Raw genomic sequence first — 144,179 nt, 5'->3', positions numbered from 1 at the left:
GACAGTTCAGCACATGAAAACCCGATCAGTAAAAAATATCCTAGCTTGTCCAAATATAATGCTTGAGTATTTTTTTATTGTGATAATTTCTTTTTGATTTTCAATTTCAGCATGAATAGATAAAAAAATGCACGAATTTGTAATTGGGGAAACCTTTTCTTCGTATGAAGAACTTCATACGAAGTTGAATCTGTTCAAAGAGGAACATATGACAGAGATGTATACCGCTTCTTCCAGAACGTATCAAAGTGCTTTGAATTCGCAAAAGATATCCAAAAAGAAGAACTTCAATGAAGCACTGAAATACACTGAAATAACTTTTAAGTGTATTGAAGGAGGGAAGCGTGACTCCAAAAGTAAAGGTCAACGAAATACAAGGTATAAACTTCAAATAATGAATTATCTGATTTTATGTTGCAGCTAATATGATGTTCCAGCCAACCATATATTGAAAAACTTGTTGTAAGGGGCTTTTGCAAAGTCTTTTCGTTATTTAATTCCGAAGAGAGGGCCAGCATTTAAGAGGGGCTATTGCCACAACAGGGTTTTTCTTTGGAAATGGGTGGAAATTGAAATATCCATATCATAGAAAAAATCCTACCTAGGTGGTGGAAACTTTCTTGGTTGCCTTTGTGGCTAGAATATAAATCCAAAATTCAGTTTTTCCTAAAAATGAAAGTTGATTTTGAAAGTAGCGCATTGTCTCGTAGGTTATGCTTGCAGGTTACATGGTTACAGAGATTACATGGTTATAGGTTACATGTTACATGGCTACATACAGCTTACATGGTTACATACAGGTTACATTGTTACATACTGTTTACATGGTTATATACATGTTACATGATAATACTATCATATACCTTATCGGGGAAAAAAATGTCGGGGGTTTATTTAGTGGGGTTTTTAATTCGTCGGGGGAAAATTTCGTCACTTAGAGGCATTTTCGTCACTTTCCCCCGACCAAAATTTCAGATTTGTCACTTTTCCCCAACCAAATTTACAATTTAGTCACTTTCACCCGACTAAATTGTCCAAATGAATTAGTTTCCCTCACTAGCTCGAAAAAAGATCTTGTAATTCGACGTTTAAAGCACTAATTTCTCTAATTCAGGGTGTAGAAATTCGGATTTAATTTTTGGTTGGAGTACAAAATTTTGGGTAAAAGTTTTGGTCGGGGATAAAAAGATCGGGTTAAAGTTTTGGTCGGGTGTTAAAATATCGGGGGTTTAATTCGTCGGGGGAAAATTTCGTCACCCCCTCAAAATTTTCGTCACCTTCCCCCGACATTTTTTTCCCCGATAAGGTATACAACACTATACTGTTAATATATTACGGTTTGTACTAAGGGTATACAATACTAAGCTACAACAATTTACTATACAGCACTAAACCATACAACACTATACTAAACTATATAATACCATACCATACCAATACGTAATAGTTATCAGACAGTTGCGAGTACTCTCGGGAACCTAATAAGCGTCCCCCCACTGGTCAATTTCAACCCCCACCCCCATTTAATAATTTTTTGGAAAATGTTTTTGAAAGTTCCCATTTTTGCCCTAATTCTTCTTTGTTAGCCTCCTTTTCAAAAAATTTCCACCCACCCCGCTTGTTCCAAACCTCCCGTTTATTAGGTACCCGAGAGTACAATACAAAAAATATTTTATGAGTTCCGAGATTTTTTTGCATGATATTTTCCCAGCCTTTAGGGAAGAAAATATGCAAAAAAATTCTGAACGAGTAGAGTATTTCTGTATTGTACCAGCTTGCGTCTGATAAACTGGTTTATCAGTGACCCAAAAAATGCACTTTTTGTGTTGGAAAAAGTGCAGGACACTTTTGTAGCAAAGTGATGTTAGATTGCTGCTACCGCTACAATGCTACAACATCTTTTCGTCAATTTATATTTTTTCATGTAAAATACAAGAAATATTGTACTCTTTTCAACCAATCAGATTGCTGATATTTTTTGGATCGCCGATAATATACTATATAAAACAACACTATACTAATACTATACTTTACAGCACTATACTGGACACTGTACTATACAATACCATACTATACAGCACTGTACTGTACTGTACTGTACTAACCCTATACTAACTGTTTATAAGGGCAATACTGTAAAATATTGACCGATATCATAAAGTATTGTGCAGAGCTTTTCTGCCAGAAAAACAGTTTGAGTTATGGAGAGACATTTGACAAAGTGAAGTTGAAGCTTTAGAGGCTCTACTGTATAATTTTCTTGAAAGGGAAAAGTAGAACATAAATGCTGGACATTTGTTTCACAGATATCCTTCATTCACAGATATCCTGCATTTTGTCTACTTTTTTATCTTTAATATTTGCATGTAATATTATTTTTTTACTAGCATTGGCATTATAGTTTTGTCTATCTGCATCTCTTAGTGTACTATAAAGAATGCATCTTTTTTCTGTCGAAAGTTTAATGTATTTGAAATCATTTTCGTGAGCTATGAAGGCAAAAAATTTAAAAGTTTTAGTAATCCCTTTTTGGTTAACTTCGCTCCTTCGTATCAAACTATTGTTTGTTAGAGTCATTAGGCTGGTTGGCAGACAGTTTGGTTTGCGGGACAATTTCTTTAGCCACACACCGCACATTTGTGCATTACTCCTACAAAAATGCGTGTTTTTCAAGTTTGACAGAATTGAAAACTTGTTAATAACTTGTGTTTTCAAGTTTGATGCAATATTTGTACAAATAATAGAATTTCAGATTAAGAAAAGCAGAAAAAAAACATTATTCTTAAAAGTTGTCGCGCATTTGCCAGCGAATCCCGTGACAATTCTATAGAAAAACGATGCGAATTACAAATAGAAAACTCTCTTATCTTTCCGTTATATTATTATATTTAAGTCCATCGTTGGAAACTTGTGATATCCCACAATTGTAATCCCAATGTTTGGGAATTTTACAACTTTTTTTAGATATAAAATATCAGATTGTTTATTTTTATAGCTCTTTCAGAAAAGGGTGCCCAGTCAAAATCCATCTTGGTCTTGATGGAGAAGCACAGTCATTGGTAGTAAAGAAACTTCACCTAGAGCATAACCACGAAGTTAACAGAGTAAGTATTCCATTTTCACTTCTTACCCGTCACCTAGAAATCCATCAAGGAATTAATTCAATTAGACATTGGTGAGTGCTTACGCTTTTAATCACAAGTAATAATGGCTTTTTGGATGCATGCTCAAAACCATGTCGGCAATCATTTTCCCAGCATCCACTTACTTATGCTGTACATCGCTGGAGATTTTAAACTTCGTTTAAAAAAATTGGCATTCCGCACATTTTGGTTAATTGCTCATGAAGAAAAAAAGATATGAGTAAAAGTAATACCTCGTGGAAAAGATAAATATTTATTTTATATCATTCTCCTCGAAAATATCTTTCCAACGCGGTGTAGAACTTTTCAATATAACATAACAGGGTGCTGAGAAATGTTAACCCCAGCTCCATGGGACGCGTTTTCGCTTCTTGAACAGCCAAAATACCAAGTCTTAGAATAGGGTCCCACCTTTCTATGAATTGATTTAAAGGGTCATAAACCAAATGCTAATGATAAGAGAGCAGGCTACAAAATTTTAGATCATTTTAAAGTTTCGAGTAAAAAAAAGGCATGGAAATTCTTCAACATTTTCAAAACTATTGTGTGTTGAAAGGGTTAAAAAATACCGTTGTGAAATGTGTAAATGTGTTTAGAAGTTTTAGTCTACCAATGAATCTAGACAGACGTCACTGTTGATAACGATTTATTTTTTATCTAGAATCTATTTAGGCATTATCCTCAGCAACGTAAGCTCTCAGCTCCACATAGAGCTAATGGTATCGATTTTCTGAAACAAAAGGCGAACAAAAAGATTGTAAGGGTTACGTTGGAACAGGAATCTGGAAAAGTTGTCACTATGAGGGATGTGCATAATCTTAGCAGATTGAGTAAGAACGTGGATGAGACCAGAAACGATTTACAAAGGGTCGTAGACATTTTGATGAACGAGTTTGGTATGTGTTGTAAACCCTTTAATAAGGACTGAATGGTATCAATTTTAAACTGTTATATTTTTCTAGATCTAGAACGAATTAGAAGCTCGTTCATCTCATTTTTTTTTGTCCCGGAAAAATGACACGATTTTTTTCAATTAATCTTGTTTTAATGTCCTAGGCATGGTATTATGGCATGGCATTATACAATATGTATGTGCAATGGATCGCAAGACTTCAAAATCATTGTGTCCCTTTGTGTCCCAACTCCTTAATAATGATATTTTTTTCTAACTAGGACACTTTATACTACAATCTTTCTGTAGGGAATAAACTCGATATATTTGTCTTTTAAAGGTTGTTCAGTCAGCGTTAACCAAGATGGCCAAAACTTCATGGGTCTTTTCTTCCAAGACCAACCGATGAAGATGAATTTTGAAAACTTTCCGAAAATCCTTTTCATCGACGCAACATACAAGGTTAACGAGCTCCGAATACCTGCCTACATTTTTTTAGTGGAGGATTCTCTTGGTCAGAGTGAGGTGGTAGGTGTAGCTCTGTTAGTCAACGAAACAAAAGAAAGTCTCGCATGGTTAATTAAAACGTTTGCGGAGAAAAATCCATCCTCTAAAGATAAACTCCGTGTCGTCATGGCAGATAAAGATATTAACGAACGGAATCGAATCGCCGAGTTGCTTGGAGTGCCAATACTGATCTGCCTATTCCACGCTTTGAAAAGCTTCAAACGTGAACTGGCTGCCCTCTCACTTACCGCGCCCATCAAAGAGGAAGCCAAACGTTTATTTGAGCAGATGTGCTACGCTCATAATGAACTTGACTTTGAAAAGTCTGAAAAAGACTTTGAATTGTTGCAGTCTAAAGAATTGATAGACTGCTATCAAAAAGATTCGAAACCCATTCGAAAAGAATGGGTTAAATGCTTCAAAGCAAAAGCGGGTGATTTTTTGAATTCCACAAACAATCGCCTCGAAAGTTTTAACAGTAAACTAAAAACTGTTTTGAACAATCATTCCAGTCTAGAGGAATTCGTGCGTGGCTTTTTTGTTGTACTTAGTGCATTACGCATTGAGAGAGATGCGAAAGTCGCGAGCGAATTTCAAAAGACCAGACTATTTCTACCAAAAGACCGAAACATTGAAAGTATTCATCTTCATTTAACGTCCTATGCCGGAAAGTTCGTGTCTGATGAGCTGGCAAAAATTTCAAAAACATCCGAACGCAACAGTACAACTGGAACATGTGATTGCCCTTTTTATAACTCTATGAAGCTCCCGTGCAGGCACATTTTTTATTCGCGATCATTGGCAGGATGTGTTCCCCTTTTTGATCCAAGTCTCTGCGATTATCGCTGGTCAAAGGAGTATTATCAAAAAACCCAACGTATCTTTACTCAAACATTCAAGCAACCAGCCAACATTACCATTGAAACGTCATCACCTCGACCATTGAAAGCCCTGAACAACTTCGAAAGGTATAAATGAAAGGAGACATGCTGTCAGCAATGCACTCTTCTATTCCTTCTTCGAGCGCGTTTAGGGTTTTTTCAAACAGAAAATTGATGTGCTTAACGTGTTCAATCATTAAAATGTTGTCTCGAAAAAATATCAAAAGTCCCACAGCAATATGTATAGTGCATTCACTCTAACTTAATCGTTAATGACTTTGAAGTGGAATTCTTTTCCTTCAACTATCGAAAACAATGGAAATTGGATGTTTGTAAAAAGACATTATCCAAGTTAGAGCATAGACATATGAACATAATATGTCTATGGTTAGAGAGAGTGAATGCACTATACGTAATTGTTGTGTGGGATTTACATTGTTGTGAAAATAGTTGTCATTATGGTCGCTCAGAACTTCGATAAAATCTATTTCAAAAGTAATTGCTCATTTGATTTTAGGTACAGAAAAGCAGATACGATATGTAAAAACCTCTCAATGCTGGCTGCGGAGGCTGGAGGGTCAACCTTCGTCAACCGGATTGCGCTCCTTGAGACACTGGAATGTTTATGGCGAAGTGGAAATGAAGCAAGAATTCTTTCACCACCCTCAGTCAGCAAAGATATAGAAGAAAAGCAGAATGACACCGAGAACGTAGAAGACAAGCAGAATGACACCGAGAACGTAGAAGACAAGCAGAATGACACTTGAATTGGATCAAATTTCGCGAAATTAAATTTTGCGAGCTAAAAATATCACGAATTCAATCGGATTTAAATTCGCGAGTTGTAGAGTTTTGAAAAATGTTGCATGGATTTAATTTCGCGAATGAGCCTGAAAGCAGCTGAAAATAAACATTTCTTTGCCATAAATGGAGACTTCAGACTGAAAAATGCGATTTTAGAGCGATAACCAGCTTTTTTCATTTTTAGATATAGAACACGCGAAATTAAAGTAACTTTCAAACGTTGGTGTAAGACTTCTTCTCAGAATTAGCCACTTTATAACATGTCTCAAATTGAAACATAGCTGGTTATCTCTTTATAAAAGTCGTCGTTGATTTAGTTTCGCGAGTTAGCAATCTGACGCGTTTTTTCGAGTTTTAATTTCGCGAAAATGACAAAAATTCGTGAAAGTTTAACGGATTAAAGCAAACCCTAAATTGGAGTTTATCGTGAATGTAATATAGGCGTTATATGATAATATGATATCGTTACGTGATAATATTAGTTGTAAACTAACCTACACTTTCCTTTATCCTACCCTACATTTTCTTTAATTTAGTCGTCTAGCATGCTATACTAAGTAGATCCAGAAAGTTTTACGCGTTTTGACTTTTGAAATCCGATTAAAGTATTTCTAGGGGGCATACTCAGTTGCATTTGCAGTTGCGTTGACTTGTTGATTTTAATGCATGATACATGACTTTTGAGGAAGTCATCGTGGATCCATGTGGATCCATACCTTATACAATAGAGTCTCTATAACTCGAACTCTTAGGGGGGGTCAATTTCTTTCGAGTTAAGGATACATTCGAGTTATAGACACTGATAATAGTGTTATTCTGACGGGACCAAAAGGATCGTTCGAAAGAAGGACACATTCGAGTTATAGAGATTCTAGTTAAAGAGACTCTACCGTAACTATGATTTTTTTAGATTTTACACTTTTAGGCGGCAAACCTCTTGTAAATAACCTTACTCAACGAAAAAAAGAAAGACATATTATGAAATGGCTACCAAACTTTTTTTATTCTATCATTTTTGTAGATTTTATGCTTTTAGGCGGCAGACCTTCTGTAAATAACCTATACTCAACGAAAAAAGAAAGACATATTATCCCAAGGCTACCCAACTACTTTTTATTCTATCATTTTTCTAGATTTTACACTTTTTGTAAGTAGAATGGTGAACGTGGAAAGAAAGGCAAAATTAAAAGTCATTGCACCAAATTAATTTCCCAAATAAAAAAAAATTTAGGCTAACAATTCATAGGCCATTGCCCAACTTCTTTTATTCGCAAACGGCAGGTCGCCCAGCAAAACAATTTCATTCAATCAGTAGAAAAGTAATATTCTCTCCTTAATTCTTTCTTGTTAAATTTTGACCAAAGAGTGTAATACTATAAGGCATTGAATACCCCTCCAAAAAGACTAGAAAAAAATTGTACAAGTCCCTATTTAGTCACATCCCCGACAAATGAGCATAGAAGAGTACGAATTTTTGGGTGTCAAAATATCTTACGACATAGGAGTATTTTACAGTTGCGCGCAAAATGTTGGATCTAACTTGGATGGTGATATTTTACAGACAACCAAGTGTTTTTTGTCTGTAAAATACTTTAGGCGTACGCTTCCGTGCTAAATTGTTCAAGGAACTTTTTCTTTTTTTGCGATTTTTACAACCACAAAATTACTTTTCAATAGCCCCCTCCCATTTTATGATTTTTGGCTCAAACGTATCAAACCTTCGTTTTCCTAAGGAAGATCACTCTAATATCTCTCAATTATGAACCCTACCATTCTATTGTTTTTCTACCGGGTTATTCCACCCCCTTTCCTTCACAATACACTCTTCTCGAGATGCGTAAAAAGTATTGCAGGCCTCGTTTTCAAACAGAATAATTATTCAACATCAAATCTAAGTAGTCGTAAATGTATTCCCATATCGCAATTACCAATTTCAAAACAAGCGCAAACGTTTATAAACAATACAATATATATAATTACATGTCAAATGATGTTAAGTTACCTTGACAACATATTTGAAAACGAGGCCTGCTTTTATGCATCTCGAGAAGAGTGTATTAAGAACGGAAGAAACAAACTTTCGCAAGCAGAAATTTTTCTGAATTTTGGTCTTTTTCATGAAGTGTCTTTGAGAATTCTTAACAGGGTAGTTCGTAAAACTAAGCTCGCAAAAAATTCTTTGAAAAATTAAAGAACTAAAACTTCAAATTTAGTCCAAGAACAGCCGTCTTTATCAAATTCATGGAACATTTGTAACTGTAAATTTTCATTTTTATTCAGAGATTCGCAAAACTTTTTGCTCTCAAAATACATTCTTTTGGATTCAAAAAAGTAGATGTCTAAAACTTCGCAATCTTTTATCTTAAAACAAGTCTTGACCTGGCATTTGTTTAAAACCGGTTGCACGACACAGGTCAGGCTCCATACACGTCAGATTCGACCTGACGTGCGTTTAGCGACAACTATATAGAAACGCTTACACGCACGTCAGGATCTAAGCACGCTGGATTTGACCTGACGTGCGTTTAGCGACAGCTATATAGAAACTGTTACACGCACGTCAGGCTCGGCAACAAGTCAGATTCGACCTGACGTGCGTTTAGCGACAGCTATATAGAAACGGTTACACGCACGTCCGTCTCCATGCACGTCAGATTTGACCTGACGTGCGTTTAGCGACAACTATATAGAAACGGTTACACGTACGTCAGACTCAGCAACAAGTCAGATTCGACCTGACGTGCGTTTAGCGGCAGCTATATAGACACGGTTACACGTACGTCAGGCTCAGCAACAAGTCAGATTCGACCTGACGTGCGTTTAGCGACAGCTATATAGAAACGGTTACACGCACGTCCGTTTCCATGCACGTCAGATTTGACCTGACGTGCGTTTAGCGACAACTATATAGAAACGGTTAAACGCACGTCAGGCTCCATGCACGTCAGATTTGACCTGACGTGCGTTTAGCTACAGCTATATAGACACGGTTACACGTACGTTTAGCGACAGCTATATAGAAACGGTTACACGCACGTCCGTCTCCATGCACGTCAGATTCGACCTGACGTGCGTTTAGCTACAGCTATATAGAAACGGTTAAACGCACGTCAGGCGCACTTGAGAATTCGTCGAATTAATCAAGATGATCAAGAATTTTACTAGACAATTTTAAAACTTTCGCGACCTGACGTGCTTCTAACAACGAATAAACAATCAACAAACAACAATCAATAAAATCCTCCGAATATAATAAAACTCAAGCTCAAAATACTAAAATGACTATCCATTGAGTGATTCAAATTATTATATAAATCGAATACAAATTGTGTGGCAGTTAGAGATAACACTTTTTAGATTGAGTAATTGAGTTCAAGAATTCAACCATGAAGCTAACTAAATCATGAGATTTTAACTCCCTCCAAAAGTGGTGTATTTCCCCTCGTTATTTAGGGAAATTGTACGGTGTTGTATGTAGCCCGAAAACTCCATGGGAGGTTGATGCTATAAATATAAACATGATGATATAAGACATACAGTTTAAAAATGTAAATGATGGCAATTGAAAATACTTTCCAAATAATAAAACTCTGGCTTGGAGCCAAAATCGATATCCTACACGCTTTTTATATAACTGCTGGAGCTAAAATTGTATTTCTACTTTAAAATTTCAACTTAAAGTGAAAAAAACCCTGAAAAACCGGGTTATATTTTGGTTACCACATAGAAAGTGACTATATTCTAATCAAAATATGTAAATCTCACCCTGGAAGGTATTCTTAGGATTTTCATACGATTTGGCCGCAATTTTCACCCTGGAAGCTATTCTTATGAAAAATAGTGTCACTCTATAAACATGAAGATAAGATCTATATACATTTCAAAATACAATGTACATTCTAAACAGTTTAAAAACGTAAATAATGAATATTGAAGAACTATGCTTTCGCATTGTAAAACAATAGTAAGGAGTAGTGCTAAAATCAATGTTGGGTAACCCATACCAGTCTAGGGTTACGAATTTTAAATTTTTTCACAATAAAGCGTTTAATCGTGTGAAGTGAATGTGAAAGGTATGTATACATTTGTGTTGAGAATTAGAATCTTAGTTAATGCTTACTGTACAAAGTACAGTATTTTGGCGAAGTTCGAATGTTTCAGAAATATTTGATAAAGTGTCAGAAGTGTAAAAAATGGGAAAATTTGGCTTTCGGGTGGTTTCCTCCTCCTTTTGGTTAGGCGACATTCAGGGCCCACGGTGTCGCCCAACAAGCCAGGGAGGTACTGCCGGGTCCCATCACCCCGCCTGCCCTCCAATTGGATTCCACCACCCTCCGGCCATAAAAAGAAGATATTTTAATCTATTTTTCGTCAGGTAGAGCTGTGATAAAATAATCCTGGATAATTAGGTTTTTCCCCTGAAAAAATGGTATGTGGACTTTTTTCGACTTATAGTCGTCTTAATTTCGCCTAGCGAAAGTATTACAATCAGCTTTCGCGGGTCGTTGCGGGTCGGAAAAAAAAATTAGAAAACGAAAGTACTTGATACGGTGGACGAACTCACTAAAATTAATTTACAAATTACACGCTCGTATAACCACGGACGATTTTCGTAGGTTTTCTTTGGATTACGTCATATATCTTTGTGTCTTTAGCTTCAAAGTTTTTTTAATTTTTTTATTTTCCTATAAGCATTTACTTNAATTTCTTCTCGCGAAAATTTCTTCCCTTAAGGTAACTGATGTTACAAGATTCCATCTTCTCTTGCCTCTCAAATCAAAAACAAAAACAATCAAAAATGAGCCAAAGAATTTTGCATGCAGAGAACCATGAAGAAAAGCCACATATACACAAAGAAGAGACTCATCAATAAGAAACAAGAAACAAAACAAAATCTTTTCAAATAAAAATTTCCACTAGAAGTCAGCCATTATTTTTTCCAATCACTCCCTCCTCAAAAATCAAAACAACACGATCTGCGACTTTGACGTAAGTTTTCATTTCTCATTTCACGAATTTCTCAAAGTTCATTCATTTCTACAACGCCGAAATCTGGCGTTGTAAGATTGGGGCTTCAGCTTAGCCGTTTTTTCCTTCCTGGGGTTTCGCTCCAGTCTTATCTGGCACCCGATGTAGAAATTTTCTTCCGACACGCTAAAGCTCTGAAGGTCGGGAAAATTATCAACATCTGGAAGAAATACATTACGGAATTTCGCCTGACCGCGTAATTTTTTAGAAAAATGGGCCCGAGTGCAATTTGGACAGGGAAGGTGTCATGGCCGACAAAATTTGGGTCAGAAAAAACTTCAAAAGGTTTCACGAAATAAATTCCAATACAAAACTTTTTGGAGAAGGAATCTTGCAAAATATTATCATTCTTTTCACAAGAAGGGCATGTAGAAATACTCAAATAAGTATTTTTTCCTTCTTTAAACTGATTACAGAAGCAAAAACAAAAAGAAATAACATTGTACACAAAAAAGCCTGAAAGAAGAGGAAAGTCATAATCAGCATTCTAATAACACGAAAAGAAAAACTAAAGCTATAGAAAATGAATACTAACCCTCGATGAACACTTTTGTGAAGTTTAATAAAGATTCTATCCAAAAAACTTCAGTTCTGGAACACTGAAGTCGGTCTGTCGGTTGTCGGCCGGTGGACAACAGTTATATTTGGGGGCCCGGTCTAAGATAGATAACAACATGAAAGTTACTGATAAAAGCCTAAGCCCATAGGAACATACCTGCTTTAGTTTCTTTGGTCTTTGAATGGTATAGAATTTGAGAAAGTGCAGAAAAAATCAGCCATCAAAACAAACGAAAACAAAAGTTATGATTATCAACTTTTCTGTGGTAGAACACATTTTTTGGGTTTGGTGCACATACAGAAATTACACTGGATACTAAAACTATATTCAGGGAGTGATAAGTACAGTTAAACTACAAAAAATCCATCAAAAGAAACCAAAAACAACCATAACAGCACACATTTTTTGAAAATTACATCAGCCATGTTGTTTGTAATTTTTGCCGACATACTCATGACGTGGTAACTAACGACAGTGATTTGACGGTCTTTTTGAGGCGCCAGATCTCAAAAAAACAATTTTTGAGCGTTCAGCACGGCCCCGAAAATGAGGGCTAAACTTATGTCGGCACATCAATGGATGACTACTATTTCTCTCCGATGGTATATTGGCCCGCTCCTTTAGAGCTTTAGCGTGGGCGGCCGCCAATACGCCATCGGAATATCAGATAAGCTCCAGTCGGGCTTTCAGCCCTCGCCGCCGACAAAATTTCTTCCTACGCTTACCTAACTCCTACGCTCACTTTTCCCGCGTGATACCGTTCCAGCCCGACTGGCGTGCCAGTCTAATCAAAAAGCTGATAATGCGCAGGGAACGAGGTTGAGCCGTTCCTATAAATTTGTATATCTCCTCCTGGCAAATGTGAACGGCTATTTTAAGGAAAAGGTCGACACTTTTTTTTTGAGAGCTGTTCCCGTGCAATTTGTTCCATTTTCCTGGCATATTTTTCTTTTCCAGCTGGAAATTTGGAGCCGTTCCGGACAACCCGATTATGTTCATTTTATAGAAATTTTCTCCTGGCTGGCAAAAAGGAACGGCTTTTTCGTGTTTTGCCTCGGTGGCTGCTTCTGGCTTCTAGTCGTTGAAATTCAGAAAAGACACGCAACCTCACCTCTTCGATTCCTTTTATTTGGAGCTTGAATTTTTTGTATATTGGTCTGTTTTCAACGACTAGTTTACTAGTCTAACAGTCGCGGAGCCACAATTTGCCGATAAATCTGGCACCGTGTCGCATTGTGAACATAACAATAGATGATCGCAGATTCCCCTGCCACTAGTAATCAGGACCTGTTCGGATATTATCATCTCCTGGCATCGGCGATTTTTTCTTGTGTTCCTGGCCTTTTTACCGAAGTTTCTCACACCTTATCTACTTCAAATCGATATTGAAATGGAGTATGCTGACGATATCGGGAAAGTAACTTCAGACTATCGCGCACTGCAAAAGTTTAAGCAGACCGTCCCAACAGAACTAGAAAAACGAGATCTAGTAATAAATCAGGACAAAACGGAACAATTTACCATCACAAGAAATAACAACGAATGGAAAAAGTGCAAATATCTCGGCAGTATGCTTGATACATCAGAAGACATCAAAAGAAGAAAAGGAATATCGATTTCAGCTGCCAACAAATTACGAACGTTGTTCTGTCATAAAAAGTTGACTACACAAACAAAAATGTCAGCATTCACGACCTACATCGAACCGATATTCCTGTATAACTGCGAGCTGTGGAGTTTAACAACCTGCCAAGCCGAAAATTCCATTGATGCATTCCAAAGAAGATGTTGCGAACTTTCGTGCTAAATGAGCTGGCCAGAAATCGTGAAGAATGCCGAAGTGTATCAAAAGACCAACGCGGTAAAGTGAGCAAACGTATCAAAAGTAGAAGACTGAAGTGGCTGGGAACTGTATTACGAGCAATAGTTCAACACCTATGAAAAAAGCACTCGAATATGCCAACACTAAGTACCAAAGACGCGAGGGAAACCAACTACAACTTGGCTCAGTGTTGTCAAAAATGACCTTAAAACATTAAATATTGAATGGGACGACGCAATAGAAATTGCAAAAAACACTAAGGAGTGGAACATTATCATAAATCGTTGATAGTTATACAACTTTTTTCTACTGCTTCTTTTCGATAATTATCGACAAAGCTGATAATGCCTCAATTCCTTTCGTCGGGAGATATTTTATTATATATTTTTATTCTTTGTACCTACCGGTAATGTAATCGTTTTTTACGGAAAGACCGAATTGAATTGAATGATCTACTTCTTTGGCTTTTAGTTAGTGAGTGCAACCAAGCCGTAAACAAAATATTGTGATTTTGGAGCGAAGTCGTCGATTTGATGTGATTTACCATGGTTTTTGAACAACATCAAGTTCAAAGTTTGTTATTTTGAGTTTTGTTTGTTTATTTTAAAGTATTGTTTTTTTTGTTAGCATGAATTTAGTTCATTTTATCTTTCAGTCAACTGTTTTTGTTTATATTTTGTTCAAATGGCAGGTATTCGCATTCAGTCCAGACCACCCTCAGACTACCTTTTTTTTTAGGTGTCAGCCATGGAGTTTCAATCTCCTTGGTACCTTAAGTGGATAAATTTTCGCGTGGACTTTTTTTCGCGAATCGACAATCGAAAATTTTCGCGTGGACTAAATTTCGCGAATCAGCCTCTTTTTCACCTAATTTCTTTCATTTTCCTAGGGGTTTTGGCAAAAATCATGATTTTAAATTTTTCGCGTGGACAAAATTTCGCGAAAATGGCCAAAATACGCGAAAATCGCGAAAATTAATCCACGCGAAAATTTATCCACTTAAGGTAGGATTTGAAGCCAACAAATCCTACCAAAGTTGCGAGGCCTTGAGCGACCCGCCTGGTTTTTACACAAATGACAGATTGAAACTAAAATTTACCGCTTCATTTTGATAAAATATATCACTCGAAAACAAAGGAATTGCTAGATTCAATCCGTCATCAAAAATACGGCGCATATTTTAAGGGTTCAATTTTTCTTGCCTGAGAAAGGTTAGAGATTGACCTCTAGCCCTTCGGGCTTGAAACTCAATGGTGTCAGCCACTTGTGTAGATTCGGAAACAAGGCATATATGACAAATATATCCAGCAAGGACAGTTGTGTTGAGCTTTAAACCCCCTAAAGTAGCTCAGAACTAAAATAGTTGTTTTGCTCACGTTACCACCCGCCCCTGAGTTACTGGCGTGATTAAAAAAAACCCGGGAATGTTTTTGACTGCCCGTCCGGTCCGCCCGCATGCATTTTTAACACCCGTTGCGACGCGAACAGAGCATCTTTTCAATGACCGCCTTACCCTTAGGAGATTTTTAAATTTACATAGACCTGAAAAAAGAAAGATATGTAATTATTATTGTTTTTATTATTATCCCGGCACTCCGGAAACTTCCGGAATATTCCGGATGGAGCAGCTAAAAAAACACTATTTTCCTCGTCCAGTGCTTCCAGAGCAAGTGATTTTTAATACAGGATGTATTTTCAACAACAAGGATGAGAGTTACCTGAATCAAGTTCGCACGACAATTAATTAACAGTTGAAAATTTGAAACAAAATAAAACGTGCAGCAGCCAAAATCAACCAACCAAGATTTGTCATTCAATTTCCGAGACAGCGCTACGATTCTTAAGGCCTTGTTTATATGTTAAAGTAAAAACAATTCCGCACTTGTAAATGGGTCAGTGTTGACAGTGTAGACCTAAAGCTCTAAACCAGCATCTAATAACATGAAAACCAGAATATGATTCTTCAATGGGAATCAAAACTATAAAGTGCACTTACAAACTTCAATATGTCAGATCTAACAAAATTAATAACTGCATTGTCATCATTGACAATAAAACAAACGATTTTCTGTCAAGAGCCTTGTAAACATCTCAACAACTTCCATTGTAATGATCCATCACAGCTAGGTCTACCATTTTTAGCGCGGTTTGAGGATTGAGCCAAGAACACTTGCAGAACGCCGCGCAGGTGAAAAACTTCAATCTGTCCCGGTCATTTTCTCAAGCGAAGAGTAAGCGAAGCAATTCTAGCTTTACGATAGTTCCGCGGATAATCAGTGGATAGTATTCAATTATCACTATACCTTTATTATCTTTCCTAGAACTTTTGCAAATAAAAGGAAAAATAGAAAAGTTGTTTTTTTACTGCTCTATTCACATGAATTTGAAAGATCTTTTATGTGGCATTTTGGTGCAAACTGATTTTTGTCCGACTTTAGCTTAAGTGCTTGAGTGTAGCATAGGGAATTTAAAATATGCGTTTCTCGTAATTTTTGTATGAAGAGTTAAGTCTATACTGCTATAAACAACATGAAAACTTAGAGTATGATTATCAATTAGTCAGATAGACTACCTTATTGGAACTAATTTTTGCAGTCGAAAAAAAAATCCAAATATCCTTAATGCTAAAATTAATTCCTGCGAAAATTAGTTCCAATAAGGTAGATGAAAAAAGAGTTTTTTTTATTAAAGCTAATTCAAAACTGTACTATTAAAGTTGCAAATTTGTGCGCGAAGGTGAAACAAGTGAAATTGCTTACTTTTTGTGGAGTTTGTGGACGAAATCAGGAAGAAATTGACTGAAAAGATTTTTGTCCTAATACCTGCATTTTTATCGTCGGTATGTAGTTGGGACCCCCTCTCCCCCTTATCGGCCCAATGTCGATAGATAAAAAATTCAAAAGTATTTTGTCAAGGACCCCAAAGTAACATTATACACACAATGTCTAGGCAAAAAAGGGTAAAAAAAGACATTACCGTAGTGTTGTTATTTTGATTGCAGCTGAGTACAGGAAGCTCCAATGTTCCTAACTGTCAGTTGGTAAGCTAAATTAAACATACAGACAATATGGAACGCAATTGAATGCATTCAAACTCAATAGAATATCAATCTAATCTGAAAATTGCGGAAATATTTTTGATTGAGATTCAATCGCATTCGATCGATTGCATTTTGATTTGGTTAGATTGGTTCTATTGTCCGTTCCATTTGATTGAGACTGTCTGGTAATAACAGCACTGTCACCATTTGAACTGAAAGAATTGAATATACCAATCCCCTGTGATGTTATTTTCACCCGCAATGGCCATTTTTCTCAGAACAGAAAGAAAAAGTACAGGATAATTTAGTATCACTTTGATGGCTCAGAGTCTTTAAATATTTCCTGTCTAAACTCGTGCATAGTTTTTGCTTTGTTTTTATTTGGTGGATGAAATTTACATGGCTCCCCCCCCACTTTTTTGGGGGGGTGTAAATCTAAAATCGGCCTAAAAGTGGGTGGGAGATGTCTCATTTTTTAAACTCAGATGGGGGGCTAAGAAGTGGGGGGACCTGAAGGGCTGCACTAAAGTTCTGGGGGCTAATTACAAATTAAGAAATCGTAAAAATATTTTTTTGTTTGGTTTTAATGCTCTGTTTTTAAATATTCTACTGTTTTATTTTTATCTGCGTGCGAGAGGGGGTGGTACACACACCACAAAAGAAGACATTCCATTAAAAAATATATAACATATTGAAATCGAAATAATTTGGTGCCGAATTATTTTTCTTTGCTGGGACCTGAACCTTTAGATTTCAACTGGGACCTGAACCTTACTGAAAAGTTGGGGGACCTAAAACTTAGATGGGACCTAAATTTGTTGGGGGGACCTGGAACCCCATTCGGAGCCATGAATTTATGTTAGCTGGAGTAGACTTCAATCAAAATGGTAGTGTCAGTTAACTATTTTTTGTGGTTGAAAAAAAAATCGAAAAAAGGTATTTCGCAGGAATTTTCACAGTTTTGCCCTATTTTTGACACATTTCTTTCATATTCCTAGGGGTTTTTCAATTTTTTTTATAAAAAGTGGCTAAGTTTGTTTGTAATTTGTTTAACGTAGTTCCCTTAAGGTAGTGTTCAATTATCATTCCTTTTATTTTCATATCTTGAACTTTTGTAAAAAAAAAAAAAATAGAAAAGTTGTATTTTTCACTGCTCTATTCACATGCTGAATTTGAAAAATCTTCTATGTGATGTTTATTTATAAACATCAAAAAACAGATATTGTCCTTGGGTCCAAATACCTTATTACTTTGAATAAAAACCCCCATTCTTTTAAATGCCCCTACCTAAACTACTGATGTTAGATTCGCTTGTCTATAGATGACTACTAGATTATGAGCACCTTCGTTTTTGTAAATAGGAGTAACATGATGCAAGTTTCCAATCTTCAGGTCAGATTATTCTCCTTCAGTCAAGCTCTTGTTCATTATACCGGAATGAGGTTTGGTAATCTCTCCCACAAGTTAACATTTTAAGATGGGTTTTATTGGGACCGAATGATTTGTTGGTATCAAACTCTTTAGTATTTTTAGATAACATCTCTTTGGTTATTATAACAATGATCGTCAATTATTTCCTGGGTCTTGAGAGTCCGAGAGTTAACCTTTTGGCTCATTAGTTAAAACACTGCAGAATTGTTTTTTGAGAATACTCACCTTTTCATGATCTTGTTGAGAGGAAACTCCGCTAGCAGATTCCATCTAACGTTACAAGTGTGACCAGAAAACTTTCTGATTGTACTTGGCTTTGTTTATGTTTTGTTTGTAGTTCTGACAAGCTCTTTCTCATCATGCGATTCACCCTGTTTTCTGTTCTTATGTAGATTTGATGGTTGCATCTTTTTTCAATGGTGTAAAATTGATATTCAAAATAGGTGGGAAGTTTGGCCTCTGACAGGCTGTAGGTTCTGGTTCGTTTTACATTTTAGAAATTCCAAAGGCACACTTTTTGAAAAGATTTTCTACTTTTTCTTTTTGTATTTGCGCTAGTGGCTGGCTCATGCACCTTTAAGGGTACAATTTGGTAGTCGTTTAAAAACCCTATATGGCTTTTTGGAAAACTCAGTGATTAGTGCATCACTACATGACACCAAATTTCATGTTTCTTCAGATTACTTAAACCTTTGACGCTCGATCCTCATCTGGTTCCTTGATCTGTAAGTTTAGTGCTTTAGATGAAGTAGTTTTTCAATGATCATCTTTCTGTAAAATTATTTAGCCCCAAGCTGTTAAGATTTTTTGACGTTTTTGTTTGTTTCTTGGGACCATTTTGCCTTTTTTTTAACAACTGATTGCGAAATTTGCAAATTTACTGTTGACTTTTAAAGGGTAAAAGGGACTGTATGATGTCACATGGTTATTTCGATTTTTTTAAACATTTTTCAGCTTTTTAAATGAAGAGAATTTCTAAATAGGCTCATTTTATTTTGTACATTTGAAAAGTGCATTTGCACGATACTCGGAGTAGTGTACTTTTGATTTTGTGATTAACGATATCTTTTAACATGTTATGTCACATGGTTTGGAAAAACCTTCAAAATGGGATGTCTCGACTTTGAAAGGACTTTGACCCCCCCCCCCATTTTAGCAAAAATTTGATGGAAAATGCCATGATAGGTGTCATGAGGTATTTAGGTGACATTAAAAATTGACAAAATTTGTTGCCAATTTGGTCCTGACGACGTCACCTAAACCAGAAAATAGGAAAAATAGGATACAATATCTTCTTTGGAATGAATTTGAAAAAGGGGGCTGAGCCCAGTAACATTTTTTGGAAATGTAAAATAAATATCATTGCCATGCAAACAGTGGAAGAACGTGGGCATTCTGGAGCGTGTGCAATCTTTTTTATAGATCATTTTTACAAACACATTTTTATGTATTAGGAAGTCTTTTGCAAAGGGAAGTATTAGGAAATCTTTTACAAAGGGAAGCATTTTTCTGCAACTAAGCTCTTCATAGTTTCCAAAAGAAAAAGCTCTTGTAGCTACCAAGTTTTGCTTGATTGAGATTTCTTACCATGTCAATAGGAAGGTTTTAAACGATTTGAAGCCAAATAACCTTATGTCAATTTTGTGACCCATTTCCCTGGACTTTGGCTTTGAGCTTGCGTCCGTGCTCTGGTTTGATATCAAAAGAGTTACTTTGATAATTTGCTTTAAAATATTAGTTTATAGGGTGTAATTAAAAATGTATTGAAAAATTGAATAATGATGTTACCAAATTGAATTCAAAAGATGAATATTGGGGGCTATTCGTAAGTTTTGTTACGTTTTATTTCTTTGAAGAAATTTAGTTTTAGTTTTTATAATTAATTCCCTCTATTTTGGTAACTATCACAACATATGGGAAATATTAATTAATAATAGCCCTTTTCTTTTTCACCATTCAACATAAAACTAACAAAACTTATTAATTAAGAGGTCCCCCAAAATATATTCCTACTGTGATTTGTAGAGCTTTCAGTAAAGAACTGGCAAAGGAACAACTTCAAGACATTAAACGTAAAACCAAAGCAGAACAAATTATCAGAAAACAAAAAATCAAGCATTTATCAAACCAAACAAATGAGTTTCGAAGGTATTTTTTCCTTCATTATCTAAAAACACGTTTTATTGTAGATTCTTTCAATCGTACTGTATGGAAATGACTCTCCGAGCGATTTGAAGTACCTGAAAATTCTTTAAACGCGGGTTTAAACGGTATTGAGAGCAGTCTATAGCGATCTAATTTTTGTTGTAAATCGGCCTTCAGACCTTTTAGAAAATATGATTTTGAACGGTCCTGGCTGCGCGTAGATGCTCATGGCCTGCTCGTTAGACCAGTCCTGGCCGTTGGTTACACTTGTTCTAGACCACTCGTTAGTCTTTGTTAGTAGCGATTACATCAAACAATTTGTTATAAAAGGATGGGACCGAGCACATAGAACTGATCTCGTAGCAGCCTTTGGTAAAGTTATACAGTTCATTACCAGCCCTCATAAGATCGTCTAAAAACCGGTCCGATTTTCAGGTACTTAAAATTGCTTATGGAGTCACATACAAGAGACTATTTCACTTGCATTCAAGCTGGTGTTATTATTATTATTATCATATCACCAGGATTTCAAATTAACATTTTTCTTACTTTTCAAGGAAACATGAAGAGAAGAAGAAAGTTCATGAGGGCGACGAAGAAAAGAGAAGATTGAGAATTTTGAAAATGCGTAAAATTAGACAAGATTCTGCTACTGAAAAATTCCAACGCAAACCTGAGAAAAAAACACCCATTGTAAAACCTGAAGGTAAAGGAGTTCTGTGCTCAAATCGAGTTTCTTTAACATGAGCTTTTTTTATCGCTTAGGAAAATATGGTAGGTTTTTTTATAGAAAAAACTGGAACGTAGGGCTTTGTGAAGTGAGGTTATATTTTCAAGTTCAATAAGTAGATCGCCCTTTTTTCATTGTAGCCAAACCATCATCATTGAAAGATGGGAATTATAATGTTGCTGGACACGTGATCGAAATAAGAAACGGTGTTCGTGTACCATCAGCTAATGGACGTCGAAACACAGCACAAGAGCCAGAGCAGAACAATCTCGTTCACGTGCATCAGCAAAAATTCCAAAACACAGTCTACCAACCTGACTCATACCTCAATCATCACTTGAAAAACTTATTTGGCGATGATAGAATCACTGAGAAGCAATACTCAAATAGACCAGTACCGTCACAACAAAACATCCCACCTTCTTTACCTAACCATCATCCCGATTCAATGAATATTCCCTCCTCTGGTACCACTAGTACCAACCAAGACATTTTGTTTATCGACCGAAAATCACCCACTGATAGTTTATGCAGCAATGATAGTCTCCATGAATCACCTTTGGAACAAAAATTGCTTCGTAGTAGTTTGAAAGGATCCTCAGCATTAAAAATGGCTTCTTCATCAACGAAAAGTAACTTTTTCAGATAGCGTCGAATTTAATGATGGTGATGTCAAACCAGTGTTTACTGCAATGTCAGCTAGAGTTCCTTTATACCAACGTCGCGTCGAGAATACTAAACCAGAACCTTCTACACAAATTACTCCATCGCCAAGCTTTACCAAAGTTGAAACGCCCTCAATTACTACTGAACAGTTACTGGACCAATTAAGACAAGATGCTCTATTGCCTAAATATCCCTCAAACGAGGATTTCTGTTATCCTGACAACGTTCCTATAGCCAATCAACCTTCAGAAAAGGCCATGATTACAGACCATTCACCCAATACTCAAATCAACGCCATTGAAAATTCATCCAACAATGATACAAGTTTCGCAGATTCACTCATTGATAGTATCGAATCTGATGATACAGAAGAGCCTGATAAGCCACAAGTGCCAATAATCTCTTCAGCTTCACAATCAACAAACGTCACCACAAATACGATCTCACCACCACCTTCAGTTACTTACGTTCCCAGTCACACCACGCTATCGTATGTGCCGAACTTTGTACCTCGAAACACAGCAACAATCACAAATCCATATCCTGGAAAGTCAAATATTTTCACACCTTCTCGACCCTCAAACTATGTTACCAAGCAAGAAAATCTAAACAATCCTACCACGACAAGCACCACTTCACATAAACAAGTGGACGATCAATTTCGCAATGAAAGCTACAGTCAACCTCAACAGAAAACCGATACTAATACTATTGAAAAGTATCAAATGAAATCACTTGGGAATAAATATGATCAATCGATGCAAAATCATAGAGCTTTCGAACAGCCACCGTTTTCAACTCCAGTTGCTAAAAATACAACTCATTCAGACCAATTTTCACATCAAAGTCATCAGAACTATTTCTCCTATGTTAATCACAATCCAGTTCATAATTCGAATTCCAATGTTATTAAAATTCACTCAGATACTGTTAAACCTTATCTTTCCGATCTCTTACTCGAAGATCGAAACAATATTTCTGAAAAGCAATTTGAAAAGCAAAGCTATTCAGATGATGACAATGATAATGATGAGCCAGTGTTTGACCAAGAACTAGATACTCAAGAAGACGAGTTCTTTAAAACCATAGAAGCAAGTTTAGCGAGTGTAACTTTTAATAGTGTCAATAATAATAAAGAGAAACCTACACAGGACGAAATGAACAAAAGGCCAAAAAATAAGCCGCACGGCGAAACAGAATCAGATTCTCACATAGAATCACACATAATTCCGACAGACAGTGAGAAGATTTCTACAGCTGTGAAAGATGGTACTTCTATCCCTGTTCGAGTACATTCAGGGAACGTCCGTAGAGGTCGCATTATAGTGAGCGCTAATGAAAAGAAAAGGAGAACAGTTAGTCATTTCTCACCACATCCTCCACCAATCTCCAAAAATGAAAGTAAAGTAGATTTTAAGTCTACCTCAGCTCCAAAGAAAACCAACAAAGAGACTACACAATCTAAGAAACATCCAAGTTCTCCTTCTACCAACGCTAAGAAGACACCAACTAAGAGAAACTCTTTCAGTTCAGGTCACCACATGCGTCAAGTCTATTCACCACCCACTACAACGACGCTGAATAAATATTCACCACGCTCGAAAACAACCCCAAGTAAAGACACCAACAAACCTTACCGCGGTACATCTCCAAAATCAAAGCCGGTTCAAAAGCAATCATCCTTCACAATTACAAAGAGAGATCATAACAACAATTTTTTAATAAATAACAACAATAATAACATTGCGTATTATAACGATCATGTGAAACAAAAACAACCCTCGCCTCAAACACCTCGGAAAAATAGTGATTATTTATCAAAACAGAACCGTATAGCACTCGACAAAACCCCAACAGACGAAGAAATCAATAAACTATGGGCAAATGTACGGAACTGCTTAAGTACGGAAGCACCCGAGCAAGCTTATTCCGATACTGCATTCATAGCACCAAAAAGGGTCCATCACCAGCGTACTTTCTCCGGTTCTCTTGTGCGGCGCGTCAGTAATGACTCCTCTTTATACCAAGGTGGTGGAAATCACCATCAAGCCACAAGCAATCGAAGATACGGTTCCCATGAAGCATTAAATCGACCCAACTCCAATTCCAGCTCTAGTTCAAGTGCGTCTAGTTTTTCCAACCGACACGCTCTTTTACCACAGAGATCGAATCGAATTTTGTCTCCGAAACTGGTGATCGACAGAAACAGTAACTTGAGCAATAACAGTAACACGTATTTTACCAGAAAGAAAGATCACGCGCTTTCTTCACACCATAAGAAAGATAAAGAAGGTAAGACTTCTTCATTTTGCTTGAATTTCTTTGTATTTTCTAATATAGACGTATTGTCTGTATTAAGAAGGGGAATTCTGTTAATTATTGTCAACTTTCCTTACTTATGTCCTTCCCATAGGGGCAGTTTGGGATTATTACAATGTATTTTCCTTTTAAAGTGTATATTCAGTCTTTTTCAGGGTTTAAGAAACGTAAATACCTTGAGAACCGGCATTTAATGTTTGGGAATGCTAAGAAATCATTTTGTCCCGCACTATCAACTTGGTTACAACTTTCCAGTCTCACCTTTTTTATCATTTTGCTTTACACATAGTTACGGAAAGTATGGCAACATTTTTAGCGTTAGAAGAGCTTTGCAATGAACAATCTCTGACACCACGACAAACGGAAGCTGTCTTCAAAGTCTCCAAAAGTTTGATAAAGAAACAAATGCATGCAGAGGAATCCACTAAAGGTAACGTCTTCATTTTTTTCTTATTATCAATAATAGTCAAATGATCAAAAAAAGCTGTCGAGTGTTTTCAAAAAAAGCTGTCGAGTGTTTTGAACAAGTTTAACAGGTTGACAGTCATTGGCTAAAAGGATAATCGGCTATTTTTCATTTTCATGAAGAAAACTTTCACCATAATGTTGCATTGCAATTAAAAGTTATCAAAAAATAGATGTAGAAATTTTCTTTTCTGTGATATGACGTTGATTTTTCACTTCATTTGCAGTCGAGATAATAACGTCAAAAACCTGTTGACATTGTCGGAATGGCTTGATTTTGAAATCGCCTGAATCTATTTTAGCTATAACTGTAAATTTCCTAGATATGGTGTTGACGAGACTTTTTCTCAGAAATGGCTGCTCTATCTCATTCCTCCTAACTAAAAAGAATCTATTTTTCATAAAACCTTTAAACGTAAAACGTTTTGACTTTCAAGTAAACATTCCATTCCTAAAAAAATCAATTGACGTATCCACGAAACATCAAGCTTTTGATTGGTCATCTCTCCATTTTTTTCAATTCATCGTTCTCTTTGCAGGACTGTCAGCACTGTCAATAGAAGAACGTAAAGTGATGGACTCTCTTGATCGAATCAACGATAAACTAAAGAGTAAGTTCTCAACTTCATTTGAGCTAGAATCTAGGAATGTCTGTGTGTTTGTGTGTATGTTCCAAGGCTTTGGGGCAGCCTGGAGACTTCAAAAATTATCGGATTTGGCTGAAATTTGGCACACTTGATCCTTGGGTGAATATCTGGGGTGTTTTTTTTCATTTTTCAAAAATCTCGATTTTTGAGTTTTTAAGTTTTAAAGCTAGTTTGTTTTGCTACAATCGGGTCTTTGAATAATCTGAAGCTACTGAAGTTGAGTCCAGTGCGTTGCGCAAGTTCGACTATTTTTCATAGTAGGGTTTAAGAAAAACATCATGAGATGTCAAAAGGGTGATGATTTTATCAAGGGTAAGCTGGGGGAAGAATCAAATCAACGCTGAATAGAGTCTGACAAAACTATATTTTTTAGCATATTTATCATTTCGTTATTTCTAGGGCAAGACGAGTTGCAAAGAACATTAAGTGCAAAAGGGAGGTGATGTATACTTAAAACTGAGGGCTAAAAATCAATCAATCAATTAATCAATTTTATCAAATTTTATTATTGTGCATATTGTAAATAATCACAACAGAATTTAGTATTATTATTATCATTTTATTCAAAAAATTAATTTATTCTAATTGAAGAAAATCTGAAAACAATTATTTAAACAAGAAGCCCAAGGGCATGAAGGCCCAGCATTAAAAGTTTTGTTTCTAAATAAGAGTGATAAAGTTTGCTTAAAATCATCAATCTAAATTTACAAGCTTTTTTATATTGAATTGGCACGAATGTGGAGCAACATTGGTCTGAAAGAGGAAGAGAAAAACATTTTTTTGCTTATATTAGCACAATATAACAAACTGATATGAAACATGTGTCTAACATGAAACGGGAACACTTATTTATGTAAAAATAAAACTTTTGAAAAATCTTTAACAAACATGATTGTGTTAAAGCTCTAACTAAAGGGAGCAAAAACAAATGATAAAAAGTAAAATTAAAAAGAAACTAGCCTCGAAAAATTTTTCCTGTAACCACAGCGGCTGCAACCTCAACAGCAGCACTCAAAAAATGCAAAATTTGTATATAAAAATGTCCATAAAAACTGAACAATTTGGAGTTATTGGCTGAAATTTTGTACAGTGACTCACTTTCAGATGCAGATCATAATTCAGTAAGTGTTTTTCCCAAAATGAGGCTATTTCAAGATGGTGTCTGACAGGGTGGTGCCGATAAGCCCTTTTGACCATTTTGGACTGAAATGGCTTAATTTTCTTAGATAAATCTAAAATGTCCTTATTGCTTATTTTTTTAATCATTATGATATGCTGAAATTGTGTACAAAATTTGAGCTTTTTAGTTCAATTTTACCAGGAGAAATAGGCAAAAGAAACTTGCAAAATCAGACAAAACCGCAATACAAGCTGCAACATGGAGAATGCTCAAAATGCCTTGCGACAACTTTTTCAAAACAGTAGATTTGAGCCCGGCTCGAACCACCAAAGTTATTTGTCAGTGATTCTGAGTCCGGCATGTGCTACCGAGCCGCTGCAAAAATTTGAAATTACAAACTCCTACCCCTACCGTGAGATCGGGTAACTTGCATCAGTGAAGGCTAACATGGTCATGCATAGCTCTCAAATGACTGACCAATCAAAGCAGCAAAATTTCAAAACAAATGAACTACGCAGCTTCGTTCGCTCGCAACTCTACTCTACCATTTTTGTTTTGATTTCACTTTGCTATGCATGTTAGCCTCCACTGATGCAAGTTACCCGACTTCACGGTATATTGTACAAAAAATTTACTGTGGGAAATTTGAATTTATCGCTGTCCTCACTTACTAAAATAAAAACCATATTTCTGAACTTGCGTTTTCTCTTAAAGAGTATGACCGTTGAAAGAATTTGTTGGGTTTTCAACTTTGTTGAACGGACTTTTTGTCGAATTTGTCAAACATTTCTTGTTGTCAAACTTTGTCGAACATTTCCTGTTGTCAAAGTTTAAGTGGAACTTAATCGAATACTCACAATTTTAGTGCAGCAACCTTTGAAAATTTTGATTAATTATGTCGTGCGGCCGAATCCTGGGTAATATTCGATTGCCTTCGAGTAAGGTTAGATTGGTTCGATTGATTGTTGACTATGTTTGATTGGTTCGATTGATTGTCAATTACATTGGATTAATCTTCGATTTCGTTCGATTACGATTATGTACGATGAGTTTGATTGCGATTAAATTAAATTGGATCACTCTGTTAGAGCTTCTTAGCGTGGGCAGTCGAGCGCTTAAGTACCATACTAAAGCGAATAAAATCTGATACAATTGAATCAATCGAACCTAATTGAATACAATCGAACGTAATCAAAGCAATCGAACAGCAAATCCTGGGTAATATTCGATTGCGATTTGATTGCGTTTGCGATTCGATTGCGTTCGTCAATCAAATTGCAATTATTCGATTGCGTTCAATTGCGTTCGATTCGTTCGATTGACACCGTCTGGCTGGTGATGTAAACTAAAAAAACTGAGCATGATCGAGATTCCTTTAAAAAAGCTCAACAAATATAAAATTTCACCATAATTTTATGCAGAAAAAGTATCAAAATATCCAACAATACAAATATTCTAGTCAACCTCTTGCTGTTTGAATAAATTTTTTTGTCGAATATAAAAGCCTGAACACGCATTTCGCACACGTTAAGTTAATAATTATTCTGATAAAATGCCTGATTCCTCTTAATCATCAAGGAGATAGCAAGAGAGTAGTAAACATTACATAAGAGAACATACCTGTAATAATCTGGTTGGTGTTTGAACCTTCATTTTGAACAATAATGAGAAAATATCGATGAAAACCCTCATGCAAAATCAGTGTAAAAAATGCAACTTTCAAAATAGTCTTTAAAAGCTTTTAGGTCAATAAGTATGAGCATCCACTTCTGTTGGTGCAAGTCAGAGCTACACTTAACTAATTGAAAAACATTTGAAACAGTAAACTTTCCTTTATAAGTCTCAAGGTCCATAAAGAAATCAAAACATTGACCGACAACCAAAATGTGATTCTCAGGCGCCATCTTGGATTCCTTTCGGAGCAAATAAACCCACGGCCGCAGTAGAATCGATATTCTTTACAGCACGCAGCCTTAGACGACCCGAGCAAATCGATTAAATTTTATGCGAATACCCCCGATTGAATCGCACCAAAAGAGCAACCATGGCACGGACAGGAGTGAGAGAGGACAGAAAAACAGAACACGGCACGGACTGCGGACAGACAGGACAGGACAGACACACGGAAAGTTCCTCTTGAAAGGCCCCTTCGCTAGCGCTGGGCCAAAAAATATCTTTTTGGACGAATGTCGTCCACTTAGGCATTTCTCTTCTAAAGGCAGGTCCTAGTCAGGCCCGCTGCGTGGACCTGCCTGAATGATAGAAAAATGCCCAATTGTAAAACTTCTAACTAATTCGCTGGAAGACAGAATTGAGTAGAGCAAGGCCAAATTTGGAGGTTCTTGGATCACTTGTTGACTAAAAATGGTCAAAAACGATCAAAAAACGGTCAAAATCTTAAAAAAGTGAATTTTTGTCAAATTTTGCATTTTTTTGACTTTTTGGCTTACTGGAAAGACTCATTTTTGATTTTTTTTTTTGCTTGACTATGAAACCAAATTCAATTCCTACGAGTTAGACCAAAAATGACGATTTCTAACTCTAACTGGGCATTACAGGAGGGCTTCGCCCATATCTGATATATACGACATTGGCACTTAAAGGGTTAAAATCACTCCCTCAAAGAAAACACTTTAACACTATAAGCCCCTCCCATTTAAACTAGTGGCAAGTTAATTATATTCTTTAAAGTTTTAATCCATGAATCTTATATCAAATTTTATTGAAAGGACTGATTCTCGATTTTAAATAATTTTTCTAGCGTATTTCACTAATCTTGTATTGACAACTACAGCACACCATTAACCTTTATTTCATGCTTTAATTTATTTTTAGAAAATATAATATTAAAAACCTGCTGTTCTAAAATAACCGTACGCCTCTTATTGAGGAAGTATATTTACGTTTCATTGGATGCAGATTTCGGGATACCACAGGAGAAAATCCAAAAAAGTAGCTTGGAATTTCTAAGGGTTGCATCATGAAGTTAAAAGCCTTTGAAATTCAAAGGCATTAAAATTTTTAGGCTTCTTCAATAGGGTTGTACGGTTTTTATTAGGAAAAGCCCAATGTAAAATCATTCGAATTCTCAAATGTGACACGGTGGACAGCTTGGCAGTAATCAAGGTAATGGTCGTTTGAGCAAATTGACATCTTGAGATTACACAACATTGCTAAACCGAGGTTTTAACGGACGTAACTGACGGATTAAATTTCTTTTATCGGGCAAGTGATTGTTATTTTCAAATTTGTAGACTTTGCGCACTACTGATGATGTCAATCATTAATTAATTTGTCGTACCAATGCCTCATTTAATATTCATTTTTCTTTTTAATTCTTTAGCTCGTATCCTCAAACAAGAAATCAATTGGAAGGATACAAAGAAACTCGATGATTTTTGGGCTGAAAGATGATAGAGAACAAGCAGTAACCTATTTGGTATGGATATTTGAAATTTCATATTGGAAGTTTATCGTGGCTTGTATCACGAGATTTACGTTTGGCTACGTTTCGAGAGATTCTTTTCCCATCATGGGGCAATGTGGAGGATTTTTTCCCCGCTATTTGTACTAATAGACCTTTTGATTACCCATAATTATCAAAGGTAATTTCCTTACAAGGTGTGAATCCCCATGTTACCATAGGTGTAAGGTAAATTATCTCTTGAATTTACGAAATTACCCATTACTCTGATTTCCATTTCGCCTCTCTGTCTGAATGTTAGGCACCCAAATATTGGGTAGAATGTATGAACATGTTAATGTGATTCTTATCCTTTAAGGAATGAATCGTCTCTTTTATCTTTCTGTCCTTGATATAAGCCTCAGTATCTATCACTTTTTGGACCTACCCCGGTGGAGGTCCTATAAATTAACCGTTGTATGTTCGTCCGTTCGTTAGTTACCAGCTTTTCTCGAGATTGGCTCATAAGTTTTTTCTGATTTTTTGCACAAAGATGCATAACTATAAACCCTCGAATGTGACGGAGCCCGATTTTCGAAATTTTAGGCAAATTTGGGCCAAAAAACGGCTAAAGAACAGGTTTTTTGGACTTTGTGAAAAATTGGATCATTAATTTTTTCTGATTTTTTGTATAAAAGTAGGGTACCATCATAGGTGAAAGATGGCTCAAGCAGATTTTTGCAAAAAAAATTTGTTGGCTTAAAAAACGCATTTTTATCTATAAGAATTAATATTTAATAAGCATACATCAATGTTCTTAGCCAAATTACTCAATTTTTTGATGAGATAGATGTCTTTTTTGTTCATGAGGCTGAGGGCTTACTTTTGAAGAATATACAGTGGAACCTCTAATTAGCGGACACCATCGGGGAAAGGGGTTAGTGTCCGCTAATTAGAAGTGTCCGCCTTTTAGAACTTTTGATCTCGGAGCTGCAATTTTGAAATTAGGCCATCCCAGGGTGTCGAGAATATAAAATTGGGGTCTAAAGTACTTATCTGCAGACACTAGGCCATAGAAGAACATGAGAAAGGTTATTAAAACGCAACAATTTAGTTTTTAACAAATAAAAGAAAATCTAGAAATATAACACCAAAATTGAAAATACAATTCGTTGAATGGGTGAAGGGAAAACTGGAAATTTGTAGAAATAATTTGAATAATAAGACTAATGAGTGCTTGAAATAAAAATATCTAAAAAAATGTTTTTCAATTTTGGACGTCTGTGACCCGTTTGATATTCAATGTCCGCTAATTGGAGAGCTAAAATAGGGGTTTTGGCCATTTCGTGCGAAAAAATTTGTCCGCTAATCAGAGTGTCCGCTAATTGAGTGTCCGCCTTTTAGAAACTTTTTTATGAGGATTTGACTAGGAAACGGCCGGGGAAAATTAAATTGTCCGCTAATCAGAGGTGTCCGCCTTTTAGAGTGTCCGTTAATTAGAGGTTTTACTGTATGTGTTTAGACATGAACCTTTGGTTGCTTGGCGTGTTTTTATAGAAAAACTGGCCTAATTCGATATTTTTTTATAAGCACATTATCAATTACTTAGGTATTACCTTTCAGTAATTAGTTCTTACAAAGTAAATAAGAGATGGTAACGGAGCCCAATTTTCGAAAAAAAATGTTTTTGGGCAAATTTGGGCCAAAAAACGGCTAAAAAACGAGTTTTTTGGACTTTAAAAAATTGGATCATTTTTCTAATTTTTTTGAATGAAAATAGGTAAAAAATGGCTCAAGCAGATTTTTGTAAAAAACGAACTTTTCAGCTCAAAAAACGCATCTTTATCTATAAGAATCACTATTAATAAGCATACACCAATGTTCTTAGCCAAATTACTCAATCTTTTGATGAGATATATGTTGTTTTTTTTGCTCACGAAGTCTTGAATATGAAAGAATATTTATAGAGCATGTTTTTTACAAGAAACAAACGACTAATTTTAATAGATCGTCACTATTAGTGTTCTGAATGATTGTTTAATGGTTACGCTCACGTAGATATCAATTATATATGTGTTAAATGCATAACCAGGTAGGTCCATAAAAGTATCACTTGTCTTTCGTCCCAATTCATTTCATGGTCATTCTCCCAGCAGTGATCAGCTATTTCGTTTTTATCTGTATCACCATTGTGAACAGCTCTATTATGTTTTTTTTGTATCTGACACCGAAAGATCTCTTAGACTCACCGATATATGTAGCATTACAGAAATTTGAAATTTCCTTTCTTCCTTTAATCTGCAGAATTTGTAATGTAGTTATGTTTTTTTTGTAGGTTAGTGTTTTATTAGCGTTTCTTCAGAGTGAGGAAGTAGTTGGTCGGAGTAGCAGGAGACAAAATTGCATTTGAATTTTCCACCATTGAATTTGTTCTTTTCTTCAGAGAGCTTGCATTAATATACATGGTCCTTATTTACAATAAACTTATTCTTTTTTTGCTAATAAATTGACATACGTAAAAATAAGCGATGGCAAAATAAACCAGGGAAAAAATAACGATATACAATATATAGTAATTAGAATTACTTCTTATTCTCTCAGTCGTCACTCTGTCCTTGCTTTAAAATTTTAAAATTTCAGATACGGTTGCTAAAAAGAGAAAACATTTGAAGATTGTGGGAGACCTATGAAAGGACATGCCCTGAGTAACCAATTTCGACATTTTTGCTGACAGCCCAGCTGCAGCTTTCTGTCGAAGGCTCGGTATACCCGGTAGCTTAGTTTCTCTTTAACATCAATAAGATATCCTGACATCTATTTGATGCTTTTCTAAAGAGTTTGGTGTCTTTTCTTTGTTTACTTCAAAAAACGAGTTTTGATTCTCGAACACCTTTTTAACTCATCAAAGCTGATAAGGTATTAAATACCATCGCATTATAGAGTTACGAAATGCAATCAACCCGTTGACATCAATCCATCATATGAAATTTCATCATGTCTTGAACTCGCCGCCCCTCTCTCTCACTCACAAACTCGCTCTGTAACTATTCTGCTTCGCTTATAAATTAAAAGACATTGACAACAAACTGAAAAAATTACAAAAAAAAATCTGAATATGTTACAAAAAAATTTCTCTCTCAATATTAAACATATGATTCCGCTTGAGACATGATTTTGGCGAACGCTGTATCGCTTTCAACTTTCTCCTCACTCTCATAATCGTCTAATGTATTATTATTGGTTTCTATGCTATCTGGGAAACATTGTCTCGATAACATTTCTGCTATTAAATTCTCTTTATTTTGTTGAGTCATTTGAGAATCTGGGGTCAAGTGCCCGTTAAAGAAATTGTTGATATTGAGCGTTTTGTGACGAACACTCTCAGCTCTTTCATTTGAATTGGTGTTGAATTTTCCTTCGTTAAAAGCGTTCCTTATTTCTGATTTTAACCGCCTGTTTGTACGCCTCATTTCTCGTGCCGTCATTGGCCGAGAATTAAGTCCCTGTTCTTCTCTACGTTCGTTAGAATTGAGTCTTAACTGATCAATCTTTTGGGGTGCCTTTGTTAAGAGTTTTTTCTCTAAAGCCAGTGAAGATGGTGCCTTATTTTGCTCATCGTTTGTGGCGTTTGATGGAGATTTTTTCAAGTCTGTTTTAAGATTTAATGTGAAAGGCGATTGCGAAGGCCTGGGGGTGTCACTCGGTTCAACAGATACTCCGCCACCCTCCTCATCTGTTGGAGTGGCGGTATTTTCAAGTGAAGATAATAAATTGTTCAAAGATTGAATTTCTTCATGACCGATTACTTCCCTCGTTGTCGACGCAGTATTCGTATCTGAGGAGGATGAAGAACTTGTTCTCGGTTTTGGGGCGGTGGGTGGTGGCGTTCGTTTCTTTCCGCTATTCCGCCTCTCCGATGATTTCCGGTCGGTAACATTTCCGTTTAGCTGAACATTATGTTGTAAGGAGTTCATAATAGAGTTAAAAGTATCTTCAATCGTATTGTCTTTGTTTAACTCTTGTTGCAGTTCATCTTCGATATTTCGATTTTCATTTTCGACTGGTGTAGCGTGTGCCGATTCAATGAAATTGTTCATAAATTCTTCTAACGTTGTATTTTCCTCTCTAGTCATTTTCTTTCTCGGTTTAATGGGTTCTCCGGGTGATTTGGACGTTTCTTTTGGGAAGAATTTCTCTTCCAAGGACAATTTTGTCGTGTGTTTGGGAGAAACAATTGGTTTTTCATTTTTGTTGACTCTTGGTTTCCTAGACAACGTTGCTGAGCGTCTTTCTTCGTTACTACTGGTAGAGGATATAGAATGTTGGCTGTTACTTTCGCTCATTGATGATTTTGACGTATTAAGAGATAAATCGTGAGGTCTGTCTCGTTTGGGTTGTGCGACAGGGCTGCTTTGGTGTTGTACGACTGTCGTGTGAGCGACCACTGGTTGTCGTTTACTGGTTGGCGTTTTAACGACACGCTGTTTTGATTGTGTTCGCTGAATGTGTTCTTCGTAAGAAGGCGCGGCCGGTTGTCGTCGTCGATCGACCGCATGGAAAATGACGTTTGGTGTCGGTCGGTAGTCGGTTGCGAAATGATGAATTACAGGTTGCTGCATGACGTGGCGTTGTGGAACGAGAGTTGCTGACGATGGAAGTGAATTGAAGCTATTACTCGGGCTTACACCTTCCCCACTTGTTATGGATGCTGTTGAGTCTGTGAATTGTCGTTTATGCTCGATTAATTCAGCACTCGTTGTTGTGCTACTTAACATCCGTTTTGGTCTCGGCTGACGTAATAATCGTCGTTGAAAGTTCTCGCTATCATAACCCTCTTGGTCGGACCAATCAGAATTAAGTTTATTGTCCGTTGATAATGATTTCTCTATCTTTTTCCGCCTCGTCAACATCGGAGAATTTGGACTGCTTTTCGAACCTGCGCTCAAAGCTATACTCGGTATATTTAATTTCATTTTGAGTTCATCAGAGTCATTTGTATTTAAACTTGAATCCGATTGTGAGAAAACGGATTCACCGTCAACTGGTGATAACAAGAAATCGGGTGTAATCGGTTCCGTTTCTTTTTCCGAATCTTCACGTTCGTCGCCTTCTTCATCATATTTATAAATGGTTTCGTCTGCGCCGTAATCCGAATCGTCCGCGCGGTCATCATCGAGCTGAATCTCGCTTTCCTCCCCAAGGCAATATTCGTTCTCCTCGGAGAAAATCTTAATGTAATTTTCAATCATGAAACATACGATATCACTTCCACCGGCAGCTTGTTCGGTTACCATTTTTGTATTGGCTGGTAAAAACATGATACTGGGTGAAACGCAAATTGCCAGATTGTAAGCCGTCATTTTGTTTCTGTTTGAGAATCGATTAATATGATGCAAGATGCATAAGAATCGCATCAGTGTCTCGTAATGACATTTCGGAAATTGCCGGAGTATCCTGAAAAACGAAATAGGAGAGAAGTGAATTCAGAGTATAGAGATAGAGTATGATTCCCTTTCCTTCTTAGAGTTTTACATTATCATTTTCTAGCCAGATTCTTTATCGAAAAACTTTTGGTATGAAGGAAAAAAATAAAACTCGCCTGATCTTTGCATACTTCCCAATCGTATTCAAGACTTGAAAAAAACCGACCCAAGAACATCTGAGTAAACTTTCTGACCCATATATAATAATAAGTGTATTCTTACGTTTTTATCGTCTCCAATTTAGCATCGCTATCAGTAATGCTTTTTGCTGCCAACAGATTATCATATTGGTCTGAAATGATCAAACTTTCGGGCAGTGTCCGAAAAAACTCTTTCAGTACGGTTGCTATTACGATGGAACTGGTTTCCTCGAAATCGACGTCTTTGCCTGAAATTTGAATATAAATTGATTAACCCGGGCAAGTTGGTAGTAGTATTTGATTTAGCTGGCTCTCATACACGTTAAATAGAACATTTTTTCCTTACCTAAAAAGTTCCCTCGATTAGGCAATGAATTGCTCTAGCAACAATGATAAATTTAACTACCTTCGTCAAGAAGTGATCTGATTTGTTTTGCTGCTCTTGCTGATGCAGGTTTTCGGAAGATTCCAGACGTTGCTGGACCTCTACGGAAGAGTTGAACCAACATATCCTAAAGAAAGATTGAGTTTAACATTTTGATAAACTGACGCGATAGTATTGGAAATGGTGAATGTTTGTTCAGTATCTATTCAACTTTACCTCGAATTCGATGTTAAAAAGGTTTCATAACCCTAATGTAGAACACAGTGCGGTGCAATATCTTTTGAAAAATCTCATGAGTTTGCTTACCAGTATCGGTTTTGGGATGACATTTTCATCGTTGGACAACTGTATCAACGGATTTCTGAACAATCTAGAATGGTGAGAACGAAACAAAAATTTGAAATTCAATCTCTTCACTTGTAGAAATGTCGAATGGTGATGGTTGTGATGGTAGTGGGGTGGACTGTTCCACGATAAATCGTATACCATTCTTGTCTCCCAAAACTTTTGTCCTTTATTTTACAATTCAGCTGTTTCCAATAGTTTTATCCTTTCCTTTCATTATTTTCAATATGTACGTTTTCAATGTTTTATAGTTGATCGAATATTGCTTTCAAAATACAGCTTTGTCTACGGTATTGCCCTTAAGTCTGTTTGATTGTTTGTTTTGTTTCAAGACTTTCCTTTATCAATCGATTCACTTATCATCAATAAAATCACTTGATCTCAAACTCTACGTTTGTCAGTAGTAAGGTTGAAGCAAATAGAAAGAGAAGGGATCCCACCATTTTAACTGGTTACCTAATACACTCATTGTCACCTCATTTTATTTGGTGAGATTTGTTGAACAAAAAGTGAAGAAAAAAAATAAGTGCGGTTAAAAATCTCTTTAATGATTATCCCATAGTGATATCCTGTGGAAACCGAACCGTATCCTTTCTTATACTTAAAGTCTATTGGATGTTTTTGAAATGTCTACTTTTTTCATTTCTCACGTCAATAAATTTTAATAAGACATTACGTTTTGAAAATGTTAAATTTTATATAAGAACAGGTTGGAAATTAAACTGTTACATACATACAGCACAATCTGTGTTTTGATGTTGTATCAATTTGATATTTGAAATATTGACGTATTGCTTATAGGCGTGTCGCTCGGACTAACTAGATTAGATGACCTCTTCTATAAGAAATTTTGCCGGATGTTTTGTGAGAAAACCTATCAATAACCGTGTAAAAGTTGTCGGCTATATATCCTCTATATGGCGACTGAATAAATCACACCCTTTCATAACAAACAATCAGATTTGGAATCGATGTTAATTTATATGTTAACTTGCTCATACACTTTCTCACGTATGAGTCATCTCGGCTCGGCCAAACTTAGAATTATGTAAGCATTGTTTTGGATTGTGGCCTACATAATGTATAAATTCGTCCTACTTTCAAGATTTTACTTTAAACTTTCCGATAATTTTAATTTCAAATCGAATAGTACGTGAGTGACGAGAGAGTCATGCGTGATCTTTGAAAGACTCTACCAGGAATAAAATGTTTCAGAAATGTTTATCTTTAGCGTTGGGAATGAACAGCCTCTTTTTAGAGCTAAGCGAAGTGTCCTCACTGGCTTGCCAAATCCCCTTGAGAGACCCCTCGAGACAGAAAGAGACAGGAAGAAACATAAAATGTCCGGCTTTGTGAATCATTTCGAAAGCAGGGAATTAATATAACCGGTATTTTCTGACCACAGTGTTCCTTTCGTAAGCTTTTTGTTGACTTTTGTGAAATTTTTCAAGGTCTGTGAAGGATGGCACTGTCTCCACCATGTCATGATTTTATAAATGCAACCAGAGGCTAAACTTTATGAGCATCAGCTGTCCTTAACATTTTTTGGCTCAAATCATTCTAAGCCAATTTAAATTTGAGAAACATTTTGCCTTTTATCGGACCTGTTCTTTTACACTGCCCCTGATTTGCCGATTCAGTGATTCCAGGCCGATGATGATTTTTCCTTTTTAGCGTCATTATCGAATTAAAAAATATATAAGACTCTATGTCTGATGATTGAAGTAAGTTGCATTGTCATTTAGGCTGCTCTTGGTGGTTTAATGAAATTTATGTCAAAATTGACTTACTTTCCAATGGGCAGCGAATCTTGTGGATTGAAAGCCGGTTTGACGGTGGTCTTGTTCATCGCCCAGTTGATGATGGGTGATTTCTTGATCTTCCATTTCTTCTTGTTGTTCGCAATGTCTGAAGAGAGAAAAGAGAATTTGATAAATGAAATGATTGTTCATCTAGTCGACAAAGTAAAAGAAGAAGTTGAAAATGATGAAAAACCTGAACGCCATTATACAGACTAATATTACCCGTACCATTATATATCACTGTTTTGCTGTTTTATAAACGACTCCATTCTACGGTTTGCTATACTGATTTATTTAAAATTTAATTGTATTCCAACTAAAATATGAGATGGAATCGTAGTACCTTCTTTGAGATTATAGACTTCATTGGCAATGCAATGCAAAATCAAGCGACACATCCTCCCAAATAGAAATTTATTTTAACTTCTTCTCAACCTCTACAACACTTCTAATCTTGCAAGAGAAAGACTGGATAGCCTTATGTGAAAATGTTTAATCAACTTAAACGTCTGTCATCAAATTTTCATCAATGTCTGGTAAATATCTGTCGTATCTGATAAAAAATCTGCGCTAAAAACCATGCTGCAGAACACGATTTAGAGTTGCTATAAATCAAACTATTGTTCCTGTTCATGTCCAAATTTCCTTCCATTAGGATTAGTACAATCCCGTGATGAAATTGCATAAAGATGGCAGTGTTAAGGAAAGTAGAATAACGTTTGTCAAGTTGACAACAACCTTTATAAGGTGATGTTGACAAAATGTTTACTTTCTCTGATAGACCTTTTGGCCTTTTAAAAATTCATATCTTCAATGTGTCAATACTACTGTTTATAAATAACTTGTAAATATCGTTACCTAAAGGTTATTTCTACCTACACTACCAATTTCGCGCAACGCTCACAGGCTGACGTTAATTGGACATTAGAAAGACGTTGTATTGATGTCCTGTAAAGAAAATGTTGACACTAACCTTCCTCGTATTTCCATAAATGAAACGATTTGTCGTAACCCATCTCAAAAAAATTATTTTGCTCCACTCTAAAACATCAGCACAACGAAAGGAATTGCGACAACTAATTTCAATAATCACAGATTTTTAAGATAACACTGAAATCTGCCTGTCTCCTTGTTAAAAGTGTTCGCCGACTCCGTGTTTGACCGATTATACTTTACCAACTCAGCTAGAGATCTTTACAACGACAATTAGCGACTCAATGTTTAGTGTAGGTTATATTTTTCTTTTCGATGACGTCACTTTTTTTGTTTATGATAACGATGACATTGGCTAAAAGAGCCTGGAAGTGTACAGGCTGTGATTAATGAATAGCTCTTCATTAAAACTCTTGTCACCCCTGCTAGTGTGCTGACAAAATGATCTAATACGTGTATAAAAATTTGTTGTTGTTATAGATCGCATTAATGTAATCCTGAGAAGACCAGTTCCTTCTCTCCTCTCCTACATCCAGAAGAATGGTCTGTATTGTATCGTGAATTGTCAGTTATAGAATGTCAAATTAGACTGGATTAACATGAACCGGAAGGGAATGCTCGACTGTTGTTGTGTTTGTCATAATAGAAAATGTTCAATTGCATTAAGATCCATGGTATTTTAATGCGTTTCTTATAGAGCATTTTGTGAGCTTAATACAGATTTTAACAACACTTCCACTTGCTTAATTAGGAGGATATTTTTGTCTTCTTTGAAATCCAAAACTTATTGATATGTTCAACGTCAAATCTCTCCCTATCTCCCTAGCTAACCATTCTACAACACTGGCTTCAGTTTTTCATTCAAAGTTTACTTTTTTGAAATGTTCGTCATCACACATATGTTTGGTTGAAACATAATCATTTCTCCTTCCTTCATTAAATGTTTTCCCTTGCTAACCTTTCAAATTTCATTTGTCAACAAGTAGCGTCACACTATCCCTTTTAGAAATGATTTTGTACAGGAAATAAAAAAAATCGGATCCAGAAATTCTCCCTGGGATGAAATGTTATACCATTAGCATTATTACCAATACTCTTATGCTGATCCTAAATTGTTCTGACCTGACGTCACAAAGGAAATATTAATATTTTATTTCTGCTGATATCAACTAAATCGCAATAACATGTAACAGACTAGCCTCATCTGCCGATATAGATAATCTCATTGTGTTTAAAGCCCGAAGGGCTAGAGGTCAATCTCATACCTTTCTCAGGCAAGAAAAAGTGAAGCCTCAAAAAATGCGCCGCATTTTTGACGACAGATTGAATCTAGCAATTCCTTTGTTTATGATTGATATTTTTTTCGAAATTTAGCGGTAAATTTTAGTTTCAATCTGTCATTTGTGTAAAAACCAGGCGAGCCGCTAAAGGCCGCGCAACTTTGGTAGGATTTGTTGGCTTCAAATCCTACCAAGGAGATTGACTTCTAGCCCTTCGGGCTTATACTTCATTGGATCATCTACCTTTTCATATCTTGAATATCGGTTTTGAATTCAGTCTTGATTTCTGACCTATTTGTGTTACATTAGACTCACCGTATCTCATCGAACACAAATCTGGAATCGAAAATCGCTCGCAGTTATGGAGAGATTTGACTTACTGTTATTTTTCTACGTCGTCCCGTTTTTACTTTCGTTTTGCTCATACTTTCGGGCTACTAATGTAACTCTTGAATCAGCTTAATCATATATTATTACTCATTTTCCTGCGTAGCCCTTTTGCTTAAGCCCTTGTTAATATGTCAAGGGAAGCTAACCATGATGTCAATTTTGGTTAAGAAGGAAAGATACTTTCGGTATTGAGTATAGTAACGTTTGATTGAGATTACTGCTTGTAACATACTGAAAAACAAAGGCTCTACTTCTATGAGAACCTGAAATGCGATGTTTTTTTCTTGAATTGGATTATTAGGCGAATCAAACCAATTTTCACTTCAAGCCGGGTATGTGAAGTTTGTTTAACAGGATATTTTTATCCATATCCTACTTGTGTTTACCAACTGACTGAAAAACAGTAAAAAGAGAACCTTGTTTGAATCCAATCTCGTTCGTGTTTGGTCACCTCTAAGTGACGTCATCATAAATGAGCCAATTGGATGGTATCTCCCGTAAACTCTCATCTGCGCTTGACAATAAGACGTCAGATTTAACCACGAGGATTTAACTTGATTACAATTAATCTAGTGGTCTATAACATCATTACTGAACCTTATCTATACGTGTCCATTTCAATAGACTCTTTTATTATCAGATTAGCAGGTCAATTATAAAACTGTTACGTTTTAGCCACACTGTGCTGTAACTTTCTTCCCCGCTTGCGTGGGCTAACAACACAAAGAACGACCATTCATGGTATAGAGATGTAATGCTATTTTGAGATTGTTAAAACATTTCAAAGTTTACCTATCGATTGAGCAATACTTCTCTAATCTTAGGAAGTTAAAGTTTGTTGTTAACTTGTCAATATATTATGAAATAAAGAATGAACTAACTTCTCGAAGAACTAAACAACTGTCAATCTACCCGAAGTGAAGTTTGAAAACCTTTTAGTCATCCAAAGTATAGACTCTTTCTAGATATATACCTTAACTAGATAAATTGACTGGCTGGACTGTTTGGCAACCGTGAGGTTCACATCATTTTCAAAAACGAAAAGTAATGAAATAGATAGCTTAAAAAATTCCTTATAAATCCAGTTCCCTCCCTTACCTAAATTGTTCCTTGTATTTCCTTTTTTGGCTTTCTTGACGATGAATTGTAATTTTCCATCATCGTCCAATACGCCAGACTGTTCATAATGGTTGTCGTTCTCATCGTGTGTATATTCATGTAATGCTCGGATGTGATTCATACGGATGGCGTATGGTAGTTCGTGACCTGAAAAGTTAAGGAATCAACCAATAAAATTCAGGAATAAGGTCATGTGACTAAATACCGATCAATTAAAATCCTCAGAATATCAAGAACCTAATCTTCATGATTTTGCTAAGTCACCAATCAATTTGAATGAATAAATTGAAATAAATCTTAATAAATTCATCAGGAACCTAGAAAATATTGCAATGCGACTTCTTGGAGACTATAACTTGGCTAGGAAAAATCTTTCTATTACAAAGTTGATTATACCAACCTATAAGTGGGAATGTGGAGCCATCTTTTGCTAATATCATCAACTGGTATTCACTAGGATCCTCGTTCTACAAAGAGAAAGTATACACAAAAATTATATAATCGAATACTGACCAAAAAATAAGTTTATGACTGTTAATTTGCGGACATTCATTGCAGCTATCCTTACGTCTTAAAAGGCAAATCAACATGTGCTTCATTGTTAAAAATAGACCAAGTAAAAAAATCTTACACAACTGTACTAAGTTCCAATGACAAGGAGAACTTGACGAAAGTCAGTTTATTGCATCCATATAGCAAATTACTTTCACATTTTTAAAACTTTGTTAATCTGTGTGTTTAAAGCTCTTTAATATCTCAAAAATAGTTTGAGTCACTATAAACCCACGTGAGGGAGTCTTAAAGTCGAAAAATGAAAATGAAAGTCCTTTCTTGCTTTCTTACCCCTTGTTGGAACTGCTCGAGTGAAGATTTTAAAACTGTTTTTGCTTCGTCTTTACAAGATACTGTCACTTGACAAGTCTAGAAAATGAAAAATTTATGCGTTTGAGTATATATAAAAAGACACATAAAACAGTTTTACTTTGTCAACTATTTTACAAAAAATCTTAGAAAAACCCACATTATTGCTCTCTTTTCTAGTCTCTCGCTATAATGAAAAGATTTTGAGAGAGATAAAAACCGATTTGTTAAAATATGTTGGTTAAACTGTCTGTATGAAATGTAAAACATTTTTTTCTCACTTTTTATGTGTGTCTCTACATGGGACCCCTTTTTGTCAATCAAAAAAATGATTTAAAGTTATGTGTTATAAAAGTGGTGAAACCAGTGCAGGTCTTATACAAACCCCTGATCGTGCACCATCTATTCATTCATAGGAGGGCTTTCGAAAGTTCTTTATTCACTTATTCTACGATTCACTCATTCATTCCTTCATCCACTCGTTACATTCTATTCATAAGAAACCATCCCAGGCTTTGGATGTACTTTAAGACCCCATTGTTCACTGATTTAATGAATCCAATGACGTCCTCTTCCATCTTTTCCTTCTAGATCCGATATTTAAGGCCATTCTAAATTCACAGTACTGCCCAGCTTTTCAACGTTCATCTAACGTTATATGGGCGCTAGGGGCGTCAGCTATACGTTATTATGACATTTTGTGCCAGTTGAGAGAGCAATAAACGTGAGACGCGCTCTGTTACAGAGTAATATAGTACCTGTTGAGGCTGGGTATTATCGTCTTGAGTTTTATTGATGACTTTGATGGTGATTTCTTTTGGCTCTTCGTTTTCCTTTCGTTCATTGATACTCCTAAACAATAAAGAACAACAACAACTGTAAACAAGTGACCGTTATACGTGGGCTGTTAATTAGCTTTTAATTTCCACTTCCAGTTAATATCAATGACAAATTTGAAGCGGAAATTTCATTTGTCATTATCCGTCGTTGAAGTAATGAGATTTTTCTTTTTTGGGGACTTGATCTTATCAAATGACAAGGAATGATTGATGTCTTACTCGAAATAAGGGTCATCTACTTTCGCCCATTCATAAAAAGAAAGGAAAACTTTGTCGTCTGTTATTTTTGGAGCAAATGACTCACTGAAAGTGAAAGTTTTGAATTTTCTTGGAAAAAAGCTAGCTAGAAACTGAATCAAAGCCAGAAAAGTAATGTTTTCCTAAGAACTAACCGAATAAGGACAGAAACAGGATTGAACTTTTTGACCATATGACCTGCAGCCTGTCCAGCATCAACAGCCGATACCATCACAGTCTCAACAACTGAAACCACTTCCATGGTCTGGTCTTTCTAAAGCAAAACCTTGTCCTTAAAGCATCTATTTCCCTCAAAACAACCACCATAAAAATTTGACCGTCGAAAAAGTTTTCAATTCAAAGCTCATCGATATGACATGTCTTTGATATAACCATTACGCATTGAAAGAATTAGATTGTCATTTTCATTGGAGTTTTATATTATCTTTATCCACAGTCAATCGACAGTGAGAATGTGTTTTTCATCAAATTTGACTGGCTAGTCCACTCTATAAACTTTTTCTTGAAATATTCGTCAGTCAAATCTTTCTCTAAATGTTTATGAACTAAACGAACATGTCGAAGAAAATCCTTATCAAAACAACTTCTCTTTTGAACTTTTCAAATTTGAAATAATTAATGTCTCAAACAGGTTTTGTGTGTAGAGCTTCATGTCGTTCTACGTGAATGACACAACAAATGTTTGACCAATTATTTCCTCTATAACGCTCCAACGAACGTCTAGTCAAGTCAACAGCATCATCAACAAAAAAACTGAATAGCGAAAACCGAACAGACAAATAGAATAAAAGAACTTCATCATTATCCAAATCAGATCAAGCACAAGATCGCGTATTCTTTTTATGTGTTACTATAACCTTTTAATTTTACTTACTTCTGTAGGGCGTTGTACCAAAGGTCTTTTTCTTCAATCAGACTAAAAAAATGAAAAGAAAAATCCATTCTATCAGAAATATAGCGGTTTTAATGGACCACTGAGCTACACGTAACCCTCAGCGCCTGCCACAGAGCAACCGTGATCACAGGAAGGGTAGAGTGCTATTGAGTTGCTTTGCTGGCATTAAGGCCTTTTTCACTCGAATTTTAGGAGGCGACAAGAAGAAATTGTGGTAACGGGGAAAACTCTTTTGGTAGAAACATTTCATAAATAAAGTTCAAAGTGCTCTTTTCTTCAAAACAGGGTAAACCCGTTCGAAAAAATAACATTGAAAAACAGGAGTCAGATGAACTTTGTACCACCGTGTTTTTGTAAAGAATGATCTGTTTTGGGATATTTGTCATTCCACATTGATGACAGAGGAGTATAATTATAAAACGTAATCCCTCTTTGAAACTATAATCGCAAAATAGTTAAGAACATGTTTTTAGAACCTAGCGGTGGTCATTTACCAGTTGACTGGTAATTTTCCCAAGAAAGTTCAACCCGATATTTCTCTAATGGATTGACGAGTAGCCTATTATTTCTCGGAAATCCAATCTCAATTTTATTAAATTTGAAATTAATTTAGCTTTCAATAACGAGCAAGTAGTTTAAATTTCCTGGTTTTCCTGATTAACCAGCCGCATGCAATTTGCAATTGTAAATTTAATGACAAAAGGATGTCTTTATTGCACCAGGATTCAGAATTTCTCACGCTTTTTACTCTAATTTAAATCAACCAGAAATCCTTGTAATTCGCACGTAACCTACATTTACCATAGCCCCTCTGGTGTGCGTCGCTGCGTCGCCCAAAACATAGAGAGAAAATGTCTTAGGTTAGGGAAGTCTGAATCGCAGACCTCTACAAAACCGCAGGTAGTATAAGGAGCACGAATCCGTCAGTGGCTATCCCCTGTGATTTATAAAATATAAGTGTGTCCGAGTTACGGAGAGTTTTAACTCACTTGAAAGATGCAACGTAGTTAGTCGTAGGCCAACCAATGACGAAAGCTTTTTCGTGTGTGATCGTCGTTTCTGTTACCTCATCTATACAGTTCGAAAGCCAAAGTTCACTCACTCGAATCCTTTCTTTCAGTTTGAATGTTGAAGTTGATCTAAAATTTGAACACGAGATTATACGTTGTTAGATAAAAAAACTCCATCCCCCATCTTGTTGGCGGCTCTCTTGTGCTCTGATATTATTTAATGTTCCCTTTAAAGGGTGGAGTCGTGCCCTCGGAGTAGTGGAATGAAAGTCACCCTTTCCGTAAAAATAAATATTTCAACTAGGTCAACTTGTCCTGCATTACAAACTCTCAATTACATACAACCGTGGATGGACGTAACCGATGGAAAGTGTATAATATTCATTTCCCCCACTTTGAAACGAGAGAGTTTACAATTTCATTCCTCAGCGTTAATGAGCGCCATCTCAATAAACGTCTGTATCTCATTTTCCGCGAATAATTTACCACCCAAAACGCCCCGATTCCCGCCCAACTAAAAAAGGAGACTGGGGTTGAGTGTTGAGCACGCGCCAAAAAATATTTTCGCGGGAAAGCTCACATGGATAGGAACAGTGTAATCTGGGAATGGAGTTTGCAGTCTGCAATGGAAATCAGTGACACAGTGGTAAATATTTGTAGAAATGTTTTGCAAGTTGTGTTTGAGAAAATCTCTTGCTATGTTCAGTGTAAGCTAGAAAGTCTTCCTAAAATTTTATTTTAGTGTGTATATTCACATTATCAGTCACCCCTTTTTGTTTCTCTAGTTCTGAAAAATCTGGATTTGATGAAAGCAGCCCCCCCCCCTTAAAAAACGATATCATACTCCAGGATGCAAGTGAAATTTTTCAATCCGTGGACGTAGACGGGGGTTTGGTTATTATCAGTTAGGGTTTGGGTTGGAGCTCAAGCGAGAGTGTCACAAAAGGCCGAAGGCCATCTCTTAGCCTAAGACTTAGGGGCATTCGTACCCTGAGACTTAACTTTGGATCCCGTAGGGATCCTTGTAGGGGCACCGGTAGGTTTAAGAGCTTTTTTAATTAAGGTTCTGTCGTGTCTGTTGGCGCAAGCGGTTAGGCATTGGGTTTGAAAACCAAGGTTGCTTGCATTTGGCTGGTGGTTCGAGCTAGGGCAGGGTCGGAGACCTGTTTCACCGGTACAGACAAATTTCAGAAAAATACTTAGAAAACAGTTAGAAACACTTGAGAAGGACAGAAAATCAGGATAGAAGATAGCCAGACGGTGTCAATCGAACAACTTCGAACAAAAATCACAATCGAACCAATCGAACATAATCGAACGCGATCGAATAATTGCGATTCGATTGTCGAACGTAATCGAATCTCAATCGAACGGCCGATTCCTGGGTAATATTCGATTGTGTTCGATTGCGTTCGAGTAAGGTTAGATTGCTTCGATTTGATAGTTGACTATGTTCGATTACGATTATTTTCAATGAGTTTGATTGTGATCAAATTAAATTAAGTTAGAGCTTTTTAGCGTGGGCGGCCGAGCGCTTAAGTACCATATTAAAGCGAATAAAATCTAATACAATTAAGTCAATCGAACGTAATCAAATACAATCGAACGTAATCGAAGCAATCGAACAGTAAATCCTGGGTAATATTTGATTGCGATTCGATTGCGTTCGACAATCGAATTGCAATCGATTCGTTCGATTGACACCGTCTGGAGATAGGAAAGTAGAAAATAGGGGAAAAATAAGCGACAATGCATCCTGGAGTATGATATCGTTTGCCAACCCCCCCTGGGCTCAGACAGTGGTTGTATGTGGCTCGCATATTTTGGGCAAGAGGACCCTTTCGAAACTCAGTTTGCTAGAAACTTCTGGTGCCAAGTTACATCTGAAGTTTTTGTTTTTGTTTCTTCTTCTCGTAGCTACGTACGTGTATTTCTATCGTGTATCTATTTCTATATTTCTATTTCTATCCATTTATTTGCATATATAAGCCTAAAAAAGCTAACATTGCAAATAAATTCGTTCTTTTATCTGGAGGCAAAAGAAGGGTCAAAACTTCTTCAGTCAAAATTCATGTTAAAATGATTTATTTTGATAAAAATAATTCCTCCAGTTAGTCACACTTAGGAAAACATGTTTCCATCTCCAGTAAAAACTACATCTACAGAATGTATTGGTAACAACAAGGATGAGAGTTACCTTAATCAAGTTCCCAAGACAATTGAGTATACAGCTGCTGGCTAATCAACATAAATTTGTCATTTTAATTCCCGAAATAGCTTTTAAATTCATTATAGGCCTTGATTACACGCTAAAGTAAAAATTATTCTGCACATGTTAATGGGTCAGCAAAATTTCTGGGAAGAAACCTATGTGTACAGTAAAAAGCACCTGTTTATTTTTTTCATGCATCCATCCCTTTAGAAGTTGTTTGGTGCATTCTTTTTTTGCAAACAAGTAAAGTAAACAATATATTTTTGATACACATGTTTCTGCAGGATGCTAGTGTGACTAACTGTCCTCCCAAAATATTTTTACTTTAACCTTGGTAGGCAATTGGTATGTTAGCATCAATTCTTTGTTTTTTTTATTACTTTCTTTTGTTTATGTCTATCAGTCGAGGATTATGCCCTAAATAAGAGATATACTCTATTTAAGAGAAGGTCTCTTAAGTAGGAGATTTCTTTCTCTTAACTAGGAGACTTTTCTTTCTTCGTTAATTTTTGGCCTTCTCATCATTTTGCGCAAATTTTGAACTTCATAGATCGACTCAGCACGTTTTTTTCTCCCTTCTAGCAAAATTTGGTTGAGTTCTGCTTTTGTTTCGTGGACCTAGGATGGTTAGGGTCTATCAATCTAAAGGCCGATCTACATCATGAGAATTTCGTGAAAAGTAATAATATAGATCGGGCCATATTTAAGAAACGCGTTTACAAACAGAAAGTGAGTCGCTCTTGTCTCTCCTAAATAAGGGGGTTTTCAAAAAAACGCGTTTTGAAGGACGAGGGTGTTTCTTCATTATTTTAAAAATTACGTCATCACATGCAAATGAGGCTATTTATGGTTTTTCGAAGTTTGAAAAAGAATGAAAAGGTATTTTATTTTGGTTTTTGGGTCATCGGAATCACGGAAACGTGATCTTTCACGTGATCTTATTTTCATATTGCGCAAATAGTCTGCTCTGAAGTAAATTTGTGAAACGTACAGAATTCTCCTAGGTAACACTCTCTTAAATAAGAGACTGAGAATCTCCTAAATAAGGTAATCCTCTAACTTGGGTATTCTTTTATTTAGGGCATAATCCTCGACTGTCTATTAAAAGCTGATATAAATGATTTAACTACTTCCAAAAACTGATGAGTAAAATGTTATTAACTGATTATTTTTAAAGGTTCGATTATTAAGTACATGTCTATCACTTTTTTAAGAATGTTTTTTTTAATGAAAAATGAAAATAATTGATCGCAGTGACTGGGCAGACAAGTCAAAAGCAGCATTACAAAGAGAAGAAGAAGCTATCAGAAAATTTAACGAAGTGCGCATCACAACAGAAGCCAGAGAAATGGAACCTGGAGCTCGTATTAAGATTAAATTGCTTAATCCAGATTGTCATCTAACACAGTCCTGCATGAAATCTTTCAATAGACACGTATCAAGGTTCAAAGGTTGGACAGTTCGACGCAAAGCTGCTACTGAAGAGGAAAAGAGTAAATTTAAGATAACCAGAAAGGCCAAAGTGTTCTTTACTAATGTCTTCTACACTGCTCCAAAAGAAAAAGAAAAACCCCTGCTTGTCAGATCTGAAAACAAAGCCCCTCCTAGTTTTGGAGTAGCAAATTCAACATTGCAAAAGAAAGACCAACCTGAGAAAGACGCCAACGCTACAAGAAAATCACCAGTATCTGATTGTATTATAAAAGAAGAGAAAGAGATTTGCACCCCTGTTACACCACTTGGCTACAACATTTTACCAGGATTTGATGCTTTAAGCAATGGAAATACCTCTCGTACTCCTGGTAGTTCACCCCGCAAGCGCAAACAAGATTCTTTTCCAAAACATGATAAAAAGAAACCAAATCGAAAGATAACAGATTTTTTCAAAAATAAATAGTTTTCTTCATTTGAAAAAAAAAACTATAAGTACTGCATAACATTATGTCTTTTTTTATTTTGTATGATACACGTCACTCATGTTAAGATTTTAGGATTTTCATTTACTCTAATTTTTTTCTTGCATTAGTTTTTATTTGTAAATAATTATATTCAAAAAACAAAAACTTGATCAGAACCTGATTTTCAATTAAAAATTCACTGTTCCTATGTAACTAACTTCCCAAATATTGATAATATTTTATTTCTTATCTAATAGACCTTTTCATAAATTACGTCACGAACATCACTTGCCTTGTATCCAAACAATTACCATGGTGATTATATCCCTTGAGACATTAAATGATTTTTTATGAATAGAAAGTAGTTTTAATAAAATCTGGTGGGAGTTGATCACCTTGGCAATAATTTCAAAACGAGGCAAGTGATGTTTGTGATGTAATTTATGAAAAGGTCTTAAGAGCAAAAAAAAATACTTGTGTAAAGTCAACCAGTGATAAACCTCCGACTCTATCTTTTGAATAAAACTTTTTTTGAAAATTGATAATGGTGAAACAATCACTTGTGTGAAAATAATAATAATAGGACAGTTAAAAGGAAGAAGTTGATTTTTTTCTTTTCCATTTTCAATCTTCATTTTCCAATCATTTTCTCTTTTTAATTATACTCCACTCCTGTTCTTTTCAACAAGCACAAAACCACCATCTAATTCTGAATCTTTCAAAAGTTTAGGCTATTTTGTCTCTGCTACAAGTTATATTAGGGCAGACTTTACATACCCAGGAATAATACTATACTTATGAAGGTTCTTTTCAATTTACTAAATGGATTAGATATTTCCAAGATAAGATGGGAAGAATTCCAAGATGGCAGATTTTAAAACCATATAGTTTTTCTATTTTTGTTTTTATACTTTGCACTTTGTTAACATTTTGATTGTACTGTCATTATTTTTTCTGTTAGTTTTGTTTTAGCAAAAATGTTTATAAAAGAACATGGTTATTTATGTACTTCAATCTGTTACTTTTCCATTGAAGCAGACTATAAACAAACATATTCTGATATTTATTCTCTTAAATATTTATATTCTATTCTTTTTAGTAGCTCAAAAAACAAAAAAGATGTTTTGGTGTAACGATGATTATGGAATAAACCGTGACGGTTGGTCTGAAAAATCCAAGGCTGCGTTACAGAGAGAAGAAGATGCAATCAAGAAGTTTGATTTAGAACGTGCCAAAATGGAGGCTCGAGTCCTTGAGCCTGGATCTTGCAACATGGTTCAATTACTAAATCCAAAAGAGCACTTGACTGGAGCCTGCTTGAAAACCTTTCGTCAACACGTAAATAAATTTAAAGGATGGAATGTGAAACGGCAAGTTGTGAGTGAGGACCTTAAACCTAAGTTAAAGATTACGAGAAAGTCTAAAGTTTACTACACAAATGTGTACTATACTGCTCCTGTTAATCTTGATGAACTGAAAGAAAATTTGGTCCCTCAGCAGCCATTTGAAAGAAAATACCATCTACCATCAAGTCCACCTGCTTTGATGCCTAGCCCGCCAATTATGCCAGAATCACCAGTGTACTCTTATCATAAGCCAATTCCTAATCTACCTTCTGTAGCTTTTAGGACTGGAAATTTTGCAACCTTTTCAGGCTTCCAGAATTACAGACCTCTACCCTCTGGAACCTTATCTACTTGTGGAAATATCCCAGGACCATCACGCTACCAATACTCCGCAGAACAACTCTATGGAAACTATGAAAAGATTGGACTGCAAAAACGAACATTAAATGACTTTCAAGATCAAGGTGGCAAAAAGAGCAAGTGTTGAAAAGAACAATTAGCAAACCTTTCAAAAGTTTTGCTATTTTTGGATTGTTATGTTCCTGGAGTAAATTCTGATTCATTTGATCATACTCTTTATGTTTTTTTTTGTTCAAACCAAATTGTGTTTCCATTGAACGGAAGTTGGAATTTTAACTAACTTGCCTTTTGATGTCCTATTTCTGCTATAAAATTACTTGAGCCTACACAAGCACATTTATTTTTCTCAAATATAGTGCGAAAGTATAGTGAAAAAGAGAGAGGACCCTTTAATCTTCCCTTCTTGGCATCCCCAACCTTCAAAAAATGTCTGTCCCGCAATGTTTTTGGGTTACTTTTTCGAAAAATTCTTCTATGACGGAGCCATGTTCCCATGTTCTTTTTCTTATTTTTTTCAAATTTTACTTGTACATTTTCATATTTTAGAAAGTATTTCACACAGGGCATTTATTTTTGATAGAGTAATGTATGGCTAATTTTTATGTGTAAAAAAAACGAAAGTTGTATTATAATTCTTGCATTGGGTCATTCCGTTAAATTTCCATACAGGGGCTGAACAAACCTTTATAGAGTTTAAGTTAAAAAAAAAGGAAAGTGGCAAATTTTCAAAAAAAAAAACCCTTGGAAAATTTATTTTCATACCTTTAAAGTGATGGTGGACGAGATAAGATCTTTTATTTTTTATCCCCTGGAAATTTTAGAATAACATTTCACCCTTGGAAAGATGCAAAACCACTCTTCTGGAAATTCTGCTCGAATTCTTGATATGCTTAAGTCAAGATGACTTCATATTTTTTAACGGAAGCACCCTAAAATGCCGGTTTTTTACCTCTGTGTTTCTATTTTTAGTAACAGAGAGAGGTCGAATCCTGGCTTTTTAGGGTGTTTCTGCTGGAAAAATGACTTACGCGTATCAAGAATTCCCCTTGGAAATGTTCGACCACCCATCTGTATGGATATAAAATGGAATGGCTCATTATATTTGTATATTGTCATAAGTAAGATTTTAGTTTATATTTCAAAAATATTTTGAACTTTGTATTTATGAAAGAATTCTTATTTTTTGATTCCTTGTTATCGTAAATTATGTTTTAAATTGCAGAATGTTTGTTTAATTTTGACTAGTACTCCTCGACACGATGATAAAACCTCATAATAATAAGAAGATTTCACTTACTTTGGTTTTGCAACAATGAGCAGGTCATTAAAGAGGAATAGATATCTTTCATTTGTTGAAGTTGCCTAAAACAATCAAAATTAGTGAAAATTGTTAGAAGTTTTCTTATATAGTTCTATTATAATTGTACACATTTTGTCCCTCTCAGAAACTCTTTTTAGTTATCACTAAGTGTTTAAAAACTTTTCACAAACTTACAGTTGAAAGCTTCACTGGTCCTTCTTGAATATAAAGTCGTTTAGTTGTTAGATGAGTGGAAGGTGATGGTGATATATGAAGCTCTTGTTCCTCAGCTGATGAAGGAGTTTTCTTTTCCTTATCTTCGCCAAGGTCCGGTGGATTCCTGATAAGATATGAAAAAAGTTATTTACTCGATTTAGTTCTTATTTTTATCTTTCAGAGTAAAAATAAACAATACTGAACTCCGTAAAAATAATGGTAACATTGAATACGAAAACGTCATCAGATGTTGTTGTATGGAGATATCCTGGTATCAATCAAACTGCAAAGAAGCCAAAGTAAGTTTGCATTTTCTAAGCTTGAGTTTGATTTCATTCCCCTCGTTTTCCTGGTGTGATTACCAAAGTTAAAAACAATACATAATAATACATCCACCTTACATGAAAAGTCCATCAAAGAAATTTTTTTTCTCAATACAAGGAGAATCCCTTGATCTTTGCCTTTTTAAGCTGCCTGTTGAATAAGTTCTAATGCGCCTCTTGATCCTAGGCAGCGTGGATGTGTCAAAACTGAATTGGCGATGCTTGATATGCATCCTAGATGTCCACAGTCCAAAGACAATATAAATATGTTTCATTTGCTGTTGGGGTTTTATTAAGTTTTTTATGAAAAGGTTAGCTGTCATTTTAATTAATGAAGCAATTATATTTAATTTGGAAATTTGAAAATTTATTACACTTAGTTAACATCTTTTTATTAATTGTGAGCAGTCAATGAAATCCTGTGTCGTAATAATTGATAATTCTGTGTGACGAAATTAGTGAAGGCTCTTGTTACATTTTGCTTATATTTATAGTGAAGTATTTCCACCTTCTAAAGTCATAATTAAGTCTCCTTTTGTAAAGCAAAGTGTGGTTTTAAGCTTGGTAAAGGTTGGTTTGAGATGTATGTAAACCAAATTTGAAGTAATGTGTAAATCTTCTAGTGTAAACTGGACCTAAACTTGTCTCCGTGATGAAATTAATTTCCATCTTCCGGTGGAGTTGATTAGTTATAACGGTCACAATAGACTGTAGGGCACTCTCACTTATTTTGTCAGATTATGTTGTCAATATCTATTTTTAATTTCTGACTGTCTTTCAACAAAAGTGACGTAATAAATAACATTTTCCTAATAAGTTAATGTGTCAACTTCTATCAGTTTGGATCTCAAAGAGAAAATCTTTTTCCTTTTTTTGACGGATGGTTATATTATTTTGAATATTTGACGAATTTCTATACCAGAGGTTATTACTTTTTAATGAACCTTCAGCAGTAGATAATCACTTGAGTTTGATGTTCTGTTTCAATGTCTTAAGGTTAAAGTCTTAAACAGATACCTGATTCAAAACGCTTTTTCTTGCCTTCAAGGGACATGAATATTAATATCTGCCTTATAAACCCGATTTATTTTTTGACTATGATGGTATGCAATTTAAAGTTTTCGTCTTCTCATTGCTACAATTACTCGAAATTATTTCAGTACGCTGGTATTTTTATTGTATACGACATATTTTTGCATGTTCAGTAAACGATATAAAGTTTCCACCCTATCGAATGGAGAGGGAGGAGTTACAGCGGTCAGACTTTCCTTTCATATAGGATTGTGTCTATCGCGTTTTGTTATTTAATTTCGCCTTCCGTTTAAATTTGATTACTCTAATTATAAGTTTACACCTTATTATAATTGGGAGGAGCTCTCTGCTTGAGGGAGGGCCCTCTTTACTGAGACGTTTAAAAGTTTCTGATATTCTCCAGGAAATAACTTTGCATTCTTCATCTGAGATAAAGTGTCTGGTATAATCCTGATGATCATATCGGGCTCTCTAAGCTTACTATGTTAATGATTGACAATAACATAGAATATAGGCTTCTAATGATCTCTTCGCAAAAAGAAAAACACTTTGAGAACATTGTAAACCCTCTCAACAAGACGAAAAGAAAAGAGAAAACATGAGTACATCGAAACACTTTGTTGAGGCAAATCCCTTCAAAAGACAGGAAAAGCCAATAAAGATCTGACTAAACAACACAAACAACATCAAAACAAAACAACAACAAACTGTCAATCTTCTCTTTTATCTCTTATAATCTAATGAAAAACTTTGATATCCGTCTTAAGAAATTCTCGTGGCTCTAGTGACATCTCAAGCAAAATCCTATAATTTCCCGTCTTAAGTTAATAATTAGATGTCTTCGTTATCTAGCTTATGGGAAACAGGTCTCGTAATGCTTAAGATGAAGCTTGTATTGTTGAAACAATGATTCAACACAACAAGTACCTTGTTTGATATGGGTGTCATAGCTTTTATTGTAATCGTTAAACTTGCATTACGTTTCAAATAATAACGTAATACAGATGAAGAATCACCTAGATTTCATCTAGCTCATCTTCTAATGAAAAAGTTTTCTTTACAGCAATATACTATTAAGCAGACCTATATTCATGATATGTACCATTGCAGTGTCTTCTGACATTACGTCACGGACCCAACAGCTGATTGGTTGTAGGTGACGTAAAAACAATTAATACGTCACTTTCAACCAATTAGCTGCTGATTCCGTGGAAGACATTGCAATGGCGCATATCATGGATAGGAGGTATATCTATCATAGAGGAACTTGCGATTCAGACAAAGAACAACCCTACACTGATACTATATACATAAAGTGTAGTAAATTGAAAGTTTAGTCAGTTAGAAAGGAAAACGTACATTAGCGTCGGATGATGTCAACTATAAACCGGACACGAAAATGCAATCATCAATTCTGAGCATTATACTTCCTGTTTTCCCACTTCACTATTTGATCTAAAGACCACAATATTTTGTTGATTTTTTACAACTTGAATTTCAGACAGACTTTCCTTAAAAGTATAAATGATTATGCTGTTAAAGTGATGTTAAACGGAAATTAGCTGATATACTCCCCTCCCATTTTTATTTAACTTACCAAATTTATATGACTTAAACGCCTTGATTTTGTCAAAGTTTGAAAACTTTATGTAATAAAATGACAGTCGTCTAAATTCAACTTGTTATGAAATTTCTAAAATCGGCGTCAAATGTATTGCCTTATTTGAGACAATTTTTGATTTAGTTGTTTGAACCTCAAAAGGGACATTTGATCTACCATGACCCTGTTTTTATGTTAGTATCATTAACAGATAGATATTTAAACATTTTCTTTTCGTTTCCCATCGCCGTCCACCATTCTATCCTCTTGTAGCATGAGAGTCAGATTACTGTTTTTGAAAATAAGAAAAAGTAATAAGATTTCTAACCTAATACATGAAATTGGATGTTTTAGAGTCTACAAAGCCTTAAAATGTTCTCAACCTGTTCTTAGTATTTTGGCCATCGAAGCTTTATGTTTTTTATATAGTTTGTTCTTATATAAACGTGTAACAAGTGAGAAAACAATCATAAAGCAAACTATTTTGCAGGCCAAAAGATTGCTGTAAGAGTTTAATAGTCTGATCAACTTTAAGAAATACTGGCTCAATCGTTTTAAATGACATAGACAAAGTAGATGACAATTAATTAAATACACACCAAAATGGTTGTTTATTCACAACAGATTCGAAGATCAATCGAAGGAACTGTAATATTTGTAATACTTGCTACAAGGATATAAGGGTTTTGGTGTTCTAACGTCTTCTGTATTACTGATGACAAAATAATCACTTAATTACGGCACGACGAGATTTCAAATGATATCTTTTAGTTGTACATCAATAAAGTGTAGAGATAGATTAGTTTATTATCATTTCAACTTGTCATTATTGCGCGATAAAAACAAGAGAAAAAATTTTATTGAGTACTGTAAGAAAACAAAATCGCTTTCTGTTTTTGTGATTTATATCAAACATCAATTTAATTATTTTGTTTCTTGCGCCTCGAATACAAGAAAAGTGATACGCTCAGAGTAAAAAAAATAGCCTCGCTTGAACATTAAAAATTAACACTCGATTGACAGTATTCCTTTTGGTTCGTCGAGATTTAAACAATATACAAAAGATTGCATCTTTAGGCCATTTTGGGTTCTTCCGTTTTGCGAATGTAAAGTTGTTGCCAGAAAATTAATTTTATGTGCTCCCATGATAAACCTTAAGAGATCAAGGAAGCAATATGACTCCTTCTAGGGAGTCGTAGAACAGTAAAAGCAGTATTTGAGAAGGAGATTAAACCCTATGAAATAACTACCTTCTGCAGACCATGTTTTCAAACAGTTCATCAACTTCGATGATCGAAAGTCTTTTCTTTTCATTGATACTCATCTGATTGAAGACTTTTGGTGAAATACTTTCTGCAATATTCAGTTTCTTCTCTTTACGTTTTGCCGTTGCGTGCTGCCGGAATTTGGCTAAAGCAGCTGACGCTAACATAAGAGTACGTAATCGTTTTTTCTCGTCTCCTGCTTGAGGTGTGCCGTTACCCGTTTTCTGGATCGGGGCAACTAAAGGTATTATCGGTTTCTCAATGCCAATTTTTTCAGTTTGTTCACCATCATCGTTGATCACTTGTTTAACAAGTTGTAGATCCTTTATACTTGATAAACTTAAAGGTCGTTTTTTCTTTTCTTCTAAATATTGTTCGTTACCAATGATTTTATAGCCGTCAGTATTGATTAGAGGGAGATCAAAATCACGTCGTGAAAAAGTTCGTCTGGAACCTCTAATGTCCTCTTCATGATACGGTATACTTGCGTAAGCAGTCTCTGTATTCATTTTGCCTTATCTTGTTATTTTTGTAGATATACCTTTCTCCCTTAAGTTGTATTTTTCTTGAACAAATATTGCTGCTGATATGTACACTCTATACACTGCTTCTTATTCATGCGTCGACCTGCGTGTTTAAAAAATCTCCAGTTTATAGCAATGTTTTAATTTTCTCATTACCAATCATAACTTTCCAATCATTTCTTAATCTTTAGAAAGTCTAATGAAAATGCCATATGAAGCTTATGATAAATTATCCTTTGTTTTCACGTATTCCGTACAATTTCAACCCAATATATTCAATGAAAAAGATTTTTCAGCCAAAAAAATCTCGTTTCGCAAAATAGATACCAATTAACCACCAAACACGTTGAAATTTAGTGAAATCACCACATTAATGACATGTTCAAATGATTCCTGCTTTAATGATTTCCAAGCATTCTCATTAAACTCCCCAATAATGAAAACACAAACCAATACAACCATTCAAACCAATACAACCATTCAATCAATACATTCACCAAAACCACCAAAGCGGTATTTATTGTTTTACCAGTTTGCTAACTAGTGAAAGTGAAACAGCAGAAAATTATCATGGAAATCTATTTCAGTCCAACAAGAAAAACATTTTTTTTAATGTTTAAATAAATCATTATTCTTACACAACCCCCACGCTTATGATCTTAGAAAAAAGGTATCTTTTTAAGAAAAAGTAATGTAAAGAAAATATGAAAGTTTCCTGACACTACTCTGCTATGTTTGTTCTGTCAATAACTTTTGTTCTTAAACCAGAATCAATCTTTTTTATGATTTCAAATTTCTTTTTTTTTCAGCCTGTTCTTATCTGTAGTTATCGACCCGATGTCAACTTTTTGTGCATCCTATTTTAAAGACATCTTTTGGAGACAAAAGAGGAATAGTTCACCGAAATCTAAACTAAACATGCCAACTCCCTATTTTTCATAAAAAAAGTAATATAATTTGTAGTTGTCAGATATCATGTCAAAAAAGTGCATACAAAAACATCGCTTTCTATCTATACATACATATCCCTTAAACTATGATTGTTGTTAAGCTTGTCAAAATTGGTTTAATTTTCCATCGTTTTAGCAATTCCATAACTTTCAAACGAGTGCGCTACCAAATTAGTTTTCTTGACTAACTGACAAACGATTGATTAAAAGCAAAAGAAATTTTCTCCTTGGTACTCTGTTATTCATCAATTTTTGACCATCAGATAGACTTTGAAACTTTCTTTTCCAATTCAAGGGTCCACTCAATCAAATTTCACACTCAATATGATTTGATTCTGTGACAGCAAACAGTTGTAAGAAGAAAGATTGACTCTGTAGTTCTCATACTGCTCTCGCAAACAAAAAACGCAAGTCTCATTGTTGTATGTATTGTATTATATAAAATGAGTTAAGTCAAGGAGATTTTTCTAATGGATCTATTGATTGCTTCATCTGAATGCAGTCAGCAGGATTCTACAGCTCATATTAATTGACAACCAGCATCCCTACATTTTGTGTCAATGCACTGCTAGTGGGTGAACGCCGAGAAGTAATCAATTTATTTTCACTCTTTTACAATTAATTCATTAAAAAAGCTTTTTTTCTTTTACTTTCTTTCCTTTTTTTATACTAACTTTTTGTAATTACTTTTTCTTTTCATTGTATCACTTTCTAAGGCATGGTAGTAAAGACTTCCTGAATGGTTCTCAGTCATTGCCAAGCTTGCAATGCATATTTTACCACAATCTTCACCAGGAATGACCCGGATCCAATCTATTTTTCACAGACCGTTATAATATCCATCAAATACAATTTGATTGTAGTAAACCAATATTCCAAAATTTTTAGCCCCTTTTACCAAATCCTTAGACGTGTTTTTGTAAGAACAAAAAGATTTTGACTGAGCCTCATCAGGAGTGACATGAATTGTGCATACCCAAGAATTAATTTTATGTATGTTTACATCAGATTGTGTTTATGCTCTGTGCATAAAAATAATTCTAAACTTTGATATTAAAATTATACAATTTTGCGTACGTCTTATGTAATATTCCTTGACATTTGGCATACTGGTACACAATCTCTTTGATTTTCTGAATTATAATCTGTAAAAGTACAAAACAACAAACTTGTACATCAATTAGGTTTACACGGTCACGCGAAAGTTTGTGTTTTTGAGGGTTGTGCTATACATTTTCTATTTGAAAGTTTTACTGATTTACATACGAGATAACATTTTGTCCTTTGAATACTTTCCCGCCTTTATCCACCTTCATATGATTGTTATTTACTGTTTTAGCTAGACAATCTGTTACTGTGATTCGACTCTATTATGAAACAGTGGAGCCTCCATAACTCGAACAAACACGGGGAAGACAAACTTGTTCGAGTTAAGGAGACATTTGAGTTATAAAAGTTCGAATTAAAGAGACTCAACTACAATAGGATAATTTCAAAATTTATTCTAGCTCGACAATCAATCTCAAACTAAACTGAACTATATTTTTCTTTCAAACATGTTCCAAAAAATTATTATCTAATCACTACCTCTTAAAGAACGAAAAAAAACATCGCATATCACAATAACAAGAAACAAAATTTCATTTCATGGCATTTCATGACGAAAAAGTCATCAACTGCTTTCCAATTTTAATTGATCGGAATGTCGCTTCCAACCTCATTACCAAGCTAAACAACTTCTTAGCAAGGGAACCTAGCATCCGCATGACGTTCGTTCGAAGAGAGCGCGCGGTGCCAAGTATGTTTAGTTTCCTGTGTGAAAAACATAGCTAAGACACCTTTCACTTTGTCGATTCGGAAACTAATAGCGGATGCTGGTCGCGTGCTTATGCTATGCAAAACAATATGTTGTAAGTTTTTAATAAGAACAGCTGAGGATTAAATTGCTGACAAAACTTTATGATATATACTCAGGACTACAAGTTCCATTAAAGAAGTGGTTGAACCTGTTATTGGGGCTTCTGCAGGGTGACATGGAACCTTCAAAATTTAGCAAACCTTTAAAAACATTGAAAAACCGTTGAAAACCTTGAAACTGTTTGACTTTTATTACAAAACAAAGAGTGAAAGAAAGTACCCCATACCTGTTGAATGCACCTGTTTAAAAGTTAATAAACAAAAGAAAAACCTTTGTTATCCATAGAATACCATTTAGTTCTTCTATGGCATTTTGTACAACATTTTTCGTTTCATGTACTATGCAGTTGCCTAGAAGTGCATGAAAAATGACACCTTAATTTGATGATTGATAATTTACTTTTCTATAGTAATTAAAAGAGCCCACACTGGAATCTATTTTCCACGAGATAATTTGTCGTAAAATCGACGTCAATGCTAACCACAGACCTAACCACAGAATGGAATTATATTTGCAAAAGTAGACAGTCCTTAAATCTAAAGTAATTGAAACCTGGAACGACTACAACCTTTTAGTCAATAGAACCTTGTAATCAAAAATCTCATTTTTAGTCTCGATGATCACCAACCATAATGTACTTTGCAGTCTGGTTTAACAAGTTCAATATCTTTCCTTACAAAATTTTCTTCCTCTAATTAGTTTCTGATAACATAAACTAACGTGAAGAAATAGCCCGAAAACTAAAAAATAGTATTTTTTCCTTCCCTTATAGAAGTACTCAAAAGCAAACTGATATCAACTCAAATGTAGAATGATCCCTTTGCTCTGTAGAGTGATTTTGCTCTGCAGATAACAATTGACTTCAAACAATTTATCAAATTATGTAAACTTTCAAAAAGGCATCATTATCGAAAGCATTTTTAATTGATTTTATTCTGTGAGAGCTGATTCGAATTGGCAGGATTGATGATTGAACTCTGAAGTGACTTGATTTGACGTTGATAAAGTATACAGTTTATACCTTACTTAATTGACCCAAAAGCTCTATTTCTTAAACGAATATAAGTACACAAACCTCAAACCTCGTAATCTGTCTAAAGAAACTGACTAGAAAATTTTTGATGGAAATATTTTTGCTCCTACAGATCTATCTAGTATGCAAAATTTGAGACTATACAACACAATAACACGAATTTCAGTCTCAAAAGCTCAGCAATTAACCAGTTCTAAAAAAATGATTAAAAACTGAGACCACAATGTGTTAGAATGATTTCACCAACAGCATCAACAACGACCAGTTGTTTTTTTCACAATTTTCTACCCCAATACTAAATCTTATCCGATTTCAACGAAATCATCCTATCATAATTCATATTATGTTTTATATAAACTTGGTATAAGCAGATCGAAGTTTTTAAAAACTTATTGCTTTCCATTCTTTCACTCAAGAGTATATTAGAGGTAATTTTCTTTCCTCTTTCTTTTGCTACTGATGGTATTACACAATACCGCTATTACCTTTTTTGCTACCCCTAAGGTCACGTGACTAAATCGCGATTGTTAGATTATGATCTTAAGCATTTTCTTTTGACTTTCATAAGATGGCCTTGATGAGATTAATTTGTATGTGTACTTTTGATTAAAATTTTTCATCATAGTATAAAGTCTATCGATCTCTGACGTTTTATGATTGAGTTTAATAAGGAGTATTTCTTGAGATTCTGCAATTCCTTCAGAGTCACGTCAAACCTTGGCATTTTCATTGCAGCCCCCCCTTAATCTACTGTCTATGAAGGAGGCCATCATTTTTTAGAGAAGATCCTGTTTAATGATTTTTTTGATGGTTACGTGCTTGCTCTTGGATAGGAGGGAACCTCTAGCATTCATTTCACCAGATATCGACTTTTCACGATTTTTAATACTCAATTTTATGAAAGTTTAGATATTAGAGACTATTGTGAGATTGAAAGACTGTCAAAACGTCTATGAATTGAATTTTACCAGTTTTTAATAAGAAAATAGATTTTGGCTGGTGCACTGCTCTCATTTTCAAGTGTTTTTTTAAGAGGTCAAAATATCTCTTTTTTTGGAGTTATTTTCTGAAATCTGATGCTCACACTGTACTTGTTTTGTATGTTCATTGGTTTCTGCTCAATTTCTTCGTCGTTTTCTTATGGAATTTCTCTACTTAAGAAGTGTGTGGAGAATGAAATTTCTTACAAATAAAACGAACATGATGGTTTACTTACGATCGTTTGTTCCTTAAACCTGGTGATTGGTGATGGTATCGTCGACATTTGAATCGCTAAATACAACAAGAAACAAGAATGGTTAAATTTTGATGAAGCTATCAACCCTTTAACGCTTGTGAGGGATTGTGCTCGAGTTTAGTAGACTTAATTTACGCAAAGCGTCATTTACGTCTCATTTCGTTATATTTGAGTGTATCAGAGAGCAGAGCCCACGTAATCGGGCCACTCCACTCATCAATGCACTGGCCTGACAGTGTTTTCTGGTTCAGAAAAAAATACAAAGAAAGTTACAGTATGACGATTGCTAGCGTGCCTGAGGGTGGGAAAACCTTATACTATAAACCACAAACTTTACTTTCGTGTACGCAGTAATAGTTTTCTTGATGTATATGAGTACTTTGACTCTAAGCTTTAATCACAGACCTTAAGTGTTCTAAAAACCTTTAAGAGTCATTATCTCAGTCAAAACGTTGATTATTGTTGAGATTTTGCAGAATATTAGATCTATGTCGCAGTTTATTCCTTACGACCTTTGACTTGAAAGGATACTCTTAGGTTCCAAATAAACGGGAGGGGGGGCTTGGAAAATTTTCTTCAAAATTTTAATAAACGGGGGGACCTAATTACCGGAAACAGTAATTACGAAAGCCCAAAAATAAGGTAAATATAGGCTAAAATCAGGCTATTTAGAGCATAATAAGGGACCTTCTCTTTGAAAGTTGAAAAAAAAATTAAAAATTAATAAACGGGGGAGGGGGTCTTAATAAGGTCTGGGGGGTTGGAAAATTAACAAGCGGGGGGTGGGTGTTTGTTTGGAACCTAAGAGTACTTGGGTAAATACATAATTATTTACAACTCTTTAAGAAATTACAGGGTATCTTAAAATTTTTTACCAGCTTCAAAGAGTTTAAGGTTTTCGGTTAAGTTTTGGGGTGTTCATTTTCAAGGTTTGTAGACAACCTGAATGACCCCGATCATATTTTGTAAATTCATTTTAAACTTCGACTGATGTGATTGGCACAGGTGAACTCGAGTCGAATCCATTTCAAAAGCTACCCGGGGGGGGGGTACTAGGGTTGGCAGATGAGGGTATGTGCGGACAGGACCTTCGAAAGCCAACCCCTGGAGAGAGCAAATTAGTGAAAAAGTGCCCTTTAGTGAGACTTTTTTTACAATTTTTTGTCTCGAAATCAAAAGAACTTCCTAAAAATCGTGAATTTTCCGACCCTTAGAGGGACTACTTAGAGGAAATTTTCTGATTTTTGCAACCCTGAGGGAGACTTTTGAAGGTGGAAAAACCGACTGTTATCGTCTGCACATACCCAGCACTCATTTTTGCCTAAGTATCCCCCCAGGGCTTGCATCCCCTGTCTCACTGCCCTAGTCGAGCTTTTCCCCAAAGTTTGAATAAAAATTTCTATTAAAATCCCAACGGGGAAAGAAATTCTATTGCTCGCAGCAAAAAATTTCCAGTGGGGATGGTTCTAGAATGCAATCTTTTAAATGAGGATGAAACCAATGTTAACTTCCCAGTCAATTTCAGGAGGGTTGGATCCGAGTTAACTAAACTGGAATATCGTCAAATGTCTGTACAATGATTTTGGAAATTCCTCGGGGATTCCTTTGTTCATGTAATGATCTCGACACAAGAGTCTCTGCTTCTTTGAACTCTGTATCTACAAATAATTATGATTTAAGACATCATACCTCATACTCCTGCCATGAAAGGTCTAGATCCAGTTTGTCATGTGGAAATTTCTCTTGAACTTGAATGATCTTGAACTAAAATAGAAAAGACAAATGAGAAATCATTTTTAACCACTAATATCGCTCACAGATATCTTATAAATCACTAGATGGAGCTACTCAATCTTTAAGGTAAGCGAGATCCATTTAGAGCTTTTTATCTTTTTATAAGATATCTGTGGTATTGGTTTCTTTGAACCATCAAGTAAAATTGACTTGAATGAAATATGTGGCAAGATATTTTTATGAATCACATCTCTCATTCGTTTGTGGCTTTTCGACAGACCTATTTCGTTTTAAATTTCAATCGAAAATTTAAAGTCGATGAGAACTAGCCGAAGGCTTGATTCAAAAGTCAACGTGACATCATTTTGAACAGAACTTCTCATACAATGGCCTGTAATCTAGCAGAAGTGTCTTATCCAGGCTAGACATCAATTAGCCTGGATGATAAAGATAAGAAGGGTAAAACAATTTAGTTTAATCGTGAAAGTAATGCCTAAATATTTTAAGGTAATTATCATATTATAGCAGTGTCGATTATTGCTAATACGTGCCGGATTTCATAAGGTCTCGATTCTTCCTGTTGAAATTTTCCGACCGTACTTTTCTTATTTACTGTACAAGTGTATAATAATAGCAATGCCTGCCATTTAAAAACTTATGATAGAACATTTTTTAAGGAGCACTTCTTTCTCTGACCCCTTTGTTCGATTGTGGATATAGTTTGTGACTAAATTGGCCAAACATTTATCAAAATTTCCAGAAGAAAGGCATCGAAGGCATGCAAGTAGCTCTTAGCATCTACCATTGGACAGAAAGTAATGTGAGTTATGAAAGCAGTAAAGAATTTCGTACAAAATGGCACAGTATGGCGCTCACACAACAAACTATTATGTGAAAGATGTCTTTAGCGAGTGAAGTAAGCTCTTCTCAAATCAATCTATTCATTTCATATGATCCCTTGTTTGAAATTTGTTTACTAATGACCACTGTCTTTCATTGTTGAGAAAGGAGAAAAGTGTTGTGCTCATGGTGTAATTCTAGACTTAATCTTTATTCCACTAACAAATATGCTACCACTACTCCTTTGAAAATATTGTTTTCTCGACAAATTGGTTGCAAATTCACAACAAATTTTCACAGTTTATGGTGTAATTCTAGACTTAATCTTCATTCCACTAACAAATATGTTACCACTACTCCTTTGAAAATATTGTTTTCTCGACAAATTGGTTGCAAATTCACAACAAATTTTCACAGAGGAAAATTTGAGTAAACTGTTGCCACAACATTTCACAGGGCTAATTGTATTTCATTAGCAAAACTAATTAAAAATTTGAAAGACAACATACAGCTATGCTCCTTAAAACTAATTAAAATTTCTTCATGGGTTCTATCTATCTGTCTACCTTCGCAGGTAGCCTTCTATTACAATTAGATGTTACTAGTCAGTTTGAGGGACATATTTTTTTCAAACTTTGTTATCTATCTATCTATTTGTTATGTATCTTTCTACTAATTTTTCCATTCTTAGGACAAAGTTTGTGTTTTACGTATCAAGGGACCCATTTTTTTACATGTGACTATTTTTACCTTAGTGAAAGCCTCCGGGCAATCTGCCTTTGCAACTTCTAATTTTAAGCGGTAAAACTCTTCAAAACTTTTCCGGTTGCTCGATTCATCTCCGGTACTACGGCGTGATAAACGTGGACTTTTCAAGGTTGAATTAATTGCTTCCTTCAGAGAATTCCATGAAGGTTTACGTTCTAAAATATACTCGTTTGGTACGCATAAATTATCATAATCAAGACATTCGTCGGGAACACTGTGCGTACGAGGCATCGTATCTTTGTTCCGACCACGAAAAAGACTTGTTTTCCGTTTGAAGCCTTTAGGACTCGGCGGCGGAAGCACATGGTCTCGATCTTCAGTTCTAGCGTCTTCGGCGCATGATTTAGCGCGTTTTCGTATTGATCTTCGTGCGTTCATAGGAGAAATTTTCTTAACTTTTCTTAAAGAGGTTCTGTATTTATTTGATCGTTCTTTAATGCTGAATTCTTCGTGGCCGGCATCTTCAGTATCGGTCAAAACAGTTGATACTTGTTGTACAACAAAAGTGACTGCCATTCCTGGCGTCAACTCTGATTGCGAACGCTTTCTTTTCGTTACCGCTTGTACATGCTGTACCTCAGTTGTTAAATAACTAACAGAATTTTCATTTGGTAAACTCCTATATTCAAGTGAAGGGCTTTCTAACGGGCTTAGACTGTCGTAATCTAACGATTCACGATCGCTAGAAGTCGTCGTATCAAAGGTGTTTTGTCGTTGTAATCGTCGTGAAATTGTCGGTGATGGAGTCGGCGAGCCTTCTTTATAACCGACAATTATTCCTTCCTCGTCTTTAATCGGAATGATGGTTTGCAAGCGATTTTTTCGACCACTACGTGCTCCTGCACTTCCACTGCCAACAACAGCATCAGATACTGATAAACTGTGCTGTCTGACAAATGATTTCATCTTTATTCGCTCAAGCACCTCGTTATGATTTCGTCTCGAGAGAAAGTGTAATAATATAAATACAAGTTCTTTTGGTTTGTTATCTTTTTGTGGTATGATATACGTATTGGTGGTGTTTTTATCGGATTGTTCATCTCCTAAGCATTTTTAAAACATTGTCTCAGATAGGTCGTATAACTTGTCAACAAATATGCACAACTAATTTTTCAATCAAAACAAATACAAAAACAAGACCAGTCAAAACTTATCGACGATGAAAAATTTTCCATTAAAACGTAACTCAATCTTCTGACAAGAGAGTGGTACAGCAATAATAACGAAAAATTTGTTTTTAATATGTTGTTGTCAAGAAATTATGTAGACGTATAAAAAATCCAATATCCCTCCATATGCTTGTAGATGAGAAGGTTTTTCTTTAATTGAATTTCGAATCGTAGCCTCCTTCTTTTCCTTTTTAGTAAATTCAACACAAAGCCCTCACTAATATCCTCCAACCATCATCTTATTCGAAATGTTTTCAACATCATCATCATCAAGGCTCTTTTTAATACCGATTGATCTCTTACAAAGCATAGAAAGAAAATAAAGTGAATTATCAAAAAGCTATAATTATTTTAAAGCCATTGTCATTTCTATAGTTAGGTAGAGGCAATAATTGTATTTTCCCAATAGTGGTTAGATATTTCTCTCGTCAGTTTTTGATTTTTCTTTCCTTTTCTAATTACTATTCCATCCATCCGGCTTGCATACAGGCATTCCTTACAGCATCAATATAAGTTTCAGTAAATGAATGTTTATTTGAAAGCAGCAAGCTACCAGGCATCCCACTCTTAATTATGCTTTCATAGATATGGATTTTATGCTAATTGATAAAACTCATTATTTTAGACCTATGCCGCCTCATTCAGCATCGAGAGGTTCAGTAAGACTCTGACCATTCTAATGTCTATTGTCAGTAAATGAATAAATAAATGAGCCCAAATTCAATGTCATATATCTCCCAGATTTACTGTACAAGGTGGACTACATGGATTCGTATATTCTACAGAACGCATACTTCATGGTGCCCCCACTCCCCTGTCCTGAAAAGTCCAATGAAATGTACCACGAATAGCAAAATACCTCTGAGGCTGAAAATGCTAAGAAATCTTTATCTCCTGATCATCTTGATCAGCCTTTGCCTACTTCTGTCTTTATAGTAATCTCTGTCTGAATACTAGTACTACTGGACAGATTAATGAAGGTATCTCTCTGAGTAAAAGATCTGCCTTTGTCTGGTTGTAAATAGTGGTTAGTCGTGGACCAAAAATTTCAACAGAAAGGTTAGATGTTTGGGGCTAACAGTTACACTTCAAGTCGTCTTGATAGATTAAGGAATCAAGATGCATAATCCAAGGGTAAAAAGTTAGACTAGTCCCATCCTCATCCCCTATTGATGGTATGTCCTCCGATCTAACTTCGCTGTCTTATTTAATGACACGTGATATTAATTGCTGGTGCTAACGTACTCTTGGTGCTTGTCATGATAATTTGAGTGTCGCCTCTCCAGAAATTAATTGTTTGTATGTTTACAGAAAGTTCACAATTGTCTATTGGATGAGCACGTTATTTGAAATGAGCCAGCACCTCCTTCTTTTATTGCTTCTTATTATTCAGTTAGTTAATCAAGTTAGTTCCTTCTCTATTGACCATTTATTTTGATCCCTATTTTATTCTTGTTTGGAAAGGTTGGCTAGCCTTTCTGAACGAATTAGATCGTAAGATATTCGCTTATATAATTTCCTTGTTCATAATTATTTAGATATCCAATCTCAAATATACTTATAATATAATGCCCCTATTTTGACTTAAAAGCTCGCAATTTTGGGTCGAATTTAAAAAGTAATACCTCGTATTTTATAAGTTCAGATATCTACTTTCTAAATTTCAAACTCCAAACGCATTACGTCATTTGTTCGGTCTCAAGACGTCAAAGAATGTCTGAAGTCTTTCGTGAGTTACCCGGTATGAATTCAAAAGGGATAATCAGATGGTTTGAGATGTTTGGCCCGCAGTAATCTTCTACGGTCCTAAGTATCTTCAAGTATGTCTGGGTAACTTTTTTCCAAAGTCGAGATATCACAATTTGAAATTACTGAAAGTGGGGGCTTATACGGTTCTTTGTAATTCTTTCTAAAAGTAAAACAACTAAACGAAACATCTCTTGTATTTTGGTGGCTCCCATTGAAAGTTAATTTACATTGGGTCAAGATCAATCAGCATTTCAAAAAACTCATTTTATACTTATCAATGACAACCTCTAGTTGACCCTCTACGTTACTCTAAAAGGAAACATAGAAATAGGGGCTGAGGTGTGAAAACTTTTTGCAATCATTTAAAATCATTGCATGTCATCCTACTTCTTTTGATCTTTTACACCCCCTCCTTGCTCCTCCAATCCTGTTCTTGCGTCATATCAAAGTTTAATGATTGTCCTGCTAAAGGGTACGTGACCTGGAACAGTCAATCTTGAAATATTGGACATGACTTTCCCTGGGTTGAAATTTTAAATCATGAAATAATGTTAAGTTTTGATGGAGTCTGTCGTAGGAGACAAAAGAGGCTCTCTAACTTTTGATTTAATTTGAATAAGATATTGGTTTTGTGCTTGTTGGAAAGGTATTCAGAGTGGAATTTCGCCATTCCGTTTCAACCATTTGTCTCCACTGCAGATTATATTAAAACAGAGTTAAGTGATTTTGACATGGTTTCCCTCAAGAATTCCTGTCAAACAGGTTTTCATCTTAATTCCTAAATGTTCTTTGATTACTCTATGATTTCCCAGTATTTTGAAAGACTACAACGAGATTTCTCAACCGGGATTTGCGTGATGTCTGAAACTTAAAATTAAAGTTACTCCAAGACTAAAAAGGTTTAATCCTTCTTCTTACATATTTATCAATATTTTGAGAGACCATAGGCAGGAAGATTCGCCCTAATTTGTCTGGATATTTGAGAGCGAAGCAAACTAGTTTCAAAGTTTTACAACAATCAGAAGTTTCAAATGTTTTCGTTCAGTTTTGTGTAAAGTCCCGGTTATCCAAAATTTGATGTACATAATAAAGATTCCTAAAATCCTTCAGAGCCTGCTGAAAAGCTTGCTCCAAACAAAGTCATGATACCACAAAAAATCCAAAGAAATAGTTGATAAAGCTAGAAATGAAATGAATGTACAAAACTAAAAAAGCAAGGACCTTAAAAAAACTTACAGTCGAGCGAAACTCAAGTAAAGCTCCTACATCAATAGTATTTGAACGCTTACGGCGTCTGTCACGTGTTCGAACTCTTCCCGTAGAAATCAATTGGCGAGTCGTATCAACGTAATCCTCATCATTATTCTCAGGTGCTGACATTCTGGATTTCTCCCTTGCACCAGTCTTGTCTTTCGTACTCAAATCTTTATCACTCTGTGTTGTTTTTAAGTTCGTTTCTACTGCTATTCCACTAATAAACTTGAAGATGAATTCCTTCTCTGTCTTTGTATTTGAAGAGGTCGGCGTTGTGACTGGTGAATCTGTCGACCGTTGCCGATTTAGTTTCCCATTATGGTTACTACCGTTCCCTAGTTGTTGAAAACGTCGTGTTTTTTCTTTAGGTGAATTGATGCTCAGCGATCGTTTCAAGTTACTTGTGATTCTTTTTGGGAAACTCATAACGAAGCCCTCTGTTTTTTTTTCAACCGTTCTAATTTCTCTTTTCTTTTGTTTACACTTTACTTAACTCGAGATGACTTCACACGTAAGCTCAAAAAAAAAAAGATCTTTTCTTTTCTTTTCGTTTATTGTCAGTTGATGTGTAGGTAGTCAGTATTTTGTCCCTTATTAAAAGGACAACACTTTCTACTTTATATGAGATGCTATATTATCATTATTCCAGGTCTTCAAGTTACTATTGACACACATTTCAATCCAACCAGCAACATGTAAAAAAAATTAATTCGTTAGTTTTTTCTCACTAACACGTCCAATCAAATAAATTGTCCTGGATTTGTCATCACTGAACTTTAAAAATTAATTTCTCCATTTTTCTCATAACATTTTCTCTACGAACGATCAAAGTTGATTTTTTTTGAAATTTGTGCAAATAAGAATTGGTATAACGAAAGTAAAACTGCGCTGGAAATCAAAACAGTTTTAGACACATGTATCGCAGTGGAACAGTGAGACAAGTCTCCAAACCAATAAAGAAGTCATAATAAGTTTTTATAAACTTAAGATTCAATTAAATGCTACATTCTTAACCCAATGTTATGCGGTATAGTTTACTATAAATTATCAGTTGATTTTCTCCCATGCTCACTGTATAAGAGGAAATTCAGAAAACTTAATTTGTAAATTAGCAAAGTGACAGTAAACATTGACCACCTTCAGGTATTATAGATAGCCCCTCAGCAAAAAAAGGCCATCCTATTGGTCAGAAATGACGTAAGTCTTAATTTAGCCAATAGAATATCTTTTCATTTTGTTTCGATCCCGTACCCGCAAATGTGGTACAGCAGCCTGTCTCCATTTCTTTTGAATTATCGAAATTTCCATTTTAACCTATCAAAATACACGCCCAACTGATGAAAGGTATTATCAATCAGGTCAAAGATATGCTGGGTTACAATCAAAAGCCTCAATCCGCACCACCTAAACGATAGTTTCCGGTGAAATCTGATTTCAAGTCAGATTTATAAAAATCCAGTTGACGTAACTATTGTCTAGAAGCTAAAGAGATGCAAATTTTCCAAAAAATCCTTAGACGTTTTTATTAAAGTCTGTTCACGATAAGTGTGCACTCTTTTTTCTTTTACCTATAACTTTTGAAGGAATTCTTAAATCTTTATAAATTTGGTATCGTTGGAAAGATATATGTGAGTGGAACAATTTGAAATAAAAAAGTCTTTAAAAAAATTCTAAAAACGAAGATGAAAATGAAGAAGAAAAAAATGAAGATCTTGTAGAGAAGTGCTATAACTTTCATTTTCATTGGAGAGATTCTTTGATCTTAGGAGGTCATCACTGTGAAAAAATTTCACTAAAATATTTATTCAAGATAAAGTTATGATACAAAGTTAATAAGTGATTGACCCCAAAAAACAGCAAAAAACAGGAGAAAACAGCGTTTTTAGACGTCAATCAGCTTATAACTTTGTTTGATATCTTTTGACTGAATAATTATTTTTGAGAAATTTTTTCACAGTGATGACGTTCGATAATCAAGGATTCACTTCAGTGAAAATGATAGTTATAGCACTTTTCTACAAGATCTTCATTTTTTTCTTCTTCGTTTTCATCTTCATTTTAAAAATTTTTTTATCGATTTTTTTATTTCAAATTGTTCCACTCACTGATATCTTTCCAATGATACCAAATTTATAAAGATTGAAGAATTCCTTCAAAAGTTATAGGTAAATGAAAAAAGAGTGCACACTTATCGTGAACAGACTTTAGATACTAAATGAAAAATTCAACACATTTTCCTCATCATCAATCTGTCCTTTTCCCAACACTCAGGTTCTTTCTCTGAAGTTCGCAAGCGAAATAAAAATTTCAGCAAATTCTTTAAACGTTTATAGTGGAGACGTTTACACGAAATCTTACACAGATCCCCGCGCCATTTGACCAAAAGAAAACAACTTTTCAATCCAAGTGTTTTAAATTGTAAGCCTTTTCTAAACATTCAAATATGTTTCATTCTAAACACATTAACAGCCTTAATTGTAACCGTTTTCTTCGTATGAGCTCGATGACTCTTTGTACCCCGCGACCTCGTTTCCTTCTATCATAAGAACACATTCAACCAAAACCTCAGCGTTTACCACGAACTATAAATTGATTATGTAATGATACCAAAATGAATACAAAAACCAATTTGCGTATGTGGTCTACTAGGTAGGGCCTTCGGGTAAACGACTAAATAAAAAAAAAGCGTAAATTTACGATTTTCCATGATTAGGCTGATAAGAACGACGACTTAACACCACTGCAAAAGTTTACTAGTCTTGGAAAGTTCGAGAGCAAAACTCCCACCAGAAGCCCTACTGAGGAAAGTCTCAACCCAAACAGAAACAATATTCAAAAATTTGTCTCACAAAACTTTTTCAAATTTCTTCTGAACATGTTTTCATACATGTAAATTGATTTTTATCATGTTCTTTTGCCCTGTTTCTTCTTTTATCTTCATTTTCATCAAACATTTTCATCAAACATTTTCATGTAATTCGATTATGTTACATTCTTTCATTTTCATAACTGTTTTAAATTCTTTAAGGTTAGAGATTGTAGATCTGACGCTTATCTTTCTCGTAAGTAGGAGACTCTTTGTTACTTATCCGCAGAGCTCTACACCGGAGAGCGCTACTGGAATATTCACTGCCTCGTTTAAGGCAAGCAACCACTTCTCCGCAGTTGTTTTTATTAAAATTTCAAGCCTCGTGCTCTTCAATTTTAAGTTCATAACTGTTAAAACTTTCTGATGTGTATTCAGATTATTTAATGTTTGAAAGTTTGAAAAAAAAAATGATCTCTCTACTTAATGAAAATTGAAGCAAAGCGAACAACATAAACATGCAAAATTCCAATCATTAAAAAAGTAGATCTTCCATTGATCTCAAATGAAGATTTTCACATTAAGTAGAGAATCAGTTAATCGCTTCACAAGATTTAGACCGCCCTACTCTAGATTTTGACCGCCCAGTCAACTACTCTGAACAATTCAATACACGAGAAATGACTTGTCAATTAAACAGGCTAGCTTCGTTGCTTCTATTCTTTGGAAAAAAGATAATCACATCAAATTGAAATTACATGGAATAAAATTAGAAAACCAGCTTTAAAATTTAGATAACTATATCATCCTTTCTCCATTCAATAAATCAATTAAGAAAAGATTTTCTTATTTTAATCAAACATATTTCATACCATTTTAACCATTCATTCACTGAAAGTAAGGTACTCCGGATGGAACTTATTTTTAGAGATTGAATCGTAGACCTAAAAATGAAATTCCCAACGCAGCATTTTTACTTCCTGAATGAAACTTTGTATGAAATTTTTCGATTTGAATTTTTCTTCATTAGATGCTTTTCTGTAATTTCATGAACTTTGCTTTTACATTGTTTTGAGTCAAAATGAAAATTTTTTCTTGAATTTTCTTCGAGATTTGAGTTTGCCATTTCATCAATATTGTATCATGAAACATAGTATGTAGATAGAGGGCCCAGAAAACTAAATAATGCATGTACTCGTAGACTAAGATTGTTGAAAAGGGCGTGTTTTATCTTAACTTATTGCAGAGAATTAAAACATAAAAAGTCTTCAGTAACACTCTTTAGTCCGTCGAAAAGCCATAAACGAAAGATTTTAATTTCAAAAAACGCGAGTAAAACGTAATGAATTGTTTAACTTGAATTCAGCCTTCTTCAAGCATATTTTGGCCAAGGTTCGGTTGAGATGCCACACAAGTACACTTATAACGTTGTTTCAACGTCTTTCCAACGTTTTATGGATGCCATGAGCGTCATATGGACGTTGTTTCGATCAAAGAAAAAAATAACATACCTCCTGTTCTTCCTTCAGTAGATTTTCACTTCGTTTTTCGGACAGCTGAAAAAAGAAAAAGAAAAAGAATTTGAAAGTCTCTACAAAAAAAAATCAAGTCAAGGGATAATTCTCTACAAAAACTCACCACACCCTAAACGGGGCTATTGCATATGTATAAGTAGCTTAAATATCAATAGAGCTGGTCTCCAGTTAACGTGTTTTGAGAGCAATAAGAACGATTGTTTCTGTCCATTAGCTCTTCTATACTATACTTTGTTACAGCAAACTACAGTAAGTTTTGTGGTGTGAAGGCAGTAACCTCGTTAGACGGTTAAGATTAGTGAACTTTTTTCATAAGATTCATAGTTTTAATCAAATAAAAAGCCACAGAATTTAATTTTCTTGGATAGATAAAAACAACACGAAAACCAAAAAGGAGGTCACTACTTTATTCATTATGGTTTGTCGAAAATTCATTTTGAATTTGATTTCCTTGATACTGCACATTCTGTATTACAATCCGTTAATCGCGCCATCGAGCCTATCAAAAAGCCTTACGGACCTCGTACTAGTTAGAAGTTCGTCAATACTTTTAATAGACTAATAGCGTTATATCAAAAATTAAAGAAAAGTGAAGTAGACCCTAGTTTAACTGACCTCTCACTAATAGTATCTGCTAATGAGTATAAAAAGGCAAGATACAATATTATGATAATTTAGGGTCATTCATCGAAAATGTTAACCATTAGGAATCTACTAGTGTGGTTGATAGTATTTTCCTCTCTCGAGATCATCTATATCGTTAGAGCTCTCGACTGACTTAATTCTTTGTATTTTTTATCAAATTTTGAAGATTAAGGGAGGAAATGACGTCATGCCATTACTTGGGGACCAGATAGTGAAAGGTAGTGAGCCCTTTTTAGAAAGGGCGCCGAAAAAAAAGGGGCGCCAGGAAGGATTTTTCAGATGCTCCTATCGAAAGATTGGCAATTGAAAAACTAAAAATGGCACCCCTTAACACCTCAAAAACTCAAAATTTCGCAAATTAAATGTATAGAGAGGGGGCGCCAAAAACAAAAAATCTCTAAAACAGGCACCGAACTCTGCTGGCCACCCCAGAAACATTTTCCCACCACGCCAATGACCTGAACTATAAATGGACTAATCAATCGGTCTATCTTTAACCCGCCTTTTGATCGATTAAAAACCGATCGACTTGACAAATAGTGTTAACCCTCTTAACATTTTGATATCAGTAGTAAAAAAATAATGTCAATCAAGGGTGTCAACAAAATTGACGTCGGTTTGTCAAAAGTTACTCTCAGAATAATGTATCAAAATAACGTGTTAAAAGTTATAGTATTCATGTGTTTCAACAATGTGAATTTAAACAGGATTGAATGTTCCAGAGTTTCGAAATCCCATCAGTTATACTCCGTCATTTTTAGTCAACTGTTCCAACACCCATCCTTCCCTACAACTTTAGCTTGTGGCTTTCTAGAATATCTTTCTACAGCTTGTTTTCCAAATGCAGTGAGTGACCCAATGGTGTGCCCAAAATATTATCTATGAAAGTCAACAAGGTTCAAACAAGTCCCTTTTACAGACAATTATCTCGGAGTGAAGTATCTGAAAATAATCCAAACGAAACTATGAATCTGAAAAGTGAAATTCATTGAAATTCAGTTCTTATTCCCATGCCTTACCCTGTGTTTCGGAATAAAAACAAAATGTCGATCGTGCATCTTGCAGGAAGAGTGGTCACTACTTGCACTATTAATTCTGCTTGCAACATCATACACACATAAATCATTCACAGCTTCAAAATCACACTCCTTTTATAACTTGATATTATCTCAGAGGGGACACTATATAATATAGATTGCAATCTTGATATATATGTTGCAAGAAAACCGCAGCTTATGTGTGTCCAATAGAACGACATGGGATAAATGATCCCTAATCTAACCCCAAAAATAGCAACCTCTCGCTTAGATTCACTGTGATTGTCCCATTATTGATTGCTGATCTGCAGTTAGATTTGGCGAAAATTCGAAAAATTGGAAAATATTCTTGACCCCCTCTTTGCTAATCATTTTAATAAGGTCGTTCAGCTAACATTCAGATGAGCGAACCAATAAATCAGTGTCTGTCTATTTTAAAGTCTTGAATGTTACTCGAGCACTGGTCTCTAACTATCTGGCTTGATCAGGCTTCCATTATGCTCTTTTCTAATCTGGTTGAAACATTCAAACATTCGAAAATCGAACATGAAATAGTAAGCAACATGGTAGACTATTGAATGCGGCTCCCCCAGCGGTAACTCTGATCACGATGTCACGCAATTTTTTTCTTCAATCACGATCACGCAATCAGCAAAAAAATGGCTAATCACGCATCCCTTTGAAAAAGTCCAAATCACGTATCATGGCTCAAAATATTTTCAAAACACGATCACGTTTTGACCTCTCATCATGCAATCACGAAATAAGAATTTCAATATCACACTATAAAAAGGCCCTATCAAAACATTACACAAACCGGGAGCTCAGTCATTTCTACAACAGAACACGGGACACACTTATACGGGAGTATATTCCATGGGGGATATGGTCTGTAAATGGCTAATTAATATAGATAAGAATCTCTGTACTCTCACCTCAATTTCTTGGTAAAAAAGACACAACTTACCATACGAAGTCTAGCAGCTGTTTGTTCGATTCCTTTCCGATCTTTATGATCCGCTGGTGTGGCGGAAATCAATTCTGTCATGAAACTTTCATACTGTGGCACTCTTTGAAGCTGAAAAATAAAAAAAGATGAAGATTTAGAAACTGAATATTCAAGAAATTAACCAAGATCAATGTATTTATCCAATCACTAAACAAGGAAAAGGAAAGGACAGCACGGGACAAGACTAAATTCTACCGGCTGTAGCATCAAGCTAGAGTATCCGGCTACGGTGCACAAGGTTGTGGGTTCAACCCCAGCCGTGTCATACCAAAGATTCCCAAAATGGTACTTGATGCCTCTCTGCTTGATGCTCATTAATTAAGAGAAGGACCAAGGGCAAATGGAGCAATCCAGGGAGAAATAGTAGCGCCCTTCCTTTACCTTCGGGTAGATAGCTATCGAAAGAGGAGCCTTTGGGTCGCCTCCGACTACGGTCGCAGACTTACTTACTAGACTCTACCACTAAGTTTCGAGAAATTTTGTCAATACAGAGCTAAAATTTCTGGGATTTGTGTTATTTCAGGAATTTCTCTATTGTGTGGTACTGGACCACTTTAAGACCTATTTCCTGCTCAAAAGATGTCAATGAGGGGGCCAATTTTTTGTTATATTGGCCCGTGCTCTTAATATGAGGAGATATTACTACATGAAAGATTTGGCAAAAACATGAAAACAATTCCGATTGTGTCGCGCGCCACTGTGCGTCATTGATGAACTTGAAACCGCAAAAAACTAAAGTGAGATAATTATAATTCATTAAATTTTTCTTAAAATACTTAAGAGGGCCCTTGTAAATGCTTGAGAGTGCTGGAATGCAATATTTACATCTTTAAAGATTTATTCGTGGCAGTAATTTGGACTTATTATAGAAATAAACAAAAAATAACGGAAGGGACAAATTGTAGTCGAACTGATATTATCCCATAACATTATCATACCATTTATTATCCGACGCGCGTAAATAGCGACATTTGATTGGCTTCTTTGCTGTCCAATATTTTCGAATATGTAGCTTCCATGGAGGCTACATATTTCAAAAATTGACATATAGCACCCATATTACTGTATTACAGGCATTATAAACGATCCAGTGTAGCATGTTCATAGACATATTTTCAAGACTGAAAATTAGTACCCATAAGCCCTCGGTTGTAATATTTCACCAGTTAAAATGCCATACAGATGCAGTAACTAAAATTAGCAGTTACTCTAATACAATGATGACCGGTTAGTGAGGGCTGTACTGAGAAATATTGCTCGAGGTCAAGTAACGATCGAGCTTGCGAGGTTGTTGCGTCGACCGAGGGCAATATTTTCAGTACAGCGCGAAAAGAACCAATAGCTTTGTGCAAAAAGCCGTGTAGCCCGCTTTGAAAAAGTAACCGGTTAACAATAAAACGAAGAGACCTTCGAACTAGCGGGCCTGATTTTTCCCTTATCTTTCTGGGATGTTTACTGGACCTTGACACACTAGAAGACTTTGGAAATAACCTCAAAACCTTCGGAAATAATTCAAACGGACGGCTTTCTTCCTCAATGTCGCCCGTAAATTGGAGATTTGGCTTGGAAATTAGATTGTTTACTCATGGCTTACCGTTGTATCAGAGAGCGACAACGATTTCTTTAGAAATTTTCTGGAGGTTGAATTCTGTGGTGAACTGCTTCCATTTGAAAATCCTTTTTTCAACTTTTTGAAGGATACACCTTTTTTGTTGTTTTTCTCATTGCTATCTCTTCTCTCTCCTCCACCAGGGTTAGAGTAACTCCTCAACAAACGATCAAGCCTCGGTGAAGATGAAAAACTCGCCGGAGGAGTCGTCGAGAGCTCAAAATCTTTATCAATGCCCGTTAAACTACGGGACGCTTTACGTAAAGAACTTCTGAAACGTTTACCACATCCGCTATTTCCACCATTTTGATTCTGGTTGCTAGGTTTCACTGAATACAAACTCTTAGATCTCATCCATTTGAAGGGCGTAAAACTGTACTCGTCCTCTGACATTTTGTAATGATATATCAACTCAAAATTTACAATTATTTTCCTTCACACAATCTTTACCAAGATTATACTATCTCATGCGAAATTTGTCAATAATTGGATTTCAAGATTGAGTTAATTTTAAAGTTTATATAGATGCATTGGTCATGAGATCTTTAATCTGAGCGTATGGTATTTCGTTCAGTTGGGTGTAGTGATCCTAAAGTTAAATTGATTGTAACCGTCCGTCTCTTTGTGCAATACTACTGATACTTGATTGCTGACAAAAATTGTAACTTGTCCGGTTCAAAAGAACTGAATATATCAATGTTTCCTTCCCGTTTTCTTGCAATTTTTGTTTTTTATCTTATCAAAGGTAATGTTTTGTGTAAAATTATTTAGCGACTTTTCCTCGATGCTTTAATTCTGTAACGCCCCTTTTACAACAAGTTGGCAATTCTTGTAATTTTAATCTAGAAATGATGAATAGCATTTAAAAAATCCTACAAGTACCAGTCAAGTCAATTCAGGCCAAACTGCACCGTCTCCAATACCTCAATATTGTGTAAGGTCTTCCTCCTTTTACATAAAGTCAGTTATCATAACCATCCAATGACTCAAAAAAAGCAATTTTTCTCTCATATGTATACAACTACACAAAAAACAACTGTAAAATTTACCAAAAGTAAACTTGAAATTGCTCCACACTGCAAATAATACTTATTGAAAGGTTAATGCCTTAAACTTGATATTTTATCAAACAAAAGTAAAGAATCTAAGATTTCCCCTTTCTTATTTACTTGGACTGCGTTTCGACATCCATTTTGAGAAAATTTTTCTAACTCAACAAAATTCTCTTAGACACGCTTTCTCTTGGTATCAAGCAAGGATGCTTTGGGTTTTTGAAATTTGAGAAACAACACTTTTTTGTTTTATTTTTGCAACTTTTTGTAACAGTAGGGTATCGATAAGAGCTAGCAACCGGAAGATACTCTCCGCGTCGTTTTGTTTACTTATAACCAACCATGTTTTTGAAAATCAACAGTTTCTTATTGTCACTGTTTGATGCTTTTTCTAACAGTAAACATTCGTCGGTTTGTAAACGAACAAAGTTTACATTGGCCTTACGTTTCAGGTCACAGGAATAGGGAGAGACTTAATACTAGTCTAAACTAATTAACTCAACATTTAACGGACATTCTTAAATGCAGACACTCAGCTCAATTCAACTCTGTTGAAATTACTCCCCGGGGGGCACTCCAGGTAAGTGACCTACCGGACGTGCGGCCCTTAAGGGTAGGTTTTTTGGACTTTGGAAAGTGCACTCACTGTAAGGGTTGATTTGTGATCAAGTGGGAAAAGGTGCACTGTAAGGGTGTAAAATTTGTGAAAATACAAAATTTTGAGGTAAAAAGGGCAAAAAAATTCGAAAAATTCAAAAAATTGCACTATAAGGGTCGATTTTCAGCCAAATTTTTCCTGCACTGTAAGGGTCCGATTTTAGAGACCTGATTTTTGGCCGAACGTACGGTCGTTTTCAAAATTGAGTGCCCCTCCCCCCCGGGAATTACTCGCATAAAATGCGGACGTGTGCTATTAGCAAGAAAGATCCTTCACGGTGTACAGAGAAGGTATTTTTCCCCTGTGATTTGCTCATGGTGGAGTCTTTCACTGCCTCTAACTTTTTTATTCGAACTTAACAGAATTATTCCTGTCATTTCCACTTAAAAAATCCTGTCATTTCTAAACGTATATCATTTCCAATCACCACTGTTCTCTACGAATCCAAACAAAATTTTCAATCAATACCATCAAGACAACTCTCCATGTCAAACTCTTTGTAGACATCACTTCAAGTAAGAAACAAACAAAAAAGTAATGACAGGCTTTTGAACAGTAAAAACCACAATCAAAACAAAACAAAATATGAGAATATCTTAAAGTGGAAAAGTCGGTCTTTCCTGGTCGTATTGGCAACTCTATAAGGTGTAATTATATCATGCTTTTGTTCCTTTTAATCATTAGATTTGAAGAGCAGTGATCGCATTTCACAGCGTGTCTATTTATTAGCTTTTATAAGAAATTTTAGTCCATTCATCCAATGTGTCTATTCAAAGTTCTTAGTATTTTGGGCTGAAGCTTCTTGCTTTTAAGAGGAATGTTTGCCTCAAATCCTGTTTATTTAGAGGAGCTTTCCCAGCCAAATGCCTCTCAGCGGGCACGTCCAAACAGCGTCCATCCAACATCCATGACATCCAATTAATGTTGTATGAGATCAATCAATAACTTTGAAAACGAGTATTCATGGTTGAGAATAAACGCTTCTTCGCAAGAGCAAATAAGACTTTAGCGTCAGTTTTTCTTATTCTTCCCTGAAATTTCAGGCTTAATTGTTCTTAAAATGTTCTTAGTACGTTTATTATTATGAATTCATTAGCTGAAAATGGGCTTTTTTAGCCTTTTATGAAATCTGAGGTTGGGATTGGTCTTCATTTGTTCTCAAGTTTAAACTGAAATTGTGCCTCGTTTTCTTTGTACAAAATTGTTCTTATAAAAAAATCTATATCATGATCCATTTCTCTTCTCTAGTGTCACGAATCCAATTTTTATTCCAATAAACGTCAATTTTGATCGTCACCTCATTAGCTCCTGGAAAATGAATCATTAGGTATCAACGTCTCCGTGAAATATGAATTTCCTCAATCGTCAATGAAAATGAAGACATATATGTTGCAATGTTTGGCTGGAAGCTCATTTGATCTTGACCGGTAGTATCTTTTTCCCTCGTCCAGTTTTACGAGGAAATAATTATCTGAGATCATTTTCCATGTTATTATTAGAAAGGGCGGTACTTTTGAAACAGAGTATGGAAAGTCTCCAAGAATCGCGTGATTGTTCTTCTCATCTTTTAACTCAGGATGTTTATGATCTTCTTTCTCGCACGATCTTTCCGAATGGCTCAACATTTTGCCAATAATAAACCCATCAAACATCAAAACCCATGAATTACGTTTAAAATTGATGCTTGGAATGTAATCATTTGATAATTACCGTGCGGTTGGCAAACGATATCATCCACCAGGATGCATCCTCTCCTATTTCCTCCCTAAATTCTACTTTCCTATCTTCTATCCTGATTTTTTGACTTTCTCAAGTGTTTTTAACTGTTTTCTAAGTATTTTTCTGAAATTAGCTCGTACCGGTGAAATAGGTCTCCAACCCCGGCTCGAACCATCAAATGCAAGCAACCATGGTTTACAAAACCAATGCCTAACCGCTTGCATTTTCATCAGCCAAACTGTGTGTCTTTTCCATGAAAAATTGGATAAACTGTTGAAGTGGCCATGTTCAGTAAACTCATTCTCATTCTCTTTATCCTGTTGTTTTTGTTGCAAGGGTTGGTAGATCCAAATTTAAAAATTACTTTTTTCATGTAAGGAATACGGAGGAAACATTTGAATGGTCTTTTGGTGTCATGAAGTAGTACCCAAAATTATTATTAAAAACAATATCTACTTACTGGTGCTAGTATGAGTGCTTCTAATGTTGGTTTTCCAGTCACTCCTCTTTGCATGTTTAAAAATGAAGTGAAAGACGTATCACTTCGCTTGCTTTTCAAAGTTCTGAAAGTAAAAAATAGGGAGGAAAAGTTTCATTCTCAAGAAAGTCTTCACTTACCCCCATGGCCAATTATGCACAGTCTAGCCTCAGTTAGCATACATACTCTGGTTTAACGCATATACATGATATGCACTATTGCAATGTCTTCTGACATTACATTATAGACCCAACAGCTGCCTGGTTTTAAGTGACGTAAAATCAGTCAATACGTCACTTTCAGCCAATCAGATGTTGGGTCCGTTATGTAATGTCATGAATACAACGTTATTATGGACTTTGCTTTTCGCCAACTTGACAGATCCTTTACATCTCAAACTCAGTCCTCTTGTGTTGAAAATGCTCTAAACTCAAAAGAGGACTGTCTACTACTAAGGATGGTTATTAAGATAGCTTGCTTTGATCAGATTTTTCATGTATTTTATTCTGGGTCTATTTTTCCCTTATACGTTTAGCTACTTCTGTGTACCTCAATCATATAATTTCCTCTTTGTACTTTCAAAAAATTTCGTATTATTCTTTTTATAGGACAATTGGTTAAGTGTTGCGTCATGGATGCATAATCAGGCGCCAAAGTTACCAAAAACTAAAGGTTTGTTTTGATATGGCTTGACTTCATTGTTGTCCTTTTCTCAAGGCATCACATTTTTTCGCCAGAATTTGCTTTTAAATCAGTGGGTGACTTGACTCTCAGTCAATTTGTGTTTGCAAACTTGTAAGTGTTGCGTAAAATGCTTGAAATATATGGATTAGGTCATCGAATCGATGGCGGGCTCTTTTTTGAAACTAAATACCAAAATGGCAAAACTGACAATTGAATCTGTCTGAGACACTATATTCCCTAACTTAGAAAGCCAGATTTTGGGTCAATCGTACGCTCATTTTAAACGGTCAGTCAGATTATCCAATCCCCGCGAGGATCCAAAATAGACAGTATCACTAAATTGATTAGTGGATTCTAATAGCCTAAAAGTTATAGTTCATTGCAGTTTTCTTATCCTAAAAATGGTAGACCATCGAAAAGTCTAAATACTTACAATTTCGCCAGTTCGTAAAAGTTGAAATAATTTTCATGTGTGCTCCAAAAGGTTTCGTTGAAGGCGTCACCTATAATATGGGCGGATGGGTGGTTGTAGAAGTTTTAACAAGCTTTCAAAGAACCTATACATTTAAGCTCGAAATCGGCTTTGCTTAATCTTTCGGAAATTTCAGAGAGAATATATTTTTAGTTTCAGAAATATGTGGCTAAGATTGTTTATAGTCTGTTCCTAGGACAATTGAGCGTCATGTTCTTTTAGAATTGCTCTTATTATTGGAAAAGCCTATCTGGAAAAATAATTCATAGCCTTTTTCATTGCGAGCATCTTAGTCATTCCGTTGCCCCAAATCATATTCGGTGACCTAAATTTTGCTATCTATTAGCCGAATAATGTCGTCTGAAATGTGTCATTTTTTATAAGAACTAAAACTATATAAGAACATAAGGCATCAATGGCAAAAATGTTAAGAACAAGTTTGGAACCTTTAAAGACTTTTCAGACTCGTAAAAACAGAAATTGTGAAAATAAGAACATTTCCAAAGGCCTCAAAAATTTGGGACATACTTATAAAAAAGTATAGTTTAAGTATAATCATTACTTACTGATCAGAGAGTCATCATTATCCCAACAAACAGTGATTTCTTCAAGCTGTGAAGAAAAATCGGTAACAAACGTCAACAAAAAATATTTTATGCGTTCAACCATAGGGGAAAATTGATTTTGCATAAAGTATGTCGCGTGGCTTAATGCCTTCTTAATTACAAGTTTACGGTTTCACTTCAAAGCAGATTTTTTTGTGAAATTATATTGGTATCACTGACCAATTAAGTATACCTTTAATGAATTTGCCCGGCGGATACTGACTATTACAATATATTTGATGTGCTTGCTTTTTATAAGAAAATACGATAGTCACACAAGAAAAAATGTTCTTCAAAATACCAAGTTTTTGGAACAAAACTTCGAAGTAAATAGAAAAACCCTACCAGCCCTTAAGTTTGGTGGTCTCGAAAACTAGAGAAAAACTTTCTCGAACTCCTCAAAAATAAAGAGTTGATTGATTTATGAGTACATAGTGTCTATAAATTTTCAAATTCATCAATTTTTGTTTAAAATGTCAAAATATTATTTTTCACCAAGAAAATATTTTTGTTGAAAAGCAGACATAATATATTATCTTCTAACCTTTTAAAAACGTATGGTCTGTAACTCTCTTTACTTCACATCACAAAATATCAAAAGTTTATTCGAAAATATATTACTTCTGTTTAATTTTGCTCCCTACATTGTAGATTCGTAGAAAAAAACGTGGTTTTGACACCACATACAAACAGTGAATTGCCTCTCTGGGGAAGGGCCTTTATAAACCTTATAAGCCTAACCTATTCATTTTTCACACTCCGTCACAGAGAGTGTAGCAATCAACTTACCTTATTTATCAACTGATTTGAAGTTAACTCTACTTGTGTTGTGCCATCAAAAAGTAAACAAACTTCGGCTTCATTTAAGCCCCATGATCTAAGAAAAATAATATACAAATCACACATCTACATACACTATAAAGGTATCGAAATATTTTATTTTGACATATTTGAAATGACATCAAAGTTTTTAGTTTACCCACTTACACAACCACAGCAAATTCTCACACTTTTTAGATTTTTCTCAGCATTTGAACTTATCACGAGAATCCTCTTGAACACCAGTGACACGGATGGGAACCATGGGCGCTCTTACAAGCCACGAGAACTTTAGAAAAAACTCATAAGCGGAATTACCCTTAAACGTCCCGCTAAATTTTGAAGATTTTCCAAATATGGTAATAATGTTTTTGATACACTCACACTCGCTCATTATTTTTGACACAAAATCTTATGAGAGAGTGAGAGTGATCCGTCCTAAAGCAAAAGGAATCGGCCTAGATCTAAGATATATTAAAAATAAAATAGTCCTAGGAAATCATAGCGCTAGCCAAAGGAAGAAAAGTACTAGTAGCATAATAAATATTAGATTACTAAAACAACCAAGATAATATCATATTACAACAATACCATTCACTATTCTTTTCCAGCCAATTCTATCTTGCGCCAAATCAAACCAATTAATTACAGGCACATTAGCCTTATTCATACACTTTTTCAAACCATGGCCATAAGTAAATTCAGGTGAACCACTTGGGTGGTTACACCTTACCCATGACGATAACATTTTCCGTGGAAGACGATCAAAATTCATTCTAGCAACATGCCCTGCCCATGAGAGCTGCCTTTTCGTGATGTAACTATCAATAGACAGCAAGCCAATACGATTCAACAACTCCTCATTTGAGATTCTATATCGCCTGACATGTAACATATTAACTCTACACATTGCTCTGACACAACTACGATGGAACATACGTAAAAGATTGAATAACTTCTCTGTAAGACTCTATGATTCTGATCCGTAAAGAGCAATCGGAAGTACTAAGCTTTCATAAACAGATGTCTTGACTTTATTGGAGACATTTGCATTAGAGAAAATCGATCTTCTTAGAGCGCCAAAAGCATTACGGTTAGTAATATCAAGATTGTCTGTACAATCGCGTGACATGATTCTACCAAGATAGCAAAAATGGTCGGTTACGGGTATACATTTCCCATCTCCCAAGTCGATTGATGTTAGATTCGTATTGTCAAACATATTAGAATCGTGATACGATTTGACTGGAGCAGAAACAAACAATATTTCAGTTTTTGATGGTTTATTGGGTAAAGATATATCACCAACATGAACTTCCATTCCGAAGCGATTGAAATGGTCAAGCAGTAGAGGAATGAAGATGACGAGATCGATGCGGGATTCGAACAACACGGCTATATCATCTGCACATAGTGTGCAGGGGGGGGGGTCAAGGTCCCACCTAAAATTTCAGGTCCCAGCACTTGAGAAACTCCCACCTGATAGTTGACTTTCCAAGTCCCACCTAAAATAGGGATTTTATTTAATAAAAATTTTTTAATTACCAAATTTCGATGTAGGAAATGTAAAGCAATTCAATTCAACAACAACAAACTGTGATATGAATTTAAGTTTTTAAATGCAGAGTTCTTTATCAATCCTTCATTTATAATCTAAGTCTTGTAACCTAAGGTTAACAAGAATCAAAAACTCAACAAAAATATTAAAACCTATATATGCTATATATTTCCATAAGAGTCCCACCTAAAGATTTCTAGTCCCACCTCAACCTATTTCCCCCACCTGAAAGTCCAAAATTCTCCCAAAAGACTCCCACCTGGCTGTTTTGGACCCAAAAATCCAAACCCCCCTGCAGAGGGGGGGGGTGCACACTATGCTGCATACTCTGAGTCAGGGAAGTCGAAATCGATTCCGGAGGCAGTAACTCGTCTCCCTGTCATACAGAAATCCTTCTTGGTTCTGAACATACAAAGAGGTCGATCGTGTAGTTTACGCCAAGTGATCATTATAGCGGCTATGTAAACAACGAAGAGTACAGGCCCAAGAATGTCCCCTTGTTTAACTCCGATGGTGCAGTTGATTGAATGCTTGCAATTTTCTATTTCAAAATCTACTTTGAAATTATCATGAAGTGATTTTATCAGTCGAATTAACTTGATGGGTGCGCCAAATTTTTCTAACACTTCCCACAACATATCTCTAGGGACTCGGTCAAAGGCCTTGACTAAGTCAAGGAACAAAATCCATGTTTCTTTACTATGTTCTCTACGCTTTTTCATAGCCATATTCACAGCAAAAATAGCGTCTAAACAACCCCTTCCTGAGCGGAAGCCACATTGTGCTTCATGGTCTAGAGATTCGACAAGTGGCTGTAAACGATCATGGATAAGTATGGCAAGGATTTTGTAAGCAACTTCCAAAAGCATGATGCCACGATAGTTGCCGGGTAGACTAAGGTCTCCTTTTTTGGCAAAACTTTCAGCAGAACGGTATCCCAGGATTCGGGTGGAGATTCATTGTCCCAAACCTCGAGAATGATGTCGCGAAGTAAAACGAAACATTGCTGGTTGTGGATACAAGATTTCACCATGAGTGGTGTGATTCCAGAGTCACCAGGGGCTTTGTTTTTGAGACGATGTAAAGCTTTTTTTATATCGATATCTGTTGGACGTTGCTCGCATTGCGTCAATATAGGGCATTGGTCGAGAAACGTTAATACTTCAGGATAGAAGGTAGCTTGATTGTTGTACAATTTTTCGAAGTGATTTTTAAATACTTCGGCATTTTCTTCAGATGATGTACATTTTGTTCCGTTCGGTTTAGTCATCATTTTCTCTTGGACTGGGGCGGGTTTCTTCAAACCGTTCTTAAGTGATTTTATTGAATCCCAACATAGTTTAGTTCCTTTAACAGACGCAACAGAATCTTATGGCCTAGGAGTTTTATAAACTTTTCAGTCAACAGACAAAAAGTACCAGACTGCCTCTTGGAGTCCTGAAGCAGTTCTTCAATGAATAGACTGTGTAGATTTTAAAATCTGTTGCAAAAGATGTCCTAAAAAGTATCTTGGAATTACCTAGAAAACGAAATTTGTGGTGTAGTTTATGGCAATGCCTAAGTTATATTGAATTCTTACCTCAAAGGAATCTTGTAAACCACTTCAGCCAATCGTATTCGATCGTGGAATTGTTTCTCAGAGCTGCACAAGTCACGCACTATTTGTTGTCTACCAGTATTCTCTAAAGAATAAGTACCAGAAAAATGTCCTGTCAATTCGATCACATCCAAGTGAGGAAGAAGTCTCATCTTCGTGCTCCAAAGCCAAACTTATGTTCTTCGCTGTCTCACGCACAAAATGTTATTACTTGATCTTTTTTCTATCACTTTTCAAACGAGAACGGGGTCCTAATTACCGAACTAATGTCTAAAATTAATAGATTACTTCCCCTTCACCTCAACGAAAACCATAACGACCCGCTTAACTACCACTTCTTGGACGAGGATTGGCTTTGTCTTTATAAGAAACTAGTTTAACTATTTATTTTTTGGCCTTATCTCTTTTGAAAAATTACCTTTCTAATCGAGATGTTCCCCTAATTTTTCTTCTTTATCAGGTCTGCCCCTTGTTAGGGTTAGGGTCAATAACCTCGAGAAATAATATCTTCAAATATCTCCTGAAAGGCAAAATTTCTTAAAATGTCCAAAATTGGTAGATCAAGCTTTATCTTCAATTTGCACATTTTTCAACGTAGAGGTTTCTTTGAACCTTAGTAGTCGGTAAGCGGAAAACGTAGATCGAACATTTAGTGTTAATAAGTTAATAAAATACTTAATTGGTCACTACTGCGTCATCTTTTGCCTAAAACTTTTTATCAACAGTTTCATTACATATGTAATGATAATAATGTCTTGACAATACTGAAAACTGAAAATAACTTTTAGAGATTAAATAAGAAAATTTCAGCTCCCTTCAAATAACAAGTCCCTGGGGGCTCGCAGTGCGAACTGTTCTCATTTTTCATTACATGATACTAGTTGCATTCCGAAAAATCGCATCAAAGTTCTGAAACTGTCAACCCTCTAATCATTAAAGCTCTACTAACTAAAAGTCACAGATGATCTAGAAAAGTTGGTCCAAAATTTGCTGTCCGTGGTATATATTTACCGTTCAGGTCAACTCAACTAAAAGTAAATCTACAATATTCTCCCTTATTCGAATTTGAGTGGGAAGTCCAATCTGTTCGAATTACAGAGATTCGATTAATACAGAGTATTACGATGGTTATGTATTGACGGAGATTCAAAATGAGTTCCAAATATTGAAAGATTCGAATAAAGCTCGAATTAATGAGAGCCCACTGTAATATTGTGAAGACGAAAAGGCGAAAATAATAAAAATCTGTGAAGAATAACTTAGATGTTGATCAAGTATAAAAGAATTATAGTGAAATCATCATAAGATTCGCACTTTACACAGTCCTCAAGATAAAGTACTATTTTCATGTTGGAGACGAAATCTAGCTACAGCTATGATAAGCGAGAGAAACTGTTAGAAATATGTTCACAAATTACATTGGTTATAGAAACAAGAACTGGGAAAATTCTTTTTCAATTTAATTTTTATTTTTTGAGGTGAAAGATTTTCAAAGATTTTCGAAGATTTTTTCTCACCATTGATACGATTCACTTTTTGTGAACCATGTTTAAGGACTTAAAGGTTGGTCAAAAATATCAACCATGTTACCCGTAAAGAAAAATCACTGACTATGGCTTTGCCCAGGAAATAGTGGTATCTGGAAGGCAATACTCGGAAGCAAGACGGGCACCATGTATTACAGTATAATTATTTGATTTGAATAACATTTAGTAACATAATCAATCAAAAATCACCGTTCTTCAATTTGTTGACTAGCATAAAAATCCTTACAATTCCTGCAATTCCACCCAATGAAGTAGAAGCCGAAGGCTAGAAGTCAATCTCTTTGGTAGGATTTGAAGCCAACAAATCCTACCAAAGTTGCGCGGCCTTGAGCGGCTCGCCTGGTTTTTACGCAAATGACAGATTGAAACTAAAATATACCGCTAAATTAGAAAAAAATATCAATTGTAAACAAAGGAATTGCTAGATTCAATCTGTCGTCAAAATAACGGCGCATTTTTTAACCTAAACTAGTCCTGCTCTAAAGATCTTCCTTCAAAATATAACCCTTGAAATCTATCCATAAAAAACTAACAAAATCATATAAGAGCTTAGTATATACCTTATAAATCTCATTACATAAAGTCTACATGGTTTGATAACTTTCCGCGAAACGCGACGACTATATCACGTAAAATTATCGCCTAGAGAAAGGTTTCTCAACAAACATCGTTTAAGAAATCCCAATGTTGTCAAATAAACGCGTATTGTCTTTAGTAAATAAGGTTAATAAAAAGGATAAAGAGTCAAATTTTCATGAAGGTTTTATTTCTTAATCAATATTTGCAAATTTGTTCGAACCAATGTCCCGCACCAAAACTAAAAACAAACACAACTTTTTTATCAAACATTTTCAGTAACCTTCTTTTGCAATAGATTAAAAATAATCAGTTTTCAGCTACAAAATGATACCGTTTCAAACTCAAGTGATACGAAATTGACTCCGGCAACTATTGGTTCGCAGCCAGGTCATACCGACACACCGGTAATCCTGCATATTCCTCTCTGGACATATGTACTCAGTCCGTTATTACAACAATTCACAGGCCAATCCTCATTTATAAACCCATATTGTGCCGTATACTTAACTGGTAGAGTGGAGGTCATTTAGACAGTTGGATTTTACCCTCCCCTGCGTCTTCACTAACACAGAGCTCTCTAGACTTGAAGCTCAAACGATAAAACCGTGAACACCTCGATTTCCTCGTAACAGGATGAAAGAATTCTGGTGTGCATTAACCCATCCATGATACATTGTGACTCTCTAGTACAGTCCAAATATTGTGCAGAAGGGCTCTCGCCTTAACTATATTTATCTTTGACTTGGTCAAAAGTGTCCAAGAATCAATTTCATTCAATAAATTTCTCTACTTTAATATACTCTGCTTGTATCTAAAAACTTGTGAAATTCATTTTCTAAATCCCCTTTAAAACCTAACCATAAAATCCAGCTTAGAAACCAAGAAAAACTAACAGTAAAACATCCACCTATACAAAATTCGCAAAACACAGTCTAATCTTCTGCTTATCTCTCCCTGGTCGTACCGTGCCTTACCGAGAGAATCAATCAACAAATTTTATTTTGATAAAATCAGGTTATCATTGAAGGAGCATTTTCTTCTTTTCGATATGGTATTATTTTTAATTGGAAGAATTTTCATCTCAAGAGGTTTCAACTTTGCATGTCAATAGATTTAATGAGCAATTTTCAATTTCAAAAACTGACATACTATAATACATATATCAATCCTATTGCTGCAACAGGGACTGGGTTCCAGCTAGATAGGTTCGAATGACGTTAACCTTTAAATGGTAAGCCTTATAAACTCGATCCCAACTTAGTGGCGGATCTGAGAAATTCAAAATTTATGACGGGGAAGAGTCTTCATTTTCTTACAGGAAGTATGGCTAAAAGAAGCACTATCCGCCATAAAAATTTAAACTTACCTTAGATCCATCTAAGGTACTGCACCCCAAGCTTTTTCTTTAGACAATTTCACGGAAAATTAATAATGGGTAATCAAGACCACCGCGCTCTAATAACGACTCATCTATAGGTCTAAAATTGTGGATGTTTTTGTGTTTAACCAACGAGAAGCTGTTATGGGGTTGCTAGCATTCCTAATTATCCATGATTCTTTTCGACTTTGAAATAGCCTATATTTAGCGAAGGCAGAAAGCTGGCCGTCTAAAATAGTTCTTAGAAAGTTTGTCTAGTCAGATAATACACAAGAGTCACGGATTATGAATATTTCTTAGGATTGTCTGCAACCTTTGTATCTTATTTATCGAGGATGCTGCTACTGGTTATCTTACTATCAATGTTTAATCCTAGCTTTATAGATAGATAGAATCGACATTTTACGTGGATATCTCAGTAATATAGGACTTTTTAGACAGTCTTTTGATTGTTTTCACGGAGTTCATGACCAGCCAGCTTGGCAATCTATGAACTGAACAGAACATTGGATAGAGCGGGGAACCCCTGGTTTAGGACGCTGACGCCTTTGACCACTTGGCCATCGCTTCCATTACTTCCAATTACTTTATTTCATGGTTACTAATACTTTGCAGGGTTGAAAATCTTATTCCCGATTTTCTTTAAACTAAGACTTTATTCCACTCTTACCTGAATTACTATTTGCTTTACCTCGCTGTTTATAGTTCAGGATTTGAAAAGCAAGTGATTATAGAAAAGGAAACACTGCAACGAAGTCTCCGTAACTCGAACCTCCATATCGAATTTTGAGTTAAAGTCAAACGACCTTCCTGGTTCTTCTTCAGGTTAACAACCGCTTTCAAACTGGTTTACGTAACTATCGAACGAATTTATGTTTCTGTTCAAAAAGATATAAAAAGTCTAAAAACTTACCAATTTGGTCTTCAGTTTTTTGTTCGGATGTTTTGATGACTTTCAACTCTTTACCCACAAAATCAACTGAGGGTGAATTTAGATTGATGATACGACTTTGTTTGTCTTCCAACACATAGGTCTCCAACTCGTCCGGTAATAAGTCTCCCAGTTCCTCTAAAACTTCCCGCAATTTTGACGTCCCTGGTACAACAATCTAATGGATAGGAAAAAGAAGAAAAAATTCACTGAATATCGAGTGAGTCATCTTGTACCCCAAAATATAGAGTTTGCAATTTTTTGCAAACACTATTATAGTTCTTGGTCATGGTTATTATCGTTCATCACCTTTGGTATTTATGCTTGTTCTTCTTTGTCTGTTTGTATGATTGTCTGCAGGCGAAAATATTTTGTGGTTGTAAATTGTTTGATACAAGAAGATTTTAGAAATAGATTTTTACGTAAACTGCTTTTCATATGCTTCAGATTTCCCTTAATTTAGATTTTTTAAAGGTCTAAATGGTAGGAAATGCAACAATTTTGTATTCAACCGTGTTGAAAGAGATTTCAATCGAAACAAACTGTATTGCAATAATCTGCGTAAAAAGTGGCCTCCTGGGGTTTTGTGAATGCGAGGAAAATGAAAGTTTTATGAACAAGATGAAAAGAATGACGAACATTTAGAATATTTACAAGAAAGTATAAGCATTGGTCACGCACCCCTGTAGCATGTAGCATACATCTACCCCAAAAAAGCCTATTGAACACCACTTGTTTCTAAAACCTCCCATGTATGTCCACTACAAGTAAGGAAGAATAGCCTCAGAAAGCTGAGCAAGATTTTCCGATCACCTGATTTCATGAGTTTTCCTCGCAAATAATGGAAGATTATTCGAAGGTTATTCTGTAACCTTACGGAACAAACAGATCCATAACTTGTAAACAAAATCCAAATCTCAAATCTTAAATCGAAAGCAAATATTTTGACAATCTAAAAACCTTTTAAAGGGATTTGTCATTTTTAAAAACTGATTTTTATTTAATCTACTTTTGGAACTGGGGTGATTTTGATGTGAGAATTGGTCTAAATAAGTTGAAAATGGTGCTCTATGGTTTTAAAATCGTTGTACATGCCCGGAGTAATATATCGGTCAGTTGGCTGACAGAAAAATTGCCGCCGGGAAATCCCAATTCCTTGAAATCCCGCCAATATTTCGTTCGAAGAGAATTTTATCAACTTGGGTGTCAAGAAAAAATGTCCATTGATTTCAAAATACTCATAATCCCCTTTCAAAGGATCATCTTCTTTTTTCAAAGATTGTTCGTAAAATTACTTTAACTATAATGATGCAAGAAATTTTCCCAAATATATTATTCTATTATTCTTAAACTGACAGTTGAAACTGCAGATTTGTACCCAGATGTGACAAATCTCCCCTTTTCATAAATAAGGGGATGTTTCAAATGGAAGAGACATAAAATCAAAATTATTATGCTTTTGACCCGTTGGGGTGGGGGGCAGTACTAGGATTGGAGAGTGTCGGGTATGTGTAGAGCAGATCTCCAAAAACCAACCCTTAGAGAGACTAAATTTTCTCTAAAAAGTTAACCACGCAGAATTATTCGATATTCGAAAAATTCAGAAAAATGTTATGACGTCATTTTATGCCCATCAAAGGATGGCCGAAAAACTTGTTTATTTTTCTGACATGTCGTAATAAAAATGTCAAATAGTTTGTTTTTGAAGCTATTTGTTTTGCTTTTTGTATTACGTATAACCCTTATGTTAGTTGGGTGAAGTATCATCATGTCATTGGTGTCATATTACATTCAATTGAGCTAAGATTCCCTTGGCGACACATGGTTCTACCAGGACATCGAAGCGTTGTATAAATTTCGGTTTATGTATCGCGCAATTTCAAATGTACACTATGCTTTAGTCTAAGACTTTTTCGCCATCTAAGTGATATTCTCCAAGCAGAGGGGGAATTGTTGTGAACGGGTTTTGCTCCCGAAGCAAGTTCACCGCCGGTAGAGCTGGCGGTCTTGCTTCGAAACTCAACCGTCAGTGTGACCTGTAGGTTTACTATCAAAGAGTGAATTGTTTTTCTCATAAAATATTTCTATCTGAAAATCCTATGTGGGGGGGGAGGGCTCTTGAAATACCGACGTACCGGCCAAACAGCTGTCAAAAAGCTTTAAAAGATTTTTCAATAAGTACCGGAATACCGGAAATTCGACCTTTCGGTACTGGAATACTGGTAATTTTCCATAAACCGGAAAAACGGCCAATACTGGATTACTGGATTACCGGAAGCCTGCTCCTCCCATGTCAAAATGTATTTGCCACTCTTAGCCGTATTAAGCAGACCTGTACTACTAAAATGATGTGATCTGTGAGAGCGAAATAAGATTATACTTACAACTTGTTTTACGCCTGTTGGTAAAACCGTATTAATCGGGTACATAATCTCGTGTGGATTCGTACTGACTTTCCTCAGGAATGCCATATGTGATTGCTCATTCAGGTGGTCAATGTCTAACCTATTTCCATAGCTACTTGTTTTCCGCGTCCTAGACGGCGTGCGTAACATGGGCAGTGAGATCTTCCGCTTCATAAGCCTCGGAGAAGTCATGATGGTGGTATTGCTATCAGGTGTTTTTTTTCAGTTGATTCTTGTGTTTTACATCTCCTGATATTTTTTAGTATGAGTATTTTTTCTTCTAAAATGACAAAAAAAGCTCCGTTATTTTGGACAGAATGAAACAGCATATTCCTCTTGACTCTTTGATTAAAGACCGATTCACCTCGTTTGGCTATTCAGTAATGTAATCATAAATGTCCAAACTACTGTACTTGCCTCGAGTATATCAAGTACATAAGTCTATAAGTTTCTTTCGATATGTCTTTGACTCTTCGCTTAAGCTCCTATTTTCCTGGAAAAACATCTAGCACTTATAACATACATAACAAAACCGTGACATTTCCCTCTTTGTGACCCTGAGTTATATCAGACATTCTGACATGTGATAAGTGATCGGGAGAAAAAATTGTCCGTAAAGCCCGTATAAAAAGTCAAAGTTATTTATCATCGTTTATCATCTTAAAGTTTTTAACACAATATCAGACGGAAAAAACTGAAAAAAGTTTCTCAATAAACCAAGCAGTAGACATCATTAAGATGTATCCTTCCTTCCTTTTTCATTGGCCTAAACTTTTGAGGTTTGAAGTCTAGTACAAGTCGTCATTTGCGTGGTCCAACACCAATGGTGTAGACATTTTTTCAAAACTCTTTACCGTCAATCAATCAAAAGTGTGGCTTTTGAGGTTCATGAAAAATTCGATTCAGCTTCCACTCAACTTCTCTGCTCCTTATTCTAATTTCCTAATCTTGCGAGCTTGTCCGCGCAGATTGCAATGTCGATAAGAATAATGTGCACCGACTCTGACAAACGCTAAAACAAAAACACCGTTCTCTCAATCACAGCCATTGTGACAGGCTTGAATGGCTGCTTCAATTTAACATTGGATTTCCCAGTCCATTATGCTCTGTTGGTCAATCTCCGTGAACAAAAATGATGAATTTAATAACACGACCCTGCATTTTACTATACTCTCGACACCAACTGTATTACACCAAGAAACAAACAAACTCTCATCTATTGAAATTTTACGTAAGACCATACATAACTCCATAACTCACTCCTGTCATTTCATTTGTCCCATTGCAAGATAAGCATCAAAATTATTGATTAAAATCTTCCTATATTGGATAAAGATGTTACTTTTTTATGTCATCTCCCTCCCACCGTCCATAGAACACGCCACATCATTGTGATAAAAGAAAACAGTAGTAGAAATTATTTCATTTTTTAACATACATGCAGGATGTTAAAAAGTTGTAAGTAGGAGGAAACACGTCCCCTTTATAGCTACTTTCTTGATTAATTTACCGCGCTAACGTCTTGTTTTCAGAAAGCTCTTTCAACAAGAAGGCGGTCGGTCAATTTTCTGCTCTGTTTGCCAATGTCAATTTTCAATTTTCCCCTACTTCCCCACTGAGCTCTTAAAATAGATACTCTAGATTCGTCTGTCCAGAAAACTAGAAGAGTGACTATCCAGTTAACTACCATATTCTCATATTAGATCTACCATAATGGGAAACTTTTACGCAGAATTGCATCAAACCGACTAATTTTGACTTTTGATTTTACCAAATAATACATTGACATTTTCAGAGTTTTTCTATCTTTCTATACTTTCTACCTTTATTTTAAGCTTGCTCTTTCAAATATTATGTTTCTAAAAGTTGTAACCTTTTGACCTTGCAACGGGAATCTAATGATTTGACGTCTCAAAGATCGACAATATCGTCTACTTTTTCTCACAAAAACAAGCTTGAGATAATTGGCAGCCTGAAAATGTCGAATACTTATGCATTTCTGCACCATTAAGGCTGAAGAAAGACGGGTTGAGTCAGCCTTCCTTTGATTTAAAGCGTCATTTTTTCTGAATCTGGCAATGGGCTTTACTTTCAATGTAGTGTTTGTGTGAAAAATACGTGTTTTGGATGCTGGGAAATAAGTGGCTTCATCTCCCATCCAACAGTTTCAAATCTTGCCCCTTTCACGCTTTAAACTCAATTCCGCCAAAAAATCCCTTACAAAATACTACATCGTCGCCTTAGTAATAGTTACAGGTCACACCAAAAGTGTAGCAAAAACATTTTGGACTCCAGAAAACTTTTCCTGCTAGCCTTTCGATGATTTTTAATTCAGTTCTCTTCCAAACTAAGATTTTCACTTGAAAGTTACATCTTTCCACTATCCGTTGTCGTTACATAAAAACACACTTCTCCACTGCTTGACTTAAAATGTCATCTCATACCATCACTCTTACCACTTCAAAAACTCATGAAATTAATCTGTTTATCTTAAAAGCTCTTTCCATTTGGGACCCACATGAGCCAATATAACTCTTGCTCTAATTAAGCTCCAACCATAATCTTATTTGAAAATGTCTCTTCTTTAGTTAAAACATATACATTAATTTTATGTAATCGCGGTAAATTTAGTAGATTGACATTTAATCGACTTCCCTTCCGCGACCTCAAGGTTATTTTTCTATTTATACAAATTCTAGTATTTAATGAAATCTAATGTAGTACATTAGGTATTTATTTATAGATATAATGTATATGCCTTTATATTGAAACAACAGGGCATGCAGCCTGAAAGGTTGGACCCCGACCCCCGGACTATCCTCTCCCTCCCCGCTGCGAAAAATAAAAGCCACTTGCCCAGAGTACTATAATGGGCAATTAACCATTTAGAAATCAAGACGAAATTTGAATTTTATTGACACTTTTCGAACCACCCGGTAAACTAAAAAGTCTAACGCTTTTCACAAAGCCCAAGTATCAAAATACTTGAAATACTGCAAAGTACTCCAAAGGAAGTCTGCAAAAGTTGAGTTAGTTCAGGTGAAAAATCAAATAGATAGAGTGGATGTTCTCAAGTCAGAAACCTCATTATCCAACCATTTATCAACGATTCTCAAGTATATTTTTCTTGCTTCAAAATATCTCAACAATCTAAGTCTCCCCATCTATCATATACACATACATATGCAAATAATTTTTCAATCAACATTAATCTATTAATATTCACAGCTCCTGGGTGCGTAAATTCATTTCAATTAATTCAGGTCCTTGGTGCAAAAATATAGCTCTTTTGATTGTCAGCACAGTTGTTTCTAAGTGCTTAAGTTTCTTTTTCTATCAATATTCGTTACAATCCCCAGCTTGCTATCAAAGAAAAAACATGTTTGAAATTGAACTCATGTGCTTTTACACTTAAATTCACTGTGTTAGCGTTTTAACTACCAGCACCCTGCAGAATGAAAAATGAAAATGCAAAATAAACCGAATTCCGAAAATAAGTGTCGGATGAATGAACGGCCATACAGTCATACAGCATTGAGTTTCAATCCCAGATCAATAGTAAAATCCATCGCCAGATTTCGAAAAAAATGCTGCGCTGGGATTCAATCCGTCATTTTAAATGCGGCCCAAATACTAATGCTTCACTTTTTCTTGCTTGAAAAAGGTTGAAGATTCATCTCTAGTCCTTTGGGCTTTAAACTCAATGGGTCATACATTGAACTTCATTGAATTCGACTGTCAAGGTTTAATTCAAAAATAAGTCCGTCATTTTACCAAGCCGATCCATGAGCCATAGATTTATACCGATGATTGGCCGTGGCGTGGGAAATTTTTTCATGAGAATCGTTTCGCATATTGTATCTGAGAAGTATTCCAGAAAGAATGAAATTTCGATTTTTTAGTGACAATATAGTCAGAGAATAGAAATGAAAAGTGTCCTATAAATTGGAAAAGAAACTCCTCGATTTTTCCTGGACTTACTTAAATATGTAGGGTTACAGTACCTCTCTGTCATTGTGGATTCTTTCAGGGCATCCCTGGGGACTCTATAAACGCACTCTTATGCTCCGATCACAAGATTAGTATTATTATTATTAGGGTTTGTTCATTTATAAAAACCGTACTTTCTCTTCTGAAATATCTGAGCTATAAACTTCAAATCTCACATGCAGGCCTAATTTTCAAAGTCACCAATCTGCTATAAGATCATTAGAAGAATCCTTTACACCTCATGTAGTCAAAAAATTAAACTTTTAAACGCTCTTCAAACATACTCTTACTAGACTGTACCGCCCTTTTTCAGTGCACTAATCGGACATAACTTTTTTGCTGATAATTTCTCATGAAAAAATCCATAAAGAGGTTAAGGAGCTACGTAATGCAGTTGTTTGAAAATTGTCAGTGTACAGGCTCACCGAAATCACCATGTGTGTGCTCTCTTAAAATATCTTCGGGTGGTTTTAAGCAGTAGCCTCCAGCAAACATATTTAATCTATTATTTCCCTGGCAGAATGGTTATCACACTCACACTTTACCAAATAGAATGTGTCTATTATTATACCACATCTTAAATAAAAATTCTCCTGCCACAAAACGCTCACACACATTCTTTGCGTGCAAATATCTTTTTGGAACTTTTTGGATAAGAACGTCGTAACATCAAAATGCATTATATTTATATTGTGTTACATTTGTTTATGATATGAAGAGAGAAATACCACATGCTGGTTAGGGTGTAATTTTATCCGCAAAATCTCTAATTTCGCCTTTAAATACTGAATCTCTCAATCCTGATTATAGTGGTATCAAATGTTCAAAAGAAATTGCGATCTTTAACTTTAGAATCTCCAGCTTTTAGCTGATTTATCACCTATCTTTTACTAGACTAGTAAACTAGTCGGTTATTACTTATAACCTTATAATAAAACTGTCAATCAAATAATGTAAACACTAATTAAATATTCAGCGCGCGTGAGAAAAAAGGAAAATAACCGACTAGAAGCTACTTCCAACACCTTTTTTTCTTCACCTAAAATCGTAAGGAGAGACATACAGATTTCTGTATGTCTGACCCGTGCGGGATTGTATTTATTTTTCTTTCTGTTTATTGCGTTTTTAGAAATGCTCATTTATTTATATGTTCCCATGTTCAATGTTACTATGAAATATCATTTAGTCAAAAAAGTTGGATGGATTCTCATAAACCTAAAAAAAGTTGTAAAATTAAACAACGTTTTTTGAGGGAAGTATCTTCTAGTCGTTGAAATTCAGAAAAGAGACGCAACTTCACCCCATCGATTCTTTTTATTTGGAGCTTGATTTTTTGTATAAGGGGCTGTTTTCAACGACTAGTTTACTAGTCTAATCTTTTACCTACACCTATAATAGAGATGCTTAGACCTGTATTAACTTGATTATCAATTATTTACATTTAAATTGACTCAAAATTTTACGATTGCAAAACAAAAGTTATTTTGTTGTATAGTACCCATTCTTAGGACGCTTGCACACCACCAGGGCTCAAATTTGCCCACTTTTTCACTATCTCGTAAAGTAAAATCTTTTTAAGAATAAGACCGTGGCCGTTGCCATCATCAAACGATAACCCAGACATAAATATGGTATAATATCAGGGGTGGTCAAAGCAAATTTTAAGAAAATGGCTACGCAACCCCACGGCTGACCCGAAAATCGGAGTTTCTTAAAAAGAGAATGCGTACTGCTTATTCTTTCAGACAATCACTGCAAATACCACAAAGGTGATATTACCAGGATATTGTGTTTGGAGTATCGAGGTATTTTTCTTATTCTTGTCTTGAAATATGAAGCTGTCCTTTATGGAATGGCTAAATAAGGTTTTTGGTGGTCAACATCATTTTGGTTCATCAGCTTCTATGGAGCATTGTGAGACACCCATGTTTCATAGATCTGGTGGGACCCCCTCCCAATTTGAAAATTTGGCCAAAAATTGTTCTTACAAATCCAGCCCCGCTTGGAAATTGATTTTCATTTCATCCCAATTTGAAATTCGATGTAGAAAAATGCAATCCAGCTGGTCCAGCTTGGTACAATATCCCATTGGGGATTGATAGAAATTTTTATTTCCGCTATGGGAAACAGTTCCAATTTGCTCTGAGGTAGGGATATGATGATAAAGAGACAGGGGTGTCTTGGAGATTGGTAAACTGGTAAATTTGGTGTACAAAACCTAGAACTGAAATACTCTACTGTGTATTTTTCTTAACCATTTTAACCGTTATTGTCAAGTTCGACTCCATTCATTCGGTTACAAGTCGATTGCAAACGTTTAAACACGATGATTGATTATGGAAACACCAGAAAAATTGAAATACTCTTATAGATAATTATCTGTGATTCTAATAATTAGTTCTATTTATTATCTACCATCTATCATCTATCATCATTTTCATGTATACACGCTTTTTTATAAGAACGAGCATTCGGATGTTCTTAACTTTTCGAGATATAAGTCTGAAAATGTTCTTAAAACGTTCCTTTTCTTAAACGAGTATTTTTGTGCAACTTATTAAGGAACTGGGTGTTTAGAGCTTATAAAGCCTAAAAATGTTCTTAACTTGTTAAACCTTTTGGCCATCGAAGCCTTATGTTCTTATATAGTTTGTTCTTATACTAATCAGGACCATCTGGCTAAAGAAAATAGTTTTACTCGATACTACATAGTGTCAAAGTGACAGCATACAAAAAGCATCCAAAACGTTTTCAAAAATCCTGTTCCAGTTAATAAAAATAAGCGATTTAATCAATACACTATGACACCTTTTGATAAATCAGCTCATTTACACTTTCCTGATAAATAATTGTTCAAAACTTGTTAACTTCCTTGCTAATGCTATTAAAAGTTATGATACCTTTCTTTTTCTCTCCAAACTTTGACCTCCCTGGTCATTCTATTTGATGTTTTTTGTTTTCAGGATTTTGAAAGACAAGTCAAGTTGCATGCCTTTTTAAGAACAAGCGTATCGAGACTGAGCCTCAGCTGTTCTTATAACAAAGGATGTGGTAGGGGTGATGGTTATATTAGCATTACAGTGAACACCAACCTCCTCCCCATGCCACACCTAGGGAAAATACACCAATACACCTATAAACTCCCTAGTGAAAAAACACTCCCCATTGCCATGAAAATACCTATACTATCAAACTACTATCATACTATCTGTGTTCAATAGGCATGCACACCAGCTAAAATTCTAAGATATGAACAATTGAATTCGAAGCTTCCGTCAACTGAAAGCGAGAAATTAAGAGTCCCTATTAATTTTAGCTCGTCAATTTCACTGCAAAGGCTACAGACTTCTGACAACGTGTCACGGAGACAGGGATGTCAAATACCTCAAAATACCACTACTTCCACTATTAAACTCACCATTGTTTTCATTGCCGTTAAAAATACCTATACTATCAAACGAACTTGTGTTTGTGTGTTCATTAGACACGTATTCATATATACGAGCTGAAACTTTTTAAGGTGCGAACATTTGAGTTCGAAACTTCCATCAACTTCATTCAACTCCCCATTTAATTTGAGCTCTTCCATTTTTTGGTTTAAGATTTCACCAACGTATCGCCAAATACCCCCAAATAATACCTCATGGCTTAGGTGTCTTCCACTATACAAGCATTGCGCTTGTTACGAAACGAATTTTCTTGTATGATGATAAACACATATTATCCTTCAACATCTTTTCTTTCTATACAGGGATTTTCGAATTCCTTCTTTTGACCCTCTCGTCTTTGTGGTCGAATTGTGAAGTAGGGCCTATTTGTTTCATCACTATTTTTGCTATATTTACTACAAGTGCACTCATTTCAATTTTTTCTGTCCAAATCTGTTGCACTTTTTGTAAATAAACTTGCAAACTCCTTATCAGCAGAAATAGTAAAAACCTCTATCTTCTGCAAGCAAAGCAAAGATTGCAATTTCTTCACAGTAAAAATTGCATCTAAAAGCAGACTGGATGATGTTTTCTTAGCCTGATTGCCAATTTTAAACCAATCAAATTAGAGAGGTGAAGAGCTGAAACTGTAGCTTGCTCCACGCACGGGTCTATATCTGAAATCAAAATAGCAGTTATTTTCATAATGGCGGGATAATGGCCACCCAGCCATGAATAAACAATTGATTGAAAGTTACTTTTTAGAATTTAAAGTACAACCAGGGATCATCAAGATGGCAGACAACAAAACTTGCAATATTTGCTATCATTTTCAAAGTTTTCATGGAATTTCATAGCACTTTCAGCAGATAGCATCTACAGCATTTATAGTAAGTGAAACAAATAGGCCCGTAGTATGTTATCAGACCTCTGATGATAAACTTCTCTTATCTTTCTTATACATCTCCAATAGAAACATTGATATACTTTAACAGACATTTTTATTATGATAATATGCTATTTAACTCTCCGATCATCTACAGAGCAAGCATTTTAGCTTCTTAGTTAATAATCGAATGCCATTTACGGCCCTTCACGTCCAATTTTTCCAGCAATAAAATTCTAGTTAAGTATTTTACTACCTTCGCCCTTCACTGACAAGCTCCAAGTAAAAGATAGTTCATATTTAGATTAAATAAACATATTAGAACGTAAAAAGGCTCAAGAAATTGGAATGGGCAATATTTCATTTGGTAAAGTGTGTCAACAAAATGTTGACGCATTTCCCGTATCTTTCCTTAATATCGCAACTGTTGCTATTTTTAAAAAGGATTAAGTTCGTTTTTGAAACCGCTGAAGCGTGGGTCGAAGTTAATGTGTAAAACACTTAAAAAGTTACAACATTTTTACTGTCCTGATTTTTTAGTCCAAATTCAACTCGGAAATGCAGTTGTCTCTCTAATTCAAGGGACCAAGAATTTTTCAAAGAGGTTTGAATTAGAGAGCGTTGACTGTACTGTATTTTCTGCTGATTCCAGGTTGGTGATTCCGATTTATTTCTTTTGAGAGGTAATTAATTCTCTGTATAAGACTGGATACTCATCTAGGGAAGTTCATTGGCAAGTGCAAATGCATTTTATTCCCGTGCGTGACCAATAGCCAAAAAGCCAATTTCCATAGAGACCTCTTTACACTAAGTACTCAAACTACAATTCTTTAGTTTTCTATGCCAAGTCAGAGGCTTCACAATATTCACATACACTCAATATTCCCATTTCCTACAAAACTTTCCCACTGTTTTATCAGGTATACCGGTGAGATCAATAAGCTTACTGCTTAGGAAGGCCTAGACAATACCATTGGGACTGACCACCCAATTAACCAAAGCTAATTTGTCACCTCCTCAAAGCCTAAAGTCATGCCTTTTTTCTGTCACGAGGTTGGGATGGAAAAGGTTCCGGAAAAACTCTGCTAGCTAACAAAAAAAAAACAGAAATTATTTAAAACATTGATCCATATCTCTAAAAGTAAACAATAAATGATAAAAATATGGTACACCACTCCAACACATATACCAACCACTAATTTGTCAAAACTGTCAGCAGGCACACACACAATATCGTGGCATACCAAAAATAAAAGTGGTATTTCAACATTGGTCTGGTGTGTTTTGAAAAACAATAATGGCAGAACATCCAGTTATAAGTCAACGGCATCACTTCAAGTCCATGTTTTTTCAAAAAATGTTTTCATTCTCCGACACAATGTTATGTCATACATTCTGGGCTCATTGCTTTTTTCGTTTGATGAATTTTCCAATAGTTTCATGATTATAGTGCAATCGATATTCAAGTACCTTACCGGAAAAGAAACCGGTTTCGCCAAAACGAAAATCTTGATGGGCTGTGGAAATTTCTACCACTTCATCTTACTTCGGAAGATTTCTTACCCTGGTCTTTTTAAGCTGATACCATCAAATAAAAACAAACTTACTACTATCGGAAAAGATTTCGAACAAGACAGTGGTTGAAACGAAAAGCTACCCACTGTGTTCTATTTTACTGAGAATCTTGTTTTCTAAAGGGATTCTTTTGTCTGGACGTCCCATCGTACTATATATACAATGAGAGTACCTCCAGTAATACATGTGTAGTGTATAGGATTAAGTCACGATTGTATATTGGTCATTACCCACAGAACTTCGTGCAATAAACACAACCTTTATCAGCATTCTTGTTTCAACTAGCTATTTTGCTCCCCATTCAGGTAAATCCAGGCCTTATCAATTTTAAAACTGAAGATGTTCTGATTTTTTTCATCTGTAGACGAAATTCTGTCTATCAGGATTTCCATTCTAATAAAAACACCGAAACGTAAACAAATTTCCGGGGGGGGGGGCACCGACCTTGACGGCTGACGGAGACGTGCCGCTTGAGTTTGAAAAGTGAACCCTGTCAGATATGAATGTTTGGTAAATTTGGTAAACCCTGTCGGAAGGAAAATCGAAAAGTGGCAACAATGACGAAATGTAGACAAAAGATTGAAACAATTTCTAATTTCCACCCTGAAAATTGTCCAAAATAATCAAAAGACGCCCTTGTCAGGTACAAATGTTGAAAATTACTAAATTTGGGACCCTGTCAGATATCTTCAGAGCCTAAAAAGGGACCCTGACCAGCGGCACCTCCCCGTTCCCAATTTCGCCTGAGTGCCTCCCCCGGAAGGAAGATTCACAATTTTCCAATTGAAATGAATTTTTCCGTTTCATTTTCACACATCTTGTCGCTTGATTAAAGGAGAACTGGTTCGAGCCATTAATTTTGAAGCAAAATAGTAGATACTAAAAACTACTTAAAAGCTATAGAAACTATGAATTCTTGTAAGCTACAACAAAAAAATCTAATGTAATATCTTTTTAAAACATATCGTCCATACCAGCTCGGACAACCAAAAAATTAGCACCTTCAATTTAAAAGTCTGATATAGATTCACACCAATTTAAATTCTAATTATATTGGTAACGGAATCTGCATTCTTTCTCGATTCTATGATTTCAATGTCCTGTTGACAGTTTACAAAAAACTTTATTTTTTATAGAGTGCATTATGTTGGAAATGAAAGCTATGTTTATCTTATTAAAAAAGAAGCTAAGTGCTGTCTTAAACCTCCTACAAATGCGACCAGATTAATTGGATTTTATGAGTTTAATTTCTTCTAATAACGAGCGAAGCATGAATAAATAGATAGTAGGCAACCCTTCTTATTTTTTAGCTATTTATCCTGATCATTTGCATTGTTCACGCGTGCGAACCCTTTCGCGCTTCGATTTGTTGTACATGGTTTTAATAAGAACAAACAATATAAAAACATAAGGCTTCGATTGTCAAAATATTAAGGCTTTAAGGGCTCTAAAATACCCGATTACTTATGAATAGTCAAAAATGCTTACAAAATAGTGAAAACAACATGTCATGTCAACATTTTAGGCTTAAAAACTCATGTACCCACCGAACGTTTAGATTGCATGACCGGGCCCCATGTGGAACACTTGATCTTGCAATCACTCCAAGTTTCGTGGTATCATCGTGATCACCAAAAATTGGCCAAAGTCAGGCATAACGTAGCCCGGGGTCCACTAACAGCTTTTTGATAGACTGAATGGCGCTGATAAGTGGCCCGGCGTAATTTAGCAGACTCTGTTTTTTGGCTTTGCTTGAGGCGGTAGCAAATACATGCCACTAGATCCAGTCCCTTTTTGGAGGAAAAACAAACAAAACCATGTCCAATAGACCAATGTTTTTATTATAGTTTCAAAAATTCTGATGGGGTTTTAGAATATATTTTATTGATTGGTTTTCTTATAATTTTTGAAAAGGAAAGTGAAAAAAATCAAGATGGTGATATCCTCTAGTCTACTTGACTGGACTCAGCGCTATCAAAATCATCAGAAAGGAAAGTTCCGAGACATTTCTTCTCTGGAGTTCGTGCTCAGAAAATGTCAACCACCTTGTGTCTTTTTTCAACCGATCAAAGATAACGGAAAACAATTCTCGAAGTTCCACACTCTATACCGAAAAGATTCACACCTTATACTTTGAGCCATCCCCCTGAAAAATTGTTAATATGTGCCAAATTAGAACCTATGACTTTTTCTTTCATTTATTGCTTCTGAGAAGCGTATCAGAAGATTAATAGTTCGAATTGGAAAGGTGAAAATATCACGAGAAAGATGATGATATAAAAGAAGCGGGACCTCTCGTCAATTCTCAGTCAGTCAGAACCCAAATACACCATGGAAGGAAAGTTACTTGCAATCATGATCTGTGCTTTATTGGCGCTGGCAAGGGGAAACTCGACGTATAAGGGCAATGTGATCACCGAGGTTTCCCGAGATACAAAACTTCGTATTACGTCATGTAAATCAAACGCCGCAGCTCAATGCCAATCTGCTAGTAATATAGTATCTGCCCAAGTCTATCAGCAATGTTGCGTAAAATTCATCAATATATGCCTATCTGTAGGTCACCAAAGAAGTTCAATGCATAAATGCGTGGATCAGGATTTTACACATTTTACTGATATTTGTTGGTATGGTGACTGCGTGACCGTTGAGTTCACAATCACGGAATGTATTAGCCATTGATATTAGTAATCGAATATATCTTTGACTAAATTTAAAGCTTTATTTCGATATTTTTGCTTGAATCAGTATCGTTTTTGATTTTACTAACGGGTGAACCCAAGGGGGTCTACTATGCTTACGGGATGACGGGTATGTTCGAGCCGGAAGTTGAGGGTTCGACCCTTAGAGAGAATATTTCATTTATTTATTAGTGCTATCAGATTTCTAGTTGAAATTTTTATATTTTCAGATTCTATTTCATTGGATTTTTGAGATATATATATTTCATATATGCTTTATTTTATTCCTAATGTATTCGAAAAAATATCTTCATTAAAAATGAAAGTAATTAAATTCAAATTCAATGTTTTAAAATCTTTAAATTGTAAATTTTTTGGTTCTTCAGAAAATTACAAAAATATGACAAAATGGATGTGAGAACCTTAACTGTTTATAAGCTGTCATTTTACGGCTGACAATCTATTCCAATTATTTACTCAACAGGGAATGGCATGAAAGCAGTGCTGTGGGTTAAAATCGGTAGTGGTACGCGCATTTTGTAGTACACGCTTTTTCTATAAGAATATACTTCATAAGAAAATTTCTGATGAAATTGGCCAAAAAGTTAAGAATATTCATCAAATTGCCAATCATTCCCCAGCAATATTGTCAAGGTTAGAAATGTCAAATTTTAGTTTGAGGTATGTATTACATCCTAGATTTGGGTTGGGTTTGGATCCAAACCTAAGAATACCGTAAGAATATTTCAGGATGATTTTTCTCAAACAGAAACAGAATATTCATGATGAATTGGAAAAACACCATTCTTATAAAAAAAGGGTGTAGTTAGTTTTTAAAGCGTTTTATTGCATACACGTTTTTTATAAGAACATCCCAAATTTTGAAACCTTCGGATGTTCTTAACTTTTTTATTTTTAAGCCTAAAAATGTTCTTAACATGTTCTTATTTTCGTCATTTTGCGAGAATTTATATCCATTTACCTAAGGAATTGTGTCTTTTAGGGTCAGCATAGCCTTGAAATGTTCTCAACTTTTTTTTAATAAGAAAAACAACTTGTTCTTAACTTGTTTTTAACATTTTGGCCATCGAAGTCTTATGTTCTTATATAGTTTGTTCTTATAAAAAACGTGTATGTTTCTTCATCTGGTTACACAGCTTGACCGACTCAACATCAGTCCATTGTGTAACTGTCCCATCACTAACTACTGTAACCTTTAAAACTACCAGGAGTTTTGTACTATATCACCCCTGTATCACAGACCTGGGGCCTCAACCCATTGGAAAATCTGGCAAAAAATTCGTCCCCGGTGGGAAAAATACCCTGGAATTTAAGCCCCACTGAGAAATTAACTTTGATTTCATCCCCATTCGAAATTCATTGTTTAGAAATTGCACTCCAAAACCATACCAGCTGGATCTTTTAACCTTTGAACAATAGAATTTTCATCCCCATTGAGATTTCAATCGAATTTTTTATCCCCGCAGTAAGAAAAAGTTTCACCGGGGCTGTGAGACAGGGGTGTACTATGTACTTACCCATAAGGACAACGTTTTTTTCACCACATTTCAGCATTAACCAAGCCCACCGTATACAACATAACCATATTTGTTTAAAGTTTTCGCTTGCAGCAAAATACGAAAACATTTTTCTTTCTCTAATTTTCGGAGATAATAAGCTGTAATGGAAGTTATAAATAACGGAAATGAAAAAAAGATTACCCGGCCATCCTGATACAAAAGACAAACCAATTATATTATCATGAGTTTAATTATTAGAAAGAGTTTGCGTGCTATCCATTGATTAGGCCAAAGTAAACTTATTAAATGCAATTAATCTCTTGCATCAAATGGTGCAGAAACGGCAACATCTTTATCGAGAAATTTATTTTGTCTCTGAAATGCACAATCAAGGAAGAACGATTGCGTGTAAGAAAACCTGTGCTAAACAAAAGAAAGCTATAAAACTGGGACAAGCTCTCGTTTGATTTTGTTGGTCGTTAACCTGTAATAAAACAATTTTGTTACTTTTTTTAAAGAACGCGTCATCTCTATTACTTCAAATAACCAATTAGTGAAGTCTCTTGTAAAAACTCCAGCCTATCCCATAAAACTATCTTCTTGCAACCAATTACGATATGCCAAATGTCGGGATGTGTAAACCATCGAGTTTGAACTCCCGAAGGGGCTAGAATGGAAACTCTCGGATGAGAGATAAAACAAATTATTTCCCATTTAAAACGTGTGACCAGCTTGGTTTTCACACAAACGCCGGATTGCAAATAAAATCCAGCACCGGGTAAAAACTAAGAAAGCGCTAGATACAATCCGTCATCTAACAGGGGGTTAAATTTAAAGCTTCACTTATTTGATTTTTCTTGTTTTAAAATCCAATGATGTAAACACACTATCAGTGGAATGATGGTTTTTATAAGAACCTTATTTTCATTTTCTCTTCTTTCGTTCTTCAAAGTAGTGCTAAATTCTGTTCTAAAAGTTGTTCCTCTTTTGAGGAAAGAAAATTAATACCTCGTTTGAAGGATAATTTTCAATTTTTGGATCAAAAGTTACAAAGCTCCGAGATAAATTGCTAAAAATGGTCGAAATTAACTTTGACCAAAAAGGTAGGAAAAGTCTGAATACATGTTTGAAATCAGCAGGGTTCAAAGTTTCAGAAAGGTATTATAAAATTTTTTTTGGCCTACAGGGCCGGCGAAACCGGGGGGGCTAGGGGGGCTATAGCCCCCCCACTTTTTTGCAAAAAAAAAAGAAAAAAAGAGAGAGAAAGAGAGTGTGAGAGAAAAAAAAGAAAAAATGAAAAAGAAGAAACGTGGTGACGTTTCTCAAAAACAACAATCTTTCTTTGCTCCACATCCATAAGATCTAACGGATAAACTTGATGAAGAGTTGGTAGAGAGTTTGTGTCGACTCGAGTGAATCGCTTTAATTACTTTGGACAATTTTAATCTTTGATTACTGTATGCTTACTGCCTGTTAAAAGCATGCATTAAGTCTAATTTTACTTACGAATTTTGAACATGTAAAAGTCCCGCTTTATTTACTTATAGGTTTCATTTTGTTATTACAGTTGACGCTCTCTAATTCGATCTTCAAGGGGAATTGGATTTTCATCGCATAAGGGAGCTTATCGAATAAGGGAGCGTCGTTTATGAGAGTTTCATGTTGACAGGGAATTTACATTTCATCGAATAAGGGAGCCTATCGAATAGTAGAACGTCGAATTAGAGAGCGCCAACTGTACATAGTAGTATATTCTTTGGCGATTATCAGTATAAAAAGACACCTAACTTCTTTGATTTTTTCATTCCAATAACTTCATAAAAATTAAATTTAGGCCGATTCTAAGCTAATGTAGAGTACCATAATTTCAAAAATTTTCCGGCCCGTCGGACCCAACCATGGTGGGGCCTCCTTAGTCACTATATCATTTAGCCCCCTCACTTTTAAAACCGATTCGCCGGCCCTGGCCTAGTAGAACAATTCTTTGATTTTTAACCAAAAGCCTCATACACATTTTCCTACACTTTCAAATTATCAAATTTAAGTTTTGAAAACATAATACTGAAACATCCGAAGATGGAACCAAAATTACTAGTTAGTATAAAAAAGCACGTGTTACTCAGTGACCACAATTCTAGGAATTTATTGTTTGCATACAAAGTATTTGAACCTCTTGATTGGGTTTTCTATGAATCTCCATCTTCATTTTTAGTAGCCATGAGAACGGGCTTGAAAAATAGTTTTTCTACGAACGGTCCATAGATCGCTCCTTTTTTGATAATTTTCGCCTAAATGATTATTGCTAAAATGTTCTTGAAATGCTTGATTTTTAGAATCGCTGATTTTTTTTCTGTTAAAGGTTAGAAAGTTTGAGAAAAATGCACTGTAACGGTATGGATTTCGCCGATTTCTTTGCGAATTTCCGACCCTGCCAGATATCATTCTTGAAAATTTTTAGTGATTTAGTGATCATGTCAGATGTTTCTAGAACATGACCAGCATTCAAAATTTGCTCTTACCGAATTGTTCTTATAAAAAAACGTGAAGACAAACAAAAGACGGTGTTCCAATACATTTTATTTAATTTATGAAAAAAAATTTTACTCGAAAATGTTTATATTTATAATTTTTGAAGTCACAAGGCTAAAATAGACAATGTTATAGTCTAAGACGAATCACTATCTAAGAAAAAAGCCCAAAGCCGAAGAAAATTCGCAGACGGGTTTTTTTGCCGAAAAGAGTTGCCGTTTCTTCGAAACTCTCCCGCCGATTTTTTCCCGTTTACCGCCATAACGCCATACTGCCATATTTTCCCGCCTTTACTATCACTGTAACGGACGATAACATCGTCTAGGCTAAAACAGCAAAGAGCTAAGATTAAAGTGTCACAATTTAAACCAAAAGTTTATTTTAAAAGAATTAATTGTTTTTACATAAATCTTACAAAAACGAAGCAAAAAATTGAATTAGTCCATCCATCACACTATCTAACTATATCGATGTTCATGGTAATTAGTTTTCAGAGGAAATATTTCTCCAGTGTAGAAGAACGAGGGTTTAACCGAAACCAAACATGTACGACAACGTAAACAATTTGAATTGTTGCCAAAGGCGTGAATGTTAGAATCACCACAAGGTAATCTATTCCTCTCATACAGCCTGAATCAAAAGGACTTTGGAATATCTTTCCTCCATCCTCAACAGTGAAACAGGATCGGTCAATTTTGCCGGTACCGTATTGGTAAGTGGAACCAATGACACGACACATGGTTGCCATGGCGATTGGGATCATCATATAGGAGAAAAACTTCATCTTGACTGATGCGTCTTTCTCTTGGTTAGGGTCGAGTGGTTTCATGTTGGCCCGTCTTCGATGTTGATTCTCCAGTTCATCAAGATTTTGAATATTTTCTTTACACATTTGTTGTAATGCCTGATCTACAAGCAGTTCAGAATCGATTTCCAAACCATCCTGTTTACGTTGTTCGATGATATCATTGACGACATTACCTGAATCTTCATTTCCACCCTTGTCCATAAGCTTCACCAGACGAGCACGTTTGGCATTCTGAATAGCTGAATAAATAGTCCAGCAAGTCATGACCAGTTGCATTGCACTCTTTACAAACAAATACCAATCGGTTTTTCGGTTGACAAATTTGTCCATATAAAAATACTCCAAGATAAGCTGAACAGAGCCTATGAACAAAAATGTTATGAAGGATTTCATATCTTTCATAAAAACACCGAATTGTCCCATTGGACAACAGTCATCACAAGAACAAAATTGAGCCATGATACTTAACCAGATGAGTGCGTAAATAACGTTAGTGACGTAAACGTTTCGGTGAACAACATCATCGAATATTTGACCAGATTCTAATTGGTAAAGCAAGAAGCAATCCAGGATCACATCCAGAACTTCCAATGCCTGTTTAACATATGTTAGAAATTTGATTGTTACGAAGGTTTTGAGTGATATGAATTTCCACCCTAAATCTTCCACTTTCAAACACCGACCAACTCCTTGGAAACATCTCACAATACAATTCAATTTGATTTTATCTTCATTCTCGCTCTCGTCTTTGATATCAAATTCAACTCTATACATCTCAAATTCTTGGCTAATCATAGAATCAGTTCTTTCAAGTTTATGATTCTTCCGAAATTTAAATAGACGCCTTTCATACTCCATAATGATTTCATAATTTTCTCGAACAGCAAATTTACTTCGCCACAATCTGAAGAAGAGGACAAGCAAAGCTACAATTGCTGGCACTATTACCATAGCTTTCAAACCATCCTCGCTATATCTCGATTCCCATTTTGTTAAATTACCACAAAACGTATCATTACCAACTGTAATGGGTAGCTTGAAACATTCGAATACAGGATTTTCTGCAGTGTTGTTTAATGTCGTCATGTTTAGCGTAGAACTGTTTCCAAAAGCCATTGTTGCGTCTCTTAAGCTGTCTTGATATGGAAATGATTCTGATTTTCAACTGTTGATGCCGAAGAAACTTATCTCAGGAAATCAGGAAATGGACTCAATCGCTCCGATAAAACGGTATATTGAAACGATAGGCTAGAACAAAAAATACAAAACTGCTTTAGAAAAATGTACAAAACTATAGAAAATCTCTAATCCAGGTACTGTAGAACAGAAAAAAGGCACTCAGAAAAACAAATGAACTAAACTGAAATCTAATATACTTATGCTACATAAATAAATAATACTCACTAAATTGACAATGTTTTGGGGCTAGAAGCCGTCAGCAGTCTCATTCAACAAGTGTGGAAAAATATCAAAACGTTTGTGAACTATATCACTTCATCATTCAACATCTCTCTTGCTTACAGTATTCAGATGTGAATGAATGATTTCTACTGACAACTCCTAGTTTTTTATTAATTACTAGATAATTACTGTATGTACAAATTAATTACTTTAATAAAAGAAAATGCGTATAATAAACGAGACAAAATGAATGACACAAACCCAAAGGAAACCAAGAGCAAAAGAGATAGGAAACAAAAACAAAAGACCAAAAGATGACGTAAACCAAGCACGAGAGCAGCCAGGTTTCGCTGCTTTACCTCGGCAGTTTACACCAACTGTATTTTTAAGGGCTCTGACCATAATGAATTTTAAATATTTGCCACTTACAAAATATAAAGTTCTACTTGATATAGCCCCCAAAACTGTGGCATGTTATACATATTCTGTTAGGCCAATTATCCGTGAGTCTGAAAATTTAAGAATAGCAATGCGAAAATTTGATGAAGAAGAAAATGAAGACTTTTGCGAAGAAGAGTATTTCAACTTTGAAGAGCTTATTTCCGGCGAAGAAAAAACATTTTGAAATTTTTATTGCGCTAGATGGTGTATCTTTTGATAGAAAAACAGCCATAACTTGTGATGCATTAATTTAGAATGTTTTTCCGAAAGATCTGAAACAGTTCAATTCTTTGCGGAAAGTTTGAAAAAACTTCGAAACAAAAAGGGTAATTACCCATTAAAACTTAACACTTTTTATAAAAGAAGGTGATGCAACATATTCTTTTTAAAGTTCATAACGTCATTTTTGCAATTAAATTCTTAATTACTCATAAGGGATTTGATTAAAAGGCAATTTATAAAGGCAATTCTTTGTTAAAAGTGTTAAAGAACCTAAAGTCTGTCTCGAAATAATTTACAGCTGGAGAAAAAAATGGCTGTAACTTTTGATAGAATTCGAATCAAGTTGCGATTTTGTGCTCGTTAAAAAGATATTCGTGAGTGGAATATTATCAAGTAAAAAAATTGAGAAAAAAAAGGAAAATGAAAATGAAAAATGAAGAAGAAAAAAATCAACTTTTTGTAGAAATGTGGTATAATTACCATTTTCACAGGAGTGACTCTTCAATCTTAGATCATCATCAATGTGAAAAAATTTTTCAAAAATATTCATTCAATCAAAAGATATCAAACAAAGTTTATTGCTGGTTGATCAACAAAAGGCTGTTTTTTGTCGTTTTTTACCAGTTTTTACTATTTTATAGAGTCAACCAGCAATAAACTTTCTTTGATATCTTTTGATTGAATGAATATTTTTGAAAATTGTTTTGACAGTGATGATGATCTAAGATTGAAAATCACTCCTGTGAAAATGGTAATTATACCACATTTCTACAAAAAGTTGATTTTTTTCTTCTTCATTTTTCATTTTCATTTTCCTTTTTTTTCTCAATTTTTTTACTTGATAATATTCCACTCACGAATATCTTTTTAACGAGCACAAAATCGCAACTTGATTCGAATTCTATCAAAAGTTACAGCCATTTTTTTCTCCAGCTGCAAATTATTTCGAGACAGACTTTAAAACATAACTTTTATGTTCAAATACTAAAATCAATTTTCCGACTATGGTCAGAGCCCTTAAGACTGGTAACCTCTGCCGACTGTAAACTCTTTTCGGCAAAAAAACCCGTTTGCGAATTTTCTTCAGCTTTGGGCATATTTCTTAGATAGTGATTTGTCTTAGACTATAACATAGTCTAATGGTGCATAGATGGCAACATCTTTATTGAGAAATTTCTTTTGTCTCAAGTGACCTGACAGAATTTTGTCTCTGAAATGCTGGATTAAGGGAAAATGGTTGCGTGTACGAAAACCTGTGCCAAACAAAAGAAACACTATCAAAACTATTCCCTTGCAACCAATTACGATATGCCAAATGCCGGGATGTGTAAACCATCGATTTTGAACTCCCGAAGGGGCTAGAAAGAAAACTCTCGGATGGGAGATAAAACAACTTATTTCCAATTTAAAACGTGTGACCAGCGTGGTTTTCACACAAACGCCAGATTGCAAATAAAATCTAACGCCGGGTAAAAACAAAGAAAACGCTAGATACAATCCGTCATCCAACAGCGGCTAAGATTTAAGAGCTATGTCCAGTACACCGGCAAAACCAGAATTGTACTTTGAGTTTGACAGAATTTATCTCCTAAATATTGGAAATCGATTTTGAAAAAATATTAGGGAGATAAATTTCAAAAAATTACAGTATGAATATTCTTTCCATAAGTCTATTCTCCTTAATAAAAACACGAAATAAATATGCAAAACATTAGAGACACACATACACACACAGACACAGCAGATTTTGGTTTACCGTTGCTCGGGAGTCCAAAATAAGTAATTACCCTCTGGGGAAATTCGTTGGTTCAAAATCAGTACATAAATCTCCGGGAAAATGCGCTGATCAAATTGGAAGGAGATAATGAAGATAACACCAAATTTTAGTTGACCTTGGCTCGGGCGTCCAAAATAAGTAATTAGTTTCTAGGAAAATTCGTTGATCAAAAATCAGACCATGGACTGATTTTGGACCACCGAATTTCCCCGGAGATAAATTACTTATCCTGGACGCACGATATCTATTATCTATTCACGTTTTGACCACTGCGTTTCGCCGGAGAAAAACTGATGATATTGGACCACTATATTACTCCCGGGAATGGCTACTAAAATTGGACCACCACATTATCCTGGAAACTTTAGTCGAAAATGGTATATTAGGGAGATAATGATGTAAATCATTTGCGAAGGTCTTTCGCCGGAGACCAGCGCAAATTTTCCTCAGTACTGGACATGAGTGAAATTTAAAGCTTGACTTTTTCTTGTTTTAAAATCCAACACTGTAAACGCACTCTATCATTGGAATGATGTTTTTATAAGAACTTTATTTTCATGTTCTTTTCTTTCGTTCTTCAAAGTAGTGCTAAATTCTGTTCTAAAAGTTGTTCCTCTTTTGAGGAAAGAAAATTAATACCTCGTTTGAAGGATAATTTTCAATTTTTGGATCAAAAGTTACAAAGCTCCGAGATAAATTGTTAAAAATTGTCGAAATTAACTTTGACCAAAAAGGTAGGAAAAGTCTGAATACATGTTTGAAATCAGCAGGGTTCAAAGTTTCAGAAAGGTATGATGAAAAATTTTTTGGCCTAGTAGAACAATTCTTTGATTTTTAACCAAAAGCCTCATACACATTTTCCTACACTTTCAAATTATTAAATTTAAGTTTAAAATTTTGAAAACATAATACTGAAACGTCCAAAGATGGAACCAAAATTACTAGTTAGTATAAAAAAACACGTGTTACTTAGCGACCACAATTCTAGGAATTTATTATTTGCATACAAAGTATTTGAACCTCCTGATTGGGTTTTCTATGAATCTCCATCTTTATTTTTAGTAGCCACGAGAACGGACTTGAAAAATAGTTTTTCTACGAACGGTCCATAGATGGCTCCTTTTTTGACAATTTTCGCCTCAATGATTATTGCTAAAATGTTCTTGAAATGCTTGATTTTTAGAATCGCTGATTTTTTTCTCTTAAAGGTTTGAAAGTTCGAGAAAAATGCACTGTAACGGTATGAATTTCACCGATTTTTTTGCGAATTTCCGACCCTGCCAGATATCATTCTTGAAAATTTTTAGTGATTTAGTTCGATCATGTCAGATGTTTCTAGAACATGACCAGCATTCAAAATTTGCTCTTACCGAATTGTTCTTATAAAAAAACGTGAAGACAAACAAAAGACAGTGTTTCAATACATTTTATTTAATTCATGAAAAAAAATTTTACTCGAAAATGTTTATATTTATAATTTTTGAAGTTATGAGGCTAAAACAGAGCTAAGATTAAAGTGTCACAATTTAAACCAAAAGTTTTAAAATAACAAAAGAATTAATTATTTATACATAAATCTTACAAAAACGAAGCAAAAAACGAAGCAAAAAATTGAATTAGTCCATCCAACACACTATCAAACTGTATCGGTGTTCATGGTAATTAGTTTTCAGAAGAAATATTTCTCCAGTGTAGAAGAACGAGGGTTCAACCGAAACCAAACATGTATGACAGCGTAAACAATTTGAATTGTTGCCAAAGGCGTGAATGTTAGAATCACCACAAGGTAATCTATTCCTCTCATACAGCCTGAATCAAAAGGACTTTGGAATATCTTTCCTCCATCCTCAACTGTGAAGCATGATCGGTTGATTTTGCCGGTATCGTATTGGTAAGTGGAGCCTATGACACGACACATGGTTGCCATGGCGATTGGGATCATCATATAGGAGAAAAATTTCATCTGGACTGATCCGTCTTTCTCTTGGTTAGGGTCGAGTGGTTTCCTGTTGGCCCGTTTTCGGTTTTGATTCTCCAGTTCATCAAGCTTTTGAATATTTTCTTTACACATTTGTTGTAATGCCTGAGCTGCAAGCAGTTCAGAATCGATCTCCAAACCATCCTGTTTACGTTGTTCAATGATATCATTGACGACATTACCTGAATCTTCATTTCCACCCTTGTCCATAAGATTCACCAAACGAGCACGTTTTGCATTCTGAATAGCTGAATAAATAGTCCAGCAAGTCATGACCAGTTGCATTGCACTCTTCACAAACAAATACCAATCGGTTTTTCGGTTGACAAATTTGTCCATATAAAATACTCCAAGATAAGCTGAATAGAACCTATGAACAAAAATGTTATGAAGGATTTCATATCTTTCACAAAACATCGTATTGTCCCACTGGACAACAGTCACAAGAACAAATTGGACCATGATACTTAACCAGATGAGTGCGTAAATAACGTTAGTGACGTAAACGTTTCGGTGAACAACATCATCGAATATTTGACCAGATTCTAATTGGTAAAGCAAGAAGCAATCCAGGATCACATCCAGAACTTCCAAAGCTTGTTTAACATACGTCAGACATTTGATTGTTATGAAAGTTTTGAGTGAAATGAATTTCCACCCTAAATCTTCCACTTTGAGACATCGACCGATTCCTTGGAAACATCTCACAATACAATTCAATTTGATTTTATCTTTATCTCCATTCTCGCTCTCGTCTTTGATATCAAATTCAACTCGATACATCTCAAATTCTTTGCTGATCATTGAATCAGTTCTTTCAAGTTTATGATTCTTCCTAAATTTGAATAAACGTCTTTCATACTCCATCATGATTTCATGATTTTCTCGGACAGCAAATTTACTTCGCCACAATCTGAAGAAGAGGACATGGATGCCAAAAGTACTGGTATGTATAAAAAAGCACGTGTTACTTAGTGACCACAATTCTAGGAATTTATTGTTTGCATACAAACACTCATCGTATTTGAACCTCCTGATTGGGTTTTCTATGAATCTCCATCTTTATTTTTAGTAGCCATGAGAACGGGTTTGAAAAATAGTTTTTCTACGAACGGTCCATAGATTTTTTTGCGATTTTCCGACCCTGCCAGATATCATTCTTGAAAATTTTTAGTGATTTAGTGATCATGTCAGATGTTTCTAGAACATGACCAGCATTCAAAATTTGCTCTTACTGAATTGTTCTTATAAAAAAAACGTGAAGACAAACAAAAGACGGTTTTTCAATACCTTTTATTTAATTCATGAAAAAAAGTTTTACTCGAAAATATTTATATTTATAATTTTTGAAGTTATGAGGCCTAAAACAGAGTTAAGATTAAAGTGTCACAATTTAAACCAAAAGTTTTAAAATAACAAAAGAATTAATTGTTTATACATAAATCTTACAAAAGCGAAGTAAAAAACGAAGCAAAAAATTGAAATAGTCCATCCATCACACAATCTAACTGTATCGATGTTTATGGTAATTAGTTTTCAGAAGAAATATTTCTCCAGTGTAGAAGAACGAGGGTTCAACCGAAACCAAACATGTATGACAGCGTAAACAATTTGAATTGTTGCCAAAGGCGTGAATGTTAGAATCACCACAAGGTAATCTATTCCTCTCATACAGCCTGAATCAAAAGGACTTTGGAATATCTTTCCTCCATCCTCAACTGTGAAGCATGATCGGTTGATTTTGCCGGTATCGTATTGGTAAGTGGAGCCTATGACACGACACATGGTTGCCATGGCGATTGGGATCATCATATAGGAGAAAAATTTCATCTGGACTGATCCGTCTTTCTCTTGGTTAGGGTCGAGTGGTTTCCTGTTGGCCCGTTTTCGGTTTTGATTCTCCAGTTCATCAAGCTTTTGAATATTTTCTTTACACATTTGTTGTAATGCCTGAGCTGCAAGCAGTTCAGAATCGATCTCCAAACCATCCTGTTTACGTTGTTCAATGATATCATTGACGACATTACCTGAATCTTCATTTCCACCCTTGTCCATAAGATTCACCAAACGAGCACGTTTTGCATTCTGAATAGCTGAATAAATAGTCCAGCAAGTCATGACCAGTTGCATTGCACTCTTCACAAACAAATACCAATCGGTTTTTCGGTTGACAAATTTGTCCATATAAAAATACTCCAAGATAAGCTGAATAGAACCTATGAACAAAAATGTTATGAAGGATTTCATATCTTTCACAAAAACATCGTATTGTCCCACTGGACAACAGTCACAAGAACAAAATTGGACCATGATACTTAACCAGATGAGTGCGTAAATAACGTTAGTGACGTAAACGTTTCGGTGAACAACATCATCGAATATTTGACCAGATTCTAATTGGTAAAGCAAGAAGCGATCCAGGATCACATCCAGAACTTCCAAAGCTTGTTTAACATACGTCAGACATTTGATTGTTATGAAAGTTTTGAGTGAAATGAATTTCCACCCTAAATCTTCCACTTTGAGACATCGACCGATTCCTTGGAAACATCTCACAATACAATTCAATTTGATTTTATCTTTATCTCCATTCTCGCTCTCGTCTTTGATATCAAATTCAACTCGATACATCTCAAATTCTTTGCTGATCATTGAATCAGTTCTTTCAAGTTTATGATTCTTCCTAAATTTGAATAAACGTCTTTCATACTCCATCATGATTTCATGATTTTCTCGGACAGCAAATTTACTTCGCCACAATCTGAAGAAGAGGACAAGCAAAGCTACAATTGCTGGCACTATTACCATAGCTTTCAAACCATCCTCACTATATCTCGATTCCCATCTTGTTAAATTACCACAAAACGTATCATTCCCAACTGTAATGGGTAGCTTGAAACATTCGAATGCAGGATTTTCTGTAGTGTTGTTTAATGTCGTCATGTTTAATGTAGAACTGTTTCCAAAAGCCATTGTTGCGTTTCTTAAGCTGTCTTGATATGGAAATAATTCTGATTCTCAACTGTTGATTCCGAAGAAACTTATCTCAGGAAATCAGGAAATGGACTCAATCGCTCCGATAAAACGGTATATTGAAACGATAGGCTAGAACAAAAAATACAAAACTACTTTAGAAAAATGTACAAAACTATAGAAAATCTCTAATCCAGGTACTGTAGAACAGAAAAAAGGCACTCAGAAAAACAAATGAACTAAACTGAAATCTAATATACTAATGCTACATAAATAAATAATACTCACTAAATTGACAATGTTTTGGGGCTAGAAGCCGTCAGCAGTCTCATTCAACAAGTGTGGAAAAATATCAAAACGTTTGTGAAATATATCACTTCATCATTCAACATCTCTCTTGCTTACAGTATTCAGATGTGAATGAATGATTTCTACTGACAACTCCTAGTTTTTATATTAATTACTAGATAATTACTGTATGTACAAATTAATTACTTTAATAAAAGAAAATGCGTATAATAAACGAGACAAAATGAATGACACAAACCCAAAGGAAACCAAGAGCAACAGAAACGAGACAAAAGAGATAGGAAACAAAAACAAAAGACCAAAAGATGACGTAAACCAAGTACGAGAGCAGCCAGGTTTCGCTGCTTTACCTCGGCAGTTTGCCACTTACAAAATATAAAGTTCTACTTGATGTAGCCCCCAAAACTGTGGCATGTTATACATATTCTGTTAGGCCAATTATCCGTGAGTCTGAAAATTTAAGAATCGCAATGCGAAAATTTGATGAAGAAGAAAATGAAGACTTTTGCGAAGAAGATTATTTCAACTTTGAAGAGCTTATTTCCGGCGAAGAAAAAACATTTTGAAATTTTTATTGCGCTAGATGGTGTATCTTTTACCTAACTAAAATTATTTTTTCGGAAAATTTTTCTAAATGCTTATTTGCTTCAAAATCTCGAAAATTGTGGTTTTTGACCAGTTTTCGATCCCAATTTTTGATAGAAAAACAGCCATAACTTGTGATGCATTAATTTAGAATGTTTTTCCGAAAGATCTAAAACAGTTCAATTCTTTGCGGAAAGTTTGAAAAAACTTCGAAACAAAAAGGGTAATTATCCATTAAAACTTAACACTTTTTATAAAAGAAGGTGATGCAACATATTCTTTTTAAAGTTCATAACGTCATTTTTGCAATTAAATTCTTAATTACTCATAAGGGATTTGATTAAAAGACAATTTAAAAAGGCAATTCTTTGTTAAAAGTGTTAAAGAACCTAAAACATAACTTTTATGTTCAAATACTAAAATCAATTTTCCGACTATGGTCAGAGCCCTTAAGACTGGTAACTCTGCCGACTGTAAACTCTTTTCGGCAAAAAAACCCGGTTGCGTGTACGAAAATAAGTGCCAAACAAAAGAAACACTATCAAAACTATTCCTTTGCAACCAATTACGATATGCCAAATGCTGGGATGTGTAAACCATCGATTTTGAACTCCCGACGGGGCTAGAAAGAAAACTCTCGGATGGGAGATAAAACAACTTATTTCCCATTAAAAACGTGTGACCAGCGTGGTTTTCACACAAACGCCAGATTGCAAATAAAATCTAACGCCGGGTAAAAACAAAGAAAACGCTAGATACAATCCGTCATCCAACAGCGGCTTAGATTTAAGAGCTATGTCCAGTACACCTGGTGAAAACCAGAATTGTACTTTGAGTTTGACAGAATTTATCTCCTAAATATTGGAAATCGATTTTGAAAAAATATTAGGGAGATAAAATTCAAAAAATTACAGTATGACTATTCTTTCCATAAGTCTATTCTCCTTAATAAAAACACGAAATAAATATGCAAAACATTAGAGACACACATACACACACAGACACAGCAGATTTTGGTTTACCGCTGCTCGGGAGTCCAAAATAAGTAATTACCCTCTGGGGAAATTCGTTGGTTCAAAATCAGTACAAATTTTCGGGGAAATGCGCTGATCAAATTGGAAGGAGATATTGAAGATAACACCAAATTTTAGTTGACCTTGGCTCGGGCGTCCAAAATAAGTAATAAGTTTCTAGGAAAATTCGTTGATCAAAAATCAGACCATGGACTGATTTTGGACCACCGAATTTCCCCGGAGATAAATTACTTATCCTGGACGCTCGAGCCACCGTCAACCAAGATATCTATTATCTATTCACGTTTTGACCTCTGCGTTTCGCCGGAGAAAAACTGATGATATTGGACCACTGTATTACTCCCGGGAATGGCTACTAAAATTGGACCACCACATTATCCTGGAAACTTTAGTCGAAAATGGTATATTAGGGAGATAATGATGTAAATCATTTGCAAAGGTCTTTCGCCGGAGACCAGCGCAAATTTTCCTCAGTACTGGACATGAGTGAAATTTAAAGCTTGACTTTTTCTTGTTTTAAAATCCAACACTGTAAACTCTATCAGTGGAATGATGTTTATACATACATGCCACATACACACTTTCAAATTATGAAATGTAAGTTTAAAATTTTGAAAACATAATACTGAAACGTCCAAAGATGGAGCCAAAATTACTAGTTTGTATAAAAAAACACGTGTTACTTAGTGACCACAATTCTAGGAATTTATTATTTGCATACAAAGTATTTGAACCTCCTGATTGGGTTTTCTATGAATCTCCATCTTTATTTTTAGTAGCCATGAGAACGGGCTTGAAAAATAGTTTTTCTACGAACGGTCCATAGATCGCTCCTTTTTGATAATTTTCGCCTAAATGATTATTGCTAAAATGTTCTTGAAATGCTTGATTTTTAGAATCGCTGATTTTCTTCTCGTAAAGGTTTGAAAGTTTGAGAAAAATGTACTGTAACGGTATGAATTTCACCGATTTTTTTGCGATTTTCCGACCCTGCCAGATATCATTCTTGAAAATTTTTAGTGATTTAGTGATCATGTCAGATGTTTCTAGAACATGACCAGCATTCAAAATTTACTCTTACTAAATTTTTCTTATAAAAAAACATGAAGACAAACAAAAGACGGTTTTTCAATACCTTTTATTTAATTCATGAAAAAAAATTTTTTCGAAAATGTTTATATTTATAATTTTTGAAGTTATGAGGCTAAAACAGAGCTAAGATTAAAGTGTCACAATTTAAACAAAAAGTTTTGAAATAACAAAAGAAATAATTGTTTATACATAAATCTTACAAAAACGAAGCAAAAAATTGAATTAGTCCATCCAACACACTATCTAAAAGTATCGGTGTTTATGGTAATTAGTTTTCAGAAGAAATACTTCTCCAGTGTAGAAGAACGAGGGTTCAACCGAAACCAAACATGTATGACAGCGTAAACAATTTGAATTGTTGCCAAAGGCGTGAATGTTAGAATCACCACAAGGTAATCTATTCCTCTCATACAACCTGAATCAAAAGGACTTTGGAATATCTTTCCTCCATCCTCAACAGTAAAACAGGATCGGTCAATTTTGCCGGTACCGTATTGGTAAGTGGAACCAATGACACGACACATGGTTGCCATGGCGATTGGGATCATCATATAGGAAAAAAACTTCATCTTGACTGATCCGTCTTTCTCTTGGTTAGGGTCGAGTGGTTTCATGTTGGCCCGTCTTCGATGTTGATTCTCCAGTTCATCAAGCTTCTGAATATTTTCTTTACACATTTGTTGTAATGCCTGAGCTGCAAGCAGTTCAGAATCGATTTCCAAACCATCCTGTTTACGTTGTTCGATGATATCATTAACGACATTACCTGAATCTTCATTTCCATCCTTGTCCATAATCTTCACCAAACGAGCACGTTTTGCATTTTGAATAGCTGAATAAATAGTCCAGCAAGTCATGACCAGTTGCATTGCACTCTTCACAAACAAATACCAATCGGTTTTTCGGTTGACAAATTTGTCCATATAAAAATACTCCAAGATAAGCTGAATAGAACCTATGAACAAAAATGTTATGAAGGATTTCATATCTTTCATAAAAACATCGTATTGTCCCACTGGACAACAATCACAAGAACAAAATTGGACCATGATGCTTAACCAGATGAGTGCGTAAATTACATTAGTGACGTAAGCGTTTCGGTGAACAACATTATCGAATATTTGACCAGATTCTAATTGGTATAGCAAGAAGCAATCCAGGATCACATCCAGAACTTCCAAAGCTTGTTTAACATACGTCAGACATTTGATTGTTACGAAAGTTTTGAGTGATATGAATTTCCACCCTAAATCTTCCACTTTGAAACACCGGCCGATCCCCTGGAAACATCTCACAATACAATTCAATTTGATTTTATCTTTATCTCCATTCTCGCTCTCGTCTTTGATATCAAATTCAACTCGATACATCTCAAATTCTCGGCTAATCATAGAATCAGTTCTTTCAAGTTTATGATTCTTCCTAAATTTGAATAAACGTCTTTCATACTCCATCATGATTTCATGATTTTCTCGGACAGCAAATTTACTTCGCCACAATCTGAAGATGAGGACAAGCAAAGCTACAATTGCTGGCACTATTACCATAGCTTTCAAACCATCCTCACTATATCTAGATTCCCATCTTGTTAAATTATTACCACAAAACGTATCATTCCCAACTGTAATGGGTAGCTTGAAACATTCGAATACAGTATTTTCTGTAGTGTTGTTTAATGTCGTCATGTTTAATGTAGAACTGTTTCCAAAAGCCATTGTTGCGTTTCTTAAGCTGTCTTGATATGGAAATGATTCTGATTCTCAACTGTTGATTCCGAAGAAACTTATCTCAGGAAATCAGGAAATGGACTCAATCGCTCCGATAAAACGGTATATTGAAACGATAGGCTAGAACAAAAAATACAAAACTACTTTAGAAAAATGTACAAAACTATAGAAAATCTCTAATCCAGGTACTGTAGAACAGAAAAAAGGCACTCAGAAAAACAAATGAACTAAACTGAAATCTAACATACTAATGCTACATAAATAAATAATACTCACTAAATTGACAATGTTTTGGGGGGCTAGAAGGCGTCAGCAGTCTCATTCAACAAGTGTGGAAAAATATCAAAACGTTTGTGAACTATATCACTTCATCATTCAACATCTCTCTTGCTTACAGTATTCAGATGTGAATGAATGATTTCTACTGACAACTCCTAGTTTTTATATTAATTACTAGATAATTACTGTATGTACAAATTAATTACTTTAATAAAAGAAAATGCGTATAATAAACGAGACAAAATGAATGACACAAACCCAAAGGAAACCACGAGCAACAGAAACGAGACAAAAGAGATAGGAAACAAAAACAAAAGACCAAAAGATGACGTAAACCAAGTACGAGAGCAGCCAGGTTTCGCTGCTTTACCTCGGCAGTTTGCCACTTACAAAATATAAAGTTCTACTTGATGTAGCCCCCAAAACTGTGGCATGTTATACATATTCTGTTAGGCCAATTATCCGTGAGTCTGAAAATTTAAGAATCGCAATGCGAAAATTTGATGAAGAAGAAAATGAAGACTTTTGCGAAGAAGATTATTTCAACTTTGAAGAGCTTATTTCCGGCGAAGAAAAAACATTTTGAAATTTTTATTGCGCTAGATGGTGTACCTAACTAAAATTATTTTTTCGGAAAATTTTTCTAAATGCTTATTTGCTTCAAAATCTTGAAAATAGTGCTTTTTGACCAGTTTTCGATCCCAATTTTTGATAGAAAAACAGCCATAACTTGTGATGCATTAATTTAGAATGTTTTTCCGAAAGATCTAAAACAGTTCAATTCTTTGCGGAAAGTTTGAAAAAACTTCGAAACAAAAAGGTTAATTACCCATTAAAACTTAGCACTTTTTATAAAAGAAGGTGATGCAACATATTCTTTTTAAAGTTCATAACGTCATTTTTGCAATTAAATTCTTAATTACTCATAAGGGATTTGATTAAAAGGCAATTTATAAAGGCAATTCTTTGTTAAAAGTGTTAAAGAACCTAAAACATAACTTTTATGTTCAAATAGTAAAATCAATTTTCCGACTATGGTCAGAGCCCTTAAGACGACAACATCTTTATTGAGAAATTTCTTTTGTCTCAAGTGACCTGACAGAATTTTGTCTCTGAAATGCTGGATTAAGGGAAAATGGTTGCGTGTACGAAAACCTGTGCCAAACAAAAGAAACACTATCAAAACTATTCCCTTGCAACCAATTACGATATGCCAAATGCTGGGATGTGTAAACCATCGATTTTGAACTCCCGAAGGGGCTAGAAAGAAAACAACTTATTTCCCATTTAAAACGTGTGACCAGCGTGGTTTTCACACAAACGCCAGATGGCAAATAAAATCTAACGACGGGTGAAAACAAAGAAAACGCTAGATACAATATGTCATCCATAAGCGGCTTAGATTTAAGAGCTATGTCTAGTACACCGGCGAAAACCAGAATTGTACTTTGAGTTTGACAGAATTTATCTCCTAAATATTGGAAATCGATTTTGAAAAAACATTAGGGAGATAAAATTCAAAAAATTACAGTATGACTATTCTTTCCATAAGTCTATCAGGGTGTCTACGGGACCTTGAAAACCTTGAAAACCTTGAAAATGAACCACCCAACCTTGAAAACCTTGAAAACTATCAATTTTCTGGGCAAAACCTTGAAAACCTTGAAAAATCGTTAAAAACCTTGAAATGCACTATCCAGTCAATCGAAAAGCAAGAATAAGTAAAAAACCTTTATAACATTTAGAGAATTCCATATTTCCCTGTTTCTGTTGCGATTCTGTCACATATTTTTTTATCATTAGCTGAGATTTGTCACTAATTTCTCGTTTGCATTCGAGCCCTAAGAAATCGACTGTTCCCCAGTTTTCAAATCGCTTCAGGGCGTCTTGGAATAATGGCCGTTTATCAATAAAATTTCGAGGATTCCTTAAAACAACTCTTTTGGCAATTGATTTTTGTTTAAAAAAAATCAAAAACAAGGCGTTTTTTAGCCATTTGAAAGTACCGTGAAAAGCACAGCTCAAAATCATATATTTACGCTGTGCCGACGAATCGAGATTCTATTCATCGCGCAATCAGCGAAGACAAAAGTAACCATGACGACCATCCAAGATCTTGGATGAGCGTCATAGTCGATATTTTTATTCCCGTCGTTGAAAACACAACTTACAAAAAGTCATCAATGCTTTGTAAAAAGAGTCAGTGATAGAGAATCATAACATAAAGTCTGTCTATTATTTCGATTCAATTAAAGTGACATTTCCATAATTAAAAGTTTAGTAATTACTGTTATACATTTGGGGATCATGTAAAAGATTTCTTTCGAAATAAACTAATTTCAACTACACTTGGAGGTTTCTGGGGAATTCGTAAATAGTAAACTGCATACTGATACAGTCTGCTAGACATTAATATGGTAATATTTGCTCTTCATCTTTGATTTTTTCTACAGTGATTAGATTGACACATGCGCGATAAAATTTCTATTATTTGTCTTCAGAGGTTAATATATTCTTTGAAAACTTAACCTCTGATACTCAGGGTAATTTGAAAGAGTCAAAATCAAAATTTTCTCTCGTCGGCGCAAACCATGGTTGCGCCTCCTCGATCACTGTAAATAATTGGTTTTGCTTCTAATTCTTTATTTCTACAGTTGGAAGACTAGGGAGCTGGAGTATTTCTTTTTGCGGTATTGTTCTCGAGAGGGAGATAGGAATTTAACTGTGGAAGTAATTCCCCGGGCACCAAAAGCAAATACATTTTATTTGCTGTCTTCTATTTTTCTTTAACCTACCACTCTGAAAAACCAAAATTCCTGTAAAGAGCCATGTCAACTGAGTATCAAAAAACCTTGAAAAGTGCCAAAGTTTTGGCCAAAAAACCTTGAAAAACCACTTTAAAATGACCAAAAAAACCTTGAAAACCTTGAAAACCTTGAAAATCCTGAAAAAAAATCCGTAGACACCCTGTATTCTCCTTAATAAAAACACGAAATAAATATGCAAAACATTAGAGATACACATACACACACAGACACAGCAGATTTTGGTTTACCGTTGCTCGGGAGTCCAAAATAAGTAATTACCCTCTGGGGAAATTCGTTGGTTCAAAATCAGTACAAATCTCCGGGGAAATGCGCTGATCAAATTGGAAGGAGATATTGAAGATAACACCAAATTTTAGTTGACCTTGGCTCGGGCGTCCAAAATAAGTAATTAGTTTCTAGGAAAATTTGTTGATCAAAAATCAGACCATGGACTGATTTTGGACCACCGAATTTCCCCGGAGATAAATTACTTATCCTGGACGCCCTAGCCACCGTCAACCAAGATATCTATTATCTATTCACGTTTTGACCACTGCGTTTCGCCGGAGAAAACTGATGATATTGGACCACTGTATTACTCCCGGGAATGGCTACTAAAATTGGACCACCACGTTATCCTGGAAACTTTAGTCGAAAATGGTATATTAGGGAGATAATGATGTAAATCATTTGCGAAGGTCTTTCGCCGGAGACCAGCGCAAATTTTCCTCAGTACTGGACATGAGTGAAACTTAAAGCTTGACTTTTTCTTGTTTTAAAATCCAACACTGTAAACGCACTCTATCATTGGAATGATGTTTTTTATAAGAACTTTATTTTCATTTTCTTTTCTTTCGTTCTTCAAAGTAGTGCTAAATTCTGTTCCAAAAGTTGTTCCTCTTAAGGGAATGAAAATTAAGACCTCGTTTGAAGGATAATTTTCAATTTTCGGATCATAAGTTACAAAGCTCCGAGATAAATTGCTAAAAATGGTCGAAATTAACTTTGACCAAAAAGGTAGGAAAAGTCTGAATACATGTTTGAAATCAGCAGGGTTCAAAGTTTCAGAAAGGTATGATAAAAAATTGTTTGGCCGAGTAGAACAATTCTTTAATTTTTAACCAAAAGCCTCATACACATTTTCCTACACTTTCAAATTATCAAATTTAAGTTTAAAATTTTGAAAACATAATACTGGAACATCCGAAGATGGAGCCAAAAGTACTAGTTAGTATAAAAAAGCACGTGTTACTTAGTGACCACAATTCTAGGAATTTATTGTTTGCATACAAAGTATTTGAACCTCCTGATTGGGTTTTCCTTGAATCTCCATCTTTATTTTTAGTAGCCATAAGAACGGGCTTGAAAAATAGTTTTTCTACGAACGGTCCATAGATCGCTCCTTTTTTGATAATTTTCGCCTAAATGATTATTGCTAAAATGTTCTTGAAATGCTTGATTTTTAGAATCGCTGATTTTTTTCTCTCTTAAAGGGTTGAAAGTTTGAGAAAAATGCACTGTAACGGTATGAATTTCACCGATTTTTTTGCGATTTTCCGACCCTGCCAGATATCATTCTTGAAATTTTTTAGTGATTTAGTGATCATGTCAGATGTTTCTAGAACATGACCAGCATTCAAAATTTGCTCTTACCGAATTATTCTTATAAAAAAACGTGAAGATAAAAAAAAGACGGTTTTTCAATACCTTTTATTTAATTCATGAAAAAAAATTTTTAATTTAAACCAAAATTTTTAAAATAACAAAAGAATTAATTGTTTATACATAAATCTTACAAAAACGAAGCAAAAAACGAAGCAAAAAAGTGAATTAGTCCATCCAACACACTATCCAACTGTATCGATGTTCATGGTAATTAGTTTTCAGAAGAAATATTTCTCCAGTGTAGAAGAACGAGGGTTCAACCGAAACCAAACATGTATGACAGCGTAAACAATTTGAATTGTTGCCAAAGGCGTGAAAGTTAGAATCACCACAAGGTAATCTATTCCTCTCATACAACCTGAATCAAAAGGACTTTGGAATATCTTTCCTCCATCCTCAACAGTGAAACAGGATCGGTCAATTTTTCCGGTACCGTATTGGAAAGTGGAACCAATGACACGACACATGGTTGCCATGGCAATTGGGATCATCATATAGGAGAAAAACTTCATCTTGACTGATCCGTCTTTCTCTTGGTTAGGGTCGAGTGGTTTCATGTTGGCCCGTTTTCGATGTTGATTCTCCAGTTCATCAAGCTTCTGAATATTTTCTTTACACATTTGTTGTAATGCCTGAGCTGCAAGCAGTTCAGAATCGATTTCCAAACCATCCTGTTTACGTTGTTCGATGATATCATTGACGACATTACCTGAATCTTCATTTCCACCCTTGTCCATAAGCTTCACCAAACGAGCACGTTTTGCATTCTGAATAGCTGAATAAATAGTCCAGCAAGTCATGACCAGTTGCATTGCACTCTTCACAAACAAATACCAATCGGTTTTTCGGTTGACAAATTTGTCCATATAAAAATACTCCAAGATAAGCTGAACAGAGCCAATGAACAAAAATGTTATCCACTGGACAACAATCACAAGAACAAAATTGGACCATGATACTTAACCAGATGAGTGCGTAAATTACATTAGTGACGTAAACGTTTCGGTGAACAACATCATCGAATATTTGACCAGATTCTAATTGGTAAAGCAAGAAACAATCCAGGATCACATCCAGAACTTCCAAAGCTTGTTTAACATATGTTAGAAATTTGATTGTTACGAAAGTTTTGAGTGATATGAATTTCCACCCTAAATCTTCCACTTTGAAACACCGGCCGATCCCCTGGAAACATCTCACGATACAATTCAATTTGATTTTATCTTTATCTCCATTCTCGCTCTCGTCTTTGATATCAAATTCAACTCGATACATCTCAAATTCTTGGCTGATCATTGAATCAGTTCTTTCAAGTTTATGATTCTTCCTAAATTTGAATAAACGTCTTTCATACTCCATCATGATTTCATGATTTTCTCGGACAGCAAATTTACTTCGCCACAATCTGAAGATGAGGACAAGCAAAGCTACAATTGCTGGCACTATTACCATAGCTTTCAAACCATCCTCACTATATCTAGATTCCCATCTTGTTAAATTATTACCACAAAACGTATCATTCCCAACTGTAATGGGTAGCTTGAAACATTCGAATACAGTATTTTCTGTAGTGTTGTTTAATGTCGTCATGTTTAATGTAGAACTGTTTCCAAAAGCCATTGTTGCGTTTCTTAAGCTGTCTTGATATGGAAATGATTCTGATTCTCAACTGTTGATTCCGAAGAAACTTATCTCAGGAAATCAGGAAATGGACTCAATCGCTCCGATAAAACGGTATATTGAAACGATAGGCTAGAACAAAAAATACAAAACTACTTTAGAAAAATGTACAAAACTATAGAAAATCTCTAATCCAGGTACTGTAGAACAGAAAAAAGGCACTCAGAAAAACAAATGAACTAAACTGAAATCTAACATACTAATGCTACATAGATAAATAATACTCACTAAATTGACAATGTTTTGGGGCTAGAAGGCGTCAGCAGTCTCATTCAACAAGTGTGGAAAAATATCAAAACGTTTGTGAACTATATCACTTCATCATTCAACATCTCTCTTGCTTACAGTATTCAGATGTGAATGAATGATTTCTACTGACAACTCCTAGTTTTTATATTAATTACTAGATAATTACTGTATGTACAAATTAATTACTTTAATAAAAGAAAGTGCGTATAATAAACGAGACAAAATGAATGACACAAACCCAAAGGAAACCAAGAGCAACAGAAACGAGACAAAAGAGATAGGAAACAAAAACAAAAGACCAAAAGATGACGTAAACCAAGTACGAGAGCAGCCAGGTTTCGCTGCTTTACCTCGGCAGTTTGCCACTTACAAAATATAAAGTTCTACTTGATGTAGCCCCCAAAACTGTGGCATGTTATACATATTCTATTAGGCCAATTATCCGTGAGTCTGAAAATTTAAGAATCGCAATGCGAAAATTTGATGAAGAAGAAAATGAAGACTTTTGCGAAGAAGATTATTTCAACTTTGAAGAGCTTATTTCCGGCGAAGAAAAAACATTTTGAAATTTTTATTGCGCTAGATGGTGTATCTTTTACCTAACTAAAATTATTTTTTCGGAAAATTTTTCTAAATGCTTATTTGCTTCAAAATCTTGAAAATAGTGCTTTTTGACCAGTTTTCGATCCCAATTTTTGATAGAAAAACAGCCATAACTTGTGATGCATTAATTTAGAATGTTTTTCCGAAAGATCTAAAACAGTTCAATTCTTTGCGGAAAGTTTGAAAAAACTTCGAAACAAAAAGGGTAATTACCAATTAAAACTTAACACTTTTTATAAAAGAAGGTGATGCAACATCCCTGCAACATATTCTTTTTAAAGTTCATAACGTCATTTTTGCAATTAAATTCTTAATTACTCATAAGGGATTTGATTAAAAGGCAATTTATAAAGGCAATTCTTTGTTAAAAGTGTTAAAGAACCTAAAACATAACTTTTATGTTCAAATACTAAAATCAATTTTCCGACTATGGTCAGAGCCCTTAAGACGACAACATCTTTATTGAGAAATTTCTTTTGTCTCAAGTGACCTGACAGAATTTTGTCTCTGAAATGCTGGATTAAGGGAAAATGGTTGCGTGTACGAAAACCTGTGCCAAACAAAAGAAACACTATCAAAACTATTCCCTTGCAACCAATTACGATATGCCAAATGCTGGGATGTGTAAACCATCGATTTTGAACTCCCGAAGGGGCTAGAAAGAAAACAACTTATTTCCCATTTAAAACGTGTGACCAGCGTGGTTTTCACACAAACGCCAGATGGCAAATAAAATCTAACGCCGGGTGAAAACAAAGAAAACGCTAGATACAATATGTCATCCATAAGCGGCTTAGATTTAAGAGCTATGTCCAGTACACCGGCGAAAACCAGAATTGTACTTTGAGTTTGACAGAATTTATCTCCTAAATATTGGAAATCGATTTTGAAAAAACATTAGGGAGATAAAATTCAAAAAATTACAGTATGACTATTCTTTCCATAAGTCTATCAGGGTGTCTACGGGACCTTGAAAACCTTGAAAATGAACCACCCAACCTTGAAAACCTTGAAAACTATCAATTTTCTGGGCAAAACCTTGAAAACCTTGAAAAATCGTTAAAAACCTTGAAATGCACTATCCAGTCAATCGAAAAGCAAGAATAAGTAAAAAACCGCCTGCGGCGCTAAACCTTTATAACATTTAGAGAATTCCATATTTCCCTGTTTCTGTTGCGATTCTGTCACATATTTTTTTATCATTAGCTGAGATTTGTCACTAATTTCTCGTTTGCATTCGAGCCCTAAGAAATCGACTGTTCCCCAGTTTTCAAATCGCTTCAGGGCGTCTTGGAATAATGGCCGTTTATCAATAAAATTTCGAGGATTCCTTAAAACAACTCTTTTGGCAATTGATTTTTGTTTTAAAAAAATCAAAAACAAGGCGTTTTTTAGCCATTTGAAAGAGTCAAAATCAAAATTTTCTCTCGTCGGCGCAAACCATGGTTGCGCCTCCTCGATCACTGTAAACAATTGGTTTTGCTTCTAATTCTTTATTTCTACAGTTGGAAGACTAGGGAGCTGGAGTATTTCTTTTTGCGGTATTGTTCTCGAGAGGGAGATAGGAATTTAACTGTGGAAGTAATTCCCCAGGCACCAAAAGCAAATACATTTTATTTGCTGTCTTCTATTTTTCTTTCACCTACCACTTAGAAAAACCAAAATTCTTGTAAAGAGCCATGTCAACTGAGTATCAAAAAACCTTGAAAAACCACTTTAAAATGACCAAAAAAACCTTGAAAACCTTGAAAACCTTGAAAATCCTGAAAAAAAATCCGTAGACACCCTGTATTCTCCTTAATAAAAACACGAAATAAATATGCAAAACATTAGAGATACACATACACACACAGACACAGCAGATTTTGGTTTACCGTTGCTCGGGAGTCCAAAATAAGTAATTACCCTCTGGGGAAAATCGTTGGTTCAAAATCAGTACAAATCTCCGGGGAAATGCGCTGATCAAATTGGAAGGAGATATTGAAGATAACACCAAATTTTAGTTGACCTTGGCTCGGGCGTCCAAAATAAGTAATTAGTTTCTAGGAAAATTCGTTGATCAAAAATCAGACCATGGACTGATTTTGGACCACCGAATTTCCCCGGAGATAAATTACTTATCCTGGACGCCCTAGCCACCGTCAACCAAGATATCTATTATCTATTCACGTTTTGACCACTGCGTTTCGCCGGAGAAAACTGATGATATTGGACCACTGTATTACTCCCGGGAATGGCTACTAAAATTGGACCACCACGTTATCCTGGAAACTTTAGTCGAAAATGGTGTATTAGGGAGATAATGATGTAAATCATTTGCGAAGGTCTTTCGCCGGAGACCAGCGCAAATTTTCCTCAGTACTGGACATGAGTGAAACTTAAAGCTTGACTTTTTCTTGTTTTAAAATCCAACACTGTAAACGCACTCTATCATTGGAATGATGTTTTTTATAAGAACTTTATTTTCATTTTCTTTTCTTTCGTTCTTCAAAGTAGTGCTAAATTCTGTTCCAAAAGTTGTTCCTCTTAAGGGAATGAAAATTAAGACCTCGTTTGAAGGATAATTTTCAATTTTCGGATCAAAAGTTACAAAGCCTCGAGATAAATTGCTAAAAATGGTCGAAATTAACTTAGACCAAAAAGGTAGGAAAAGTCTGAATACATGTTTGAAATCAGCAGGGTTCAAAGTTTCAGAAAGGTATGATAAAAAATTGTTTGGCCGAGTAGAACAATTCTTTAATTTTTAACCAAAAGCCTCATACACATTTTCCTACACTTTCAAATTATCAAATTTAAGTTTAAAATTTTGAAAACATAATACTGAAACATCCGAAGATGGAGCCAAAAGTACTAGTTAGTATAAAAAAGCACGTGTTACTTAGTGACCACAATTCTAGGAATTTATTATTTGCATACAAAGTATTTGAACCTCCTGATTGGGTTTTCCTTGAATCTCCATCTTTATTTTTAGTAGCCATAAGAACGGGCTTGAAAAATAGTTTTTCTACGAACGGTCCATAGATCGCTCCTTTTTTGATAATTTTCGCCTAAATGATTATTGCTAAAATGTTCTTGAAATGCTTGATTTTTAGAATCGCTGATTTTTTTCTCTCTTAAAGGGTTGAAAGTTTGAGAAAAATGCACTGTAACGGTATGAATTTCACCGATTTTTTTGCGATTTTCCGACCCTCCCAGATATCATTCTTGAAAATTTTTAGTGATTTAGTGATCATGTCAGATGTTTCCAGAACATGACCAGCATTCAAAATTTATTCTTACTGAATTGTTCTTATAAAAAAAAGGTGAAGACAAACAAAAGACGGTGTTCCAATACATTTTATTTAATTCATGGGAAAAAAAGTTTTACTCGAAAATATTTATATTTATAATTTTTGAAGTTATGAGGTCAAAACAGAGCTAAGATTAAAGTGTCACAATTTAAACCAAAAGTTTTAAAATAACAAAAGAATTAATTGTTTATACATAAATCTTACAAAAACGAAGCAAAAAACGAAGCAAAAAATTGAATTAGTCCATCCAACACACTATCAAACTGTATCGATGTTCATGGTAATTAGTTTTCAGAAGAAATACTTCTCCAGTGTAGAAGAACGAGGGTTCAACCGAAACCAAACATGTATGACAACGTAAACAATTTGAATTGTTGCCAAAGGCGTGAAAGTTAGAATCACCACAAGGTAATCTATTCCTCTCATGCAGCCTGAATCAAAAGGACTTTGGAATATCTTTCCTCCATCCTCAACAGTGAAACAGGATCGGTCAATTTTGCCGGTACCGTATTGGTAAGTGGAACCAATGACACGACACATGGTTGCCATGGCGATTGGGATCATCATATAGGAGAAAAACTTCATCTTGACTGATGCGTCTTTCTCTTGGTTAGGGTCGAGTGGTTTCATATTGGCCCGTTTTCGATGTTGATTCTCCAGTTCATCAAGCTTCTGAATATTTTCTTTACACATTTGTTGTAATGCCTGATCTACAAGCAGTTCAGAATCGATTTCCAAACCATCCTGTTTACGTTGTTCGATGATATCATTAACGACATTACCTGAATCTTCATTTCCACCCTTGTCCATAATCTTCACCAAACGAGCACGTTTTGCATTTTGAATAGCTGAATAAATAGTCCAGCAAGTCATGACCAGTTGCATTGCACTCTTCACAAACAAATACCAATCGGTTTTTCGGTTGACAAATTTGTCCATATAAAAATACTCCAAGATAAGCTGAACAGAGCCTATGAACAAAAATGTTATGAAGGATTTCATATCTTTCATAAAAACACCGAATTGTCCCATTGGACAACAGTCATCACAAGAACAAAGTTGAGCCATGATACTTAACCAGATGAGAGCGTAAATTACATTAGTAACGTAAACGTTTCGGTGAACAACATCATCGAATATTTGACCAGATTCTAATTGGTAAAGCAAGAAACAATCCAGGATCACATCCAGAACTTCCAAAGCTTGTTTAACATATGTTAGAAATTTGATTGTTACGAAAGTTTTGAGTGATATGAATTTCCACCCTAAATCTTCCACTTTGAAACATCGACCGATCCCCTGGAAGCATCTCACGATACAATTCAATTTGATTTTATCTTTATCTCCATTCTCGCTCTCGTCTTTGATATCAAATTCAACTCGATACATCTCAAATTCTTGGCTGATCATTGAATCAGTTCTTTCAAGTTTATGATTCTTCCTAAATTTGAATAAACGTCTTTCATACTCCATCATGATTTCATGATTTTCTCGGACAGCAAATTTACTTCGCCACAATCTGAAGATGAGGACAAGCAAAGCTACAATTGCTGGCACTATTACCATAGCTTTCAAACCATCCTCACTATATCTAGATTCCCATCTTGTTAAATTATTACCACAAAACGTATCATTCCCAACTGTAATGGGTAGCTTGAAACATTCGAATACAGTATTTTCTGTAGTGTTGCTTAATGTCGTCATGATTAATGTAGAACTGTTTCCAAAAGCCATTGTTGCGTTTCTTAAGCTGTCTTGATATGGAAATGATTCTGATTCTCAACTGTTGATTCCGAAGAAACTTATCTCAGGAAATCAAGAAATGGACTCAATCGCTCCGATAAAACGGTATATTGAAACGATAGGCTAAAACAAAAAATACAAAACTACTTTAGAAAAATGTACAAAACTATAGAAAATCTCTAATCCAGGTACTGTAGAACAGAAAAAAGGCACTCAGAAAAACAAAATGAACTAAACTGAAATCTAACATACTAATGCTACATAAATAAATAATACTCACTAAATTGACAATGTTTTGGGGCTAGAAGCCGTCAGCAGTCTCATTCAACAAGTGTGGAAAAATATCAAAACGTTTGTGAACTATATCACTTCATCATTCAACATCTCTCTTGCTTACAGTATTCAGATGTGAATGAATGATTTCTACTGACAACTCCTAGTTTTTATGTTAATTACTAGATAATTACTGTATGTACAAATTAATTACTTTAATAAAAGAAAGTGCGTATAATAAACGAGACAAAATGAATGACACAAACCCAAAGGAAACCAAGAGCAACAGAAACGAGACAAAAGAGATAGGAAACAAAAACAAAACCAAAAGATGACGTAAACCAAGTACGAGAGCAGCCAGGTTTCGCTGCTTTACCTCGGCAGTTTGCCACTTACAAAATATAAAGTTCTACTTGATGTAGCCCCCAAAACTGTGGCATGTTATACATATTCTGTTAGGCCAATTATCCGTGAGTCTGAAAATTTAAGAATCGCAATGCGAAAATTTGACGAAGAAGAAAATGAAGACTTTTGCGAAGAAGATTATTTCAACTTTGAAGAGCTTATTTCCGGCGAAGAAAAAACATTTTGAAATTTTTATTGCGCTAGATGGTGTAGCTTTTACCTAACTAAAATTATTTTTTCGGAAAATTTTTCTAAATGCTTATTTGCTTCAAAATCTTGAAAATAGTGCTTTTTGACCAGTTTTCGATCCCAATTTTTGATAGAAAAACAGCCATAACTTGTGATGCATTAATTTAGAATGTTTTTCCGAAAGATCTAAAACAGTTCAATTCTTTGCAGAAAGTTTGAAAGAACTTCGAAACAAAAAGGGTAATTACCAATTAAAACTTAACACTTTTTATAAAAGAAGGTGATGCAACATATTCTTTTTAAAGTTCATAACGTCATTTTTGCAATTAAATTCTTAATTACTCATAAGGGATTTGATTAAAAGGCAATTTATAAAGGCAATTCTTTGTTAAAAGTGTTAAAGAACCTAAAACATAACTTTGATGTTCAAATACTAAAATCAATTTTCCGACTATGGCTGCGTTTAGACCAGCCTGGCATTTATAATTGCTTGCAGTATTCTTTTGAATTCTATTGTTCCGCGCAATTGTTCAGTTTGTCAAATGCCTAATGATGCCAGCGTGTTGGCATTTTGTTGGCATTTGAAATGCCATTTTGAGCAAAGGAATCCCCTTTTCTGGCATTTCAAATCAAACAAAGGAACCAAAACAAAGAGAAAAAATGACATTTTTGATTTTTTAAAGTATTTGCACGTTTTTTATTCAGTTCTTTCTATAGATTGTAAAATTTGCAAGATTTGCCATAGCCTAGCCCTACGGCAAAAAGTTTCAGTCTTAATGACTGCAGTTTTTGAGAAATTCCATGCTTTTCATTGTTTGATCTGTCAAAGTTGAGCTTGAGGGAATCACCTTCTCAGTAATGACTCTAAAAAGACGATTCCTTAAATGCCATGACAGAAAATACAATGGAAAAGCTATTAAAATCGAACCCCTCATGAGCAAATGCCAAATTACAAATGCCAGTTGGTCTAAACGCAGCCAATGGTCAGAGCCCTTAAGACGACAACATCTTTATTGAGAAATTTCTTTTGTCTCAAGTGACCTGACAGAATTTTGTCTCTGAAATGCTGGATTATGGGAAAATGGTTGCGTGTACGAAAACCTGTGCCAAACAAAAGAAACACTATCAAAACTATTCCCTTGCAACCAATTACGATATGCCAAATGCTGGGATGTGTAAACCATCGATTTTGAACTCCCGAAGGGGCTAGAAAGAAAACAACTTATTTCCCATTTAAAACGTGTGACCAGCGTGGTTTTCACACAAACGCCAGATGGCAAATAAAATCTAACGCCGGGTGAAAAAAAAAACAAAAGAAAACGCTAGATACAATATGTCATCCATAAGCGGCTTAGATTTAAGAGCTATGTCCAGTACACCGGCGAAAACCAGAATTGTACTTTGAGTTTGACAGAATTTATCTCCTAAATATTGGAAATCGATTTTGAAAAAACATTAGGGAGATAAAATTCAAAAAATTACAGTATGACTATTCTTTCCATAAGTCTATCGGGGTGTCTACGGGACCTTGAAAACATTAAAAACCTTGAAAATGAACCACCCAACCTTGAAAACCTTGAAAACTATCAATTTTCTGGGCAAAACCTTGAAAACCTTGAAAAATCGTTAAAAACCTTGAAATGCACTATCCAGTCAATCGAAAAGCAAGAATAAGTAAAAAACCGCCTGCGGCGCTAAACCTTTATAACATTTAGAGAATTCCATATTTCCCTGTTTCTGTTGCGATTCTGTCACATATTTTTTTATCATTAGCTGAGATTTGTCACTAATTTCTCGTTTGCATTCGAGCCCTAAGAAATCGACTGTTCCTTAGTTTTCAAATCGCTTCAGGGCGTCTTGGAATAATGGCCGTTTATCAATAAAATTTCGAGGATTCCTTAAAACAACTCTTTTGGCAATTGACTTTTGTTTAAAAAAAATCAAAAACAAGGCGTTTTTTAGCCATTTGAAAGAGTCAAAATCAAAATTTTCTCTCGTCGGCGCAAACCATGGTTGCGCCTCCTCGATCAATGTAAACAATTGGTTTTGCTTCTAATTCTTTATTTCTACAGTTGGAAGACTAGGGAGCTGGAGTATTTCTTTTTGCGGTATTGTTCTCGAGAGGGAGATAGGAATTTAACTGTGGAAGTAATTCCCCGGGCACCAAAAGCGAATACATTTTATTTGCTGTCTTCTATTTTTCTTTCTGAAAAACCAAAATTCCTGTAAAGAGCCATGTCAACTGAGTATCAAAAAACCTTGAAAAGTGCCAAAGTTTTGGCCAAAAAAACTTAAAAAACCACTTTAAAATGACCAAAAAAACCTTGAAAACCTTGAAAACCTTGAAAATCCTGAAAAAAAATCCGTAGACACCCTGTATTCTCCTTAATAAAAACACGAAATAAATATGCAAAACATTAGAGATACACATACACACACAGACACAGCAGATTTTGGTTTACCGTTGCTCGGGAGTCCAAAATAAGTAATTACCCTCTGGGGAAATTCGTTGGTTCAAAATCAGTACAAATCTCCGGGGAAATGCGCTGATCAATTGGAAGGATTAAAGAAAGAAAACTCAATTATTTTAGTTGACCTTGGCTCGGGCGTCCAAAATAAGTCATTAGTTTCTAGGAAAATTTCGTTGATCAAAAATCAGACCATGGACTGATTTTGGACCACCGAATTTCCCCGGAGATAAATTACTTATCCTGGACGCCCTAGCCACCGTCAACCAAGATATCTATTATCTATTCACGTTTTGACCACTGCGTTTCGCCGGAGAAAACTGATGATATTGGACCACTGTATTACTCCCGGGAATGGCTACTAAAATTGGAGCACCACGTTATCCTGGAAACTTTAGTCGAAAATGGTTATTAGGGAGATAATGATGTAAATCATTTGCGAAGGTCTTTTCGCCGGAGACCAGCGCAAATTTTCCTCAAGTACTGGACATGAGTGAAACTTAAAGCTTGACTTTTTCTTGTTTTAAAATCCAACACTGTAAACGCACTCTATCATTGGAATGATGTTTTTTATAAGAACTTTATTTTCATTTTCTTTTCTTTCGTTCTTCAAAGTAGTGCTAAATTCTGTTCCAAAAGTTGTTCCTCTTAAGGGAATGAAAATTAAGACCTCGTTTGAAGGATAATTTTCAATTTTCGGATCAAAAGTTACAAAGCCTCGAGATAAATTGCTAAAAATGGTCGAAATTAACTTTGACCAAAAAGGTAGGAAAAGTCTGAATACATGTTTGAAATCAGCAGGGTTCAAAGTTTCAGAAAGGTATGATAAAAAATTGTTTGGCCGAGTAGAACAATCTTTAATTTTTAACCAAAGCCTCATACACATTTTCCTACACTTTCAAATTATCAAATTTAAGTTTAAAATTTTGAAAACATAATACTGAAACATCCGAAGATGGAGCCAAAAGTACTAGTTAGTATAAAAAAGCACGTGTTACTTAGTGACCACAATTCTAGGAATTTATTATTTGCATACAAAGTATTTGAACTTCCTGATTGGGTTTTCCTTGAATCTCCATTTTTATTTTTAGTAGCCATAAGAACGGGCTTGAAAAATAGTTTTTCTACGAACGGTCCATAGATCGCTCCTTTTTTGATAATTTTCGCCTAAATGATTATTGCTAAAATGTTCTTGAAATGCTTGATTTTTAGAATCGCTGATTTTTTTCTCTCTTAAAGGGTTGAAAGTTTGAGAAAAATGCACTGTAACGGTATGAATTTCACCGATTTTTTTGCGATTTTCCGACCCTGCCAGATATCATTCTTGAAAATTTTTAGTGATTTAGTGATCATGTCAGATGTCTCTAGAACATGACCAGCATTCAAAATTTTCTCTTACCGAATTGTTCTTATAAAAAAACGTGAAGACAAACAAAAGACGGTTTTTCAATACCTTTTATTTAATTCATGAAAAAAAATTTTACTCGAAAATATTTATATTTATAATTTTTGTTAAGTTATGAGGCTAAAACAGAGCTAAGATTAAAGTGTCACAATTTAAACCAAAAGTTTTAAAATAACAAAAGAATTAATTGTTTATACATAAATCTTACAAAAACGAAGCAAAAAACGAAGCAAAAAATTGAATTAGTCCATCCATCACACTATCTAACTATATCGATGTTTATGGTAATTAGTTTTCAGAAGAAATATTTCTCCAGTGTAGAAGAACGAGGGTTCAACCGAAACCAAACATGTATGACAGCGTAAACAATTTGAATTGTTGCCAAAGGTGTGAATGTTAGAATCACCACAAGGTAATCTATTCCTCTCATACAACCTGAATCAAAAGGACTTTGGAATATCTTTCCTCCATCCTCAACAGTAAAACAGGATCGCTCAATTTTGCCGGTACCGTATTGGTAAGTTGAGCCTATGACACGACACATGGTTGCCATGGCGATTGGGATCATCATATAGGAGAAAAACTTCATCTTGACTGATGCGTCTTTCTCTTGGTTAGGGTCGAGTGGTTTCATGTTGGCCCGTTTTCGATGTTGATTCTCCAGTTCATCAAGATTTTGAATATTTTCTTTACACATTTGTTGTAATGCCTGATCTACAAGCAGTTCAGAATCGATTTCCAAACCATCCTGTTTACGTTGTTCGATGATATCATTGACGACATTACCTGAATCTTCATTCCACCCTTTCCTAAGCTTCACCAGACGAGCACGTTTGGCATTCTGAATAGCTGAATAAATAGTCCAGCAAGTCATGACCAGTTGCATTGCACTCTTCACAAACAAATACCAATCGGTTTTTCGGTTGACAAATTTGTCCATATAAAAATACTCCAAGATAAGCTGAACAGAGCCT

At 35.2% G+C, this 144,179-nt stretch overlaps 7 protein-coding genes across 11 annotated transcripts; 3 read left to right on the top strand and 4 right to left on the bottom strand.

Moving 5' to 3' along the window:
* Nucleotides 1–2,999: 2,999 nt before the first annotated feature.
* Nucleotides 3,000–5,197, top strand: LOC136812220 (uncharacterized). Its single transcript, XM_067068699.1, has 4 exons — nt 3,000–3,104; nt 3,805–4,039; nt 4,376–5,067; nt 5,165–5,197. Exons 2-4 carry the CDS (start codon nt 3,943–3,945, stop codon nt 5,195–5,197), a joined length of 822 nt encoding a protein of 273 aa, XP_066924800.1. The 5' UTR covers nt 3,000–3,104; nt 3,805–3,942.
* A 14,648-nt stretch (nt 5,198–19,845) lies between these two features.
* LOC136812262 (uncharacterized) lies at nt 19,846–21,631 on the top strand. The gene is made up of 4 exons (XM_067068749.1): nt 19,846–19,932; nt 20,133–20,255; nt 20,810–20,958; nt 21,123–21,631. Exons 1-4 carry the CDS (start codon nt 19,913–19,915, stop codon nt 21,629–21,631), a joined length of 801 nt encoding a protein of 266 aa, XP_066924850.1. The 5' UTR covers nt 19,846–19,912.
* Nucleotides 21,632–21,674: 43 nt separating this feature from the next.
* LOC136812260 (probable WRKY transcription factor protein 1) lies at nt 21,675–25,688 on the top strand. Its single transcript, XM_067068748.1, has 4 exons — nt 21,675–23,940; nt 24,257–24,397; nt 24,972–25,043; nt 25,479–25,688. The coding sequence occupies exons 1-4, from the start codon at nt 21,675–21,677 to the stop codon at nt 25,520–25,522; spliced, it is 2,523 nt and encodes an 840-aa protein (XP_066924849.1). The 3' UTR covers nt 25,523–25,688.
* Nucleotides 25,689–32,007: 6,319 nt separating this feature from the next.
* Nucleotides 32,008–95,470, bottom strand: LOC136812257 (rho GTPase-activating protein gacU-like). Of its 5 annotated transcripts, XM_067068741.1 has the most exons (24): nt 95,173–95,470; nt 92,771–92,966; nt 88,336–88,438; nt 85,169–85,256; nt 84,341–84,386; nt 83,736–83,805; nt 82,601–82,703; nt 77,061–77,171; nt 74,388–74,432; nt 64,246–64,320; nt 62,536–62,591; nt 52,654–52,798; nt 52,456–52,520; nt 45,322–45,471; nt 44,312–44,353; nt 43,099–43,192; nt 42,323–42,400; nt 41,880–41,946; nt 41,459–41,626; nt 37,746–37,863; nt 35,917–35,980; nt 35,632–35,737; nt 35,308–35,473; nt 32,008–35,056 (listed from the first exon to the last, which is right to left on the bottom strand). In XM_067068741.1, the coding sequence occupies exons 1-24, from the start codon at nt 95,383–95,385 to the stop codon at nt 32,746–32,748; spliced, it is 4,680 nt and encodes a 1,559-aa protein (XP_066924842.1). In that variant the 5' UTR covers nt 95,386–95,470; the 3' UTR covers nt 32,008–32,745. The 5 variants fall into 5 exon arrangements, with proteins under 5 accessions (XP_066924842.1, XP_066924846.1, XP_066924844.1 ...); XM_067068745.1 differs by lacking the exons at nt 85,169–85,256; nt 88,336–88,438; nt 92,771–92,966; nt 95,173–95,470 and adding an exon at nt 84,924–85,023; XM_067068743.1 differs by lacking the exons at nt 82,601–82,703; nt 83,736–83,805; nt 84,341–84,386; ... (2 more) ...; nt 92,771–92,966; nt 95,173–95,470 and adding an exon at nt 78,697–79,553.
* A 24,495-nt stretch (nt 95,471–119,965) lies between these two features.
* LOC136812219 (uncharacterized) lies at nt 119,966–121,810 on the bottom strand. Its single transcript, XM_067068698.1, has 2 exons — nt 121,691–121,810; nt 119,966–121,534 (listed from the first exon to the last, which is right to left on the bottom strand). The coding sequence occupies exon 2, from the start codon at nt 121,400–121,402 to the stop codon at nt 119,966–119,968; it is 1,437 nt and encodes a 478-aa protein (XP_066924799.1). The 5' UTR covers nt 121,403–121,534; nt 121,691–121,810.
* A 2,649-nt stretch (nt 121,811–124,459) lies between these two features.
* On the bottom strand, nt 124,460–126,565 carry LOC136812259 (uncharacterized). Its single transcript, XM_067068747.1, has 2 exons — nt 126,426–126,565; nt 124,460–126,269 (listed from the first exon to the last, which is right to left on the bottom strand). Exon 2 carries the CDS (start codon nt 126,135–126,137, stop codon nt 124,698–124,700), a length of 1,440 nt encoding a protein of 479 aa, XP_066924848.1. The 5' UTR covers nt 126,138–126,269; nt 126,426–126,565; the 3' UTR covers nt 124,460–124,697.
* A 10,195-nt stretch (nt 126,566–136,760) lies between these two features.
* On the bottom strand, nt 136,761–138,883 carry LOC136812258 (uncharacterized). Its single transcript, XM_067068746.1, has 2 exons — nt 138,746–138,883; nt 136,761–138,588 (listed from the first exon to the last, which is right to left on the bottom strand). Exon 2 carries the CDS (start codon nt 138,454–138,456, stop codon nt 137,014–137,016), a length of 1,443 nt encoding a protein of 480 aa, XP_066924847.1. The 5' UTR covers nt 138,457–138,588; nt 138,746–138,883; the 3' UTR covers nt 136,761–137,013.
* Nucleotides 138,884–144,179: the final 5,296 nt, after the last annotated feature.

The sequence above is a fragment of the Clytia hemisphaerica genome, unplaced genomic scaffold (assembly GCF_902728285.1).
Source record: "Clytia hemisphaerica strain Z4C2 unplaced genomic scaffold, Clytia hemisphaerica genome assembly, whole genome shotgun sequence".
NCBI lineage: Eukaryota > Metazoa > Cnidaria > Hydrozoa > Leptothecata > Clytiidae > Clytia > Clytia hemisphaerica.
The sequence above is the reverse complement of the archived record's forward strand: the minus strand, read 5'-3'. Positions and strand labels throughout refer to the sequence as shown.

Coding starts and splice junctions, on each gene's coding strand:
- LOC136812262 (XM_067068749.1), top strand. CDS start 19,913: ATGAATATTGGGGGCTATTC. Junction 19,933..20,132: donor ATGAATATTGGGGGCTATTC/GTAAGTTTTGTT, acceptor TGTGATTTGTAG/AGCTTTCAGTAAAGAACTGG. Junction 20,959..21,122: donor ACCCATTGTAAAACCTGAAG/GTAAAGGAGTTC, acceptor TTTTCATTGTAG/CCAAACCATCATCATTGAAA.
- LOC136812258 (XM_067068746.1), bottom strand. CDS start 138,456: ATGGCTTTTGGAAACAGTTCTACATTAATCATGACGACATTAAGCAAC.
- LOC136812260 (XM_067068748.1), top strand. CDS start 21,675: ATGTCAGCTAGAGTTCCTTTATACCAACGTCGCGTCGAGAATACTAAA. Junction 23,941..24,256: donor CCATAAGAAAGATAAAGAAG/GTAAGACTTCTT, acceptor CTTTACACATAG/TTACGGAAAGTATGGCAACA. Junction 25,044..25,478: donor AATCAACGATAAACTAAAGA/GTAAGTTCTCAA, acceptor CGTTATTTCTAG/GGCAAGACGAGTTGCAAAGA.
- LOC136812259 (XM_067068747.1), bottom strand. CDS start 126,137: ATGGCTTTTGGAAACAGTTCTACATTAAACATGACGACATTAAACAAC.
- LOC136812219 (XM_067068698.1), bottom strand. CDS start 121,402: ATGGCTTTTGGAAACAGTTCTACATTAAACATGACGACATTAAACAAC.
- LOC136812220 (XM_067068699.1), top strand. CDS start 3,943: ATGAGGGATGTGCATAATCTTAGCAGATTGAGTAAGAACGTGGATGAG. Junction 4,040..4,375: donor CATTTTGATGAACGAGTTTG/GTATGTGTTGTA, acceptor TGTCTTTTAAAG/GTTGTTCAGTCAGCGTTAAC. Junction 5,068..5,164: donor ATTCCAGTCTAGAGGAATTC/GTGCGTGGCTTT, acceptor TTCTACCAAAAG/ACCGAAACATTGAAAGTATT.
- LOC136812257 (XM_067068741.1), bottom strand. CDS start 95,385: ATGACTTCTCCGAGGCTTATGAAGCGGAAGATCTCACTGCCCATGTTA. Junction 83,806..84,340: donor TAATGATGACTCTCTGATCA/GTAAGTAATGAT, acceptor CCCATATTATAG/GTGACGCCTTCAACGAAACC. Junction 35,057..35,307: donor AAATTGGAGACGATAAAAAC/GTAAGAATACAC, acceptor TTCGTTTTTCAG/GATACTCCGGCAATTTCCGA.